Source organism: Trachypithecus francoisi, unplaced genomic scaffold, assembly GCF_009764315.1.
Source record: "Trachypithecus francoisi isolate TF-2019V2 unplaced genomic scaffold, Tfra_2.0 Lachesis_group7, whole genome shotgun sequence".
Classification (NCBI taxonomy): Eukaryota; Metazoa; Chordata; class Mammalia; order Primates; family Cercopithecidae; genus Trachypithecus; species Trachypithecus francoisi.
The window spans coordinates 45937339-46081517 of NW_022681472.1; the positions used below are offsets into that span (position 1 = coordinate 45937339).

Here is a 144179-nt window from a genome sequence, read left to right on the forward strand (position 1 = left end):
AGCTGGAATTCCTTCAGAACAAGAATAGTAAATCAGAATTTCAGATGCTTGTTAGATGATATAGTCCCACAGAGGTTTCCTTGCAGGATTCAGATGACCTGATTATTTGTAGATATTATTGGCTTCTCATTCGGAAATGCTGCTCAGCAGGAACTTCTCTCAAACTCTTTCCTGTCATGAGGGAGGATCCTTGGAGAGGAAAGTGAAATAACATTGATGGCATTGAGATAATATGCAAATTAAGCATTCTTACACACTTGCTTTCAATCAACTATTTTATCATCACTGAATAAGAAAAATGGGCATCATCATTTCAAAATATAAATGGATATAAATATGATCAAATACAACTTCATCATTATAATTCATAATCATGAGGCATCCACAGAGTAAAAGATATAGAAATAGAAAAGAAATGGCCTTGGTTGTTAAAATCAGAACATATTGACCATAGCAACACATGCATATTCCACTTCAATAATGCTAAAATGCCTAAGGGAAGATAAATCCACAGGAAGATTCATCTCAGCTCACAAGGGTAAGCAGAGGAAAGCATCTGCAAAAGTCTCAATGTGAAGTGTCTGCCTTTGAAATTGGGAAACAAAACATCAAATATTTTACAACATTCAGATCTGTCTATGGGGTCTAAATTTGGCCACATCTTATCCAGGTCAGTCCAGTGCTTACTGGCCATGACAAACTGATTTTTTAAAAGGAATGTTATTTGGGATTTGTGGAGCCACCCTAAAGATCAAAACTCTACTTAATCTGTGAATGACACAGGGTAGGTATCAACAATGTGACATGTCAAATTTATGTCTCCTTAATCCTTTTCTGTAAGAATGGTGTCAATTATTTTCATTCTGTGTTTGTGTATGTCAGATAGCCAGTCAGTCAACAGCATTTAATGAGTGTCCACTGTGTACTCTGGGGAGCTATAAAAGGAAACAGCTCCTGTCCTTGAGGAGTTTAGAATGAAATGGGAGAGACAAGGCAAACAAATGAAAAAATATACAATGATTGTCAAAGAATCCAGAGCTAGCCTTCTGATAAAACAACAACAACAGACATTTAGATTTTGTAATTTCTTTTGTTTGAAAGTTCAGAGGAAAATGTCACTTATTTTCCGAGGTTATTTAGAGGACTACCTGAACAAATATGAAGATTTATTTTAAGCATTTGAGAAAAACTCAGATTTTTAAGTCAATATGCCTTTAGTACTATTAAGCTCTTTAGCAAGGTATCTTTAAATACCCACTCATAGAAAGGAAATCCTGGCTTAGGTTTCTGAGATTGAAACTGGAAGAAGGGGCAGTTTATCTGCTTTGAACATGTTGATATTTCTGTTTTCACAGTTTTGATAATACCAGCTACTGGTATTATCATCATTTCAAAATATAAATGGATATAAATATGATCAAATACAACTTCTAAATTGCATGGAAGTTACAAGTGGTAGGAGAGTGATGCTTTCCTGATTTTGTTTTCCCTGCATCAGTGAGAAAGATGAGATAAAAGTTTCTGGTTTCCTCAGTCTGATTTCTGGGCAGCTATTGCCAATAAGGGTCACCTGTAAGAGCTATGTGATTTTGCTCAACATATGAATAGTTTCTACTGAAAGTATAGTCCTGACTTTTAGGAAGACTGCTTTTTTTTCTCATGCAAATATTTTATTTGAAAGTGCCTTTCTGTCTGCCATCTGTCCCTTCTTCTCCTGTCTGAGGTGTTCCCTTGTCCTAGGATCAGTACTTCTAAGTTCTCCCATCGAGATGTTCTAATAATGGACTGCCATTCTGAGGGAGTTTCTTCTTTTGAATATTCTCCCTCACTCCCCAATTCACCTATTTCTTCTATGCAAATTGACAAGTTAGTGGACACTAATTTATTAATGACTTAAATAGTGTATTGTGACCTAATAGTTGCATCACAGTATGAATCTCTGGAAATGGTATAAATCAGTTTCTATTATTGAAACTTTATTATGTGGATACCTGAGAGACATCTTTCAGTGTGAGAGGGTTTCTTTGGGCCCTGAATTATTGACCTCAGATTAATCTTATTCCCAGAGTGATAGGAGAACCATGTCAAGATTTGGGATGGGAGAAAATTTAGGAAAACATTTTGTATATCCTCATATTTCCAGGAAAATTGTGTCACTTCCTTTCAACCCTCAGTGGTTTGTTACCACAATCAGAATAAAGTCCACACTCTTCACTGTGGCCCTAAACTTTACTTCATTTGGCCTCTGCTCACTCTTCTGATCTCATCTTCTCCAGTCTCTCCTTCCTTTACTGGACCAGAGCCACCTTGACTTCTTCTAGTTCCTTGATTATCCTAGTTCTTTCCTGCTCTGGAAACTCCAGAAATTCTCAAGGCCGAGACTTTCTAGGCATTCAGGTCATCCTGTTTAAATGAATTCCTTCTTACCTCCTCTATTATATTTTCTTTAAAGCACTTCTATTTTGTGGGCTAAAAAAAATTATTGTTGCTCTGCTTATTGTACATTTTCAACCACTGAAATCTGTTAAAGGCTGAGACTTTATTTCATGATTGCTGTATTTTCAGGGTCCAGACTATACTAGGCAAATAGTAGATAATAAATATTTTTTAAAAAGGTTGCCTAAATAATCATAGCTAGCGTAAAAATCATAGCTGAATTTAAGTTCAGGCTAAGAAAGGATGAAATACTTAAAATGATTGCTTCCTTATTGACAGCCTGATTTTATATTTTTGAAAAAAATATTTTATCACACTTCAAACCTTCTCAAAATGTTCGGTATGGTGGAATATGAACACTTCTGCTCTTTGAATATCTTCAGTTCTTCACGGAAAAAACAGAGGACGACTGACTACAAATTAGGAAGCCCTAATAGCATCTGTTGGGGAGAAGAGTGTGCAGTGGATCATAGTGTAACTGGGAAGTTATTGAAAAATTACAGGAATGAAGCCAAAGGGAAGAGCCACTTCCCGGAAGCCTGTTGTAGTGAATGTACCTAGCATTCCCTTCTTTGTCCTCCAAGTCCCCTGAAACCAGCAGAGTGTGAAGTTTAGAGTAGAGGCTTGATTACACCAAACTCAGGTATGAGCAGAAATAAAGACGAGGGCCAGAGAAGGCAGAAAGGGCAGAGGTGGCAAACACTAGTTCTGGGTTGGCTGACAGTTGATTAAGACAGAGTCACAAGGGAGAAAAATTGCTTTTATTTGCCATGAGGATGACCAGTGCTCCACCTGGGTGGACCCCAATCAAATATCAAAGAGTTGATTCTTACTTTTTGTCAGCTTCACAATAAACTGTGTTCTCCCTGTAATGACAGGCTAGACAGATTATTTTAAGGGCGTATGCACTCTTTTGGAAATGGAAACAAAGGGAGAAATGGCAGAGTCTTTCTCCCTTGCTTGAACTCTTACTTGTTTACTTTTCTCCTCCCCTACCGCCACATCAGTTTTTTTTTTTTTTTTGGTCTGTTTTGTTTGGAAACCTTATCTTACCAATTTCCAACCTTTCTCACTTTCCTCAACATTCTGTCTCTTTGTAGTCTTGCACTCAATGAGTGTTATAATTGGAAGAAAACTTTGTTAACTTGAAAGGTAAATAATGGTAACATTATTTTAATTTGTGTTTTTCTGATGACTCATGAGTTGAACATGGTTATAGTTTTGATCACTTCTTTCTTTCCTAGAGTATTACCTATTCATATCATTGTCTTTTTTTGGAGTATTTCTATTTTTTCTTAACAGAGTTTAGTGCTTAGAATCATAGGCTCTCTAGCGTCGATTTTCTGAGCTACATGCTGACTCTGTCACTTCTATGGGACACCAATGGGCAAGTTGCAGAGTGACTCTGTGCCTCAGTTCTCATCTTTAAAATGGGTAATAACAGATATGACTATGTCTTAGAGTAGTTGTGAGGAGTAATGAGATAAAATATATTAGGTGCTCACAACACTACCTGGCACATAGTATATGCTCCATAAATGTTATCTATTATTATTAGCTACTTAAATATTAAGGATATTATTTCCTTGTGGATCACATTTTTAAAAATATCTTTCTTCATTTAATACTTGCCTCTTCGTTTTATCCAAGGTTTTGATCTTCAAATGTGTTACATTTTAGGTGGCTGAATTTGTTGATCTTTAAGCATTTTCCTTCAATGCTTTTATGCTCAGAAAGTCTCCCTCAATGGCAGTTTGTGGAAGAATAGATTTTCAGACGCTCTTTTTCTTTTCCTATTTATGATTCCTCAATTTCCTGCCATGTGTTTCAGTCCTCTTCATTCTTTTTTCCCTCATTTCCTTTATTTTTATTTTTGATTGTGGCAAAATATATGTAACATATCATTTACCAACTTAATCATTTTAAGTCAGGAGTGTAAAGTACATTCACATTGGTATGCAATCAATCTCCAGAACTCATTTCATCCTGCAAAGCTGAAACTCTACCCCTCTTAAACAACAACCCCTCATTCCATCCTCCTCTTAGCCCCATTGGCAAGTGCCATTCTACTTTCTGTCTCTACAAATTTGACTACCCTAAATACCTCTTATAAAGGGAATCATACAATATTTGTGTTTTCATGTCTGGCTTATTTCACTTAGCACAGTCTCCTCAATGTTTATTCGTATGTAGCATGCATTATAATTTCATTTTTTTAAGGCTGAAAAATATTTCATTGTATGTATAGACGTGTAGACTACCTTTTGTTTATCCATTTTCTCATCAGTTGGCACTTGGGTTATTTCTACCTTTTAACTATTGTGATTAATGCTTCTATGAGCATATTTGTACAAATATCTCTATTAGACACTACTTTCAATTATTTTATTTATATACCCAGAAACAGAATTGCTGGATCATATGATAATTCTATTTTTAATTTTCTGGGAAACTTCCATATTGTTTTCCATAGTGGCCACATCATTTTACTTTCCCACCAACAGTGCACAAAGGTTCCAATTTCTGCACATCCTGACCTACACTGTTATTCAAATGTGATGGCAAAATAAAAGCATTTTTCACACACAAAAAGAGTAATACAATTTATTGTCCACAGACCTGAAGTAAAAGAACTATTAAAATTTGTGCTTTAGCAATGAGACAGTAAACTCAGGATGAAGGTAAGGGGACAAGAATTTCTGAGTTGAACTACAGTTTTATAACATGTATTGGTAAATTTACTTTAATATTAATCATAAAAACATAAATATCCCTTTTTAAAAGGGCAAAACTAGAACTTTAAGCAGTAACAAGATTGTGTGGGAAGTGTTCAATGGATAGTTAAAGCATCCTATGGAAATTCTCAGGATAACAAAAGAAATACTGAGTAACAACAGTTCTGCTGGAAAAATTTACATTTGGTAAAATTTGTAAATGTAGCATCTATCTGTAAGTCTGTTTTTTTATGGTTGAATATATCTGTTCATATGGATATACCATATTTTGCTTCTCCATTCACAAGTTCAGAGACATTTGAGTAGTCTCCAAATTTTGGCTATTATGAATGATGTTGTTACAAACATTCATGCACAAGTCTTTGGACATAGATTCTCATTTTTCTTGAGTATAGATCTAAGAGTGAAATTACTGGGTTATATAGTAAATAATAATTTTTGAGTAAATGTAGCATTTCACATTCCCACCAGCAATGCATGAGAGTTCTAGTTCTTACATTCTCACCAGTCCTTGTTATTATTAGTCTTTGTTTAGAGCCATCTTAGTGGGTTCGACATTATATCTCTTTGTTGTTTTAATGTTAAATATACCCTTTTGAACTAGTAAAATCTTTGAGAAACTGTGACTCCTCCCTAGCTCTCTGGACTCCCAAAGCTTTAATCCACTGTTCAGTGTTCTTTTAACAATTATGATGTGGCTATAATTTATTCATTGATCCTTTCATTCATTGATTCATTAACTTAACAGTGATAATTGAATGTCTGCAATAGGTCAAGCAATGTTCTAGGAATAAAAAACTGAATTAAATTGATTCCTGCTCTCAAGGACTTGACTAACCTAATTGGAAACATGGACCTAGACAGTAAGAACTAAAATGCAACGTGGTAGATGCAAATAAACTGCAAAATGTTATTCAAGTTCTGATCTAGTCAAATCTTAATATGTCAAGAGCTTTCAGTTGCCATTTTCCTTGTCATGAGAACATCTTTCTAACATGCTCAAGGTTGATTTCTAATGGTAAGAGAATGAGGTTGGAATGAGATAGGAGCTGACTTCCAGTCAACACTGTGGGCTCCACATATCACTTTACTTTAGTCCATTATCAGTGCTATTATCTAGTTCAGAACATGATATGCTGAAAACACGCTAGTTTCTGTTCTTGCATCTTAAAGTAGAAAGATCAGATGCTATTTCCATTAGTTGTCCATCTAAGGATACCATATAGGCTATTCCCTTGATAGATTTAGTTTCACCACCTTACACTGAATTTTTCTTAAGAAGGAAGCAACTAAAATAAACAAGAAGTTGAATCCTGGGATTCTGAGGGAAATGACATTTGCAAGCAATTTGTGGCAGGTGAGAGACATTTGCAGGCAATTTGTGGCAGGTCCATAAAGTATTTCCTCCTAGGATGTTCTTGTGATTTCTGCTGTAATATATCTCCCACCCCAAAAATGCATGCATGTGCCTAAACACACACACACACACTGCCACCACCTTCTCCACTTCCCTAAACCCAATGAATGACTAACTTGCACAAAATTCATCCACAGATTTTAAATATGAATACAAAGAAGGGATTCTAGTGATTGGTACTTTTCCTGACCTTTAGATAACAGTTAACTAAACCATTTTAGGCTGATGTTGACATAGCCTATTAAATATCTCTACAGCAGAAATTCTACCATCTGTCCCATTGTTCAGAAGTCCTGAAGTCTATGATTTAATGTAAAAAGTACACCAGAAATCTGAAGAATTTATACAATTTGTATCTATAACACAGTAGACTGAACTAGTTGAATGTGTCAGAATGCAATATGTGTACATATAAAATTTTTGGTGAAGCATGCCATAAAATTATAATTTGTTCATTAATTTTGCCAGTTCACAAACATTTCTCAGGTAAGGGTAATATGTCAGGCTATATGCTTGTGATTGTGGATACATGGATAAGAAAAAGACAATCCTCATCTTAAAGGAACAAACTCGTGAAGATAGACCTGTAAATAAAGAATTACCACACACAGTAATAAACATAGGGAAAAAAGAAAAATTAATCATCACGATAGAATGAAGAAGTTTTAGGGAAGACTCCCAAAGAAGCAGGTTTTTGAACTGTGCCTTAAATATTTGCTGCTCACAAAGTGTGGTTTTCAAACTAGGGGTATTCACATTTTCTGGAAGCCTGTTAGAACTTCAGAATCTCAGATGCCATTCAAGACATACCAAATCAGGATCTCTATTTTAATAAGATCTCTGGTGATTTGTATGATGTTAAATTATAAGAAGGTTTGCTTTAAAGGATGGTGAAGAATTCCCAAGTAGGTTTGAAGGAAAGGAAAAATATTCTCCAGAAGTGGGAACGATACTTGTAAAGGGACTATCTTGGACAAGATTCACTTCAGAAGCACACTCTGAGGCAAAGAGTTGAGTACAGCAGTTTACTTGGGAGGAAGCAGTAGTAGGGGAGTGGGAAGTGAGATAAGGAAGGGAAGAATGACTGTAAAGAGTGTCTTTTCTGGCAGATTACTTTTGTGAGCAACTGGGTCTCTCAGTTCTTTGGGAGCACCCTGGGAAAAAGTGTGGCTATTCCTTGGGGTTGCTCACCAGTTCCAGTCATTCTTTGGTTGAGAGCTGCTTCCTATGGATGTTAATTCTTCTCCATTTTAGATTTTCCACAGGTGTGGGCCTCATTGGCTCTGGTTACTTGAGAAAGCCCTCAGCAAAGAGTTGCAAGTGAAAGTCAGTGGTTGGAGGTTCACAGAAACGGTGAGTGCTGAAAGGATATGGGTGGGTATCAACGATGGCTGCTGTAGAAATCAAGGCATGAAATAGCACTACAAGGTATACTCAAGGAATTGCTGGTTGTCCAGCATTCTGGGAGTATAGGGAATGAGTGTGGAAGTATCAGGATCTAAGGCTGTCTAGATACATAACAGCCAAATCATAAAGGGCCGTGTGAGGAAGACATGCTAAGGAAGTTGGAACTTATTTGCGGGCCAATAAACACTTAAAAAATAGAGTGTCATAGTAGAAATTTCATCTTTGGAAAGATTATTTTCCAGTCTAGAGGGTGGGACTTCAGTGAGACTGAAGACAGAGAGGCCAGTTAAGAACTCTATAATCTTGGATACAGTTTTTGTAGTTAGGATATCACCATTAGCTGACTGGATTAATTAATATCTCTATTGAGCTTCTGCTATCTTTACAGCATTTTGCAGCTAGCTATGTGAGATATCAGGTATTCTTTTCTTTAATTAATGAAAATAATATGTTTAAACTGAAGTCTATTCAATATATTAGTGCTATTGCTATATGTTAGTAAGTGTTGGTGTGTTTACATTTTACATGATGTGTATATTTCACAGGTCTTGAGTACTCTAGCTGATACCTAGTATAATTCTCTGAAAAAATGACCCATAGTATTTTTCTTTTTCCTGAGAGCACAGAATGCAATTTAAGCTAGTAATTGTCTTTTATACCAAAAAATTTCCTTTATACAAATTTTTTTAATACCAAAATTTCCCATTCATTGGGAACTATATGTAAGTACCCAATGAATGAATATATTAATTATTCACCTTGCTCATGGACACTAGTCACATTTTATTATGATCATTGCCACATCTCATAGAATAGGAATTTCTTGGTTATTGCTATATTCACCCATATAAAAGTGTTGCCTTCCATTTCTCTTAGCTAAGATGCATAGAAAACTTTTGACTAAGCCAGAGAAATAATGGCTCATGTACTAATCCTTGTGAAATTAAACAAAAAATCTGTGAAATTAAAAAAATTGTGAAATAAAAAAAGGAAATTCCTGCCATGTCACTTACTATCCCTAATCTTAATTTCAGTGTTGTATAGATGTGTGCATCTAAAATATCATGTTTTTCAGACTTCATTTCAATCCTTGAACTCTATTGAAAAGCTTCATTATATATTCTTCATTACTGATCTTGTTATAAAGATTTGATGCTGCTTAAAATAACCATTTGCTTTATTAAGCCAAGCTTTGTTTACTTCTGTATCTATTGAGATTAACCCCCCCTCACCATCCTTATACATGCACGCTTTGATTATTCTCGGTATTGATATTTTGGTCTTCCAAGAGCTGTAAGTTCTCAATTCACAAAAGGAAGGAGGTTCTAAGATTCATCTGATGTGATAACTAGATTTGTATATGGTATTAAAGTATTAAAGGAGAGAATGTCTTCGCCTGTAGCTTATTTATTTGAATGCAGAAAAAATTTACTGGGGAGATTCAAAATGATAAATTTGTCTATATGGAATTCAATAAGCAAGATGCTGAAATACAGTCTAAATCTTCCATCATCACTAAAGCTGTTTGATAAGAAATTTATTTCCTCTTGTCTGCTTTAGCTTAATCTAAGTTAAGTACTAATGAATCAGGACCCATTCTGTATTCATTTGTCCTCACATTTTACTTGCTGTGGCAAGGATTCAGAAGTGATTGATTAGTATCAAATAAGTTTTGCTGTCTATTGGAAGTCTTGACACAGTAACACATGCTTTTTTTGTTTTAAATTCATATACGGCAACTTTCTCTATGGTAGGTACCGTAGAAGACTAGAAGTTTCTATTATAACACATTCATCTTTGAAAAGTGAAGGTGGCTGGCTGCAGTGTCTCATGCCTGTAATCCCAGCACTTTGGGAGGCTGAGGCAAGTGGATCACCTGAGGTCAGGAGTTCGAGACCAGCCTGGCCAACATGGTGAAATCCCGTTTCTACAAAAAAAAAAAAAAAAAAATTAGCCGTGTGTGGTGGTGGGTCCTGTAATTCCAGCTACTTGGGAGGCTGAGGCAGGAGATTACTTGCACCCAGGAGGCGGAGGTTGCAGTGAGTCAAGATCATACCACTGCATTCTCGCCTGGACAACAGAAAGAGATTCCATCTCAAAAAAAAAAAAAAAAAAAAAGTGTGACGCTATCTGAAGATTGACTCAATTGACCTGATGCAATGAGGAAGTCCACTAGAAGATTTAAGCAATAGGCCAAGTTTTCAATGGAATCTTAAAATAATTAAGTGATCTTAAAATGCTTGACTCAATTTCTGAGTGGTTGCTTGTGTATCCTCATCAAATGAGGTAGTTAAGAGACCTGAGGAAGAGAAGAGTTTTGGATCTGAGTTGCTGTCTGTTAAGTAAAAATTGATTTGTTGTATAATCTGAGCAAGCTGTTTACCACCTGAAGAGTCTGCATTAAGAAAAAAATGTGCGATAGTGGACAACAATGCTCTTTTTATGAGGGTTACACAGTGTAAAAGTGACCGTCATGTTTCAAAGCTTCATAAATTGGGAAAATAGATAAATAGCTGTGGATAGTTTTGCCTTTTTGTAAACAGATACTGATAAAAAGACCTACAATAAAGGCTCTCTCTTTTAATAATTTCTGAATATCTTATAATTTTCCACCGCCTTTCACTCAAACTCCCCATTACTCCAGTTATGCAGCATTAATGCTGGGGGCTTTATGGGCTGCCATTACTGCTGTACATGCTTTTCCATTTAATTTTAAAGTTCCATTGCTCTAGGACATTAGGATTGTTTTCACATTTCTCAAGGTCAAGGTCAGTGAGTCAAATACACTGGAGCATAAAACATTTATTTTTCATCCTTTTAAAAGTCTCACATTTATTTTGAAAAGACCAGAAAACCCACCCAACTTTACCTCTCCTTAATGTTGATTCAATCTGAGCTTTTAATTTTTTACTTTTTGCAGCATGATTTGTAACTTAGATGGCTAGCCTTAAATTGACCAAAAAAAAAAAAAAAAAAAAAAGAAAGTGTTTCTTTTTTTGCTCTTGCTGAAGTAAGCCCTTCTGGACATCTGTAGGTCAGCTCTTGTTGGTGAACTGATGACAGTGGAGGCACCTGCACTTTGGAAATAAACATTATATCAAAAGAAGTCAAGCAGCAAAGGTTAAACCAGAACATGAACCCTGTTGCTCATATGAGCCCCAGGCAGGCATTCTATAGAATCTGAGAAGCTAGTCCCTAGGGAGAGGGAGAACTTTGTGTTCTTGCCCAGTCACTCTCCACAGCTGCTCAGGACAATGCAGACATGCCCTAGTGAAAGTCAGCTTTACCCAGGCAAAGCGAGATAGGAAGACATTTTAGGGTGAAACTAGAAAAATGATACCTGAAGATAATTGCAAAAATAAAGTGATTTTAAAATTTTCTTTGGGGCGTGGTCATCTGCATGGGATATCTAGAACTGTGGCGGCCATCTGGAGACCTTGAAGGAAGTCAGTCTAAAAGCAGACACTTTGCTGTGTCTTAAATCTCACTATTGGCAAAATGGAAAGAAGAAAAGCATCTATGTTCTCATTACTTTCACTGGTTTACTGAATTAACCATCATAATAAGAAAAGACAGAGTTTCAGGAATAAGTATTTTTGTATGTTAAAAAAGTGATTTTTAGATGTTAGCAACTATAAACTAAAGATGGTCCTTTGAGTTAGAGATAAAATAGAGCTTTTTGGTGACCTCCTTTGTAGTTGAATAACCACTACCTACACAGGATCTTCATTGAGGCGATTGGTTTTAAATATCACTTTTGAAAGCACCATTTTTCCTGTTAATTTACAATCATTAGAAAGATAGTGATAGGTAATTAAAAGACTATAACAGGAATGTATTCACAGAATAAATATGAAATATCTTTGATACTGTGGTGCTAAAGGATAGATGAGAAATTCTTCAGTCAGTTTCAGGTTTTCTCCCATTCGAATCATGGGGTTAGTGTTTAATTAGTAAAGGAGTGGGACAATGTAACAGACGAGGTATCTAAAGACTCATTCTTTCCTTCACTTAGGAGAATTACTACCAGTCAATTATCCCTTTACAACATGCTATTTATCTCATCTTCATGTACACATTTTAGAAATAAGCAAGGATGCTATGATTCATGTCTGCGATTTTGGTCTCCTGGTTTTAAAATTGCCCGTAAGTGTAGATGCTGTTATGATGTCACACTCACAAGAAACCTGAGTTTACCATCAAGACACATTGTGAAACCTTGACATTGTTATTCCAGCATTATCCAAAGTTATTATTTTTGTGATGCAGGATGAAGCTGAATTGAACTAAAGAACTAGACATACTGTGCAAGCCTGATGACATTTTCTTGAAAGCTGACCCAGACTGCTACAAGTTCTTTAACTTTTGTAATTTAAAATTAATTTGAATGAAAAAATATTAGGAGCACTTGTTTCTGGCTATTTTGAACAAAGTCATTTCTTTTTGGAACATTAATGGCTCCAAGGTAGAAGGAGAAAAATGAGGGACTTGCTTATGAGCTTATGGAAGAAACATTATGTTTTCAAAATGAGAACCCAAGGTAATTACCTCACTTGAGGGAAAAAGGGATTATGGCACTTTGGCACATTCCACAAACCAATGAAATATTAGCAAAATAAGTAGCCTTAGAAATGACATTTCTTTATGTGGAATACATAAGCTCAGATTTTAGAGATAAATCTTATCTCAACACTTCTGTCTCTGCCTCCCTACTCCACTCCTATAAGTTTCTCACCTATAAACAAGAAAATATTCTTCAGAGTATTAGCTTAGCATTAGCATAGGTCACGGAACATCCAGCGAGCCCAGTAATAGAGTGCGATACTGTGTGTGCTGATACTTCCAGGAAGTGCAGTGGTGCTACCTGGGGAAATAGACCCAGCTGCATGGGCTGACCTTGGGTGAGTTGTATAGTCATGCTTTCTTGGTTTCCTCAGCTGCAAAGGGGTAAGTAGATGGTGATGCTATCTACCTTGCTGGTGTTCCACAAATATTACTGAAGTGGTAGTTGATTAACACTTTGAATGAATGTGCTATTTTAAAACTGCCCTTATTGCTGTTTCTTCAGGGCATAGAAATCTTCTCACAGCCAGGCGCTAGTCTACCTGTACACCATGTCCATGAAGCTTGGAAAGGAGAAGAATGTGAATCTTAGACAAGAGCATGAGTTCATTTATTTAGATCATGACAAGGCAAGGCACTTATTTGTGAGTGGAGAAAGACCATTTTGCATCTGGCAGTGGCCACCCCCAAATAAAAATAAGTAAAATTAAGTTATATTTCCATCTTACTGAAATTAGAAATTTAAAAACTGTTCAGAAAAGAGCAAATATGCATATATATTGAGGGGAATTAATAATTGTTTACTCTCAACATGTACTAATCATTACACTGGAAGAATGCATAAGTTATTTTCATATGGTCTGCTTATAGCAAACTCACTCTCATAGCTATCAGATACTCAAGAGTTTTCATTAAAAACCAGTACTCAAATCAATAGTCTTCCAGTTTGAATGGGAATAGGAGAAAAGGTTAGACATGGCTGTAATTTCAGCTTTGGTTGCTGTCCAAGACGCTGATGTGTTGTTACCTAGCAGTAGGCATTGGGGTCACAGAAGGTCTATGTGTCAATTCTATGACCAATCTGCCTGAAGTTCTGGCAACAGTGAAAATAGTAACTTTCTTAGAATCCCATGGCTCACAACACTTCTGCTTATAGAAATAAAATATGTCTTTTGAAGAATATGCAGTAAAACTGGAAAAATAGGTCAAGACATTTTAAAGTGCATTTAGATGACAAGAAATGATCAGTCATAGTCACAAAATCTAACCCCTATGTGCCATTAATTAGTGCACTTTCAGCTTTGAATGCCATTGGTTGTACATAATCCAGGCATCTTAAACCTATAAAAGAAAGGGATAGATTTTAGGGCCACCTCACTATGGTGGTTTTAAATAGAGTAATAACCTAAATTCTATCATTATTAAGTCTCAAAGACAGTGATGCCTAATTGTATAATTATTTGTCTATTTATAGATTCTCAATGAGCAGTGTGTCTTAGTTTATTGCTGTACTTGTTTGGATGTTAATTAACTGTCAGAGCAATTAAATAACAATTCTTATCATTTGAGGGGCTTAAGGAGAGTCTGCTGGGTCAGTTTAAGATTTAAATGTAGACCAAATTGCCCAAGATAACATTTTTTTCCCTTTCCCTTTAGAAGCATTTTAATATGCATTGTTCCTTAGAATCCTCCACAGACAGCATACTCTCCAGTTTTGGAAATTCTGTTTGGAATTCAAAAATGCTCCCTTTAAGGAAAGTCTTATAATGATTTTTTTATAACCAAGCCAGAGATAAAGAAGCAGTGGGTTCAGCAATTTATATCACACCCTTTGCACACATCTTTCCCACCTTAGCTTACACATACATATGTAAATAATGTGAGTCGAGAAACAGAAAAATGTGCACATCTTCTACTGAATTCCCCAAATGGGCAACTCAGGCCATTTTTGGCTCTTCAGTTACCTAGCAAATATGCTTTCTGCTAGAAAGAGTGGAAAGGCAGAAGCTCCTGAAATTGCTCAGCTCTCTGGGTAAACTCCAGTTATTGGACTGGGAATTTCAATCTGGATTCTCTAAAATCTCTCTTTGTGAGTATCGAGGTCGCTCGCTGGTTTAGAAAACTGTCAGTGCTCACAAGAAACTCTTCACAACTATTAACGGATGACTCAGTTTGCCTCTGTATGTTCTCCCAATAGCAGAATTGTTGGCTGGCACCTGCTCAGCTTTTTAAGCAATCCCAGAAAAATGGATGTTAAAACTTTCTGGTGATTCAGCAGAGGGTGGAAATGTTACTGCTGTGTTAGAAGGATTTGTTTCTACAGGCAAAGAGCTTTTATGTATTTGCCTGGGTTATTTAATAAATTTCGGTTTATAGAGGCCATTTATTTATGATTTTCTGTTTATAGCTGGACCACACTACTCTGTTATATAAATACTGAACCAATCCTGCATGCTACTATATTTTTGTTTTATACATCAAATTAGGGAAACTCTTCATACCACACCAAAAGACTCTTTTGAGGACTGGGCTTCACAAAAGTTGAGCTTTAACTGTATACTTGAAGAAACAACTGTCTCCTTTCCACTGTTTTTTCAGAAGTCTGAATCAGCCCCGCCTCCAGGGTAAAATTACACTTAGCACCACCTCGTGCAGCTGGCAGGGCAACCCATCCAATTTACTCCATAGATATAATCCTGCATTTGAATAACTGTGGTAAACATAGTTTATTGCTACCATAAGGTACTGTCATTGCAACTGTAGGCAGTCATTAAGTCAATGATAATTTATGGTTCTATCACCACAAAAAGGTGTATCAAACTTTTTGAACTCTGCAATCAAAAAGAACTAAAAATGCCCATAAATCTGAATGTTATCATCCTAAAACCTTTGAGGATTGAGCTGATGTCATTTTCTTTCCCAGTTATGCTGCACCACATAATTATTATGTTAAAAAGAGAAAAGAAAATGTATTAAAAGCCTTGTAGACATAATTTGATGTGAGAAAACCTTAAAATACATGAGTTTCATAAAGTGGAGTCCATCAACCCATGATATAGTCTGTCAGCCTCTATAGGCCATGCGTCCTATAGATGTAATTGTCCTAATGAAACAAGCCCATTTAAAGCATATATATTCTGTACTAGATTCTGCACAGAACAAATTCTGTAAAAAAATTGAAATTTGATTTTATAAAGAGAAAGTCCTAAGTTAGGAGTCAAGAAGAATGGTCTCTTTCACATATTTGAAATAGCCATTCCACCTCTTGGACCTGGTCCTGAGCTGTGGACGGTACTATCACCAACGTGTCTTTCAGCTCTAAGACTGTTTTGGAAAAAACATCTTATAGATGCTCTAAAGCCATACATTGGAGAAGAGAATGTTTTACATTAAAGTACAAAAGTAGTTTTAAATTTTAGAGCAAGACAAATAAATGTATTAAACTAATCTCATGTTATTTGTGCCCACACTTAGATAACAGACAGTTCTACACTCATTTTAAATTGAAAATGTTTTCAGTACAAGAATTAGGCTTATCTTTGGAAAATAGTAATCAAAACTCCAAATGTTATTTAACAGGTAAACTCCTTTTGACAGGTGGGGTTTACTTTGGCCTGGAAGATTCCAGTACAAAAGTGGTGGGATGGAGTTAATTTCTTATTTGTTTTTCCTGCCTCATGGCTCCCTCTTGCTAACTAGTTTCTAAACACTTTGGAGTGGAGAAGTAGCAGGGAGAAGAGAGGAAGAAATAAGTGGGCAGGGTCTAGGTTTTACTGGATCAGAGTAATTTGACTTCTTGCCTTCTGGGGCTGGCAGAAGTTTATCGCTGGCCCTTTCTCTTGTGAAAAACATTTTTCAGAGGCTGAAAGAGTGTGCCTCCTGGGTCTCATTCTTTCTTCCCAGAAATCCTCTTGGCCCAGGTAGATGCATCCTGTTCTGGGTAGATTTGCAGTTTCTTCCACAGCCATTTATTCACAGCTTCTTGCTTCTGGGCCTCTTCTGCACCTGCAAGCTCTGCTCTTGGAAAGAGCCCAGAGTGATCTGGAATCTCCTCTACCGTGTGGCACCACTCTCTGTTGAGGGAAGCACTGATTCCCCACTATCCCCCAACAAATTATAGGAGTCCTTTCCTCTTCTCCTGACTCCCATCTAAGTATTATTTGGCTCTCACTGTCTAAATTTCCTGGATAGGTGTCAGATCCTGGTCTGTCCTGCCTTCCATGTTAGGCAGTCACATAGGTATTCCAAGTAACCCCATGGACTCCCCCTCACCAGATTTGGGGCATCCTCCACCTTTCTCATGAGTAAGAGGAGAGGGCTCAAAGTCGAGCTTTCTTCAGTGACATCTCAACAAATCCTCTTCACAGGATTCTCCCTCCTACACTTTTGAACACATTTAATATTTCAAAGTGCATAAAAAGGTTCAAGAGACAATGAAGAATGTCTCGGGAATTTCCTCGGAAAATTTGCATTTAGTGATTCCACAACTCATCACGAGCCCCTCATCTTTTATAAGTTAATGTTTAATTGAAATATCAATTTTAACACCTAGCAGCTTGGCTAGATGGTTAAGCATTTATAGAAAGGATATGCAATGAATACATAATTGTAGAAATACTCTTTAAAAAAATCCACAATTGAGTTTTTTTTAAGAAACCTAACTACTTTAATGAGATATAATTCATATACCACAAAATTCATCTTTCAAAATGTGTATGACTCACTGTTTTTTAGTGTATTCACAGAATGATGCAACCATCACCACTAATTTTAGAATAGTTTCATCACCCTCAAGAGACACCTTATGTCTCTTAACAGTCATCCCCATTCCCTGCCCACTACCTATACCTCTGGAAACCAGAGGTTTCTTCCTGAGATATCTATGAATTTGCCTATGCTGAACAGTTAATAAAAGTGAAGTGGCTGGGTGCAGTGGCTCACACTTCTAATCCTAGCACTTTGGGAGGCTGAAGCGGGAGGATTGCTTGAGCCCAAGAGTTCAGGGCAGCCTGGGCAGCATAGGGAGACCCCCATCTCTACAAAAAAGTAAAAACATTAGCCAGCATGGTGGCATGCAGCTGTGGTCACAGCTGTTTGGGAAGCTGAGGTGGAAGGATCACTTGAGTCCAGGAGGTTGAGGCTGCAGTGAGCTGTGATTGCGTCACCACACTCTAAGCCTGGGTGACAGAGTGAGACATTGTCTCTAAAAAGAAAAGAAAAGAAGTTGAAAAATTGAGTCATGCAACATATCACCTCTTGTATATGGCTTCTTTTACTCAGCAGAATGTTCCCAAGGTCCATCCATGTTGTAGTTTCCACTGTTACTTCATACCTTTTTATTGCCAAATAATTTTCCATTGTATGGATACACCACATTTTGTCGATACATTTATTATTTGATGGACATTTGGGTTGTTGTCACTTTTTGGCTATTATGAATAATGTGGCTACGAACATTTGTGTACAAATTTTTGAGTGGACATGCTTTCATTTCTCTTGGGCATAAACCTAGGACTGGATCATATACTAACTGCATATTTAAGATTTTGAGGAACTGTTTACCAAAGTGTTTACTAAAGTGTCTGCACTATTTTGCATTCCTACCAGCAATGTATGAGGGTTCCAATTTCTCCACATCCTCACCAACACTTGTTATTACCTTTTGTTTTTATTTTAATTATCCTAGTGTTGGTAAAATAGTTTTGATTTGCATTTCCCTAATGACTAATGATGTTGAACATATTTTCATTGGTTTTCTGGCCACTTGTGTATATATTTTGGAAAAATGTATATTCGTGTGCTTTTCTCATTTATTAATTACTTTTTAATTGTTAATTAAAAGTTCTTTATTTATGATGCAAGTCCCTTATCAGATAGATGATTGCAAAATTGTCTTCCCATTTGTGGCTTGTATGTTTACTTGGTGTCCTTTGAAGCATAAAAATGTTTAATTTTGTTGAAATATGATATATATCTTTTCTATTGTTGTTTGTACATTTACTGTTATCTAAGAAACCATTGCTTATCCCAATGTTATGAAAATTTATTCTATGTTCTTTCCTAAGAGTTCTAGAGTTTAGGTCTTACATTTATGCCGATGATCCATTTTGAATTAATTTCTGTATTAGTATGAGATAGGTGTCCAATTTCATTCTTTTGCATTTGGGTAACCAGTTATTCTGGCAACATGTGTTTGAAAGGAGATTCTTGGCCTGGCATGGTGGCTCACACTTGTAATCCCAGCACTTTGGGAGGCTGAGGCAGGCAGATCACTTGAGGTCAGGAGTTTAAGACCAGTCTGGCCAACATGGTGAAACCCCATCTCTACTAAAAATATAAAAATTAGCCTGGCATGGTGGTGAGCACTTGTAATCCCAGCTACTTGGGAGGCTGAGGCAGGAGAATTACTTGAACCCAGGAGGCAGAGGTTTCAGTGAGCCAAGATTAAGCCACTGCACCCTAGCCTGGGTGACAGAGCGAGACTCCATCTCAAAATAAATAAATAAGTAAATAAATGTTAAAAAAAATTTAAAAATAAAAGGAAATTCTCAAGACTTAATAGCAGCTTGGATGTTTTGGTGGCATCTATGTCCAGCTGTAAGTGATGATAAAACATTATATATGGAAAGTTCAGTTATAAAAATAATTAATTTATTTCTCCTTGAGGGAGTCCCTGACCCGGGACTCAACTATATGAAAATAAACCTACCTCTACAATTAGTTCATTTTTCTTTATTTTTATTTTTTGGCTGTTGTACACCCAAGATAGCTGCCTTTGGGTCAAAATGCATTACTGCAATTCTTAAGGATTCCAATATTCCTCTCTGTGTTGATGAAATAAGGCTAAGGATCAAAAATGACTGATGTTACCTGTAACAAATTATCAAAACAAAAAATGCATTGAGATTTTATATATATATAAAATGTTAAATGTGTGTGTGTATATATATATATATATATATATACACACACACACTACTCTCTGACTTTTATACAAGATTTCATGATGAGCAGCTAACAAAGAGACTGAATATCCTAACAAGGTAATTTTTAAATGATGTAACAGCAATAAAATGGAAAGATTTTTCTTTGTTATAAGAGTATAGTAAAACCTAAATGAACAGAGTGCTAGAAAATTTGCCTACTTCAGCAACCTATTATCAGAGTAATTTGTATCTTCATTCATCTGCAAACCTAAATAAAGAAACAAACGATATTATATGTCAATTCAGGGGAATATTCTCTACATGTTTGAATATTCTCTACATGTGACCAAGAATTGTGTTTCATTACAAATTTGTAGGGACTGCATTAGCTCCACTATGAAAAAATTGCCTATTACAATATTATATGTGCTAAATTTATAAACAATTACATGATTTATATCTTCAACTGTGTTTCTTTTTTTAATGTTACTTCCTTGACTTTTAATTAGAGTCCTGGGAGGTAAGAGAGAGAAGAAGCAGAATTGCTTGTCCCAGTTAGTTTTCTATTATCTGTCATCATTAGGAAATTAATACGACTTTGCCATCCTCTTTTCTATCTAGATATACGTGGGTATGTTAGAGTAGAAAATAACCACTTGAAACTTACAAAAGCAGGTGAGAAGGGGTTAGAATACTGTTTAAGATATTGGGGTTACTAAGATCTAATGAGAACAAAGGGTTAAGGTTGTAGGTACTTCAGGGGAGGTAAAAGTAAATAAATTGCTAGAAAAGGTCAATACAGCCTCAGATTACTGTTGCTGGGAACCAAGATGCTAAGACCCCTTGTGAATAGAGATATTAAAGAACAGGAAATCTTCCTGTATTCTCAGCACTCCAGGAATAAATCACTGTTCACAGTAAGCTAAGACTGAACTACATTAATCTGTTAATACTAAGATCAATTATTTCATTGCTCTTTAATATACTAATAATCAGAAATCAGGGAAATTCTAGGGCTAATGATTGGCAGGAGAGAGAAGAAGCAGAGGTGTGAGATTCACGTATCAAAAAATCAATCACAAAAACTTAAAAATGGATTCAAGTTTTCAATGTCAGACTAAAGACAAGTTTATCAACTCTTCCTCCCATGACCTAATTACAGAAACAGGAATGACATTAAAGAAGGCAACCAATTAAAAAATGACATAAAAGTGACATAGTTTCCAACAGGAATAATGAACTATAGAAGGGATCATCAGTGGACATAACATTTAACAAAATCTATGGAAGTCAGAAAGCTGAGGAAGGGATAGTGACTACTGAACCGAGTGAAGGAAGCCATAGCCTAGAATATCCTTGAAGGCCACTGTAGTCAAAGAGGCCTCTAATCTACTTCTAGGGTCCTATAGGTGCTGTAGATTTAAAGAAGAGATCCCCAGCATAATGACTGGCTTTATTCTCACTCAATTTAAAGCAAAGTTGCCAGCCAGCAAGCTCATCCCACATACAGCCCCTAGTCAGCCTTTCTATTGCCTTATTCTTATATATATAAACAAGCAACAAAGGATCATAGATATTTGAGGAAAGCCTGCAACACAAGAGAGACTGGATGAAAAAAAAATGCATTGGGAAAAACAGGAAAAATTTCAATAATGCAAAAGGAATTATATCCTTAAACTGGTGACCTCAGAGATTTTTATGAATATACTACATAGGCAAATGAAACAAGCATATTGTAAAAAATAAAACAATGAATTCCAATTCAAGATGGCAGATCACCACATGCATTGATCTCTTTTTCCTATTGGCTCCATGAAAACAATAGTAAAATAAAAAGGCATAAACCTACATAAGTAGAGTGAGAAACACTCTACATAAGTAGAGTGTGAGATCAGAGTAAGTTTCCTAAATCTAGAAAGAAACCCAGTGAACACTGGGAAGTAATGAAGCAGAGTGGCAGGCTTTCAAGCTAGAGAAACTTGACTTAATATTACTAATGGGACCCTAATAAGGCCTATGGAAACATGAATTTTAATATATTATTACAGAAGTCCAGGAGGAAGGCCATGAGAGCCATACAAAGGCCACAAGTCTATGAAAGGCCGTCCAATGTGTTGGTAGGTCCTTTAAAAGAAATTAATGGAGAGGTCCTTACAAAAGAAACAATAATTAGGGATTTACATTTGAATAATTTGACTTTGGAAAAGAGAAGAGCTACTTTTTCCAAATATTAGCAAAAGAAAATAATGGAGGCTGGATAACAAGATGAGATCATGGACTGAGAATCAGATGGGCTTCAGGTAAGCTGGGGATGCAAGAGGAAAGGTAAAGGTTTTAAGCAGCTATTAGAGAAATATGTAATGGAACTGACACAAGATGAGAAATCATTGCTCAGTAGCAGTGAGGTCTCAGTTGAAGCTGGAATAAGTCATAATCCAACAAATCACCAGTGATTTTCTCTATTCATGCTCAGATGGCATAGGTATTAACACTGCAGAGAATCAAGAGGCCTGGTGATGCTTGTGTAGATTTGCTGAAACGGTTGATCGTGGACAGACAAGAGAGGAGTCATGCAAATACTAAGAGAAAAGATTAATGGTTGGGGGAATATAAAGGAGAAAGAAGCCTGCAAAAGCAATGAAAGCAAAGAACAGGCTTAGTGGAGGTAAGGCTGTTTGAGGTGAAAGACTTGGGGGCCATGATTACAACTGAAATACAGGGTCCTAACTCATAAAGTCAGTGTATTGCATGTGAATGAGAAGGTGCAAAGCATAGCTTTAAAGGTCACTAGATGGCATAGGGTACACATCTGGAGATCATCTTAGCATTTGTCTGGTAACTAAGCATGTACTTTTTGTAGGTAATAGAAGTTTTAAAAAATTGTGTGTATGTATGTATCAAAATGCATCAAAACAATTAGGATAAAAATAGCTTATGTAAAGGTCCTTGGTAAGATGATAACAACATAAACATTCCTAATAAGGCACGTTAGAGTAAACTGTAGTTATTTTTGTCCCTCAAAAGCAAATTTTCTAATAGTGGTGCACATGTGGCAGATCTGTTTCTAGGAAAGCAATACATTGTGTTGAAAAGAGACAAGACATATGCCTTACTCATGACTACTAGTAAGAAAAAATAATTTCTGTATGACCAGTCAGTGGTCAAAAGATATAAAAGGTTAGAAATAAGGTATTTGGATAAACAATCCAAGGATGATATGTTAATGCATATACCTTGAATCTATCACGTGGGTTAAATACATTAAATGTATACTATTTTGGCTATCTCTTGCTACATAATAAGCCACTCCAAAATTTAGCAGCTTAAAGAACAATAATGATTTATTATTGCGCGTAAGTGTATGGACGGATTGGGATCAGCTGTGCAGTTCCTCTCATTCGTGAAGAGTTGTTAGAGGCTGAAGACAACTGAGTACTCAAGTAGGCAGGACTGTCGAGAGCACTTAGTTAGCAGTCGGCTAGGAGTTCAGTTGGGGCTCTTGACCAAGATGCCTCTCTGTTCCTCCATGTGGTTTTCCATATATCTTGGTTTTCCATGGTGCCTTCTCACAACACCATGGCTGGATTTGAATATTAAGAATTCTGGGTAGAGCCTGAAGATCTCTTAAGGTCCAAGTTTAAAAGTTACACTTGTCACATCTGCTGCTTTGTACTTGTCAAAGATAGTTTCGAATCTGGCCAGATTCAATTTACAGTGGTGATGTGTGGGAGTATCTTACTATACAAATGTATAATCAAAGTAATATATGCATATATATTTTAAAAATCAAATACTAAGAAAGCCTTGTGTGAAAAGTAATGATTCCCTGACTGGCCTCCACTCTCTCTCCACTGCAAAGATGAACACTTACTTGTTTCTGTTTTCAGTTATTTTTATAGCTGTCTCAATCAGGGTCTGGGACTTGAATTTAACATTTTGTTTTATGTTTAAAACAATTTTTGTAGAGACAAGGTCTTACTATGTTGCCCAGGCTGGTCTCAAACTCCTGGGCTCAAGCGATCCTCCCACCTCAGCCTCTGATACTTGAATTTACATTGCTGATAAGTGAATAACTTAGTCTGTTACTGTTCCAATGATGCTCCTAGGTCAGTGAAAAATGATGCATTACTGACAGCACAGCAAATAACATGTGCATCATCTTGTTTGTGTTAGTTCCCTTTGTCCTCTCAAATCCCATGGGATGACAAGGAGGGTCTGAACAAATGTCAGCCGCACATGCAGTGAATTGTGTGACAGGGCAGGATCATTGAGCTTAGGGAGTCCACTGTTTCATTATGAGCAGTAAACAAGCCTGCTCTCTGACCTGTGGGAAATATTACTTCATTATTTAAGGCTGCTGCATTTCTAGCATACGCAGCAAGGTGTGTTTGAGCACAGAAGACCCCAGGAGGGGTCTCTAAATCACGATTTGACTTTTTTTCCCTCTAAATGGCTAAATAGCAAATAGTTTAGGCTTTATGGGCCACATATAGTCTCTGTCACACGTTCTTCTGTTTTGACCACTCTTTAAAGATAAAGGAAAGCATTCTTAGTTCACCAGGCATACAAAAACAGGTCATGAGTTGGATTTGGCCTGCAAGCCATTGTTTGCTGACCCTTGCTCTTAACACTACATACCTTAAAAATAATTTATTAATATTAGACCTTATCTATTGATTTTTATCTATGCTAGAGAGGAATATAATTCATTTTCACTTCACCTTTGTCCCTTTCTATATATTTAGTTTTTAGTTCTCTATTAATGAAATTTGTAACTGTAAATAATATACAACTATTAATAGCTCTATTTTCTGTTCTATTAATTGTGGGTAGTGCCTTTGGACTCCCCAGTTTGTAAAATGAGATTGTTGGTGTCTTTTCCCTTCCTGATATCTCTCCTTCCCTATCTCCAACTCTCAACTTATGCAATTACTTTTGCAACATCGGTGTTATTTTTATTTGTATTCAGTTCCTTAACTATAACTATTTTTTAATACTTTTATATTGAATAATTATAAACTTTTAAAATATACACAATATTTGTACCATGACTATTAAATATTGTTCATTTGACTGCCAAGAATCAAACTCTGATTAAGTTTCCTTTCTGACACAACTTTTTGTTTTCCCTGGGACTATTACTTGCCTTACATATTTTTATTTTATTTTCTATCATTATTGCATTCTTCAGTTGTTAAAACTTCTCAAGGATAGTATCATTTCTATGAAATCCCTATTTCCTGGATATCTTTCTTGGACACTTTCATATTCTAACTCCAATATGAATTGATTGCTCTCTTATGCTCATTGAACAACCAATTTTCTGGGATTTTAAAAATTAATCTCCTGCATTGGCTGATATTTCCTGGATCTTATGTCTTTTTCTTGTTTGATTTACCTCTTTATTTGGCTGGGGCACATTTTCAAGTAATATTATAAAAGAGGATACGTGAGACATAGTTTTCAGTTCTTGGTTGTTTAGAAATATTCTTTATTCTGCTGTCACATTTGGTTGATAGTTTTTTAGGTATAGAATTCTAGATTGAAAATAATTTTCCTTCAAAATTCTGGAGGCATTCTTCCATAACTTTTAACATCTCATGTTACTGGTAAGTAGTCTAATTCCAGTTCCTGTGTAATTATTACCCAGAACATGTATGGAGTGGGCTGAAATTGAGGCCAGCTGATCTATCTACCTTGCAAATTTCTGTAGTTGGCTAGGACTGTGACATTTCAATAATAATAGAATGTAGAAACAAGAGATGGGACTAAAAGGTGGGTGTGGTAGTCAGAGTGGCCCCTTCAAAAATTATCCATACCCTAACTCCTAGGACCTGTGAATATGTTACATCACATGGCTAAAGTGACTTCACAGATATAATTAAATTTACAGACCTTAAGACAGGAAAGTTATCCTGGATTATCTGGGTGGACCCAGTCTAATCACAGGAGACCTTAAAAGCAAAGAACTTTCTCTGGATGAAGTCAGAGGGATAAGACAGAAGGAAAAGTCAGAGAGATTTGAAGCATGAAAGAGACTCGACCTGCTGTGGCTGCAGAAGACCACATGGAAAGCATGGGAAGAAATGCAGATATAATAGAAGAGGAAAAGTCTGCCTCAACTGACAGCCAGCAAGGAAATGCGGGTCTCATTCCTGCAACCACAATAAACTGAACTCGGCCAACAAACTCCATGAGGTAGGTTGAAAGTGGATTCTCTCCAAAGTGCCCAGTAAGGAAGGCAGCCCTGCCAACACCTGGATTGCAGCCTTATGAGTCCATCAGCAGAGGACCCTGCTGAGGCCCCGTGGACTTCTGACCTACAGAAACTGTGAGATCATATGTCTGTGTTATTTTAAGTTACTGAGTATATTTGGTGATTTAGTATGGCAGCAACAGGTAACTAATAGAGAAGGTCATTAATTGAAATCTGTATAAAAAAAAAAAGTTAATGGCCCTATCCTTTTTTCTAACTTTCTTCATGCATAATATCTATCATCAGGTTTACCCTACAATTGAAGCCAAAAAATAGCAAAGTCACTTTTCTGAAGAAATATAATCATCTGCACTCTGCAGAGGCAGGGCAGCTTTAGAAGCTTTGATTTCCATGTTGGTGATTCAGAGACTCTACAGCATGGTGGCCAGTTTCCTGCTCTCACACCATAAAGCAAAATCTGCCAATCTGTGATTCCAAAGAATACAAATGGTCATCCCTAGACTAGTCAAATCAAGTATAAAATGTGAAAGAGTGATGCAAATATAGAAAGAGGAGAAAAACAAATAACCACAGAGGAAATAGAAAATCCAACTAACAGGAAGTTCTAAAAATTAAAAGAAAATATTTAATAATAAAACACTAATTAGTATTCTAGAGTTATTTGAGAAGGTTGCATTGATAATGCAAAAGTAGAACACTCAACAAAAACAAAATCTAAATAATTAGAAAACATAAAAAATAACATTTGGGAAAGCAAAAAATGATGAATGAAAGAAAAAACCCAAATAAATTTAAGGGTTGAAAAAAAAATCAAGGAACAAAACAAAACAAAACAAAACAAAAACAATATTAAAAACCTACACCATTGGGAAATAAATGAGAAAATAGTATATACTAGAAGACCAAGCCAGGAAGCTCAATATCTACTTAAAAAGAGTTTCAGAAAATAATAGAGAAACAGATGACAGAAAATTTTGGAAGAAATAACACAGTCTTTTTCAAAATTTGATGAGGGATATGTGTCTCTAGTTTAAAAGGGCAAATACAGCCATATAATTTTTCCTCTTTCCATATCACTTGGATAGAAAAAAAAGTCTATCTTAGCATTTTACATGCTCGTGTTGCTACATAGTTCTGCTTGAGTGGGGCTGCCTTTGGGGCAAAGTTGTGAGAAAAGAAAGGGAAGAAAACAATGAGGATTCGCCTACATTCATTGGATCACAGGACCCATTTCTGTCAGTTTTCCTGGCTAGAAAAACTGGTTTAAGGTATCTGAACTATTCTTCTATTGCTTTAGTGCAGTTCTGTGGCTCGGGTTCTATTGGGTTAGAGTCAGGCGGTAAAAAATGAAAAATAAAACCAGAAAAATCATGCCTGTTATGGTTCATTCTTCAGGTTTTGGCATACCTCTCCAATTCATCTTTTCAGAGTTCTCAGATTTTGATTTTTAAAATTTTGACCAGAATTTTTAGGTATAATCAGTGGAAAAAACAAGTAGGGGTGCGCTTACTCCATTGTGGCCAACTCTGGAAATATAAAGCAGGTTTTAAATATTTAAGTATCTTAAGGATAAAATGAAAAATCCAGGAAGTTATAAGAAATATGAGACAAGATAAAAGGTATATGGTTATCTATGGAAAGATTAATACATTAAGTAATTGAATCAACAATGTCTTAGTTTCCATCTAGTGTAGGACTACGGCACTTTACTTTTGGAGTGACTGAACTCACATCAAAGAACATTAATAAGGAGATATAAGGCTTGGCATGATGAAGGTGAAGGCAGCAAAGGTGATAAGTGGTTTGAGAAAACTCATAAAATGTGTAGACTTCTGAAACTTAGACTACAAAGTGTTAAGAGGAGAAATGCCTGGCAAAGACTGCTGTTTATATGTCTTTGCCTCTCTAATGGTGTTTAGCACAGTGCCTTACACATAGTAATGACATAAATGCCCAAACAAAGGTTCAACTGATAAGGACTGCAATGAAATTATTGAGCTGGTATGAAAAAGACCAAGAGTGAGTCCTGTCGTAATTGTTTTAGTCAGATGATGAGCATTTTGTAGGGTATCTAGACTGAAATAGATAGAGATGAGGTGGATCCATCTTGTTGAGGACATTAACTTTGAGAAAGAAGACCAGTACGGTGGCTCATGCCTGTAATCCTAGCACTTTGGGAAAGCCAAGGCAGGAGGATTACTTGAGCCCAGGAGTTTGAGATGGGTCAGGGCAACATGGCAAGGCTCCGTCTCTACAAAAAAAAAAAAAAAATTAGCTGGGCATGGTGGTGAACACTTGTGATTCCAGCCACGCAGAGATGGGAAGATCACTTGAGCCCAGGTCGAAGTTGTAGAGCTGTTTCCATGCCACTGCGCTTCAGTCTGGGCAACAGAGTGAGACCCCGTCTCAACAACAACAACAACAACAAAAAAAGACAGAAAGAAAGAAAAAGAAATGAGAAAGTGACTAGCAAGTATTTTGTCAAAACATGTAATGCTACCAGCAGTTTGTGGTATTTGTGACATTAGGCTCTAGTTTCAGCATTATTTGGGGAAAAAAAAGACAGAAAACCCTCAGATATATATTTTTTGATTTACTATGGGTCGTGAAGCTTGATCATTAATAGCATAATCTTTTCATGAAATTTCTACCATCATTTATCAAAATTTGCTCATTATTTCATTATATTTAATAACAATATAAAAAAGACGTAATGGATTCTTTAAGTAGCTTAGCTTTTGACACTGAAGTATCATTTTCAAAATTAATATATACAAGGACTTTTAAGCATAGGAAATCCATTTGAACTATCAGACTCTTATAAAAGTTTATATTATATGTTTATTAAATCTAGGCTATATGTAAAAACTTGTCTAGGAGATTTCTTAACAGGACTCCAAAAAGCACTAATCCTAAGAAAATCTGTTAAGCTGCACTACAATAAGTTTAAGAACTTTTGTCTGTCGAAAGATACATTTAAGAGAAACAAAGCAAGTGGGGTGGCCAACCATCCCAGTTTGCCCAGGACTAAGGGCTTTCTTGCAACATAAATTTTTAGTGCTAAAACTGGAAGAGTCCTAGACAAATCAGGATGGTCACTCTAAAGTGACAAAGGAGTGACAATATTTGCAAAATGTCTGTGACACAGGGTCTGACAACTGGAACCACCTGCATCTACAGAGCTTAGTTCTCAGGACTGGAAACAGACCACTTACAATTTGTTCTGGAAAGTTTTGCCAAGAAAGATAAGACTGAAAACAATAAATAACTTCACTACTTGCTTCAGGAAATTCATGAAAACTAATTTGTCCAAAGAGTAGATTTCTCATCTAGAAAACCTGCCCCCTTCTCAGGACAATAGTTTGCTTACTTAGTGGAAAATCTCATACAACAACTGTTTGTGTATGAAGACTCACTTTATGACCCTTGCTTTGTGGTCCCTCAATCCTATACTAATTTATTATGAATTTTTCCCAGGCCCAATCAGATGTCTGTACTGAAGATTCATAAATCATTTGATTTTAGATTTTAAAAAATTCCATGGATATCCACTCTTGTCTTCCCTTTTCTGAGACTGAAGAGTGTCAAACTGATGCTGTTCATCACAACAGTAGGTTAAGAAATTTGGTTTTGCTTGATCATTAGGTTAATTTAATAGTCTTTGAGGGGAGTTAGCAGTTGACACGTCTCTTGTAGACTTGTAGAATACAATGAATTCTTAAACATATAAGAAAATGACAAGATCACCCAATATAAAAATTGGCAAAAGACTTGAACAAGTAGTTTACAGAAGAAAATACACACATAGCTAACAAACATAAAGAGGGCTCAACTTCATTAAACATCAAGAAAATGCACATTAATATTGTCCAGCGGAATGACTCAAATTACAAAGTGCTGGGGAAAAACATTATACATTGTTGATAGGAGTGTAAAATGGTGCAGTTACTTTGGAAAATAGTTTGGTATTATCAGTAAAAACAAACATTTGTATATTTTATGAATCAGAATTTCCATTCCTAGGCATAACACCCCCAAATATACGACGAATATGTACACCGAAAGACATGCACAAGAATACTAACAGTCGCATCATTTGTTAAAACCCCAAATATTCATCAACAGTAGAACAGAGAAAGTATTGTATGTTCATACAATAGTACCTAGCAATTGAATTGAATAAACTACAGATTTTGTAACAATATGGATTAATTACACAAACATAATATTGAGATAAAGAAATTGGTCACAAAAGGGTACCTATTGTGTGAGTCCATTAATATAGAATTCAAAATATTCCAAACTAATCTCTGGTATTAGAAATCAGAATAATGGTTACCTTTTTGGGGTGGTTACAACAGGAAGAGATCTGGACAGGCTTCTGGGATACTACTAATGCTTTATTTCTGGAACTAGATGATGATTACACAGGTGTGCTCATTTAGTGATGACTGAACTGTACAGTTATTAGCCACTTATTGGTATATATGTGTTCCAGTTATCTATTGCTTTGCAACAAGTCATCTCCATTGCAGTGATGTGAATCAGGAACAATCATTTATCATTTTTATGAATCTGCAATTTGGGCTGGGTTTAGTAGGGACAGTTTGTCTCTGTTCCTTGTGTTCATCAGCTGGAGTGGCTTGAAGACCAAGAAGACTTGAAGGCTGAGGGCTGGAATCTTCCGAGGACTCCTTGCTCACATATCTCGCTGTTAATGCTGACTATTGGCTGGGGCCTCATCTGAGGCTTTTGGCTAGAATACCTACAAGGGGCTTTTCCATATGGTTGCTTGGCTTTCTCATAGCATGGTGGCTGGGTGTCAAGAGCGAGCCTACTAATAGAACAAGGTATTTTTATGCTCCAGTGACTCAGCGTTGCTTCCACCATACTCCAATGGTTAAGGCAAGTCTATTCAGGTTCAAAGGAGGGGCATAGACCTCACTGCTCAATGGCAGGAAAGTCGATGTCATCTGTAAGAAGATTATGTGAAATAGTATATATTACTGTGGACGTCTTTGAAAAATACAATTTGCAGAAGTGTGTTAGGGTTTTTAAAAAAGTATGCTGAAGTCATTGCAAGTTAAAAAATATAAAACAGCAACCCCTGGCGGTTATTTTAAAGCACAAGGAGTCCACGTGATAAGCAATGCATCGAAGGGAGAAAGTGGCAATCTGGAGATGTCAACTCCCACAAATTAACTCATTTATTTATTTGTTAATAACTCACTAAACATTCAGTGTTTGCCAAGTTCTAGGGGATATAGAAATGGGTAAATCAAGGTTCTTGCTCTTAAGAAACTCACCTAATATGGCAAATAGCTCCATCATAATTTTAGTACCATTGTTTAACTTTGGGAGCATGCCTTGTGCTAGCACAGTAAGTAATTGTTAGAAGAGATGGCCTCTGATCAGAGACCCTTACAATATTTGCTGTCACAATGTTGTCCTGGGTGTTGCCTATAAGGTCAATGTGTATAGTCTGCTTGAACCTGGTATGCAGATCTGCCAATCACTTGCACCTGGCAAGCCCCATTATTGCTATTCACTCTATCATTGATTTAAATAACTGTGGTGCTTAACTTCTCAAGGATACCACTCTGGAGGGTATACAGATTTAGCTAGAATTAAAGTAAACTGGGGCAGTGTATTTGGTTACAGAATATAGCAATGTGTCCTACTAAGGGCAGCATCTCTGTCAGGGGAAAGCTATATTTAACTCACTCTTTTTTAATTGCTTTGATGTAGTTCTGTGAACATTAAAATTTAATCTCATTGGAAATGTCCCCTTTTTATAGATCCCAGGCCTTTCTCAGATTTTTAAAAAAATGCATTTACCTCATTTTAGCAAAGAATAAAGACTCTATCATGCAAAAGAATATTAACAGAAAATATATTATTTTAAAATGATGCATGTTTCAACATCGAAGACATAAAATAGGTAAGTAAATAAATTTTAATAAGGTTAGCATATTTACACATTTATTTCCTCTTTTATAAACCCAGAAGAGAATGGGACACAAAGTATAATTGTGTAAACTTGGAGCATTAGCTAGTAGGATGCCACAAATAAAGTGGGTCATGAAGATTTTCAGGAAATACAGAAAGTATTTATATTTGTGACATATAGACAATATGGATGTGATGACTCGTTTGTAAAAATTTTCTTATTTGCAGAGTGCAGAAGTATATTCAATTGGAGAGCCATTGCCTCTTGCTGTGAAGTATCTGGGAATCTTCAGAAACACGCAGAATAACCTGCTAAAGGTAACAGTCATACAGAATTAAATAGTGATGCTCGCTTGGGAAGGTATATGGTGGTTTCTCCCACCAAAGTAAAAATATCTTCTTATGTGGAAAACTGCAGTGACTCTCCACCTCTCTGCCCTGATCCTTTCCATTGTTAGACTATTTCTTGCTGTACTGAATTGAATCTTCCTTTTATCAATTATTTCCCTTTAGATTGATAAGTGAAAATCCATCTTAAGATGGATTAAAGTACTGCTTTCCAAATGTTGAAGATAACTCCCATGTCTACTTATCCAGAGGGAAACATTCACATATTTCTATATTCTTCAGAGCCTTCTATGGCTTTTTCATAGTATCAACACAGGTAAACTCATTAGTCTGTTGTGAAACAAACAAAAGGTTCCTACTCTAGGTAATGGGCTAGGTACTTGCAAACATATATTTTCATTTTATTTTTATAGTAATCTGAGGAAGATGTGATCAATCAGTAGTCTGAATGGTAAGGTTAAGTAATTTGCTCCAAACAGACTAGTGAGTGGCTGAGCTGGTATTCCCAAGCAGAGCCTTTGACTTCATCTTCAGGTGTCTCCACTTCTCCATTGCTACCATAGGAGTGACTGACCACCATGAGATACTAATTAAAGGATTGGCATTTAGAGCAGCAGTGCTCAGACTTGAGTGGGTGGCAGAGTCACCTAGGGGGGCATGTTGAAACAGATTTCTGCATCCTACTCCAGAGTTTCAGATACAGCACATCTGGGATGAGGCCCAAGAATGTGCATTTCTACACATCTCCACATGGTGCTAATGTACCTGGAGATCACATTTCAAGAATCACTGATTTAGAGTTCCTCAGCATTTGTCTGCAGGACCCTGTAATCAGATCAATACCCTTGATTAATAGGAAAACAAGAGAAAGCACTGCCTTTCCCAGGAAGCCTACTCTCGTGTAGTAAGGCCTCTTCTGCCCCCTACACCATCCTCCAACTTCCCTGTCTTCACACTCTCACAAGACATCACCCTTTTAATTCCATAATCAACTGAGCCTATCTCTGTCATTGCATTTGTCACAATGTTTGCAAAATATATATTTTCTCCCTTTTCCCCAACAAGATTGTGGGGCGCTTAAGGTCAGAGGTTACTTGATTTCTCTCTGTACCCCTGACATCTAGCAAAGAGTTTGACATTCAGCGGAAACTCAATTTTAAAATGAACGAGGGGGAAAATATGGCATGGTAATTACATCTCTAAGAACCAGAAAGCTATGAAAATAACTGATATGTCTTTGACAACATAAGAATTCAAAAAACATTTGAAAGGTGTGTGCCAAAATGAAAGAGATAAAACTCATAAAGAAAATGCAAATTTTCAAATTCAGATTCAAAAGTCACTTGATTAAATACAGAATCGAGACAAACAGTCTTTGTTGAGGTTGATGTGAAAAATTCTTAGGGGGTTTTAGTTCAAAATGAATGAATAGTATGAAGTGACTGCTAGAACAGTTAGTACAACTATGAGCTTTATATAGAGAGGTAGAGTATTTAGATTTAACACAGTCACGGTATTTGCTACGTTTTTAGTTTAAAGGCAATATTAGTGTTTGAAAGAAAAGAGCCTAGCAGGAGGCTGGGTTCATGTTCCCAATACCTCCTTATTATACCAAAACCAGATTTAACTGTAAAAGCACATAGTCTTTCATCTGACCCTATTGTAATTTACTTCAGAAAGATTTCATTGATTTTTTTCTTTTTTAATTTAAGAGCAGCAAACTTTTTCCTGTAGGTTCTCTTGTCTTTTTCCAGCTTGGAGGAAGCTGTAGCCAATTTTTTCTTACAGCATTTACCATTGAAAATTGACTTCCATTGTTCATGCCTCTTTCACCAACTCCTAATATTTTGAAAAGGGTCTCTTTTGAACTTAAAATTTCATAAGTTTAGTCTTCGTTCAGGTAAGGAGATTACTGCAGGAAAAAAATGGCTTAAATGAAATCCATCTTTGAATGAATGGTTAAAGAAAATGTGATTGGTGCACACACACACATGCACAATGGACTAATTTCCAATCTGAAAAAAAAAAGTCCTGATAACTCTTTTAGGAAATATTGAATTTAAAAATAAGTGACATTTAAAACTGAAAAAACAAAATTCTTAGTTTCAGCAAAAGTAAAAACCAGAAATGGAAAAAAAAAAAAAATGTAGCTGGTCAGCTGCTCCCATTCTGAGTTTGAATTAGGCATAAAACATATCATTAAAAAATGTTCGAGAGAAGTTGGTGCTTTTTTTCCTTTATGGCACTCTATTTGTATTTTCCCCATACTTCTCTGGCCACCCATTCTCTATTTTCTTTGCTGGACAGGACATTTACTTACGGGTCCCAAATTGTCCTCCTTGTAGTTATTCCCAGGCTCAGTTCTTGACTCCTAACTCTTCGCTTTCTATATTCTCCTTCAGAAAAAGTACCTTTTCCCATTGTACTTTTTAAATAGCTTTAACTCTCACCATCATATAGCTAATTTTAATGCATAACATCCAATTCTATTTATAACCTTTGATTCAGTTCCATATTTTTAGTTGTCTACTTCATTTCATGTGAGCCTTTAATTATCTCAAACTTATTGTTCTTTCCATTGGGATACATTGCCTTTCTGCTCCAGTCAGATATCTCTCCTGAATTTTTTAGCCTTATCAAAGCACCATCATTCTCTAGGTTAATTAAATTTAAACTTTTATATCAACTTTGAAATATTTTCTTTTTCACTCTTTGTGTGTAGCTAGTCATCAACTTCTTTTATTGTTTCTTCCAAAAAATGTTTTTCTTTCCCATGCCCATTGCTATAGTCAAAGTTCAGGCTCTCCTTGTGGGATATCTCAGTCACTCACTCACTGTTCCCGCTCAGTGCAACTGCTCCAGCCCCAAAATCAGAAACTTGCAGTGCTCCCTAGCATGTGCCTTACCACATCCTGCCCCCAACTGGAGCATGGCTGGGCAATTTATTCAAGCCAGGAATTTGGAGTTGGAGTCTCAAATGACAGTTAGATGAACAAAGGCCATGTTGGATGGGAATAACTGCTTTCTGTCTATATGTATACTGTATAGGTGACGGGCAGAGCTAAAGGGTACTAAGAGAAGCAAGAATGTTTTGCTACCTAGCAGACGGGCTGGGCCAAGAGTCAGGTGACTTCCTGAGATATTGAAGGAGGAGCCTCACTTGCTGGCTTTCTGGTCAAGCCTCCAGGTGGCTTGACCTACTTTCTTTCTTGTCCTGACATGCTTGTGAGTTTGCAGCCTGAATTTTTGTACTGTCTCCCTTTACTTAAGCTAACTGGATTGAGATTTTGTTTCTTGCAAATAAGCATGTCCTTACCCCAATACCACTTTCCAGTCAATCACACATGGATTGTAGTCAGAGCTTTTTTAGTTCATCTCATTAACACTAAGATGTAGGGATTTAAATCATTCTTACATTCACCTGCTAGATTAATATTCCTAAGTAAATTATCAGACTCCTGTTAAAAAGTCTAACCCTCTAGAAGTGCACGTCTAACAGTTACTAAAAATTAAGTGCCTCTTCCTGGCTTTTATTAATTAGAAAATATAGATTCAGCTTTACATATTTAATCAAATTTCTCCATTCTATCAATATAAACCCTCCACTCAGTCAGGCTAGTTTATCCCAGAAATGCCGTGTTCATTCCTCACTCCATGACTTGATAATGTGGCCTTCATTTGAAATGCTGCTTCATTATCTCCTCCAACTGTCCAGGTCCTACCAGTTACTTCTACCCCTTTGGCCTGATATGACTCCATGCTTCAGCAAACATACACCTGGCAAATTATCCTTTAAAACTTAGTTCAGGTCAGGCGTAGTGGCTCATGCCTGTAATCCTGGCACTTTGGGAGGCCAAGGCTGCTGGATCACGAGGTCAGGAGTTAGAGACCAGCCTGGCCAACATGGTGAAACCCCGTTTCTACTAAAAATACAAAAATTAGCCGGGCGTGGTGGTGGGCACCTGTAGTCTCATATACTTGTGGGACTGAGGCAGGAGAATTGCTTGAAACCCAAAGGCGGAGGTCACCTTTGAGATCAGTCGCCTTTGAGATCGCACCACTGCACTCCAGCCTGGGTGACAGAGTGAGACTCTGCCTCAAAACAAAACAAAACAAAAAAACCAGAAAAGAAAAACAAAAAAATTTAGTTCAGGCATCTGATTTAGAAAGCTTTCTGTGATCCCTGTACTTCAACAATGCTCCCCTATCTCTATAATTGCCCTAATACTGTATTAACATCACCTTTTATATATTTATGTTTCCCAGAATAACTGTGTGTATCATTAAGTCAGGGCATAATTAAACTTTATGTCCTCTGAAATTAACAGAGTGCTTGGTAGAGAGTCAGTTCTTAGTGAATGAATGCCAAATGAGTGAATGAATGAATTAACAAATGTCTACCTTTTAAGACTCAAGTTAAGTCCAGCCTCCCTAATGAAGCCTTCTCCCATTATTCTCAGCATTTACTGATGTTCTTTTCTTCCACACATAGATTTTGCTACACAATTTAGTATTCAATTACATATATTTTCATGCTTTTCAAATTTTGTTTTATCTTCTAATCTTCTTTTTCTTAACCCGATTAAAATTTCTTGAATGTTAGGACACATGCCATTGTCTTATTCTGTTATTTTCCACACTGTTTAGTAGGGAAAATATGCCGTTGTTCACATTTGTTGAGTGTAATTGCTTAAGAGCTATATCTCTGAAATAATTAGAGTTGGTGTCTTATGTAATTTGTCTAGAATTACTTCTGCAAATATATTTATACTTCATCCCAAATAAAAGATGCAGCATCCAAAAACATTGTTCCTCATTGGCACAACACAGTAATGTCACTTCCTCTCTGTATCTGATCTTTCTTTTTTCTCATTTGGCAGTGATTTTATAGTAATAAGTCCCATCCCAACAAATGCCAGTCTGGGGGCCAACATGTTCCTTTGCTTTATATCTCATAGTTAAGCCTCTGATTTGATTGAAACACTGTGGAAATATAGGAGACAATTGATTTGATTCATCCTGATTTAGAAAGTATTCACATTTGCCAAAATCCACCTTCTTTGTCAGATGCTCATTTTGAAACTTGAGAAATTTGGCTAGAAATGAGTACTAATTTGAGAATGGTGCCAAAAGGTAGGAACTAATTAAAAAATGAAAAGAAAATACAAAAACCCAAAATCAAACAGAGCTCCTTTAATCAATGTTCTTCAAATGGTAATTTTTTGCCGTTAGTAGAGGGTCATGAAAAATAAGGAGTTATTTTTTAAAAAAACAATAAAAACTGATGTGATTTCTATTAAGTCAAGATTAAGTATGTTAATCCGTTTCTTTGAAAAAACAAAAGATTGACTTCATAATTTTAAATCAGAAATATATTAAAAGTTAAGAAAAACATCCCTTGTATAATTACCTACTGTAATTGCATCTCATTTTTAATAAAAAAATGTAGTTAAAAACTATCCATATGGGAAAGACTAATTCATCCTAATTCATGTGAGATATTGTTGGCATTAGAGTGAGACTAGAGAAAAGTTCAGACCATTTTAATAATCTTCTTTGCCCTACCCAGTATTAATAAATTTAAAGGCAACTGGACACTTTGAAATAATCTTCCTCTGGTCTTTCTAAATGAAAAACTGTCAAGGCATCACCATTTGGGTTGCTGTTGCAGTGATACCGTAACTGTAGCAACCGTATGCTGATGAACCAGCTTCTATCAGGAATGTGTTTTACAAATTCCCATGAGACTTCAGCAGCTTGGTAAGCCAAAGGGGAACATATTTCAAATTAATTGTTCCCATTTTATGTGATAAAAAAAATTAGCCAGGCTCCTCTGTGACAAATCTGCTTTATTGTGTCAGTAATAGAACCACACATTTAATTGACAAGTGACAGTTTCTTGCTGTTCTATTTCCTTTGTTATTTATTATATTATGAGTGGGTATCTGTGGTGCTGAGAATGCCTATGGTGGTAGGAAGGCAGTGTAAATATGGTCAGTTCTGTTAGTGTACCAAACAAGAGTCCCTTACCTTACCCTATAATATTGTTTTTCACTGTTTGTTTATACCTTGAATTTAGTAAACTGAATTATATTTTTCATCCACAAGGGAGTTTTCTTTTGAAGGAAATCATGTCATGACCTTTCCTAAGCAAAAGGTCCCTTTGTGTTATAATACAAACAATTGGTCAAGAGAAAAGGAGAACGGAGATTCAGTAGGGTTATACGTAACGAGAACTAGGAAATCTAGCTAGAGCTCCATGACCCTTTAGCTTCATCACCTAGGGAAAGCACAATTTGAATTCGAATCTCTAAGAGTCTTGCTTTTAATCTCTGTGGAAGAGACGTTAACTTTAAAAGCTGATATTTTTAGCATAATCTATTATACCATATTTTAAAGAAATAGCTTTACTTATTGTTTGAGTTTGGGTTGTTAAAACATAAATATAATAGATTGGGTGGCTTAAACACCACATTTATTTCTCACCATTTTGGAGGCTGAAAGGACCTCCAAAGGTCAAGGTGCCAGCAAATCTAGTGTCTGTTAAGGGCTGGAATCCTAGTGCCCAGACTGCTATCTTCTCATTGTATCAGCAGTGGAGAGAAATGAGAGAAACAGAGCGTTCTCTCCAGTCTCTTCATATAAAATAACTAATCCATTCTGAGAGCTCTATCCTCATGACCTAATTACTTCCCAAAGGCCTCATCTCCAAATACCAACATATTGAGTTTCAATATATGAATTTTAGGGGGACACAAACATTCAATTCATGAGACATATAAGAGACTATGCAATAAAAATAAAAAGTAAGTTTTTGCATAGAATGTAATAGAAAGAATGTTGCTCCCTCACTAACCATGAGGAAAATACAGATAAACCACAGATATGATTTTGTTTTAATCTGTCAGTGGGCTGAGGTCCTAGATAAATCAAGTCACCTAAAATCCAAGGAGGACAGATCCCCTACCCCCCGACTTCCTGTAAGGAGAGATGGAACACATGTACTACCTCCACTATGGGAGTTATGGTAGGAGGAAAGGGCCACCCCACAAGAGGGAAGGAAGAATTAGCTAAAATTGTATGAATTGTCAAAGGTTGAGATTAAGCTAGTGTGACAGTATAGACTTCCTGGGATCCTCAGACCCAAGGGGCGTTTGCAGCACCCTCACAGACTCTATACTATTTCCACTGAGTGTTCATGAAAAAAAATTAGAGGTTGAACACGAGGAAAGGTCTGCCACACTCAGGACAAAGAACCAGGGTTGCTGGAGAAAGACAGAGACAAAAGAGCTCCCTTACTCCTGGGCAGGAAAGAGGCTTGAACCAATGCTGATACCATTAGAGGTCTCCTGCTTCTATGAGAGGGACAGAAAACATATGCTCTCACAAAGCACCACCACAGACACAGGCAGAGTTTGACTGCTGTGGGGAAGAGGGAAAGGAATATGAGAAAACTCCACCTGAAGGCTCAGGCTCACAGGGCTTCCTTAGGAGTGATGCTCAACCAGGACAACAGGGCCCTCTCTCTGCTAGCCCAGCAAGCAGTGACAGCCTGCTGCAACCTACCCCTGAAGGAAGGGCAAGAAGCTGGGGAGAGGCCTCTCCCTCTCACCCCTGTGGCAAAGGTATGAAGCAATGATTATAAGATGAGGATGAATCACAAATACTGAGAAAACCTCATAGCAATCTCACCTCCCAGCCTAAACCCAGGGCATTCTTAGAACAATTTGATGCCTTATAGAGCACTGAAGATATTCATACCAACAAGGAAATCTAAACTCAACTAAATAACTAAATTCTAACTAGGTTGATACAATCCCTCTTACTAAATGCCTGAAAAGATCTGTGCCCATTTATAGGCACATATACTATTTACCTCAGTCTTTTCTAAACAATACCATAGACTGGTCTAAAATATGTGCAATTACAATCCAAGATGAGTGAGAGTGAAGACAAAACAGAAGAAACATTTAAAGAAATAATAGTGTAGTTTTTTTCCAAAATAAAGACATTAAGCCACATGTCCAAGAGATACCAAGAATCACAAACAAGAATTAAAATACACACACACAAACACACATACACACACACATAAACTAGACACATCATATTCATACTGCTGAAAACCAAAGAAAAAATGAAAATCTTGAAGGCAACCAGAGGGGGTTAAACACATTGCATATTGGAAGAACAAAAATGATAAAAATGACTGTATACATCTCATCCAAAACTATGCAAGCCAGAAGAAAATTGAATAACATCTTTATAGTTTTAAAGGAAAAAACAAACCCTCTGTCAATTCTTAATTCTATGGCAATAATTTCTTTCAGATGCAAATGTGAACTAAAGCATTTTTAAGACAATCTAAAGTTTAGAGAAGTGATTTACATCAGATTCATGCTAGAAGAAATGTTAAAGAATGTCTTTCAGGCAGATGTGAATCAGAAGCATGCATTTACAAAAGGAAATGAAGAGTTCCAGATATTGTAAAAAGTTAAGGTAAATATTTAAAATTTTTCTTATTTTTATTTGCTGAAAAAGATAAGCGATTATCTAAAGAAAAATTGTAAAATATTGTGGTATTTATAACATGTAAAATGTATGAAAACAATAAGCCAAAGATGGGAGAAAGGTTTGCAAGCACACTGCTGTAAGGTTTGCACACTCTACTTGAAGTGCTGTGATATTATTTGAAGGTAGGTTGTGATAAGTTAAAGATGTACATTGCTGAGGGAAACCACAAAGCAATTAGAAATGGATGTATAAATAGGTCAATAGTGAAGATAAAGGAATCATTTAAAAAGTACCCAATCCAATGGTAGGCAGACAAAGAGGAGAAAGAGGACAAAGAACAGATGAAAAAATAGAAAACAAAATCTAGCAAGACGATAGCTAGGGAAACCACAAAGCAATTAGAAATAGATGTATAAATAAGTCAATAGTGAAGATAAAGGAATCATTTAAAAAGTACCCAATCCAATAGTAGGCAGACAAAGAGGAGAAAGAGAACAAAGAACAGATGAAAAAATAGAAAACAAAATCTAGCAAGATGTTAGTTTTAAATCTAACTATGTCAATGATTATATTACATAATCATAAGCACTCAAATCAAGACAAGAGTTTGCTAAAGTTGAGGAAGGCAGCAGGCAGGATTTACTTCAACAAATTAATTTCAAATATAAAGACATAGCTAGGCTAAAAGTAATATGATTAAGAAAGATATACAATAAAAATGAATCAAAACCATGCAAGAGAGACTGTGTTGATATTAAATAAATTAGATTTCAGAAAAAGGAATATCTCCACAGAAGAAAGGGACAGTGCAGAATCATAAAATGATTAATTTACCAAAAATACATAAAATCTTAAATGTATATATGGTTACCAGAGAACTTTAAAATACATGAAGCAAAAACTGATAGACTGAAGGAGAAAAAAACAAAAGCACAATTATTATTGAAGATTTTAACACTCTTCTTTCAATAGTTGATTGAGCAAATAGACAAAATATCAATAATGACAAGGAAGATCTGAACAACCAATTTTGCCAAATTGGCATTTATAGAACATTTAATCCAACAACAGAATGCACATTCTTTTCAAGTAAAAACAGAATATTCAACAGGACAGACCATATCCTGAACCGTGAAGAAACGTCAACAAGTTTAACAGAATTAAAACATACAAAGCATGTTCTCTATCCATATTAAAATTAAATTACATACAAAGCATGTTGTCTATCCATATTAAAATCAAATTAAAAATCAATGAGAAATCTACCTGGAAAATTCTCAAATATTTGGAAGTTAAACAACACACTTCTAAATAAGTCTTTGGTCAAAGTTGAAGTCATGAGGAAAATTGGAAAGTATTTTAAATTGAATGAAAATGAATATGTATATTTATTTGACTTGAGCATACCAAATTAGAGAGAGACATTGTAAGTGTTGCTTCAAGGGAAATTAATAGCTTTAAATGTTTATGCTTGCATTACATAAAGAAAAGTCTCAAATCAATGATTTAAGCTTCCTCATTAAGAAGTTGAAAAATAAGAGCAAATTAACTCCCCCAAAAGCAGAAGTAATTTGTTACAGAAATTAATAAAACTGAAGAGTGAAAAAGGAAAGCAATAAAGTCACTGAAATCAAAAACTAGTGCTTTGAGAAAATTAATGAAATTGATCAATCTTTACACTAGAATTTTTTAACCCTGACACAACTGAAATTTCGGGCTAGGTAATATTTTCTTTTTCAAGGGCTGCCCTATATAGGATATTTGACAGCATCTCTGGCATCTACCCACTACACGCCTGTAGCATCCCACCAAACTACTTGTGGGATGATTAAACATGTCTCTAGACATTGTCAAATGTTATTTGGAAGGCAGTATTGTCCCCAGTTTAGAACCACTTCTCTAGACAGATTGATAAAAAGAAAAAAAAAGAAAAAAAAGGCATACTTAAATGACCAATGTCAGAAATGAAAGATGGGTCCTCACTAAAGATCATACTAATATTAAAAAGATAATAAAGGAAATATATGAACTATTTTATGACAATACAACATCTTACATGAAATACACAAATTATTTGAAAGACATCACCAAAAATCACTAAATAAGAAATAGAGAATCTGTGTAGTGCTATTTCTATTCAAGAAAACTGCTGGTCCAGATTACTTTGCTTAAAAGTTCTCCCAAACATTTAAAGAAGAAATTATTATTCTACACATACTCTTCTAGAAAATAGGAGAGTAGAAAACACTTCCCAATGCAATTTTCTGTTATCTTTATAGAAAAACCAGCTAAAGACATTGCAATTAAACTACAAACTATATCAATCATAAAGAGAGGACACAAAAATTCTCAATAAAATAGTAGCCAACTGAAATCAACAGTATAGTAAACAGATATACATTATGAAAAAGTAGGGGTTATTCTCAGAATGTAAGGTTGATTTGACATTTGAAAGTCTAACAATGCAATTTACTGTGTTTATAAAAAGGAAGAAAAGTTATATGACCAATCTCAATAGATGGAAAAAAACCTTTCGAAAAATTCAACATCCATTCATCAATTTAAAAAAGACTCTCAGAAAACTCAAAATGGAAGAGAACATTCTCAAGATAATAAAAGGCATCTATAGAAGACCTATAGCTAAGACAATACTCAATGGTGAAAGATTGAATGCATTCTTCTTAAGATTGGGAATATTGCAAAGATGTCTGCTTTTACCTCTCTTACTCAATCTTGTTACTTCTATCCAGTCCAACAAGACAAGTCAAATGAATATAATATTTGCAGACTAGAAAAGAACTCAATTGTCTAGATTAAGAGATATTATGATGTTTAAGTAGGAAATCTTGAAAATCTATGAAAAAAAGTAGTAGAACTAATAAGTAAGTTTAGCAGAGTTTAGGATATAAACTTAACTGTATTATTATATACCAGCAATAAAAATTTGAAATTATTTTACAATACTACCATTTATAATAGTATCAAAAACATAAAATACTTTGTAAATATAGCAAAATATGTACAAGATTGAATACTAAAAACTTTAAAACATTGAGCAGGAAATCAAAGGGGATTGAAATGAGTGGAGAGATTTACTATAATCGGGTTTAGAAATATTAGGTTTGGAATAATCAGTATTGTTAAAAAGTCAATTCTCCACATGTTGATCTATATTCAGGTTTTTTTGTAGAAATGTACAAGTAAATATTAAAATATATATGGAAAAGTAAAGGAATTAGAATAGCCAAAAATCTTTGACAAAGAAAAAACAAGTTGGAACATTCAAACTCTCTGATTTCAAGACTCACTCTAAATCTATAGTAATCAGGACAGTGTGATGTCAGTGAAAGAACAAACACACAGATAATTGGAACAGAATAGAACATTGAGAAATAGAATCATACAATTTATTTTCAACAAAAGGATCAAGACATTTTAAGGTAGAAAAATCATCTTTCCAACAAATTATGCCAGCATAACTGAACATCCAATTGGAAAAAAAGAAAAAAATTACTTAGATTTCTATCTCACCCTGTGTACAAAAATGAACCTATAATGGATCACAGAAAAAAAAAATGTAAAGCCTAACTCTATAAAACTTTTATAAAAAGCAAAGAAGAGCTGGGTGTGGTGGCTCATGCCTGTAATCCTGGCACTTTGGGAGGCCAAAGCACTAGGATCTCTTGAGGGCAGGAGTTCAAGACCAGCCTATTTAAAAAAATTATCTGGGCATGGTGGTGCATACCTGTAATCCTAGATACTCAAGAGGCTGAGGTGGGAAGATCCCTGGATCCAGGAGTTCAATGCTACAGTGAACTATAATTGTGTTACTGCACTCCAGTCCAGGTGACAAAGAGAGATCCTTTCTCTGAAGAAACAGCAGCAACAACAAAAAACAAAACAAAACAAAAAACAAAGAAGAAAATCTGTGGGACTTTGTATTAGGCCAGGATTTATTTATTAGGTAGGACACAAATGGCATGAATCACAACAGAAAAAATATGTTAAGAAAATGAAAAACACCTCCCAAGACTGAACTGGGAAGGAATTGAATCCCTGAATAGCCCAGTAATGAGCTCTGAAATTGAGTCAATAATAAATAGCCTACCAACCAACAAACGCCCAGGACCAGACAGATTGACAGCTGAATTCTACCAGATGTACAAAGAAGAAATCGTACCACTCCTGCTGAAACAATTCCAAAAAATTGAGGAGGAGGGGCTCCTCCCTAACTCATTCTATGAAGCCAGCATCATTCTGATACCAAAACCTGGCAGAGACATAACAACAAAAAAAGAAAACTTCAGGTCAATATCTTTGATAAATATCGACACAAAAATCCTCAAAAAATACTGGCAAACCAAATCCAGCAGCACATCAAAAAGCTTATCCACCACAATTAAGTAGGCTTTGTCCCTCGGATGCAAGATTGGTTCACCATACACAAATCAATAAATGTGATTTATCACATAAATAGAACTAAAGACAAAAACCACATGATTATCTTAATAGATGCAAAAAAGTCTTTTGATAAAATTCAACACCCCTTTCTTCATATTAAAAACTCAATAATCTAGGTGTTGAAGGAACATACCTCAAAATAATAAGAGCCATCTATGACAAACCCACAGCCAACATTATACTGAATGGGCAAAAGCTGGAAGCATTCCCCTTGAAAACTGGCATAAGACAAGAATACCCTCTCTCACCACTTGTATTCAACATAGTATTGGAAGTCTTGACCAGGGCAATCCGGCAAGAGAAAGATATAAAAGGCATCCAAATAGAAAGAGAGGAAGTCAAACTATCCCTGTTTGCAGATGACGTGATCCTATATTTAGAAAACCCCACAGTATTGGTCTAAAAGCTCTTTAAGCTGATAAACAACTTTAGCAAAGCCTCAGGATACACAATCAATGTGCAAAAATCACTAGCATGCCTATACACCAACTACAGTCAGGCCAAGAGCCAAATCAGGAACACAATCCCTTTCACAGTTGCCGCAAAAAGAATACAATACCTAGGAACACAGCTAATGCGGGAGATGAAACATCTCTACAAGGGGAACTGCAAAACACTGCTCAAAGAAATCAGAAATGACACAATCAAATGGAAAAACATTCCATATTTATTGATGAGAAGAATCAATATTGTTAAAATGACCATACTGCCCAAAGCAATTTGTAGATTCAATACTATTTCTCTTAAACTACCAATGTCATTCTTCACAGAACTGAAAAAAAAAAAACCTATTTAAAAAATTCATATGGAACCAAAAAGAGCCCTAATAGCCAAGGCAATGCTAAACAAAAGGAACAAAGCTGGAGGCATCATGCTACCTGACTTCAAATTATACTACAGGGATACAGTAACCAAAATAGCATAGTACTGGTACAAAAACAAACACATAGACCAATGGGACAGATTAGAGAACTGAGAAATAAGGCCACACACCTGCAACCGTCTGATCTTTGACAAAGATGACAAAACAAACAATGAGTAAATGACTCCCTATTCAATAAATGGTACAGGGATAGCTGGCTAGCCATCTGCAGAATATTGAAACTGGTCTCCTTCCTCACACCATATACAAAAATTAACTCAAGATGGCTTAGAGACTTAAATGTAAAACCCAAAACTATAAACATCCTGGAGGACAACATAGGCGATACCATTCTAGACATAGGAATGGGCAAATATTTCATGACGAAGACACCAAAAGCAATTGCAACAAAAGCAAAAATTGACAAATGGGATCTAGTTAAACTGAAGAGATTCTGCACAGTAAAGGAAACTATCAACAGAGTGAACAGACAACCACAGAGTGGGAGAAAATTTTTTGCAAACTGTGCATCTGACAAAGGTCAATTTTCCAGCATCTATAAGGAACTTAAACAAATTTACAAGAGAAAAACAAACCAAAAAAGTGGGCAAAGGATATGAACACTTTTCAAAAGAAGACACACGTATGGCCAACAATCATATGAAAAAAAGCTCAACATCACTTATCATTAGAGAAATGCAAATCAAAACCATAATGAAATACCATCTCACACTAGTCAGAATGGCTATTACGAAAAAGTCAAAAAATAACAGATGCTGGCAAGGTTGTGAAGAAAAAGGAACACTTACACACTGTTTGTGGGAGTGTAAAGTAGTTCAATCATTGTGGAAGACAGTATAGTGATTCCTCAAAAACCCAAAGACAGAAATGCTGTTTGACTCAACAATCCCATTACTGGGTATATACGCAAAGGAATATAAATTGTTCTGTCATGAAGACACATGCATGCATATATTCATTGCAGCACCATTCACAATAGCAAAGACATGGAATCAATGTAAATACCCATCAATGATAGACTGGATAAAGAAGATGTGATACATATATACCATAGAAAACTATGCAGCCATAAAAACGAATGGGTTCATGTCCTTTGCAGGAACATGAATGGAGCTGGAAGCTATTATCCTTAGCAAACTAACACAGGAACAGAAAACCAAACACCACATGTTCTCACTTATAAGTGGGAGCTAAATGATTAGAAAGCATGGACACATAGAGGGGAACAGCACACACTGGGGCCTACTGGAGGATGGAAGGTGGAAGCAGGGATAGGACCAGGAAAAATAACCAATGGGTGCTAGGCTTAATACCTGGGTGACAAAATAATCTGTACAACAAGCCCCTGTGACACAAGTTTACCTATGCAATGTACCCCTGAACTTAAAATTTTAAATAAACCTAAAAAAAAAAGAAAAACAAGCCACATGTGGGAACAATATGTTGGTTAAATACTTACCTGATAAAGCTCTTGTATGCAGAATATATAAATAACTCTCACAACTCAATAATTAGAAAACAAACGCACTGTATTTTAAAATGGGCAAAAGCATTGAGCCTATACTTCACCAAAGAAGATACACAGATGGCGAAGAAAAAAATCACGAAAAGATTCCCGCTGTTGTTAGTCACCAGGGAAATTTAAACTATAATCACACCCATCTATTCAAATGGCTAAAATTTTAAAAATCGAATAATCCTAAGTGCTTATAGTAATGTCAAGCAAGTAGAACTATCATACATTGCCAATGCCAATGCAAGTTTTTACTACCAGTTTGGAAAAACAGTTTGGCAGTTGCTTTTAAAGTTATGCATACATTTACCTTATGACTCCAAAATCTCAGTCATAGAAATGTAATCAAAAGAAATGAAAACCCCTGTCTGTATAAATACTTGAACATAAATGTTTATATTGGTATTATTCATAATCACCAAAATTGGAAAACAACAAAAATGTCTATCAACTGGTGCATGTATAAACCAAATTGTAGTAAACCTATTCAGTGAAGTACTATTTAGCAATAAAAGGAATGAAGTACGGATGCATGCAACAACACTGATGAATCTCAAATGTATTAAGAGAAAGACACCCATCTCAAATGGCTACGTACTATAGGATTCCATTGAGATGTCCTTCTGGTGTTGTATTTCTTGTTCATGGTGTTGTAAACACAACTGTGTGCATTTATCAGAATTTATAAAACTACACTCAAAAATGTCAATTTCACAATGTATCTAACATATCTCAACATCTTGATTTTTAAAAAGCTAAATGTGGCTTATAGAGTGTAATATAACTTGAGATTGAGTTTCTTATTTCTAAATATAAATTGTTAATGTTTTGGCAAGTATAACTTCTATCTTTACTAAAACTTTTCTGAAGTTTTATGGATCCTATCAATGATGTACACTTAAATACAGACTAAAAGTAAATATTTATCTTACCAGATTTATCTTCATTTTTCTTATATTCCTGTCCTTGGCTTTTAAAGATCACTTCACTGGAAGGAAATCTAAAAGTTATTAGTTATTATCTCTGGAGGTGGGATAACAGGATTAAATAATTTTCTTCTTTGTACATTTTTGTATTTTCCAATGTTATGATTACCATTCATTATTTTTATAATCAGAAAAACTTACTAAAATAAGACAGTATCCCAAATTACCTTAAGATTACTATTTGAAGATATCTGACTTTCTGGAGCTACACATACACAGAGTCGCTCACTTTCTTGCAGCCACCTGTCTAATTTAGGTTGCTTCCTAAGGGATTAACAGATGTTGGTCACCAAGAAGCTCTGCAACAACAGAGACAGTTACCTCAGGCGAGCTGTGGTGAAAGTGATGGTCCTTTCTGACTTGCACAAAGAATGTCTTCACTCATAATATACACAATCTGCATGAAACATGGCCTGTCATATGTTCAAATACCTACTTACGCACAAATAAAAAAATTCCCATAAGTTCTAGATTGCATTTTGTGCAATATGTGTGGGCCACTCATAGCTCAAGCTATTTTTCTCTATCTCACACCAAGTTTAAATAGAATTCACAGAGATGATAGGCACATTTTAAAACTGACATCTCTAATGAAAGAAAAAATGCATGGAATATTTTAAAGCTGTCTTTTCTATTATGAAAGTATAACAATGAGAATCTAGAAAAACTAGAAATGCTATATATCTACATATCTTGATCTCCTTTCTTTCTCTTCTTTCTTTTCTTTCTTTCTTTCTTTCTTTCTTTCTCTCCTTCCTTCCTTCCTTCCTTCCCTCCCTCCCTCTCTTTCTTTCTTTCATCAGCTAATCTATCACCACACATATCCCTACTACTCAGAAATAAGGTGCTATTAACATTTCAGAGTACTTCTTTTAGTTATTTCTATGTATGTATGTATGTATGTATGTATCTCTCTCTATATATACACACACACATATATATATATATATCACCACACATATCTCTATTACTCAGGAATAAGCTGCTATTAACATTTCAGAGTATTTCTTTCAAGTCTATGTATGTCTGTATGTATGTATGTATCTATCTGTTATCTATCTATCTATCTATCTATCTATCTATATCTATCACTGTTCATATCCCTACTACTCAGGAATAAGCTGCTGCTAACATTTCAGATTATTTCTTTCAGGTATTTTTCTCTATGCATAAACACTACCCCATGTATTTAAAGCTGTTCTATCTTTATATCATCACTTTAGTACTTCCATTGGTAAAATAAAACTGCAGCTGTGTTCCACTGTCTACCCTGCTACTCAGGGTATTTGGAAGCTGAAAATTTCTTCTTAGCACATTCTTTTATTACTGGAATTAGCCAATGAGTTGTTAGACACAATTCAGCAAGGTCATGTGCCCTTTCCCTTTATTTATTTTGTTTTCCCAGCAATTTGCTAATTTCCCCATATTTCCTGTGCTTTTTCAGTTTCTCTCAGGTAGTTACTATACCTAAGATTGAAAATAAGAGGGCATTAATGTTAACAATATTCCTGCCTCAATGTGACTAATCCCATCCATAAGTGAAGTGTTTTCTATTTAAAAAGAATTCATGAGACATAGTGGCTCTATTCCTTTTGAATTTCATTTTATTTTTGAAACAGAGCTCCTTCTCATTACTTTTTTCTCTTTCTGTCCTTCTATTCCTTGATATCTCTTGATTCTCTTTTCCATACCTATTTCATATCTGTAGAAATTGCTCTAAAGTTTTAGAACCACTCTGTAGAATAATTTAAAACTCCACTATTTCCTGTAATAAAATATTAACACCACACAAAAAGGGAGATTTGTAGATGAACGCAATCTGGACATACGTATTGAGAGATATAAAAAATTTTCCTTATTAACATGTACTTTCTAAATTAGCTCTCTTGAGTAAAGATGCATTGAAAATGGAAATCACTACATTCTGTTTGAAAGAATTCAATTCACTTCTAAATAAAAGCAACATTTACCTTTACTATTGAGGACAGGCAAAGACCTATACAATGATTTATTTCATGACCTTCAAAAAGAAAAAGTCAAGTGTGCCACCTTGTAATAAAATGGGAGAGCAACGAGACAGGTCTTATTACTACCTTGAAGGTCAGCAACCACAATAAAATAAACATTATTATTCATGATTTAAATATTTTTTATAGGAACCAAATAGACATAGAAAGAGCCTAGAACACAAATTGTTTATTAAAGTGAAAAGAAATGCATGTCTCATTTTAAAACCAGAATTTTGCTGCATATAGGAGCATCTGTCAAGCGGGGGCTATGTGGGATCCACAGTGTTGGAAATTCCCTCCTTTAGTGATTATGTTTTAGTTAGGGTTAAACAACAGAGAAGCCAGTTAAGGACACCTCTTATTTCTCTGAATTGTTAGGTAAGGTTTCCTGAACCAATATCGATGGAGAATTAATGTATTTAAACAGATTTTTTAAATACCCCATTTTTCTTTAAATTCAGACCTTCTAGCAATACAATCACATTTCCCAGAAGTAACACTGGGAATCTGTTTTTGGGAGACAGTCTTGAGGTTTATCATTTCGCTCCCAACTACTCTACATTTTAAAAAATTGTGTGGAACAATAACTTTGGCACTATTGTCACCAAATCAGCTTGAGCTCTGTTTACCCACATCGGACCTGGATTCTACCTGCACAGGAGAGTCTAGACTCCCTTGCGTAAATGAGGATAACTTGAGGACTGATAGTTCCTTAGATGCTGGAGTTAATATTCTTTTTGAACATGGAGAAATCTGAAGTTTCTTCCACCTGGGGCATAGGTGTATTCCAGAAGAACAGGACCTTTGCTGGATGGGAACGAGAGTCAAAAGTGTCCTTTAGTAGCGTTCGGAATTATTGTCAGTGAAGAAGGGTGGGGTGATGTGTGTCAGTCAAGGTCCAGTGAGGAACAGGTGGCTCCAAAAAGCAATTTAATGTGCTTTTATTAAATTTTCCAACAGAGGAAATAGAGGAAGGTGAGGTGACTCAGACATTACAAACTACAGGAAGCCACTGCTTTCTCTGCCTGGAGAGCCAAAGGGGAAAGTGGATTCACTTGAGCCCTGAAGCTGGGGCCACCCACCAGAGCTGAGACCACCAGGCAGCTACCAAGAAAGAGTTGGGTCCTAGAGAGTAGGACTGTCTGGTGGGAGCTGGAACCACTGAGGAGAATCGAGCTCTCACGAAGGTGCTGACTGAAGCAAAGAGAGGGGAAAATTATCCTGGATTCTCCTCTCTGTCCACACTTGTCTTTTGCCAGAGCCTCCTACTGCCCAGCCTCACAGAAAAGAAGCTCCTAAGAGAGACTGGGTAATGTAAAATGCAGTGGTCAGAACAAGAGAGGGCCACGAAAGGGACCTTAACTGAAGGAAAACAGATATATAACCAACTCATCCTAGCTGAGAGAGCTCTCACCCAAACTGTTCCCAGGCCCGACTTTGGATACTGTCTGAAGTTTACCCATGAGAAAGACTTAAAACTAAAAGACCAAGATTAACTTCTGCGTTACAAGAAGCTATGAGCCACAAGACTCAGGTTGTTTAAAAGAATGGTGATCAATAAACGGAAATAATTTTTCCACTTGGGACAAAAAGAAATATGGTTCTTTAAGGAGAAGTTTTGAGGTCAGTGGCCTAGCAGGAGCAGCAGGAGAGAACCGTCTTGGGAACAAATGGTGATGAGGAGTGAAAGATGAAGGTGGAACAGAGGTCAGAGGCTCCTGTTAGGGAAAGGTTCAGCCTTAGCAGAAGGGGCGGTCTCAAGGCTGACAGAAAAAGCAGCCGTGTGCAGCCCCTGAAATCTGCAGGCAAGGAAGTTTGACAGGATTTCTTGGAGCTGTTGACATAAAATGGCAGAGATAGAACTGGCCTTTGGAAAGTAGAGGACAGTCACTGAAACCTAGAAGTAAAGGCTCTATTATTAGTACACACATTATACATATATGGTGATAATAAAGACAGTTTAGCTAGTGTCTGTGGCTTTGGGCATGGTGTTAAGTTAGTAAAGCATCTCACTTAATTCTCACGAAAATCTTGTAGAGCAGGCTCTCTTCTTATAACTTTATAGACCAAGAGAGTAAGGACTAAAGTCAGGGCTTATAAGAGGTTGAATAGAATCTGACCTTGGGTCATTTGACTTTAGAGGCTTCTTGTTCAACCATCATGCTGTGCTCTTCCATTACATAATCTTTGTGGTGTGATGATATAACTTCATCATTCTTGAGACTAGCCATACTTTCTGTTCTTCTTTATAGGGATAAATTTAAAAGATTTTCTAGGTCATGCCCATTACAGAAAGAAAGTTAAGTTTCTCAAGAAGCATGTATTCCTCCCAAAGGATAAAACAAACGTGTATCAACTGACACCCCCAGAAAGGGTATTTTGGCCCCCATTCAAGCTGGCCAGGTGCCATCCATCTGGCTGTGCATCCTGTTTGACTTAATTCAGTAATTTGACTCATTGAAGCCATGTGCATCACAGCTTACTACTTGGGAGCCCTCTTAAGAACAGAAATAAAAACTCTCTGCAGATGTGACCAAGCTGATGAAAAGCAAGGAAGTTTCTAGTTAGAAAGTACCATCATTCCTTTCTCATACCATCTGAACTGATAATGCCAGGAAGAAAAACTTTCTTGTTACTTAATAGGATGAGCATTTCCTCCTGAGGAATCCAGTCTTCCGTAAAATGACAGAGATCCTGGAGATAAGCCTGCGTGGCCCAAACTTCATCTCTTGCTTATCTTAAGGTAGCTGTGATTTAGAATTTCTGTTTCTGAAGCAAGAAAAAAATACGACATCAGCAGCCAAATTTCAGCTGGCAATAGGATGTTCTGAAACTGCTATTTTATTTGGGGAAAAACACAGAAAGGGTTTTACTGTGCTTTATACCAAAGGCATGTACGATAAATTACATGCCACTTTAGTTCCTTGTAGGTGAATTGGAACCAAAACACTCATTTGTCTTAACCTTGATTTTTCCAGCTAACCATAAGGATTTATTAGCTAAGATACAAAAATATAAATCACAAAAGAAAAAAATTGGTAAATTGGGATCCACCACCACATCTTTTGCTTTGTAAAAAGACATTTTTAGGAAAATAAAAAGCAAGCCACACATCAAAAGAAAATATTTGATAACTACCTATCAAATAAAGGTCTGGTACAAAGAATATGTAAAGAACTCTCACAACTCAATAATAAGAAAACAGCCTCATTTTTTAAAATGGGCAGATGATTTGAATAGACTCTTCACCAAAAGAGATATGTAGATGACTGTCAAACAAACAAACATATAAAATAGTGTTTAAAATTAGTAGTCACTGGGAAAATGCAAATTATAATCACAACAAGAGATCATAACTCACCAATTAGAATGACAAATATTAAAAATCTGATGATCCTAAGTGCTTGCAATAACATGGAGCAAGTGGAACATTCATATGTTGCTCATAGGAACGCAAGATTTTGCTGCCCCTTTGGAAAACAATCTGGAAGTTTCTTTTAAAGTAATATGTACATTTACCATATGATATGGTTTGTCTGTGTCCCCACCCAAACCTCATCTTGAATTGTAGCTCCCACAATTCCCACATGTTGTGGGAGGAACCCAGTGGGAAGTAATTCAATCATGGGGTTGAGTCTTTCCCATGCTATTCTTGTGATAGTGAATAAGTCTCATGAGATCTGATGGTTTTATAAAGGGGAGTTTCCCTGCACAAATCTTAGGTATTGCCCAGATTTACCACTGCCCAGTCTCGGGTATGTCTTTATCAGCAGCACGAAAACAGACTAACACAGTAAATTGGTACCTAGAGTAGGGCGCTGCTGAAAAGATACCTGAGAAGTGGAAGTGACTTTGGAACTCGGTAACAGGCAGAGGTTGGAACAGTTTGGAGGGCTTAGAAAAAGAAAGGAAAATGTGCGAAAGTCTGGGACTCCCTAAAGACTTGTTGAATGGCTTTGACCAAAATGCTGATAATGATATGGAAAATGAAAGCCAGGCTGAGGTGGTCTCAGATGGAGATGAGGAATTTATTGGTAACTGGAGCAAAAGTGACTCTTGTTATGTTTTAGCAAAGAGACTGGTGGCATTTTGCCTCTGCCCTAGAGATTTGCAGAACTTTAAACTTGAGAGAGATGATTTAGGGTATCTAGTGGTGGAAATTTCTAAGCAGCAGAGCATTCAGGATGTGACTTGGGTGCTGTTAAAGGCATTCAGTTTTAAAAGGGAAACAGAACATAAAAGTTCAGAAAATTTACAGCCTGACAATGTAATAGAAAAGAAAATCCCATTTTCTGAGGAGAAATTCAAGGTGGTTGCAAAAATTTGCATCAGTAACGAGGAGTCAATGTTAATCCCCAAGACAATGGGGAAAATGTCTCCAGAGCATGTCAGAGATCTTTGTGGCAGTCCCTCCCATCACAGGTCTGGAGGCCTAGAAGGAAAAAATGGTTTTGTGGGCCAGACCCAGGTCCCTCTGCTGTGTGCAGTCTAGGGACTAGGTACCCTGCATCCCAGCAGCTCCAGCCTCGACCAAAAGGGGCCAAGGTACAGCTTGGGCTATGGCTTCAGAAGGTGCAAGCTCAAGCCTTGGCAGCTTCCATGTGGTGTTGAACCTGTGGGTGCACAGAAGTTACAAATTGAGGTTTGGGAACCTCCACCTAGATTTCAAAGGCTGTATGGAAATGCCTGGATGCCTAGGCAGAAGTTTGCCAAAGGGGTGGGTTGCTCATGGAGAACCTCTGCTAAGACAGTGTGGAAGGGAAATGTGGGGTAGGCACTGCCACACAGAGCCCCCACTGGGGCGCTGCCTAGTAGAACTGTGAGAAAAAGGCCACCATCCTCCAGACCCCAGAATGTTAGATCCACTGACAGCTTGCACCATGAACCTGGAAAAGCTGCAGACACTCAATGCCAGCCCATGAAAGCACCCGGCAGGGAGGCTATATCCTGCAAAGCCGCAGGGGCGGAGTTTCCCAAGACCATGGGAACACACCTCTTGCATCAGCATAAACCAGATGTGAGGCGTGGAGTCAAAGGAGATCATTTAGGAGCTTTAAGATTTGACTGCCCTGTTGGATTTGGGACTTGCATGGGGCCTGCAGCCCCTTTGTTTTGGCCAGTTTCTCCCATTTGGAATGGATGTATCTATCCAATGCCTGTATGCCCACTTTATCTAGGAAGTAATTAACTTGCTTTTGATTTTACTGCCTCATAAGTAGAAGGAACTTGCCTTGTCTCAGATAAGACTTTGGACTGTGGACTTTTGAGTTAATGCTGAAATAAGTTAAGACTTTGGGAGACTGTTGGGAAGGCATGATTGGTTTTGAAATGTGATGGCATGAGATTTGGGAGAAGCTGGGGTGGAATGATATGGTTTGGCTGTGTATCCACCGAAATCTCATCTTGAATTGTAGCTCCCACAATTCCCTCATGTTGTGGGAGGGACCCATTGGGAGGTAATTGAATCATAGGGGTGGGTCTTTCCTGTGCTATTCTTGTGATAGTGAATAAATCTCAAAAGATCTGATGGTTTTATAAAGGGGAGTTTTCCTGCGCAAGTTCTCTTCTCTTGTCTGCTGCCATGTGAGTTGTGCCTTTCACCTTCCGCCATGATTGTGAAGCCTCCCCAGCCATGTGGAACTGTGAGTCCATTAAATCTTTCTTTTGTAAATTGCCCAGTCTTGGGTATGTCTTTATTGGCAGCGTGAAAACAGACTAATACATTATATGAGAGGCATATTCAGAGTACAAAGGGGCTTTTGATCAATGTAACTTAGGGTAGGGGGTGGTATAGCAGAGGAATGGGAGGTGTTAATGCTTCACCAGCATGGAAAAACTCAAAGCTTGTCACTTATCAACAAAGAATTTGTGCCTACCATTCTTTTTCTATCCTTATGTGACACTATTGACCAAGAATGACAGGAAGTACAGTTTTTATTTTAAAGTATTCAACTAATTCATTAGGTCACCTCCTTGCTATGGCAGCCCTATATTATAATTTGTATTGGAGTTTGACTTATTTAATAAGTCCTTATTGAGCACTCTTAGTGTGAAGATCACTTTAATGGTTACTACAGAGAAGGAAATAAAAGACAACTTTAGATTTCTCTGGAATTTATACTACATTGCATGCTGACTCTGCACTATGAAATAGTGCTGAGGGCTGTTTTTAGAGCATCTCATTTATTCTTGACAACAGTACCATCATCTCCATTTAATATACAAGGAAACTGAGGTTCAGCATAGATTAGTAACTTGTCCAAAGTCACAGTCAATAAGTGGCAAAGAGGAGTTTGAAAACAAGGACTGCCCATTTTTAATGCTAAAACCTTTGCTATTGGTCACAGAGTTGTTGGGACCCAGATGGCTGCTCTTCCAGTCTTACTGCTCATGGCCTCCATAGCAAGCTCTTTAGTTTTCCATTTGCTTAACTGTTTGTCTGAGTGCTAACATCTAAAACCAGGAAGAAAAGGAAACACCAACATATCCACAAAGACATAAGAGTCCCAAAGAATAATCATTTTTTTTAACATAGAGAATAAGAAAACCATATTTAAAAGATGTAATGATAGGAAAATAAAATGTTTGCTTAGGTTGGTTCTTATACAGCCATATCTAGCTCATAAAATGTCAACATTAGAACAAAGACTGACATTAGTTTATGGTTCATGAAATAATGATATAAAATAATATAGATTGGGCTATTAGCCACTAATGAAACCTCAGGACTAGTAAGCTGTACAGTCCCTCTTGTCATTCTGATCTAAATTTGAATACGCCAAAGAAAAAAGATAATTGTGAAAACTTTTAATTGTGATTCATTACATTAATACCCAATAGATGCATCTGGCAAAATAATTAAATGATAAAGATCAAAATAATTTTAATTTAAAATCAAAATAATTTAAATCAGCTTAGTAAAACTTTTCTCACCTTCCGCCTACCCATTTCATCAGTGAGAAAAATCTTGATCTAGTGAAGTTGGGGCAGGGGCAATGTATAAGCCCTCTTACATCCCCAGGACACAGCATAAGTCTGAAATAGACACTTCAGGAAGCAGTTTCTTAAACTGCATGGTAATGATGAAGTCCTATATTAAGTAAGATCCCAGAGTTGGTTAACAGCAGGCAGGCTAAGAGTTGAAACCTCTAGTCTTTTCCTGTGAAATATTGCTTCCAGTTTAATTGATTTTATTTAGATGGGTTTACACTTAAGCACAGATATTCAGGCAGCACTTGTATTTCCCTAGTGACTCTGTTTATAAACATTCAGAGATAGTTACGGGTAAAGTTAGAATATCTTTCCCTCTTTTATTTAATATTTATTAAGGACTTACTATGTGTTATATTCTGTGTTATGTGTTTTACATAAAATATATCATCACAATGACCTTCTTTTGCAGATGAAGAAACAAAGGTTCTGAGAGGTCTTCAGGAACTTGTATATTATTACAGAGGTAATAAGGATTGGTTGGAAATGAAATGAAGGGCTACCTCCTGTCCCCAAAGCTCATGCTCTTAACCCCTTCACCATGAATTACTGGTTCTGTTCCTAGACTCCAGGCATCATATATCCCTGTTAATACATTCTGTCTTCAAGCAAGCCCATTTACATTTATATTACAAAAGTTTAAGTTGTTCATGAATATAGCTTCTAGATTCAGACCACCTGGATTCAAATTTAGACTCCACATATACTAGCTGTGAGATATTGCCCAGTGTGCATAATCTTACCAAGGTTTCAATTTCCTCACTCATAGTAGAAGGAAGACAGTATGGTCTACCTAGTGACAATGGGTGGTTGTGAGGATTAAATGAGATAAATCATGTAAAGCATTTGCCTGATTATTATTCAGTGTTCAATAATACTATCATAGAGTGTAAACTCCTTTGAAATTAGGCATAGCTGTTACTCGTATCGTGAATAGCCAGATCCCCATGAAAAGGTAAAAGACCTCAGGTATCTACAAAAGACTGGCCTCACAGAACCTTCATATGAAAATTCTTTGCTGGCCCCTCATAAATAAGGGCATGCCAATTATAATTTTAGGTCTGTAATCTAAGTCTAGCTTCTAAAACTAAAGTCTGTCTGATTCACACTGATAAGGTCCATTGCAAGCTTATCTTCCCAGGTGCAGAACAAAGACAAGGCCAGATCAATAATTCCTCCACTTATTCAGAGACATCTGCATAATTGATTCTTCCTTTACTCCCTTTTTCTCTTCAGACATTCACCATATTCTATGTACAGAAGAATGTAACCTTGTGAGACTTTAGTTAGTGCCCAGTAAATATAAATTTATAAGGAGACTTATATTCACCTTACTGCCTACCTGTCTGTCTTTCTACCTATCTTCTCTCATTTAAGGAAATGTACAAATATTAAATCTCCTGAAAACTTTTTCAGAAAAGCAGTCACATATGCATCTGTGGCTTGAGTTTTTCCTGGACATAACCTAATGCTGGCTTAATCAACCTCAATTGATTGATATCTTTGCTTCAGTCACTCATTTTTATTTTCATTTACATATTGTATCCATTGTATACCACTATAAACTGAAGTGTACTCACTGTTGCTAATGTGAACAAAATTGTATCTGAGACAAATCTCAGTTTAGAGGCTTATTTTGCCAAGCGTAAGGACATGCCTGTGACGCAGCCTCAGGGGGTCCTGATGACGTGTGCCCAAGGTGGTTGGGCTACAGTATAGTTTTATACATTTTTAGAGAGACATAAGACATCAATCAATACATGTAAGATATACATTTGTTCTGTCCAGAAAGGCAGATGGGACAAAGCCAGAGGGGGTAAGCGGGGTGGGTGGGACAGCTTCCAAGTCATAGGTGAATACAAAGATTTCCTGATTGGGAATTGGTTGGACTCAATAGAAGAAAGTGTCTGGGTTAAGATAAGGGATTTTGGAGACCAAAGTTCTTGTTATATGGATAAAGCCTCTGAGTGGCAGTCTTCAGAGAGAATAAATTTTAGATGTTGCTTATCAGACTTAAAAAGTTGCCAGACTCTTAGGATCAGGGAAAAGACCTAGAAAGGGAAGGGGATTCTCTACAGAATGTAGATTTTCCCCACAAAAGAGAGCTTTGCAAGGCTGTTTCAAAATATCAAAGAAATATACTTTAGGGTAAAATACTTCAACTTCTTCCAGGGCCTGCTATCTATCATGTGATGCTATACTAGAGTCAAGCTGGAATTTGATGTCTCATTGCTTGCTACAAAAAGTCTGTTTCATCAGTCTTAAGATCTCTGTATTTTTCCTTTTTTTTCTTTTCTTTTTTTTTTTTTTGAGACATTGTCTCACTCTGTTGCCCAGGGTGGAGTGCAGTGGTGTGATCTTGGCTCACTGGAATCTCTGCTTCCTGGGTTCAAGTGATTCTTGTGCTTCAGCCTCCCAAGTAGCTGGGATTACAGGTGTGTCCCACCATGCCCAGCTATTTTTTTTTTTGTAATTCTAGTAGAGATGACATTATGACATGTTGGCCAGGCTGGTCTCGAACTCCTGGCCTCAAGTGATCTGCCTGTCTTGGCCTCCCAAAGTGCTGGGATTACAGGCCTGAGCCACTGCACCTGGCCAGATCTCTGTTTTAATGTTAATGCTGGTTAGTTGAGCTTGAATTCCAAAAGGCGGAGAATATTATGAAGCACATCCAGCTCTCTTTCCTCATTGTGGTCTGAAGTAGTTTTTCAGGTTAACTTTGGAATGCCCTTGGCTGAGAGGAAGGGTCCATTCAAATGGTTGGGGGTTTAGAATTTTATTTTTAATTTACACTAAAATAATCTGACCATGAGCCTTCCTTGTCTAAAAACCTTCCCTTTTTCTGCAGAAGACCAAGACAAGAGAGGTCCATGCCGAACCTCCTTAGTGTGACAACCAGATCTACAATTTAACCTTCACTTTATATAACCAATGTTAAAGTCACAGTGAATCACTTGTTATTCTCATTATAAATTATTTGCTTCACTCGTATCTGCATATCCAAATCACACTTATTCCTAGACCTGGGTCAAATGCTGCCCCTTCCATGTCTTTCTTGATTCCCTCAGCTTTTAAGTGTTTTTTCTTATAGAAATACTTCTCAGTCTTTAGTATGCATTATAGCCACCTGGAAAGCTTGTTACAACACACCTTGCAGCAGTCAATCCCAGAGTTTCTGATTCAATAGAAATAGGATGGGACCTGGGAATTTGCATTTCTAAGAATTACCTCGTGGTGTTGATGCTATGAGTACAAGAACTGCACTTTGAAACCACTGTCCTACAGCATGTTAGCTCAAGGCATTTACTACCACTTGCTTTGCATTTCAGTGGTGTATGTTCATGTCATTCATCTTACTAGAGAGCAAACCTCTTAAGAGCAAGATCTGAGGCTAATTAACTTTTGTCTCTCTATCTTATAATAGCAAATGGCGGGGGTGGGGGGCTTTTAATTATGTTGCTTGGCTAAGTGAATGCTAATGGTTTGGAAAGACTTCTCTAGTGGTGGGGTCTAAAGAAATTGAAACACTTTCAACCCATATATGTGGCCATTTGCAGGCTAAAAGAGAATGCAGATTTAACAAAGACTTGCAGTTTGCAAGATCCTGATTGAATATACTAGAGTCTGACTGGAATTTGGTGTCTTATTGCAACAAAAAGTCTGTTTTGTAGCTGTGCCCACCCTGCAAAAATCTGATATTAAGCAAGGCAATATTGTACACATATTATCTTGCTTAATTCTCATCACAGCTTTTTGCTGGGTGGGCACTGCTATTATTCTTACTTTATAGATGAGCAGTGACAGTTATATAAAGTAATTCTCCCAAAGTCAGCTGGTGAGCAGTGGGGAGAACTGGGGTTTGGACCAGGCTTTCTTTCCAAATCCTAGCTCTTAAAGGCTATGCTATGCTCTACTATCTCACACTGAATGATGACATCTTGACAAAGTCATAGGTTTTCATTCTAATCATCAGCATTCTCATTATCAGCAGGTAGCAGTGGTCTCTTTTAATGTGGATAGTAGGAGGTCAATTATCCTGATATATTTACAGGATTGGCTTCCTGTTATTTTTGTCTATTATATCCTAAACTTAAAAATTTATAGGGCTTAATTTGGAATTATAGGCAGAAACTCAAGCTGTCAGACTATGCATCTATGAACTGCTCAACTTAAACATCTTAGGCTTATTAATCAACACTAGGACTGTCACATACACTTCCATCCATTAAAAAATGATGATGGATTTAAATAACATGTAAGACACCACAAAATTGGATTTGTCTGGCACAAATACATTGATTGACAGAGAGAAAAAAAGACAAAGGAGAAAGCCTGAGCAGCTAGTGTTAAGAAAACCAGTTTTATATTTAATATTCATAATTAAAACTATTTGCTTCAAAATTACTTGAAGACTCTTGATTGCTTTTTTTAAAACTAAAATTTTAGTACTTAGGTTAAAAAAAAAAAAAACAGAAATGGCCAGGTTCAAAATGATACATAAGGGGTATCTGTAATAAAATACAAAAATTTCCAGGTAAAGCTATTTTGTAGTAATAGTGGTTGTACTTTTCTAGTGGGTTTCTTTTTTTGTTTTTTGTTTTTTTTTTTTTGTTTTTTTAGTGGATTTGAAACACTGAGTCATCTGGCCACTTCAGTTTTTGGTCATATTATTAACAAAAAATATATATTTCAAAGAAAGAACGGGATGGACCGTTTCTGCTGTAAGTGTGCTGAATCTGGGGGGCTACAGTCAGCATACTTCATAGAGATGCACCCATGAAGGCAGAAGTAGCAGAAGGAAAGGTGTAGAAAAGTCCTGCAATCTGCAACATGGTCTGAATATTCCTTAGTTAACTCCCTGAGCTGAAGATTAATTTACTTGATTATAATTTGCAAAATACCCTGCTGTTATGCTATTTCAGACAACTATGAGTTTGCACTCTATTAAGAAGTAGATATACATAAAAATTAGTATACTACTTGCAGCTATATTTGATTATCTCTCAGAGTTTTTGCCCCCAAGATTCCAGAAAATTGAATGAAGTTCAGTGGCCATGCTATTAAACCCCAAATAAACCACTGGTAATCTTGGCACTTTGAATTTATTCAACAGTTTTATGAATACAATCAGAGAATTTACTGTGGTAAGTATGAGCTAATTAGTATTTTTATGGCTTATAGTTTTTTTTAAAAAAGATAAGAAAAAGCTACAGGGAATAAGCCCAAATAAAACATGTTTATTGAAATATCAATCTATAAAGAGAAATAATAATCTTTGAGTTATAAGAAAAGAATAATAAGCAACATTAACATAGTATCTGATTTATGACAAAAAATTAGATTATATCAAGATGATAGGGACAGGAGGCAGGGAAATTCTGGGCAGAAATTTCCTGGTGAGGGCCCTACTCTCAAGTCCAAAAGCCTAATACCATGGCCCAAAGTGAGAACTTACATCCCTGTTTTCTTGCTCGAACATTGCCTTTTCCAAAATCACCCATGGCCTGCCCTGCCTCCCATCCTGTGCCCATAAAAACCCCAGGTACCACTGTCAAAGAGGAGAAGCAGCTGGATGTCAGTCTACAGTTGGATGTTGGAGCAATGTCGCTTGACTTTAGAGGGACAGCTTAACTGCGTAGCTTCAGTTAACCTTCCAGGGGAAGATTACCTTCCTGATCTGTCCCTTTTTCAGCTCCCCTTCCTGCCGAAAGCCATTCACTGGCAATGAAATCCCTCAAATTTACCACCTTCAATTTGTTCATGTAATCTCATTCCTCCTGGATGCTGAACAAAAACTCAGGTGCCATCAGTGTGGGTGCAAAAGGCTGTCACACTGACCTTCCACTGAGCTGTTAATACTGAAGTTGTCCACAGATGGCAAAGCTAAAGGGGCACTGTAACACTTCCTCTGGGGCTTCGGGGTCATAAGCACCCTTCCCTGGATGCTGCTGTATGGAGTATGGAGTTTGCTCTTGCCAGTATGGAGCTTGCTCTTGCCAGCATCCAAAAGCACTCACCCTAGCTCCTGCACCCATTCACCTGAGCTCCCAATCCCATAAGGGGTAGAGCAGCAAGGGAGTGGAGTTTGCCACTGCTGGCGCCTGGGCACTCCAGTTCCCATACATGAAGGGGTCAGGGAAATATCCTGCTTCATAGATGTACTGAAGGATGTCACTGTTTACTAGATAGAGGCCATTATTGTCTTAAAGAGGACTGGGCTTCAGGGATATAGTCCCCATAAGCAGCACACTCTAGTCCTGTTTGCCTACATGGTATCTTGCAACACAAAATCTTCTCCAGTAGGAATTATGTGTTTTCTAATAGTCAATGTGATGCAAAAAAATATATTTTCAATTGATAGTTATAAGAATCTAAACTTTTGCCCCCAAAACTCATGGATAAGGTAATTGGACATATTTTCTAAAAAAAATATGGATTCCCATAGATATTTTTCTTCAAGACATGTGAATCTTTTCCTTGCAACCTTGGATGTGTGATAGCCAATTACACATTGTTAATTGATCAAAGGAAATAGCATTTGGTAAGGAAAACAAAAGCAAGGTGAATGAGGATGCCTTCAAGGAAGGCAGGGAAATGACCTGAGCTTTGAGAATATTTTTTTTTCAGCTCTAAGGCTGGACTTTCCACATTATGTGTTTTTGCTTGAAAACACTGAAGGTCAAGTTCCTTTTCCTCTATCTTCACAGTCTTACTCTGTGACCTCAATTTTCCATCAGCTTCAGGGCTCCTAGAGAGCATCAATGTGTTGCTTCCCAAGAAAGATAAATGTGAAGTAAATCCAAAATGCATCTAGGCATTTGAACCCCCAAACCTCCTGAACTTTTATTTGCCAGTGCAAAACTGTTTAAAGTTCAAGCTGGGACAGATGATACATTAAAACCTTTCTGTCTCTCAAGTATCCATAAATGCTTTGTCACTCATTCCCCCTTGGTCCTCCTGAAGTTGTAAGGCCCTATTCCTTTCATTATGGGTGAAGAAAAGCCCCTCGACTTTATTACTTAATGCTGGAAGATAGCTACTTTGGTTTGGTACATTAAAAATTATTTAAAGGAACCTGTATCTGTGGAGAAAAAAACAAAAACGTCTTTGTCTTTCTAAAACAATAACTTCTAACCACTAAAAGGAAGAGGGCATTAGCCAAGTCAACCCACAGCAAGGCACTTGGGGAAGTGTTAAAATCACTGGCATTGGAAGTCCAATCCAGTTCAATCTCTGTGTTTTGTTTTGTTTTTGAGGTTTTCCAAAGGGCCCAAGTACCCAAGTGAGTTAATTCTGAAAACAAATGATTCTTCACACTTTAGAATAAGCTGAGTCTCAGCATAGTAAACTAGGGAGAGTCAGCTGAGTCTCACAAGAGGCTGCACAGCTGGGAAGTGGTGGCCCAAGTTGAGCCCAAGTCTGTCTCAGTCTAAAGCCTTCCTTTTTTTTTCACCAGAGTGCAGCCTCCAACATCACCCGCAGATGTTAGCAGGAAAAGGCACACGGCTAGATGGGGTTTTCAGTGTCATCATGAGAAACAGATTTTTAAGCCAATGGTTTCACTTCCTATTTTAGCAAAGTGGCATCTCTCTGTGCAGTGGACCGATAAATGTACACACTACATACAAATGGGCAAAGAATGTGTAGCTTCTTTATTTCCCATAGCTCATTGAACCTCCTAATAAACTACACTCCCCTGGGTAGCAGAGGATGACAGATGTGGAGGGACACACTAAATGAACCCAACTGCTAAACTAAGCTTCTCCACATAAGGCAAACACTTTCTTTAGGTAATGCAGGCATTATTTTTATATTTTATAATTTCCAACTTTTATTTTAAGTTCAGGGGTACATGTGCAGGATGTGCAGGTTTCTTACATAGGTAAACATGTACCATGGTAGTTTGCTGCACAGATCATCCCATCACTCAGGTATGAAGCCCAACACCCATTAGCTGTTTTTCTTGATGCTCTCCCTCCTCTCACCCGCCACCCTCCAACAGGCCCCAGTGTGTGTTGTTCCCCACCATGCATCCACATGTTATCATCATTCAACTCCCACATATAAGTAAGAACACCTGGTTTTTGGTTTTCTGTTCCTGAGTTAGTTTGCTAAGGGTAATGTCCTCCAGCTCCATCCATGTTCTTGCAAAGGGACATTTCTTTTATGACTGCATAGTATTCCATGTTGTATATGTACCACAGTTTTTAAATCCAATCTATCATTAATGAGGATTTATGTTGATTCCATGTCTTTGCTGTTGTGAATAGTGCTGTAATGAACACAGGCGTGCATGTATCTTTATAACAGAATGATTTATATTCCTTTGGGTATATACCCAGTAATAAAATTGCTCAGTTGAATGTTATTTCTGCCTCTAGGTCTTTGAGGAATTGCCACACTCTCTTCCACAATGTTTGAAATAATTTACACTCTCACCAATAGTGTAAAAGTGTTTCTTTTTCTCCACAACCTTGACAGTATCTGGGGATTTTTTTTTTTTGACTTTTTAATAATAGGCATTTTTTTAATGCTGAGTTTTCAGATTTGCTCCTATCCTGTGTGGCTTCCCAAGATGGCTTTTGGGCATAAAAAGCCATCTCATGTGAGATGACATCTTGTATGACCTTAGGGTCATGGAAGAGATTGGGTGGGTGTCAGGGGAAGCTCAGAGATACATTTGTAGCCCTTGTACTTGGTTTTCTCCCAGGATCCTGAGACCACCTGCTCTTGGGCACCCTCTGGTATCTGACGCTGGCCACATAGCAGGTGAGTACACAGTCAATTCTTGCTTCGTCAGGACTCCACTGAGCACTCTGCTTACTTTGTCCCTTGCCTTCACGGCGGAATGGTGAAACTGGCCCAATTGTCCTATAGAAATGATATTTACCATTTTAAAAGTAAGTATAGAAATTGATGCTCTGTCTTGAAACTTGAATTTATATTTGTCTTAATGGAGTTCCTTCCTCAGAAAACTGACTCTCAGGCAAGGGACTGACACTCACTAGATCACCACGTCCAGAAAATGAGATGTCAGACCTCTTTCTTTACTCTCCCCAATTCCTGTTTTCCCACCTTCTCTACTATATAAATACCCCAATTTTTGATCAGTTGGAGAGAAAGATTTGTGACTTTATCTCTCATTCTCCTTGGCTGCAGCACCCAATTAAAGTCTTCTTCCCTAGCCATACTCATGGATTCAGTGATTGGAATTCTGTGCTGAGAGCAGCAGGACAAAACCCTGGCATTTCAGTAACAATGGCTCAAGGCTTTTATATAGTCGCTGGTGAAGCAGGATAATTTCCCTCATCCCTTCACAGGTAGGAACTGCAGTGCACCAGCACTGGCCAGGGATGAACTCCACTCACTCAAACCTGCTGTGCTCACCTGCTTGTGGGAGGGAGCATGTAGGTGAATGAGTGCAGGACCCAGGGTGAGTGCTTCTGGGAGCCAGCAGGAATGAACTCCATATCAGCCCTGCAGCAGCATCTAGAGGGTTGCCCCTGACCCCTGAAGCCCCAGAAGGAGTGTTACAGTCAGTGCTCTTTTAATTTTGCCATCAGTGGACAGTGGACAGCTTAAGTGTTAACATCAGTGGAGGGTCAGTGTGACAGCATTTTGCACCTGCACCAGAGTTCTTGTCCAGCATCCAGGAGGAATGAGGTCACATGAATGAATTGCAGATGGTAAATGCAAGAGATTTTATTGCCAGTGAAAATCGCCCTCCATGGGATGGGGAGCTGAAAAGGGGATGGAGTGGGAAGATATTCTCCCTCTGGAGCCTGACTGGGTACTACAGGTAATCTTCCCCTGGAGTCCATCTAAAGCTACACTCTCAAGCCAACCCTCTGAAGTCGAGCTGCTTCTCTCTGATGTCCAGCCATAGTCTCTGGCATCCAGTTGCTTCTCCTTTTCTCCTCTCTCTGCTAGCAGGGCCTGGGTTTTTATGGGCACAGGATTGGGGGCGGGGAAAACCATGGGTGGTTTTGGAAAAGGCAACATTTGAGCACAAAAATAGGGATGTATATTCTCACTTTAGGCCATGGTTCCAGGCTTGAGGGTGGGGCCCTCACCAGGGACCTGGCCTCTTCTGCCCAGAGTTTCCCTGCCTCTTGTCCCTGTCACTGTCTAGGATAGGAACCTTTGGCTGGAGGATCACTTCCTATGCATCCTTCCAATCCCCTCTGTCAGATATCCCAGTTAAACCCTAGTGATTGATGTGAGCCACTGGGGCTGCTTGGAAAATCCAGTGATCCTTCTGACCTACAAGGGAAAATTGGGTGGGCTGGGAGAGCTGCCAAAACCCATGTGATGCCGCTTGTCCACTCTGGAGCCCACCCCAGGTTACTGTAGAGACACCTTGTGAAGTGTATCCTCCCAGGGACCCCAAAGCCTCCTCTGATTTGAATTCCTCCCTCCAACTCCACCCAGACATCTCTTCTCTCAAGGCTAGAACAGTGCAGCCATTGGTCTAAAATTTGCCTCCCTCCCTTTTCTCCTGGTGTAGGAATCAGTCAAGTGTCACTAGGAGGTAGAGATGGTAAAAGTGAGATTCCTACTCTTCCTCTTGCTTTTATGGAACTTGCAGTCATTATACCATCCTCTTTCATGAGATGGCATCCATCTTCCCCATTACATTTGGCTAGAATGGCAGAACACCTCAGGTGAGTTTAATTTATAGTGGGGAAAAAATTCACTGGTTTAATAGTTTTCAAACACCAGCCAATTTCTATGTGTGCACAGAGTTGTACATGAGAAACAGTGGCTATGTTGCTGAAATGTACTAAGCTATGTCCTAGTAAAATTGATTCTGAAGTAATAAACAGATTCTCACTCCTAGAAGAATCTCTATAATATTATCAAGTTTACTTACTGCTTAAGAGAAAAAAACCCAATATCTTAAAACATTGTCGAGATTCTGGGCAGACTGATTCTGAAATCTCCCATTAATTTTGCCTTTCGATCAGCAGGTTTTGAACAATATCATGCCCTTGCATATTGCTTTACTAATCTAATAACTCCTCTGCATATTTTGCTGTTCTTTATATATTAAACAATGATGTGAAACAATCATTTTTAGAATATATGTTTTCAAGTTTTGTTGTTTATCTATGGCTGGTCTCCTTGAAGTCTTTAATTTGTTACTATGCACCAGAAGCTTCCAACAAAGGACTACAGTGTCAAATACAATTTTAAAAACATATCTGACTATATAGTCATTTTCTTTTTTGACAAGAATTAGAGGGAGGAAAACTAGGTCCCATAAGGAAGGGTCAAAGTAACTAGTTTTTCACTTATTTATGTTGTTTTGCCTATTTTATTTTGCTTTTCAAAGGGAGGAAAAAGGTGAGAGGTTACTTTTAATTTATAAAGATTTTAATTAAAAAAATTAAAACAGCTTTCCTTGTCAGCAGCAACTAAAATAAAGATGAACAGACTTTAAAGAGTAGATCATTTCAATAAGAAATAAACTAGGTTTCCTGATCTCCAAGGGGAAAATTGTATCATAATGGACCTCTTAGGAAGATTATGGAGTTTGAGACCGTAAAGATCTTCCAGATTTTGAGTAGGTTTGGACATTTACTTTGCCAAATGTAGGGTGTTATATCAGGTTGGGACTGGAATGAGCTCATCTCTGTTCAGAACTTTGCAGTTGCTCCCTATCCTTCAGAGTTACTAGAGGAAACCCAGCAACCATCAGAATCAGTGAGGATTGCAGATACATTATGATGATCTGACTGGGCTTTGGTGTGAGAATTCTCCCTTCTGTTCAAGACCTTGATTCATCAAAGAGGTCATTGAAGTTGGGCTAGACCTGAACATCTAGGAATTTGCTCAGTGATCTGCAGGCTAACCATCCTACAGATGGTACCCTGGGTGGTTTCCATAGGAGGGTGACTGTAGCTCTTGACCTGGAGGCTTTCAGGCTTACTGAGATTTTGTCCTGGTTGCATTATGGAGATCATCCAATACTGCACAATGTGCTTCAGTCACATGTTTTCCCAACGATGTGGGAAAACATTTTGGTTGTCCTTCCGCTAGTTTGACATTGGGGAGTTCACCTTGCTGCACTGTCAACATATTTCACTTAGAGAAAGATTTTAGGCTACAAAAAAGTTTATCTAGGAGTCTGAAGGGAAATAATGTTGGCTTACTCGGGAAGAGGGATGTGGTGATGACAGTGCACAATCTCTGGATTGCTGGCTTGGGAGCATGCTTCCAGAACATGGAGTAACTTTTTCAAGGACACAAAATGACTCTCACAGCCTATTAAAGTCAAGTAGTTTCTGAGATGCCTGAAAGTTTAGTCTATTGCCATATTCCAGATTTGCTTTTCAGTTTTCAACTTTTCCTAGTTAAATGGGCTGACGAAAATGGAACTTTCCTTTATCCTCTATCTTGCGATTATAGGAGATGGCAGCTCTAACCTAGCTCTTGCCTATGACCTCAGGATATGAATGAACTTTTCTGGAAAATGAAATGTATTTAAAAATCGAGAGATGGAATATTTTTAAATGTGAATTTAAATAAAAAACAAAAAATACATTAAAATTATGTTATATTTGCTTAAATGAATGTTCTGAAAATATATTCCATTTACAATAGAATTGTAACAAGCAGACACTTTTATCTAGTTTTATATATTTCTTAAACAGATATGCAGTGTGGCTTAATTCTTGGATTTTGCCAGTTTGCTTTCGTATGCTTAAAAAATTTGTTCCAGTGGCAGGATAAATGATTTAAAATAGCACTAAACAATAGTAATATCTTATTTGCTTATAGTGCTTTTTAGCTTTTAAAACATTTTTGTATATTTATTTGATTACTCAACACACACATTGAAATATTATTCTTCAGCTTCTCTTAATGCACAAAATTAAATAAAAAGTATTATCTCATTGACCAAAGGCAATTGTTACCCCTAGAAAATAAAAGAGCTTCTTGGTGCTGTACACAAGATAAAGATTAACTGCTAAATGATTGCAATCTTTTTAGTAACTATAACTCAATTTACAATAATAATTAACTTTATTCATTCCTTGAATTCATGTAGCATACTTCCTGAGAAAAGCCTTAGGTTTGTAAGTTTATATTAACATGTTTATTCACACAATGTTCTCTACCACACAGGTCAGGCAGATTTTACCACTTCCGTTTTATGGGTGGAAAAACAGTTCATGATAAGGTCAGATAAGATGCCCAGAGTCGATTGGTTGGCCAGGGTCACCCTAGTTAACTTAGCAGAGTAGGAACATGATCCTCCGACAGGTATCCCGTCCAGGCTGATACATCTCCCCATGGGCTTAGAACCACCCTCAGGGCTCTTCACCCAGGTATGCCCTCCCAGATTTTGCCCTGCCTTAGAACCATTCCCTCTCAGTCTATTCCCTCACCCTGGAGTCCACCATTAAAAGTCTGCTCATTTCAAGTGATTTCCAGTCTCCTGTTTCAATCTGTGGCTCTAAGAGTTGTTAGTGGTTTTATGTCTGACACCACCATAAGGCTCACTTGCAGTTGCCCTCAGTAACCTCCAGGCTAGTGAGGAAAGGAGGCGTTGGAGGCACAAGGAGACTTTTAGAATTCCTGCCTCATAGCTGTCTTTGTGTTCCTATACCAGTCTTCCAGCTCTTGAATGATACCACTTCTGTGTTATCATATACTCATTTTATTGACAAGCTTTTTTTTTTTTTTTAAAGTCTGTAAAAATGTGTAGCTTTCACCATCAACCAGGGACTTGCTGGAAACCCCTTTTAAGCATTTTATGATTGAGGTTTCCAAATTGACTTAGAGAGGCCTTTACAATGGCAACATTTTTTTTTTTTCATCCCAAAGGGTTTTATTTTTAGCTCACATATCTGGCTCATGAAGAAATATAAGTAAATGGACACCTTAGATACACTTTAATGCCCAGTAGCCTCAAGAGAGTCTCACAATTAAAAAGTTCAATTTCCTTTATTCATTAAATGTCAATAAGTACCAGAGAGACAGGCATGCTTTAATATTCATGCAAAACATCTCCCATTAATGGATCCAGATGTTAAAAATAGGTCAGTTTAATAACTCTGACTTCTGATACACAGGTAGCCCAGAGTTCCATTTTCCTGTATTGAAATTTGTTTCATACTATGAAGGTTTTAATATTAAATGTTGCAGAAATCTATAAATATATATATAAACATTTAGAAAGCAACAAAAGCAACATCATAATCTAAAGAAAATACCCAACTTGTATTTTTAAGAGATCTAAGTGTAAACTTATCAGATTACTAAAGCTGGCCGGGTGCCGTGGCTCACGCCTATAATCCCAGCACTTTGAAAGGTCAAGGTGGGCAGATCATCTGAGGTCAGGAGTTCAAGACCAACGTGGCCAACATGGCAAAACTTCGTCTCTACTAAAAATAGATGATGGTGCATGCCTATAGTCACAGCTACTTGGGAGACCAAGGCACGAGAATTGCTTGAACCCAGGAGGCAGAGGTTGCAGTGAGCTGAGATCGTGCCACTGCACTCCACCTTGGGCAATAGAGTGAGAGACTCAGTCTCAAAAACAAACAAACAAACAAGATTACTAAAGCCTACCTTTCCAAAGCATCCCATGCTTCAAAGAAGCTGCCTGTTTGCTCAGAAGAGGAGCATTTAAAGAGTATTTCTTATTAGATACATTTTGGTTCCCTGAAAGGAGGTCTGTTCATGTGTACTAGTCACAGATTAATTTATGTCTGCACTGTGGATTCCAGACCTTTTCTCATCCTGCTCTGAAAAGCAGCACTTGTTATTTTCCTTGATTGTTCTTTCCATCTCCTTTAATCATCTTCTTCTGCAAAACTCCATATCCTGTGCCACGACTTACCTCAAATATTATCTCATTTGTACAAACCTTTCCACTTGATCTAGGAAACTGGTGGTGTTATTTTATATTCCCCTGAATCTTGTCTATATCTTGGTTATTATCATATTTTCCAATGCTTATTAAGAACTCATGCCATGGCATGTAATTTACCTCTCTAGTATCTCTTTCCATATACCCAGACTTACATAGACAACTGCCTGCTAAATGTCTTCACTGGATGTTTAACAGGCATCTTAAACGTAGTATCTCAATGTGAAGCCTCCATCTCAGGTGATAACTTCATTCTTCCAACATTCAGGCCAAAATTAAATCAACCAAAAACTTGGAGTTATTATTTTCTCATATCACACATCCAGTTCATCAGGAACTCCTATCACATTTACCTTCAAAATATATCCATAATCTAATTATTTCCCAGTGACTCCACTGCTGACATTCTTGGCTGAGCCACTACTACAACTTAACTATTTTTAATTGTTTACCTACAGTTGGAGTTCAATACAGCAACTAGAGTGATTCTGTTGAATCCTAAATCAAATCATCTCAAACCTCTCTTAAAAACATAGCAATGGTCCCCATTTCAACCTCAGTGAAAACCAAAGCCCTTTCCATGGCCCATGTGGCCCTACATTATCCAGATCCACATCACCTTTAATACCCATTTCCATATTCTCCCCATTCGCTTTGCTCCTTTCATGCCAGCTTCCTAACTATTCCCTGAACATACCAAACATCCTCCTGGCTTGAGACCTTTGCACCTGCTCTTCCCTCTGCTTGGATTACTCTTTCTCAAGATATCCACATGGATAATGTGTCTGTACTTCAAGTTCCTGTTCATACATGAACTGTTCTGTCTCCACCTTGCTTCTTTAATCTATTCTTAACACAGTAGCCAGAGTAGACCCCTTAAAATGCAGATCAAATCAAGTCACATTTCTAATAAAACCCTTGCAATGAACGACAGTTACCATTTTCGCCTCCAGAGCCCCGCCTTTTTCCCTCCTTGACACCATCAGCTCTGCTCCACTCCTTACTCAGTCCATCCACATTGGTCTCTCTGCTATTTTTTGAAAATGAAGCCAGTTTCCTGTTTCAGAGACTTTGCATTCTCTTTCCCAGGAATGTCTAATTAAGAATTAAACCTATAGGAATTGAGCCCCAGAGCAAGCACATGAATGAAAAGGTTTCAGGACAAGAAGAGAAAGAGTATTAATAAATATAAACTTCCTTATTTTGTGTCATTCTTTTTTGTCTTCTACCTTCTCCTGTTTTGCCTCCTCCTTCTTCTTCTGGTGGGGATTTTCCGGTGTGTTTTAGAAAAGCGAAATTTTCTCAATTATCAGTTTCTTTTTGCCAGTGTATCCTGAACATTTCCCCTATACTTTTCCAGTAATAGTAGAGTCCTCCATCCTTCCTGTATCAGAAGCTATCATAAGGGTGAACTCTGGTTATTAAATTGAGCTGCCATTGGTGGATAAGTCATAGTTTCTGTTAAGTTACTTACCTTCCTTCTTAACTCTATTTGCATTTTTGTGAGAGACACTTCCCTTCTCTCTATACCCCTCTCCTTCCTTTCCTACAAGTCAAAATGTAACTGTTCCATAGAAAATTTTTTAAAAATTGAGAGATTAGAAGCATAATAATACAAAATTAAGTTGGGAAGCTCTGTATACTGGATTAAAACATTTGTGTTGATTTGTTCTTTGTGATAAAAGAAAAATATACACATGCAGTGATTAAAATATACAATGCAGATCTTCTAAAAACTTTAATGAAGCTGAAATGGACGATAATGTCAGTTAAGACAATAGTAATTACGGAAGACCCTCTCTAATCAGTCAATTATGACTGGTGTCTGAAGTTTCATAACTCAGATGAAGAAATTCTTACAGCAATAATGAGCAAACTCAACCTTCCTCTTTTCTCTTGTAACTGTATGCAGCAGCCTTTTATTTTGTCTTCAAGTAGGAATTCTAAAGAGATGATGGTGTATGGCTGGGAATGAAAACTAGGCCCACATGTGCCTAGTTTAGTTCAAGTAGGTTTAGTTTAGTGCCTAGTAGTCCAAGTACTACTCGTGCTTTTTGGGTTGTCTGTTCTCAGTTAGACTTTCAGCTGTACAGCTGAGAAAGAGAAAAAAAGTACAAAGCACAAAGAATTGAGCCTTTCCCTTCAATATTTCAAAACGAAGTCAATGAAGACCCATGGTGTTAAAAATTGATCTATTTCTATTGGAAAAAGAGGACTATTTTTTCTATTCAGTTTATGCAATGAGAGGCTCAACTTTGGGCTAAGAGACTAATTTCATATTTGCTGTAATTAACCACTAACACAGATGTAAATTAAAGATTTTCCTGATTTCTTTAAATAATGTCTGTCTACAGATCTCCTCAGTCGAGTTCATTCTCTAGAGCTGGCAGTTAAAAATAGTGCACACATGATCAGGAATGATTTAATCTATACAAAGCTGTTTATTGATTTAAAAAAAATGTATTGGTAAGAGGCTACTGGAAATACTGTGTTTCATCTAAATTAAACTCACAGTTAAATTAAATTCATAATTAAAAAAGGAAAGAACCACCAGCGTACCTGTCAATAAAGAGCTACTATATTAACAGTGTTGAAAGAAAAGAGTCTTTTCAGACAGTCTAGTGAAAGTAAGAATGCCAGAGGTTATCATAGCTGTCAGTTTTAAAGCCAATCTCGAGCTCCTGCTAGGAGGAAATTTCCCCCGGTGCAAGATTCGGGTTGTTTTTATTGGCTTCCATCTACTGAGTCTTAGGGATGTGTTAGGCACCAGGGAAGATGGGGAGAGATAATCTGTACAGTGTACTCATACTTGAAATCTACAACTGAGTCATCAAGGAAAAGTAACTGACAAAAGAGAGAAAGGTAGTTGATGATGAGAGGTGAGAGATTTTGCAGTTTGTAGTTGGTATCTGTCTTAATTCACTGGTTCCCTGAACAGGGTGGATGGTGGTTTAAGGCTATCTTTTTCTCTTTACACTTACTGGACTGTTGGAGGGCATCTTGGCATATCACATTGCTTTACGTACTTTCACATTCTCCTAAAAAAGTCATTTCTAAGAGAACATGATTTATTTTCTTCCTTCAAACTTCAGGACTTCATGGCAGAACTCCTTTTCTTCCCAGGAGGATAATTTGTGAATTACATAAAGTCAAGATTGAATTTAAGTTCTGCTTAGCAGTTAAGTTTGGGCAAGTTCTTAACTTCTGGAATTAAGTTCCTCATTTAAAAATTTAGTTGAGGGGGCGGAGCAAGATGGCCGAATAGGAACAGCTCCAGTCTCCAACTCCCAGTGCGAGCGACTGAAGACTTCAACAGAAGACCGCTGATTTCTGCATTTTCAACTGAGGTACTGGGGTCATCTCACTAGGGAGTGCTGGACAATCAATCTGATCAGCTGCTGCAGCCCGATCAGCGAGAGCTGAAGCAGGGCGAGGCATCACCTCACCTGGGAAGCACAAGGGGGAAGGGAATCCCTTTTCCTAGCCAGGGGAACTGAGACACACAACACCTGGAAAATCGGGTGACTCCCACCCCAATACTGCGCTTTAAGCAAACGGGCACACCAGGAGAATATATCCCACACCTGGCCGGGAGGGTCCCACGCCCACGGAGGCGCCCTCATTGCTAACACAGCAGTCTGCGATCTAACTGCAAGTCAGCAGCGAGGCTGGGGGAGGGGCGCCCGCCATTGCTGAGGCTTAAGTAGGTAAACAAAGCTGCTGGGAAGCTCCAACTGGGTGGAGCTCACAGCAGCTCAAGGAAACCTGCCTGTCTCTGTAGACTCCACCTCTGGGGACAGGGCACAGTTAACAACAACAACAACAAAAGCAGCAGGAACCTCTGCAGACGCAAATGACTCTGTCTGACAGCTTTGAAGAGAGCAGTGGATCTCCCAACACCGAGGTTGAGATCTGAGAAGGCACAGACTGCCTGCTGAAGTGGGTCCCTGACCCCTGAGTAGCCTAACTGGGAGACATCCCCCACTAGGGGCAGTTTGACACCCCACACCTGACAGAGTGGAGTACACCCCTGAGAGGAAACTTCCAAAGTAAGAATCAGACAGGTACACTCGCTGTTCAGCAGTATTCTATCTTCTGCAACCTCTGCTGCTGATACCCAGGCAAACAGGGTCTGGAGTGGACCTCAAGCAATCTCCAACAGACCTACAGTTGAGGGTCCTGACTGTTAGAAGGAAAACTATCAAACAGGAAGGACACCTATACCAAAACCCCATCAGTACATCACCATCATCAAAGACCAGAGGCAGATAAAACCACAAAGATGAGGAAAAAGCAGGGCAGAAAAGCTGGAAATTCAAAAAATAAAAGCGCATCTCCCCCTGCAAAGGAGCGCAGCCCATCGCCAGCAACGGATCAAAGCTGGTCAGAGAATGACTTTGACGAGATGAGAGAAGAAGGCTTCAGTCCGTCAAATTTCTCAGAGCTAAAGGAGGAATTACGTACCCAGCGCAAAGAAACTAAAAATATTGAAAAAAGAGAGGAAGAATTGACAGCTAGACTAATTAATGCAGAGAAGGTCATAAACGAAATGACAGAGATGAAAACCATGACACGAGAAATACGTGATAAATGCACAAGCTTCAGTAACCGACTCGATCAACTGGAAGAAAGAGTATCAGCGATTGAGGATCAAATGAATGAAATGAAGCGAGAAGAGAAACCAAAAGAAAAAAGAAGAAAAAGAAATGAACAAAGCCTGCAAGAAGTATGGGATTATGTAAAAAGACCAAATCTACGTCTGATTGGGGTGCCTGAAAGTGAGGGGGAAAATGGAACCAAGTTGGAAAACACTCTTCAGGATATCATCCAGGAGAACTTCCCCAACCTAGTAGGGCAGGCCAACATTCAAATTCAGGAAATACAGAGAACGCCACAAAGATACTCCTCCAGAAGAGCAACTCCAAGACACATAATTGCCAGATTCACCAAAGTTGAAATGAAGGAAAAAATCTTAAGGGCAGCCAGAGAGAAAGGTCGGGTTACCCACAAAGGGAAGCCCATCAGACTAACAGCAGATCTCTCGGCAGAACCTCTACAAGCCAGAAGAGAGTGGGGGCCAATATTCAACATTCGTAAAGAAAAGAATTTTAAATCCAGAATTTCATATCCAGCCAAACTAAGTTTCATAAGTGAAGGAGAAATAAAATCCTTTACAGATAAGCAAATGCTTAGAGATTTTGTCACTACCAGGCCTGCCTTACAAGAGATCCTGAAGGAAGCACTAAACATGGAAAGAAACAACCGGTACCAGCCATTGGAAAAACATGCGAAAATGTAAAGACCATCGAGGCTAGGAAGAAACTGCATCAACTAACGAGTAAAATAACCAGTTAATATCATAATGGCAGGATCAAGTTCACACATAACAATATTAACCTTAAGTGTAAATGGACTAAATGCTCCAATTAAAAGACACAGACTGGCAAACTGGATAAAGTCAAGACCCATCAGTCTGCTGTATTCAGGAGACCCATCTCACATGCAGAGACACACATAGGCTCAAAATAAAGGGATGGAGGAAGATCTACCAAGCAAATGGAGAACAAAAAAAAGCAGGGGTTGCAATCCTAGTCTCTGATAAAACAGACTTTAAACCATCAAAGATCAAAAGAGACAAAGAAGGCCATTACATAATGGTAAAGGGATCAGTTCAACAGGAAGAGCTAACTATCCTAAATATATATGCACCCAATACAGGAGCACCCAGATTCATAAAGCAAGTCCTTAGAGACTTACAAAGAGACTTAGACTCTCATACAATAATAATAGGAGACTTCAACACTCCACTGTCAACATTAGACAGATCAACGAGACAGAAAGTTAATAAGGATATCCAGGAATTGAACTCATCTCTGCACCAAGAGGACCTAATAGACATCTATAGAACTCTCCACCCCAAATCAACAGAATATACATTCTTCTCAGCACCACATCGCACTTATTCCAAAATTGACCACATAATTGGAAGTAAAGCACTCCTCAGCAAATGTAAAAGAACAGAAATTATAACAAACTGTCTCTCAGACCACAGTGCAATCAAACTAGAACTCAGGACTAAGAAACTCAATCAAAACAGCTCAACTACATGGAAACTGAACAACCTGCTCCTGAATGACCACTGGGTACATAACGAAATGAAGGCAGAAATAAAGATGTTCTTTGAAACCAATGAGAACAAAGATATAACATACCAGAATCTCTGGGACACATTTAAAGCAGTGTGTAGAGGGAAATTTATAGCACTAAATGCCCACAAGAGAAAGCAGGAAAGATCTAAAATTGACACTCTAACATCACAATTAAAAGAACTAGAGAGGCAAGAGCAAACACATTCAAAAGCTAGCAGAAGGCAAGAAATAACTAAGATCAGAGCAGAACTGCAGGAGATAGAGACACAAAAAACCCTCCAAAAAATCAATGAATCCAGGAGTTGGTTTTTTGAAAAGATCAACAAAATTGACAGACCACGAGCTAGACTAATAAAGAAGAAAAGAGAGAGGAATCAAATAGACACAATAAAAAATGATAAAGGGGATATCACCACCGACCCCACAGAAATACAAACAACCATCAGAGAATACTATAAACACCTCTACGCAAATCAATTAGAAAATCTAGAAGAAATGGATACTTTCCTGGACACTTACACTCTCCCAAGACTAAACCAGGAAGAAGTTGAATCCCTGAATAGACCAATAGCAGGCTCTGAAATTGAGACAATAATTAATAGCCTACCAACCAAAAAAAGTCCAGGACCAGATGGATTCACAGCTGAATTCTACCAGAGGTACAAGGAGGAGCTGGTACCATTCCTTCTGAAACTATTCCAATCAATAGAAAAAGAGGGAATCCTCCCTAACTCATTTTATGAGGCCAACATCATCCTGATACCAAAGCCTGGCAGAGACACAACAAAAAAAAGAGAATTTTAGACCAATATCCCTGATGAACATTGATGCAAAAATCCTCAATAAAATACTGGCAAATCGGATTCAGCAGCACATCAAAAAGCTTATCCACCATGATCAAGTGGGCTTCATCCCTGGGATGGAAGGCTGGTTCAACATTCACAAATCAATAAACGTAATCCAGCATATAAACAGAACCAAAGACAAAAACCACACGATTATCTCAATAGATGCAGAAAAGGCTTTTGACAAAATTCAACAGCCCTTCATGCTAAAAACACTCAGTAAATTCGGTATTGATGGAACGTATCTCAAAATAATAAGAGCTATTTATGACAAACCCACAGCTAATATCATACTGAATGGGCAAAAACTGGAAAAATTCCCTTTGAAAACTGGCACAAGACAGGGATGCCCTCTCTCACCACTCCTATTCAACATAGTGTTGGAAGTTCTGGCTAGGGCTATCAGGCAAGAGAAAGAAATAAAGGGTATTCAGTTAGGAAAAGAAGAAGTCAAATTGTCCCTGTTTGCAGATGACATGATTGTATATTTAGAAAACCCCATTGTCTCAGCCCAAAATCTCCTTAAGCTGATAAGCAACTTCAGCAAAGTCTCAGGATACAAAATTAATGTGCAAAAATCACAAGCATTCTTATACACCAGTAACAGACAAACAGTCAAATCATGAATGAACTTCCATTCACAATTGCTTCAAAGAGAATAAAATACCTAGGAATCCAACTTACAGGGGATGTAAAGGACCTCTTCAAGGAGAACTACAAACCACTGCTCAGTGATATAAAAGAGGACACAAACAAATGGAAGAACATACCATGCTCATGGATAGGAAGAATCAATATCGTGAAAATGGCCATACTGCCCAAGGTGATTTATAGATTCAATGCCATCCCCATCAAGCTACCAATGACTTTCTTCACAGAATTGGAAAAAACGGCTTTAAAGTTCATATGGAAGCAAAAAAGAGCCTGCATTGCCAAGACAATCCTAAGTCAAAAGAACAAAGCTGGAGGCATCACGCTACCTGACTTCAAACTATACCACAAGGCTACAGTAACCAAAACAGCATGGTACTGGTACCACAACAGAGATATAGACCAATGGAACAGAACAGAGTCCTCAGAAATAATACCACACATCTACAGCCATCTGATCTTTGACAAACCTGACAAAAACAAGAAATGGGGAAAGGATTCCCTATTTAATAAATGGTGCTGGGAAAATTGGCTAGCCATAAGTAGAAAGCTGAAACTGGATCCTTTCCTTACTCCTTATACGAAGATTAATTCAAGATGGATTAGAGACTTAAATGTTAGACCTAATACCATAAAAACCCTAGAAGAAAACCTAGGTAGTACCATTCAGGACATAGGCATGGGCAAGGACTTCATGTCTAAAACACCAAAAGCAACGGCAACAAAAGCCAAAATTGGCAAATGGGATCTAATTAAACTAAAGAGCTTCTGCACAGCAAAAGAAACTACCATCAGAGTGAACAGACAACCTACAGAATGGGAGAAAATTTTTGCAATCTACTCATCTGACAAAGGGCTAATATCCAGAATCTACAAAGAACTCAAACAAATATACAAGAGAAAAACAAACAACCCCATCAAAAAGTGGGCAAAGGATATGAACAGGCATTTCTCAAAAGAATACATTCATACAGCCAACAGACACATGAAAAAATGCTCATCATCACTGGCCATCAGAGAAATGCAAATCAAAACCACAATGAGATACCATCTCACACCAGTTAGAATAGCAATCATTCAAAAGTCAGGAAACAACAGGTGTTGGAGAGGATGTGGAGAAATAGGAACACTTTTACACTGTTGGTGGGATTGTAAACTAGTTCAACCATTATGGAAAACAGTATGGCGATTCCTCAAGGATCTAGAACTAAATGTACCATATGACCCAGCCATCCCACTACTGGGTATATACCCAAAGGATTATAAATCATGCTGCTATAAAGACACATGCACACGTATGTTTATTGCGGCACTATCCACAATAGCAAAGACTTGGAATCAACCCAAATGTCCATCAGTGACAGACTGGATTAAGAAAATGTGGCACATATACACCATGGAATACTATGCAGCCATCAAAAAGGATGAGTTTGCGTCCTTTGTAGGGACATGGATGCAGCTGGAAACCATCATTCTTAGCAAACTATCACAAGAACAGAAAACCAAACACCGCATGTTCTCACTCATAGGTGGGAACTGAACAATGAGATCACTTGGACTCAGGAAGGGGAACATCACACACCGGGGCCTATCATGGGAAGGGGGGAGGGGGGAGGGATTGCATTGGGAGTTATACCTGATATAAATGATGAACTGATGGGTGCTGACGAGTTGATGGGTGCAGCACACCAACATGGCACAAGTATACATATGTAACAAACCTGCACGTTATGCACATGTACCCTAGAACTTAATGTATAATAAAAAAATAAAAATAAATACAAGATACAAAAAATAAATAAAAATAAAAAATAAAAATAAAAATTTAGTTGATATTATCTTTCTCATAGAATGTTATAATTTAATAAACTACACAAAAGATTGACATATTATAAATTTTTAAAATGTGTTGGTTCCTCCAAGAAACTAAAAGCATGTCACATATCTAAATCTGTCACAATGGGTTCACAGAAACTTTCTAGAGGTTTTTGGAGGAGGAGTTCTGTATTTAGGTAGAGGGTGTGGTTACTTATAGGATTATTTAATAAGCTTTCAGAATGTTCCCATATTGAAAACATTTTCATGGTTCTAAAATTCTTACACTTAAGATCATTTGCTTGGATTAAATATTGTAAATATAAAAGGTAAGGGTTAAGAATGCAAAATGTTAAGTGAAAAGGAAACCTAACTGTGGAGCTTATGAAACAGATAACTTCAAGTTGTCTCAGGGAAGGAAGCAGGTATGAAGTATGGTCCAGGGTCGGTCAATTTGAGAGATGTTCTTTTCACTGCAGATGTAAAAAGTGTCTATATGTGGGGAATCTGTTAGAACCTTTCAGGCCACCACACTGTAGCAGAGAGAGAGAGAGAGAGAGAATCGATACCCTTCCCTTCATACACTATTTACTTCATGCAGTATTTACTGAGCATCTGCTATGAGGCAGCTCTGGGAGAACCAAATCAACACCTTCCCTGCCCAAATGAAGCTTACGGTTATTTAAAATTAATCAAATGATCAAGCAAGCATAAAATTATACTACAAGTGGAGAAGTGATGGAGTTATAACTGGATGTTACCACCAACAGCCATTTCAGTTCTGAAAGAGGTGATAAAAGGAGTCAAAAACACCTCCATCAGTTCTAGGGAAAATGTTTTGGGTCCTGCCCTAGGAAAGGTGGACATCCAGATCATCTTTAACATAAAAGAAAGTAATTATTACCCACATACACCTGACACCGATGTGTTAACCCTTGAAAGTGTTTCGAAATGGAACTTTTAAAGTGTCAGAATAACTCATTGAACTCCAGATCTCTTGATGTCTAGATATTTCCACCTTATTTATATTTTAAAAGATGCCCAAAGCAGGCTGAGGCCAGAAGAAGGAATCTCTTTGAGTTGGCCGATTAGAAAAGAAATCTGTATGGTGGTATGTGTGTTAGACCTGTTTGTATTAGTCCATTCTCATGCTACTATGAAGAAATATCCAAGACTGGGTAATTTATAAAGAAATGAGGTTTAATTGACTCACAGTTCTGCATGGCTGGGGAGGCCTCAGAAACTTACAATCATGGTGGAAGGCAGCTCTTCACAGGGCAGCAGGAGAGAAAATGAGTGCCAGCAGGGAAAATGCCAGACACTTATAAAACCAACAGATCTGGTGAGAACTCACTCACTATCACAAGAACAGCCTGAGGGTAACAGCCCCCATGATTCAATTACCTCCCACCGGGTCCCTCCCAGGACTCATGGGGATTTCAAGATGAGATCTGGGTGGGGACACAGCCAATGCAGATCACTGTTCTTCCTTGGATGTACCATATGTCAAGGAAGGAAGGCCAGCTACGAAATGAGTCCCCTTAATTACACATAAGGATTAAACTATATTTGCTGTTCTGTCAGTATGCAGAGTCTTCATAAGGCTCTACTTTTGCTAGGATGAATGTGCTTGTTAGATACCATTCTGAGAACAGTTTTTGACAGCAAGCAGAACAGAATTGTAAAAGGTCATGTAGTGAAGAGATCCCATATCTTCCAAAAGGAGAAATGCCTTGACTATCCCAATGTGCTTTGGTGTCACATGATTTACTCAAAGCACTGAGCAAGTTTCTCTGGTTCTCAGTATTCACCTGCAGAAATGTTCATAAAACAACTTCTTCATTGGAGTTCCCCACTGCAGGCAGTGGCACAATGGCCCATCAAGTGGCCCAAGACAGCAACCTGGGCATCTTCCCTGGTTTTCTATTATTCCTTAGTTTGCCTCACAATAATCACTGCACCCAATCTATCACTCTGCTTTGTTGATTCTGCCTCCTATTTCCCAAGCATGTTCATTTATCTACCATTACCTTCACTATGACCTCTCAATTAGGCTAGTGGATTTCTAGTTTCTCCCAAATCCATTTTATTATGTACTTTGTACCCTAAAGATTCCCTAAAGATTTAATTTTATTACATTCTTATTTAAAACATTTTAGTATCTAGCTGCCTGGCATGACATACAAGGCCCTTTAGGATCTAGCTGCTGGGGACCTCTTCAGTGCCATATCTAACCCCTGATCACTTGCCCCATTCCTCCTGCCCCAGCCCCACTGAACTGGGTGCAGACCACAAAGGCTCCACCTTTCCTGTCACCTTTGGGTGTTTCCACAAACCACACTCTCTATCTAGAATGCGGTTCTCCTTTCTCCTGATTCGCTCCCACTAGTTCTTTGGGTCTAGTTTAGATGTTGGCCCCTATGCAGAGCCTCACCTGACCCTAGGGACTGGATCAGATGCCCTGCAATGTACAACACAAAAATGTGGTGCCATTTTAGTTTTCACAATATATTTTAGTTGCTTACTTACTTGGCAATCCCTCTCTGCTAGAGTTGTAAATTTATTGAGAGCAAAGATGACTCAGATGTACTCTATTGTATCCAAAACACCCAGGGACATTGTAGGACCTCAGTCAATGTGCGTTGCGTAGATGAATTTTCATTCCCACTAGATCCAAGCCTAGGGCATTATTTCCCCCTGCAGCCTCCAGGAGAGGGAGAAGAAACACAGGCTCAGAGGACTTTCCAGCCTTGGGATTGCAGGAGTTTATGAGGACACTGATGGCCTTAAGCAAAGGAAGAATATCGCTGAATTCAGAAAAAGGGAGAAAGCAGAATTGGCAAGATACAAAGAAGAAAATTCTGTTCACTTCTCATTTTGCCTCAGGCCAAAGTTTCATATAATTTAATTTCAGTTTATTTTATGCTGTTGACACTTTATGCTGACTTAGTGGGGTACCAGTATCACTAATCCCTGTCTCAGATCTTTAATAAATTCTTTTTTAAAAATGCATCTTGGCTATCCTTACCTGTCCACAGTTTCAATCTGAAATCCTACGACAGAAGGAGGAACCGGAAATAATTTTTGAATTCACCCAGGATAAGACCATGTTCATGTCTCCCAAGATAACTTTCATTCTTGAAGATTATATAATATTTTGGTCCATTCAGTTAATCAAGATTTGCTTTGCTATTTAATGTGTAAGAGACAACCCCATAAATATAGATGAATATTAGATTTCTAGGTATTATTTGATAATTTTTATTGTGTTAAGAATTATTTACATATACATCTGGAAGATGATTGCTTGTTTATTTCCCATAACTGTGATGTCTTTCTAAAGGACTATTCAGTTTAGGGATCTATATTTCTCTTGATTTTGATGGTGGTGGTGTTTAAGTGCAGATTTGTACACCTTAAAAGTAGAGACATAAAAGCTCAATACTTAGAAAGGAATTTGAAATTCATTTAAACACTGTGGGAACTCAGGTCTGTGTGTTTCTGGCTTCATTACGTAAATCTTTGGGAAAAATGGGACAAAAAGTAAGTAAATAAATAATGGTTGTAAGTTTCATCACCATTTTTAGCACACACACACACACACAAATCAAATGTGGTTTATCTTAGAACCACCCTTAATGAAAGAAGTCTGCAAGGTATGCTTTAGTTACTGACCAGAGGAAGCTTTTGTATGAAAGATTTCAAGAGCAAGATCCCTCTTGAAATCTCTCACATAAAACTGCATTTTTGTGGGGAAGCACCAGAAGATTAGAATACGTGTCAAAAATGAGAATAAAATGGATGATTTAGGACCTCTTTGTTCTTATTTGAACTCTTTTCATAGAAACAACTCCACATCAGCTGACATCAAGGACACAAAACTCTCAAAGACGGCACCTCTGATTTGTACACCTATGAATTCCAGGAAACTCTGGCTATATCCTGACAGACCAGAAGTGCGGATTACAGTAAGAAAGGCTGGAGGCATTAGAGCCTGCTGTGAGCCTGCTTACTCTGGGTTTGAATCTTAACCCCACCATTTACAAGTTCTGGGACTCTGGACTCATCTTTTCGCTTTGGAGCCTTAGACTCTTGGTAAAATGAGTCCCCAAATACCGGCCTCAAAGGATTGTGATGAGGGTTAAACAGGGCTGATTACATAATTTTGGGGGCCCAACGTAAAATAAAAATATAGAATCTTTTGTTCAAAAATCAAGAAAAAAGTGCTATTGAAGGTACTAAAAGTAAAAAAGATTTTCCTTTCTCCTTGATCTCTCTCTATACTGGTTGCAGCATTTTTATTTGCTATGTTGTGCTTTCACAGGGAGATTCACTTCTCCTGCAGAACTCCCCTTCCATGGGCCTGCTGTTCCAACTGAAGATAGACTGGCAACTGCCAAGGGATTGCGACCTGGTTGCCAAGATGTGCCCCGTACCTGGGGCAAGCAAAGGCTCAAGAGTCATCCACTGAATGCGCCCACAGCACTTGCAGTCTGGTACTCCCAGCACCACAAGTGGGGGAGTGTAAGACAAGAACCTATCCCAGGGAGGGAGGAAGTTGAACAGAGGAGGGACCCATGTGACCTGAGGCTCCAAGGCTCTCATGCTCCATTGTTCCACAGACTTCACTTACAACATATAAGTTCAGAAATAAAATTATTAAGCATTTCAAGAAGGCTGCTGTAGAGGATTAAACCCTGAGTCCAGGGCTCTTTCAGTACAGGGGACTATGGACTGCACTGGTTGCACATCCATGAATCCCACCTTGGGGATAAATAACAATGTTCTAAACTCCCTGGTGCACAGGAGACCCCACAGTTATACATGATGGCTACAGGACAATTCAGGTCGAGATGACACGTGCTGTTTTAAATTAAATATTTTGCAGAGGTAAATATACATTTTAAAATTAAAAATGTTTTAAGAGTCATCTTCATCAAAGACCCTTCAGTGATAGTGCAGCCTTCTGAGGGAAATCTTAGCTAATAGACAGCATGCAATACAAGCACTCATTGGCCAGTGTGCATAGCAGGAAAAGCATCCCCTGGTAAGGTTTTAAGACTCTAAGTGTGCAGGTGGCACCTGTAATGGTGCTGTAACTGTGCTCAAATAACAATTTTTTACATGTGAGTCAGTGTAATGGCAGAGTAAAAAGTGCTTGATTTTGGTGTTGGAATATGAATGAACCATAATTGGAAGTTTAATTGAGTGGCAGGAGAGGCATGTGGGACTGGATTATAAAGTCCATCTAGGGTTTATGGAGACTGTAAAGAAGTGATTGCCATGAATGCTTAAGCATCCTATGAAAACTTCTCTAGAGACAGGGACACTCATCTAGTGAAATCGCCATCCATACAAATCTGCTTTAGCAGGGTGAAGGGTGCCGATTAACAGCTGCCTCTGGAATAATGCATATATGTTCAGAACCATCAGAGGGACAGCGACCAATATCAAAGCTGATGAAGCTCTTGGGGACTATTTGGATTACTACAAAGCCTCCTACTGCAAGCAGGCTGACCTTTTTCAAACACAAATATCATGATGCCACTATACTGTTTGAAATATATTGGCTTCCAGTTGCCTGAGAATAGCCTAAACCCTTACATTTTGACAAAGCTCTTCACAATTTGGGTTTGTCTACTTCCTCACTCTGCTCCACACTCTTATTCCTCCACTGAATTCCTCTCACCTCTTGACTCCTGCTTATTTTCTCAGGAACACTCTATCTTCCACCATCCTCTCCTTTTTCAATAAAGTCTTGTAAGCCCATTAGTCCATAATCTAAACATCATGTCTTCAGGGATGAAGGTCTTCCCTTATACGAGGTAGAGTTGTACTTGGCTCCAACAGCACCCTGTAAGTCTATCAGAGCATTTTTTATATTGTTTCATATTTGCTACAGGATAGCAGGTATCATATCCATCATGACCATCTTCCTATCTTGACACATGTATGCATGACACATAGTAGGCACTCAACAACTATGAGTAAACTAAAGAGGTGATAAATGCACTTTTCCTATAGCCTAAGGAGTATAAAGAAGCTCAGTGTCTACAAAGCACTAAAGCAGATTATCTGCATGTTTACACTGTGTTGGGGTGAAGTATTAGTGAAATATGTGATGTGGATGTGGAGACAGTCCTTTCCTAGAGCTGGGCTGTCACTCAGGCTATAGATTTTGGACCATTCTAGGTGTCAGATGTTGGGATTAGCGTCACAGGTATGTTTAAAAAGATCTGCATAAGTCGAACTCCAAATAAATAGTATGTCATACAAAGCATGAGTCAAAAGCCAGAGCAAGAGATAGCTTTGGATGTGCTCGATATGTTTCTTGAAGCAGTGTCTTTTTTCATGTCTCTTCAAGCTTGTGACAATTTCTGAGGAGTCTGCCCAGGTTTCCTGAGGCAAGTATTTTGGGAGCTGATTATTGATGTGGCTTTCACATTGACATGCCTAACTGGAATGTCATACCTGTGGAGGAATAGTGACAAAAGATTGAAGAGGTTAGGTTGTCTCTGATTAGGCTCAGAGTTTCAACTGATATGACTGGCTCTCAAAGGTCTTGCAGGGCCTGGAACAGGGCAGTAATGAGATGAAAGTTTTCCTACTGTGTCAGACAGTTTTAACTCTTAGCATCTGTATAAAGAATCAACAGTAGGGGTGACATGGAAAACTGCTATGATGAGATGAGTCTATGCATCAGCATCCAAGACTATGCATATTCCACTTCAGAAACCCTGGTACAAGTTTGAAGAGATATGCACCCACATTATATCATTGCCTATTTGGAGAAGTTCTGGAGACCTCCATCAAAGTTCCATTACAAAGAAGTGTTACTGAGTTTCTATGTAAAGACTGCTGATAGAGATGCTCATATAACAATCTGACGTTTTTTCCTTTATTCATTCAATAAATATTTGGTGATCACTCACATGTGCCAGACTCAGTTCTTAATACTAGAGATTTAGCTGTGAATAAGAGATACATTTAGGTACTGTCTAGAGCAGCATTGGCCAATGGAATTCTGCAGTGATGGAAATGTCCTGTTATCTGCACTAATGCAATAGCCAGTAGCCACATGTGGTTATTGCACATTTGAAATGTGTCTGGTATGACTGAGGTCCTAAATTCAAAATATCTACCTTTTTCAAAACCCTGTACTCTACTTGATGTCCAACAGAGGCCACCTTTCTCACACCTCATCCATTGCATTGTCAGTGCAAAACCTTACAAAAATATTTGTAGTTTCCTGTAAAACTTGACTTTATTTCTCTTCTGTGTTTTTGTTTGTTAAGTTCCTTTGGCCTAGAATAAGCAAATGCCTACCACTACCCCCACTACAAGACCCTACCTGACCATTTCTATTCCCAGTAGGAGACACAGCCTTCATGAAGCCTTGCCCACATGCCTCAGTCAGTTCTCACAAAACCCCATGCATCTCTTCATCATAACACTTACTACCACATATTACATATAGTCACATTTATACTTCAGAGGCAGTGGAGCATGGCGGGTATGAGTACAAACTCCAAGTCCAGATTCCCTAGGTTCAGGCACACAAGGATTTACTATGCAATACATTTTCTAATTTTATAAATACCAATTATCAAAGGCATGCATAATTGCCAATTACAACATTAACTGTAGACAAAAAATATAGAAATGTAATACATTTAATATCCATGATTGCCTCATGAAGCATGAGTGAGTTTTCAATGAGAACTTTTGAATTATTGGTTATAATTGATTAAGAACCTCATCACTGCTCTTGGGGAAACTGAGCTAATGTAAAGGGGAAAAAAAGTCATCATTTAAATTTGCATTTAATCTAAACTTGTGTGCTAACAATTTCTAGCTCCAGATATGTTCAGAGGAAACATTTAAAAAATAAGTAACACAAACAAAGGCATTCACGAGTAAATCAACCAACCAGACAATTTACTCTAGGAAGGGTACATAAGTAGCTTTTTCCTTCTTCATTGTAGACCAAATGGAACTCTTGATGTTGTCAGAAGTTTGTCAAGATGCACACTCAGATAGCTCTTGAAAGGATGGAAAGTAAATGTTGTTCGCTATCATTTTAACCATAAAGATACGGCATTTAAGTTACAGGGTCTGAAGATAAGAAGGACTGTGAGAGTTCATTAAAATCCAGCTCCCTTCTGCTGCAGTTACAATGCCATTTCCATTACTGCACACAGATAAGAAGAGCTCTTATTTCAAATGATTCCCAAGCACGGAAATACAATCCTTGGATACCGCCCCCCCCCACTCTGAAAAATGGTCCTTCCTATTCAATTTAAACCAATTTTTTTTTTTTTTTTGCTGGACATTGTTAAACCCATTAACTTTCATTCTATCTTGTGGGGAGACAGGGAAACACTTCCATCTTCTGAAAAATAACTCTCCACATTGCTAAGCATGTTATAAACTGCTTAATACAAAGAAGACAGGTTTTGGACATGAGCAGGAGTTTCTGAGGCTTTTTCAATGTGCTTGTTGATACCTTGATTGACTGGGCATTAGTTTTCCAATCTGTAAAATGTGTACAGTAAGACTTTTCACTTGCTTTTCTCATTAGTGTTTTGTGAAAAAATCATTCTCTCTGGAACATCCTGCTGTATCAGCCAGCTACATTTTTCATCAAAGAATGCTAGGAAATTTGGCAAAATTTTTTTGGGCTTCAAAAACGCCTCTTAGGTTGAGGAACGCCATATTGCAAATCTTAAACTTATGAGTTATTTGAATCTCTATTGGTGGAGACCTAAGGAAACTTTCTCACATGTACTAAGAAACTGTAACTTGATAGAGAACAAAGAAAAAATCTCCAGAATGGGAGCTACTCTGAAAGCTCGGAGATGAAAGGACATAGTTTCTCCTACTAAGCTGATAGTTTATTCTATTTTCAGAGTATGGGAGTTAAGCTGGTGGTCCTCATTTTGATCCAGAAGCTGAGAGGTGAGGTACAGATTTCCTGAGTTAGAAAATTGTAACACAGCTCTTCTGCTTCTGTCTCCTTTTATTTGTGACATTTGGTCTTTTACTTTGTATTTTGGATTTAATTGTACCAGTGCTGTTACTGGAGTATTCTCATGATGTACTTTGTAAATAATTGGAGTATAGGTACCTAAATATGAAATATATAACTCCTACTGAAACTTATTCCATTTCACCTTTGCTAAACTTCACTTATTTATTTTGAAGACACATGAAGCACACATATTTTATTGTTTGTATAATTACCAAATACAGAAAAGGTTCTTCACTCTTTAACCTGAGTTTTTCAGGCTATGTCTTCAAACTCCATATTGCCACTACTGTTTCAGCTTTGCTGTCATAATTTTATGGTTTAAACATTTAGATATTTTATTATTTTATCTTAACCTTTTGTGAAGAGTCAAAGAAATCATCATGAAAATGAAAAACAATCCTCAGAATAAGAGAAAATGTTTACAAATTGTATATCTAATAAAGGACTTGTATCTAGAGTATACAAATAACACATAACTCCATAATAAAAAGACAACCTAATTAAAAATAGGCAAATGATGTAGATATTTCCCTAAAGAAGATATGCAAATGTCCGATAAGCATATAAAAAGATACACAACGTCATTAAACATCAGGGAAATGCAAATCAAAACCATGCGATGCTACTTCACATCCACTTGTATGGCAATAATAAAAAAGACAAATAATAACTGAGGTCTAGAATATGGAGAACTCTTCATAGATTGCTGATGGAAAATTAAATGGAGCAGTCAAATAGTCTGGCAGTTTCTCAAGCAATTGAACATAGACTTACCATATGACCCAGATATTCCACTCATAAGAGAAGTAAAAACATGTCCACACAAAAACGGCACACATGAGATATTCATAGCAGCATTATTCATAGTAGCCAAAGGCTTGGATAATCCAAGCGTTCATCACCTGATAAACGGTTGAGTAAAATATGTTACATAACGCAAATAAATATTATTCAGTAATAAAAAGGAATGAAATGCATACTACAACCTGGATGAACTTAGAAAAGTTTATGCTAAGTGGAAAAATCCAATAACAAAAGATCACATATTGGATGATCCCATATAGCTGAAATGTCCAGAATAGGCAAATACATAGAAAGTAGATTAGTGATTTCTTAGGGCTCGTGGAGGAAATTGGGGAGAAATGGAGGGTAACTGCTAAAGGGTAGAAGATTTCTTTTTGGAATCATGAAATGTTCTTCAATGGACTGTGGTGATTGTTGCATAACTCTGTGAGTATATTAGAAACCATGATTTATACATGCTTAAGGGCTGAATTGTATGGCATGTGAATTATATCTTGATAGTATAGTACTAAGTAAAGTAACTATAGAGCCCAGACAATGGTGGGGAAAGAATATGGGATGATTGCAGGTAAAGAAGAGATAATAAAGACTGTAGAAATGGTGATGAAGGGTCAGATGAAAGAAAGACTTAAAAAGTAAAATAAGCAGGAAGCAATTGAAAATAAAAGATAAGGAAGCAGGAAAAGTTGAGGATGAGTTTAATTTTCTATTTTTAGTTGGTGATACCATCTCTGGACTCCAGCCTGAGTTGTTGAAAAAAAAAATCCTTATTTTCAATTAACAGTTTCCTTTCCCAAGTCTTTTCCATGTAATGTAAATTGCATTCCACTGAATTTAGCCTAAAAAATGAAGATTGGAAGTTTTCTCCTGGGATAAATATGCATTAGAGAGGTTGCCATTTAAAAACTATGGTGACATATTCCATAGGAATATCAAAACGGCAAAATTATTGAACAGTCTCTCCCACAGCATCACCCAAATACAACTATTGTATTTATGATGTGATTTTAAATTCCACTCACATATTTTTCCTTCACTCATTTGTATAGTAGATGCCTATGGGGAAAAGTTTCTGATCATAGATTTTCTTGAGAATCCAAAGAAATGAACAATTTTTAATTATTGGATGGCTGAAATGTAAATGATACCACTGAGCAACAGAAACCTACTAGGTTTATGAAGCAACCTCTTGACATAAACTATCACTGATGGATTTATATTAGTGATTGCTTCTATTTAAGCTCAATGTCATTTAGTAGACCTTTCATCCTTATGCCATTCATTTGAAGCCCTGTTACCCTTTCTCCTTCATATAAACGAGGAACAAGAAATCCCACTGAAATTTGCCCTCTGTAATCACTAATCTGAAGTAATGAGAACTTTTATTAATTTTACCTTTTAATGTATATTCACTGATGGGAAACTTCTCATCAATGAATATATATTAAAATCTTGAATGACAAGATTTTTAAAAATCATATGGAGTAACAGTTACTCTGCCATGACATTGGCAGCCCCTCAATTGGCAGATGCCATCTTGCGGCCTAACCAGAGTGGTTAAATGAGTGAAAAATGAACACAGGGCATCCCCACTCTATGACTGAATTCCAGGGGCACCCAAATGCTTCAAGGGTGAAGACCTCAGATCTGAGGTTGTTTCCCTTAGTTAGTAAAGTCCTTGTCAAATATATACTTGTTCATGTTTCCTAATTTTTCTCATGAATTTCTTTAAAAAAAAAAATAAAGGTGCTTAGAACAGAGAATTCAATAACTGATTGAGACAATCTTTTAAAAAAATCTGTAGTTAGTTGAGTTGTTGAATGATCAAATGCCCCTACAAGTGGGAGTTCAAATTTATTTTCGTGTTCTTGTAATAGTGATGTCCACATCTCTTTGCCTCAAGCTCTGTGTACAACATCTGACTCCAAGAGCATAGGTATTAAAATTTTCACTACATGACTGGTAAGGCAGCACTTTCCAATCAACCACCTTTTTACCACTTGTCCCTATTACACATTCAGTGAGGTCTATTATTTGTGAGGTTTAAGGGTGTTTATGAAATTGTCCTTTATAAACTGATAAGGACTTGTGGGTAGGCATTCAATGCACATGAATGCTAATGTGGGCCAGAATCTATCAGTCAGTGATAGTTTGCCCAGGAAAGATAGTCATCCATTGGGATCCCACAGCCTCCGCTTTTAAATCATAGAAAACAAAATATTGACTTTGGCCCATTTTCTGAACAATCAAAGTTGATTGTTTTCCGTGAGAACCAGTCATTTCACATGCTGAAGTTATATGTATAGGTTGTCTTCAGGAGCCCATACCCTCCACACATTAAAAACAAAAACAAACAAACAAAAAAACTTGTTCCCTGCATAAAAGTGAAATATTTTCCATGTCAGAGCAATGCCACTCTTATCAAGAATGAGATAAAAATCATGCTTAATTTCCAACAGGGTGCACTCTCACACCTGAGAAAAATCTTTCCTCACAGAAGCTGAATTATAGAGAATTGGCCTGGTTTCATGCTTGGCTAACAAAATCCATGAAATCTATAAGACAGTTGAAAAGCCTAACCAATAGTCTTGTAGAATTTAACCAGCAGTCATTGAATTTAACCACTAAGCATATAATATTTCTATGGAAAAGTATGCTCAGAATTCCGATTTGTGATTCCAAAGATAATTTTCTCCTTGAAAATTGCATTGGCTCTTGATGTCTAGGGGATAAAAGCAATATAAGAGGCCATTTGGTTCCTAGTGTTACACATTGCTTAAATACTGGCCCTTAATTTCTGCAGTTAGCTCTCTTCGCACATCACTCAGGGATCATGTGTGCTCATACTGCTCATGTATCAGTATCTCTCAAAGTGACCCACCTGACGCAGTATCACCTTGACAGAGACCTACCTACTGGATTTAAATTTAATAGTGTTTGTGTGGGTCCAGGATTTTAACATTTTATCTTTTACTAAACTCTTGATGTGATTTTTAGGAATATTAAAATTTGTGAACCGCTCTCTTAGAAGCAGATAAAAGAGTGCATTCCTTGTTGTCTGTCAGCAACAGTAACTGCAAACATCAATGATGGGTACTGATTGCCCTCATCATACTGCATTGCAATGATGTGTTTATCTTTTTTCTTCACTTGCCTATAAGCCCTTTGAAGGCAGAAACTGAGTTGTATTTATCTTCATACTATATGTGTTTAATACAGTACTTGCTATTAAGAAATATTCAATAAATATCTGTTGAATAAATGAGTGAAAAAATGAAATTATTAAATATACCTAGAGATAAGGTAATCCTGGTATTTCCAATTAAAGCAGGAGTAGATTTCAGATGGAAATGTTACTTTAAAGATGTCCATTGTAAATTTTAAAAAATATTTTCATATATTGCTATGCTTTTCAAGTTTTGTTTATTTGTATTCTTAATGCTTAATGTAGGTCATAGACTTTCAATTTCTTCTCTCCTACGTATTAATGATTCTGTTGCAGATATTATTTTAAAAGTGAAAACTGGATTATATTTCCTACCTGCAGATAAGTAACAAGGTAAAAAATATGTGTTTGTATGGCCAAAATGAATGGAGAATGAAATAACCAGTATCTTGAATTTTGCGATTCTCAGTTCCGTCTGTCCCTAAATATGTCTGACCTTTGTTCTGGCATGTCTATTCTCTATGTTTTGTTTTAGTTTGCTTTTCTGTAACATGAAAATGACCACAGTGACTTAACTGATACACACACACACACACACACACAAACAGGTGGTCTGCAGTACCCTGAAATTTAGAATTGCAAGGTGCTAAGATGTTGTGCTACTGTATCTTTATTTTCAAAAGTCTTATTTTGTTTTAATGCCATTTTATCTCATTTAAAGAAATCTTGCCCTTTGAAGTATACGGCTTTGTCTGAGACTCTCTGAGCATAGCTGGCCTTTCTTCTGTTTCTTCTGTTCCTCCTTCTGTTCATTTAATTAGGGAAAACACATTTGCTGCCCACAAAGGCTTCCTTCCCACCCAAATCAGTAATCACAGAGGACTGACTGGTTTGCACTTGTTGTTGTTAGGACTTTTCTTTTCTTTTCCTCCTTCTTCTGTTTTTTTTCCTACAAAAATAGATTCATTTAAAGAGTTGTTTTAACCTTTATTTCTTTCTTCAAAAACCTAAAAACAGTGTCGGGATTCATCATAAAAATAAAATGAGTGTTTGGTGGAGAAAGAACCATAGTAATGTTTCTTGAGATCTTTGTTATTTTTCTGTTCTTGCAAGTTCAGTGTTTTACTTACTTATTTTTGCTACTTCCAGTGCATGTTTTGGCTTCTTTGTGTGTATGCCATCACAAGTCTTGCCAAAATATGTTGGCGAAACTGGGTGACAGCCAGTTTGCAACAAAAGAATTCCCCTGTTTTGACTTACAAATGGTCTTCTAACATCAACATAAACAAAGTGTGCCCTCCCCACATGGAAGAGATTGGATTAAATAACACACATAGGAAATTTGTACCTTCTCAAGTATTTATTTTTGTAGGTATCTCACCAAAAGTATTTTTGAATTTGCTTTGATTCTGATAAGATCATGAGCAATTAATTTGTATTGTGAAAATATCGTGTAAAGCTTCTGAATTTCCAAATAGTTCATTTTGCTCTATCCACATGATCCCCTTCTTTTCTTCCCTCTTCTAACATGTCAACGGTAACATATAATTTCTTGTTCCATAGTTCCTCAAATAATCACTGTGAAAATCCTGTCAAGTCTCTTCCTACCGCAAGTGAATATTTATAGATGATTTATAAACTGTTGAAAACTAGAATTTATAATGAAGAACCTGGCAGGGCCTGAGATGTTTCTGCATTGGGAGGTGTTAATAGAACAGAAGAGCATACATTACTAGAGAGAGCTTCAGCTTTCCAAAGCACACCCACAAAAAGGAAGGTAATATACAGCCTGCTCGGAATGGACTGCAATCACTGAAATAATTATGGACTTCTCAAGAACTACAGTGTGCTTGTCTGTAGAGCCCTTACACATAAATGGATTTGAAAAAGCATTATAACAGCTTCCTTTCAAGAGGATGACTTCTGCTTAAAGTCTCCAGAGTCTGGAGGTTTTATTGTGTTGTATGGATAGACACGGAGTGGTTTCTTTCAGACTCATACAACTAAGAGTTTCAGAATCTCTCAGGAACATGATGTTGTGAATGTCTAGGTTTTATGTCATTGAATGGAAAAAGGATAAGAATTTCAAATTTGAATTCTCTCTTATAGTCTAAGGATAAGAAAATACAGAAATATTAAATTCATAGATAATTGCAAAACTTTCTGATGGTCAACAGTTTTAAGCTTCAAACAAATTGATTCAGTAGAAACCCAGATAGACTGATTTGGGTTTCTCTTCCTATTTCCTTCCTTCTGCCCACTCTGGATTACAGGCTGATTATAGGGGTTCAGTCACGATGGTGGGAAAAATTGTAAAATAAACCTTCTTGGAAGGCCAGAAGGTTTTTGCAAAAGCCTCAGAATAGAGTTATGGCTGAAGGCAGCCTAATCCTCTTTGAGCTATAGCAAGGGTAATTAATATAGGAATGTAGAGGAGTCATTCTAAATAGATTGCTTACTCATGTGGTCCTAAGACTAACTTTTAACCATCTGTGGGTGCGTGATTGCTCTCTACTTGGGTGGGGCGGGGGGGGGGGGGGGGGGGAGGCGGTCAGCAGCGGTAATTACCTTGTAGTGGTATTTACTTGAGACTTATCATTTAATGTGTGCTGAATAAATGCTGGGAAGGCCAGCAAGTCAGGGCCAAAGTTGCAACTTTCTACAGCACTTTCCTGGGAGTCTGTAAGTGGCCCCAACTCTCAGCTGGACTGACAAGCATAGTATCAACGTCAGTGTACATTATTCATCCGTCATTGGGTCAGGGTCTATGGGAAGGACCCCCACAGCTGATAATAGTAAAGCATTGCCCCAAAGTCAGATAGTAGTAGCAAAAAGGAATAGGAACAGGGTCAAATAATTCACAAGTAGAAATTGCAAATCTCTGTATAATTTTGAATTGAAAAAAAAAAGATCAATATTTTTCTAATCCAAAGAGAAAATCCTCATGTCTTTTTTTCATAAATTGTTATTATTAAAAAACTGTGGAAAAGATAAATGTAAGATGAAGACTCAAGAATACATATGACTGGATTTATGGGCGCACTGTCCAGCAATACTTATCGAGTGCCTACTATGTACTAGTCACTCTTACCAAGACTGTGAGAGTTTTACTTGTAATTCTTATACCCTTATAAAACCCCTAAGTTGTTGACTATTATTAACACTATTTCATAGCTAAGAAAATGGAGGCATAAGTAGACCATGACCATGCAACTAACTAGAAGAAAAATCTTTGACTTGAACCCGGGCAGTCTGGTGAGAAAGACCACCCACTTACCCACTTGCAATGCTGCTCATGTGCTTGTGACCTATCTAAAACGCATGTATGTGAATTGTCAGATCTCAGTCTCTCACAACCTCCCATATCATTCATTAATGTATGTTTAATTATTGGCACTTGTTGAGTATCTATAGCGTATACTTTGTGTACTAGAAGAACTTGATTACTAATTGGGAGAGAAGAAATGAATGTGTGACACAGATTTAGGTTTAATGATGCGATTACAAAGCAACCTGATATGGTTTGACTCTGTGTTCCCACCCAAATCTCATCTCTAATTGTAATTCCCACACATTGAGGGAAAGACCTGGTAGGAGGTGATTGGATCATGGGGGCAGTTTACTCCATGCTTTTCTTGTGATACTCAGTGAGTTCTCATGAGATCTGATGGTTTAAAAGTGTGCGGCAGTTCCCCCTTCACTCTCTCTCTCTCTCCTGCCACCATGTAAGACATGCTTTACTTCCCCTTCACCTTCTGCCATGATTGTAAGTTTCCTGAGGCTTCCCAAGCCATGCAAAACTGTGAGTCAATTAAATCTCATTTGCTTTATAAATTACCAAGTCTCAGGTAGTATCTTTATAGCAGTGTGAAAATCAACTAATATACAACCTGTGAACAAATAGATGATTATACGGATCAATCCATATACATAAATACTTATAAGAAAGAATCTTGGTGAAGAAGAGTGAAATTATTGGGGAAATCATTTCAGACGTGATTTAATAAGAACAATATGAAGTATGGTAAGCTGAATAATGAGCCCCCGAAAGATATTCAGCTTGTAATCCCAGGAGCTGTGAATACCTTACCTACGTGCCAAAGGGGACTTTGCAGATATTATCAAAGTTAAGGAATTTGAAATGGGGAGATTATCCTGGAGTTTCTTGCTGGGCCCAAACTAATTATACGAGGCTTTGAAAGCAGAATACTTTTCCTAGGTGTCAGAGAAAGAGATGTGATGACTGAAGAGGGGTCAGAGAAAAACTCAATGTTGCTGACTTTGAAGATGGAAGAAACGGCTGTGAGCTAAGGAATGCTAGCAGCCTCTAGAATGTGGAAAAGGCAAGAAACCCAATTCCTCCCTAAGTCTCCAGAAAGAAACACCATCTTTGCATTGTTTACAGCCCAGATTGACTTGTGTCAGACTTTTGACCTTCAGAACTGTAAGAAAATAAATTTGTATTGTTTAAGCTACTACATTTGCAGTAATTTGTTACCACAGCAATAGAACACTAATACAACTGGTATACATTTGTTTGACAGGTCATATAACTCTCACAGTCACTAACTCATTTGGTCCCAAAGCAATCTTAAAGGTTAGGTTGGGCAGAAGAAGACTCAGAAGCTCAGGGAGGTTGAGTGGCTTATCTCAGGTTTCAGTCAGTGGATGCTGGGCCAGCCTCCAAATCTAGAACTGACTCTGCATCCTGTTTTAAAGTATTAATGGATAGTAACACTTAAACAGTAGAATGGTCTGACAGGTCAGAAAATCCTTTACTGATCCTTATATTACTTAACTGATACTTAATGAAGGTGATCCAGTGGTATACCACAGAGGTTGTGGGAAAAAAATTTAAGATAGTTTACAGGCCCTCAGTCCTTCTTGACTATACAGCTATAAATAAGAAACTATTCATCCTCATGGTGCCAGCTTAGAGCATCTGCATCTACTTAAAGAGCTCTGACTTTTATAAACTATAAAATCATTTATACTGTAAAATGGAAAATTATTTTCTTCAAGATTCATCCTGTCAAAATTTAAGGTGGTTATGATTCTATAATAAGCCCATTTGATAAAATATCTCTGTGATTTGAGTATGCTCAATAATTAGTGTAACTTGTTTAATAATTGATCCTTACATTGTGAACCTTCTAGTAAATCCATCATACATTTAGAAATCCAGACATTAATGCAAAAAGAAGAAATGCCTGTTCAATTTAATCTACATTACAGAGACCACAGTGCCCTTGTTACATAGCTACCAAGTCAGGAATTTCAATAATTTATTATCTGTAATATACAAATAATCACATGGAAGTTGAGGACTTGAATATTGAAAATTATTATTTGCCTGAAGAAATGGGAGCTTGGAAGAAAGGATGACTCATGTGTTCAATAAAGGTTTGCAATGATCAAGACATCTAATAAAAATGGATGAGAATGGAAAGTTAATATGAACTAAATTTCATTGAATCAGAATGTATCCTTTACAAAAATTAGCTTTAATGAAATCACATTTATTAATATATTCAGTGCTAACTAGATAAATTTACATGCTGTGTTTGTTTTAGATGTGATTACTTGAGTACTGCTAGGCTCTAACTAGTACAACAGTATAATTGGTATAAATTTCCCCATACTATACATCTAATGGGTTTTAACTATTTTATTTATTTTATTTTTGCTTCTGGCCACAGGGAATAAATAGTCCTCTTCTCTAATGCCATTAATAAGTAATGACTTTTACATTTACCAACCATTTTCATTTTCTCTTCTTTTCTGTAATTGAATCCACGAAACATCTAAAGTCTCTAAAATTTATCTACAGGAGAAATTGAATAGGATATCTTCTTAAAATATCTAAAATGTTGAGGTTTTAATAGGTACAAGTCTTTTGGTAGTTTTGGTATAATACTAGAAACTAACAGTGGGAGGATAGAAGAAATTCATGCTTTTTAAGTGTTTATTACCTTGTTAGGGATGCAGAATGTAAACATATGAAAAAATAAATAATATTTTCTCAGAAAATATAATGGTATTATCAATATCTTTGGGTTATAGTGTATAAGTACTATGTAGATGCCACTTCTTGCTCAACCTACTCTTCCCCCCCGTATTTGGAATTCTCTTACATTCCTGTTAGTACCTGATTTGTAGAATTTTTTTTTTAACTCTCTGAAATAAGCCTATGGGTGTACTATACCTGGTCAAGGTTTCCTTCGAGGTAGTCCTTGGGTATACCAAAAAACATGCCAGGAGAGAAGATCTTGGACAAAGAAGATCCTGAGAAAGGAAGCCAGATACATACACTCAGTCCAGTGGAAAGGAACTATAGCAACACAAAAGACCACTGCCTAGGCCACATGTAGTTCCTTCTTCATCTTCTATGATTTAAGAGGCAGGATGGATTTTCCAATTTTGTTAAATCTGAGGTTGATAAAAAAAATAGCAGATCTACTTCCAGGTTACTCCCAGATAATTGACAGCTTAAAAAGGTGTGGTAAAAGATAAAAGGAGATGGCTAATGAGCCACTAGAGGCTGTCAAGCAGATATCCTATGATTAGAACTCTGATTTAAGAAGACTGTAGGGTCCATCTATTGAGGCAAACTGGGATGAATTGCTAAACTAGCCATAAGCATACATAAATATCATCTTATGTCCTCTGTATAAAGGATGTTGCTTAAATAACAGCAAAAGGTTTTTGGAAATGGACTATGTTATAGTAAACTATGCTCCAAACATAATTGTTATTTTTGCCTTTCCAAACATAGAGTAGCTCAGCTGGTGGGTTATACAGCTATACATGGCTATACTTAGATTGTTTATTAATTATTTATAATCCTATTGCTGAGGTGTCGATTTACTTTACAATAGTTTTACATAAACAGGTGTGTGTGTATGTGTGTGAGTGTGTAAATGAACTCTAACCACTTTAGATGTGGTTATTAGCATTTGAAGTCCATATAACCAGGAATCAACATTTTCAAAATGGTTACTTAACATATGACATATATTTATTAAAATATATCCCACAGTGTTTATTAATCAAAATTGGTAAAATGACAATTGTCAAGATAGATGCATGGTTAAAATATATTGTAGAAGCCTAACCACCTTGAATAAGTCAAATACAAAAGTTCAACAAGCCCAGGAGTTTAATGTCATTGGTGGAATAACCAAAGTCTACAGTCCCATTGGTCCTGTTTCTCTACCTCCTAGAGAAATCAGATGAAGGATTCTACTCTAAGCCTGACTTAATATGCTGTCAGAACATCAGTGCATTCACTTTAGGGAGCTTCTCATACAAGATGGTAAAATCAATGTATCTAGGCAGAAATTGGATTTCCTCCAAGTTGTGTAACTGTTGCATAACCACTTAGGAGCCATTTTGGTAACAAATGATTATAAGTTTGATGGAACTTGGTTTGATTGTAAGATAGCATCTATTAGTCAGTTTATGAAATAAGGGATATATATAAAATTGCCACTTAACTATTTACAGAGTCTACTAATATTTACTAAAAGAATCTAACATTTGTTGAGTAACCTAATTGGTTTGAATCATTTTCTAATCTATCTAAATATACCTAAACAAATCCAAGTCCAAATATAATTAATCTTCATATCCATATATCTAGATACATATCCATATTTATATTCACACTCATGTCCCTATCTATTTTTAAGAAGCAGCATTCAGAAAGACAGTAAGGGAGAGATGAGGTAGTGATCTGCTGGAAACCCAAGTGGAAGACTGATTTCAGGAGGAAAAGGGCTAAGTTGGAACTATAATTTCCAGAATCCCATTTCCTGTATGGCCAGTTTTGTCCTAAAAAGAAATGTGTGCAGGGTTTGGAAGGCAGCCCTACGCAGGCAGCCATTGGTCTCTTAGGGTCCTAGTGGGTAAATATGCTGAGAAAGCCTACAGAAGCCCCAATAAGTTCCAGCTGTCCTTGCTCTGCAACCAGCTCTTCTTTCTGACTGCCAGCTTTGTAGTGACTATACCACTAATCTTACATGCACTGCCAGGCACAGCAACAACAGCCTTTCATTGACTTATTGACCAGCTCTCCCTTTCTCAACTCTCAATCCAGCAGCTAGATGGTTATCCATCCTTCAGATTCTCAAATGATGCTGTCTTTTGTTCTTTCTGTGGGTTATGGGACCGGAGGTATCAAATAGGGAAAAAAAGATGGTCTTGTGGAGAAAGCTCTGGATGAGGAGTTAAAACTTGAGCATTACAAACTCTTCCTCAGTGTGTTTATATATAAGCTGCCAATTTTATAAATTGTTCCAAATTTTATAGGCACAGGAAGAGACTTCTACAATATAGTGTGTGGGGAAAATACATATTTTAAGATGCTCATGTAAAAGATAATACCTCAATGCAAGAAATTCTTACTAACATGACTGCTCATATTTTGTCCAGTTTGTAAATTTCTAGCTTGTAAGTATACATTTAGATTTGTGTACCTATAGGCCAATATGTTGATTTTTGCCCCATAAACAAAACGACTTCAGAAAAAGAAAAGCCTGAAATATTAATGGTTTAGATTTTCAGTTTTTTAGCTTATTTCATGATAATAGAGCTTCATAATGATGTTGCAAGGAATTCTATGTACGTCCTTTACTAACTAAAAATGTGATCATTCTCTATTTCACTTAAAGTTTAGGAATATGATACTTGATGTTATGGAGAATACCAATGAGCATAATATATAGTCTCCGCCACTCAAAAACTGAAATAAGGTTTGGCAAGGAAGACACATATACATTTACAGTTGAAATACAAAAAGTGGCAAGATATGAATAAATGTTTTAGATATTGAAGTGTTAGTGTAAGTATACGTAGGTCAGAGACTGGATCATTCATGGCTGATACAATCCACGAATGCGTCTAGACTTGGTAATATGTAGCTAAGTACAAAAAAAGAAGGGAGGAAATATCAGGTTGGGTGAACAGCTTGGGCAAATGCAAAGTTAAATTTAATAGATACTGAATACCAACTCAGCCAAGGCATTCACAGAAAGCAAAATCACAGATAAAAACATTCATCTTGGGTGTAGAAGAAGAAATTATCAAGCATTTCACAAACTGTCTGAAGGACATTTTAAACATATGATTCTGTCCATGCTCACAAAAACACAAGTCCTGGTTTTTGTGAAGGAGTTTATAAAATATTTGATCCTCAACTCAGTTGTTTTTCCTTCCTATTCGCTTGGTGGTAGATATCCAAGCATGATAAACCTCTTCACAAGTGGTATGTTGTTTCAACTGGCTTCCAAATGTTTGGGTTTTAAAATGGTTCAGTGTTTCCCTTCTGGAAGGCAGTTGTCAAGGCCGATTACAAAATGTTCTTTAAAATACGACTAGCAGCACACTGAAAGAGGCCCTTTCAGTGGACAAAATTCATGACTGCCTCGTACGTTTGGCATCTTCCTCCCAGTGGAACAGGAAGTAGGGAACATATTTGTTTAGTAAGGAAACTTGCACCCATTGTTTGTGCTGGCTACACAGGAGGGTGAGTGGGTATTTATATTCCTGTTCTGATTGCGGGGCATTTTTGATTCCTCATTAATGGTGTTTGGAGAGTTGTGGAAAGAAATATAACAGCACACAATTATTTTCATAGACTTCCTTTAAAGTACTATAATTCCTACAAATATTGCCCGAGTCTCCTACTGAGACAATCAGAACCTAATTTCAGATAGAATAGAGTACAAATAAAACAAGATGAAAGACTTATGCCAGCTAATATTTCTATCAAATGATAGGATTTTAAAATATATGTCTATTAGAATTGTAACTTTCAAATGATAATTTCCATCTGGTTGTGAATTTAAGAATGTATGGAAAGAAGTGTTTTTTTATGTCATGCTTTTTAAAATTACTTTCTGGTCTATGTATGTATAGAGATCCTTTTTGCTACCTCATTTTTGCTCATACTTGGAATATACACAAAAATGATGTAAACTCTCCAGTTTTCTTCCTGTGTGCAAAAGTTTCTAGAGGACCTTATCTTTCTTCTATAACTTCTTCACCCTTTTTCATTCATCTGCAGAGCCATGAATCCTTAAAACAAATCTGGTAGGACTAAGATATCAAATGCTGTCTTGCCGTGGAAATTTTCAATATTAATTAAATAAATAATTATGTTAAAACTATGTGCATGTGGTTTGTGTTTTTTATAATTTTTTGAAAGTTCTTTCTGATTAGCAGAACTGTATATATTTTTGCATACAATAGTTATCTGATGTACACAAATTTACTTTGAGCTCTCTAACAATGAGGCTTATTTATTTGCATTTTTGGTTCAAGATTCAAAAACTCTCTTACCCAGAGATGCCAAGAGGTAAGTGAATGCATGAGGAAGGCCATGGGGAAAACTAAGTGGCATTACAGCAATGGTGGTAAACTGAAGAGCATAGTTAGTCCCAAACTGATTGTCTCCCTATAAAAATGTGAGCTAGTATTGCCAAGTACTCAATTTTGTGAGAAGCGAAAATGCTGAAATTTGATATAGAATTTCCCGATGAAAGACACCCTTGTATGCTACAAAGCAAAGTGATGAGAGGATCTAGGCTTCAGGACCAACATTGATATCCCTTGTAAACTTTTGTATCTTATAAATGTGACAAATGTTTGGCCTCTTGAACAGTGAAAACCAATGAGCTATATCCAAGATCCATTTTGACAAGGACTATTTCATTTAACACTAAAAATGTTAGTTACAAATTATTTATATAATTTTATATCATTTATGAGTACTTATTTTATATCATTATCTCAAATTATCTATCCACCTACCCACCTATTCTTTCATCCACCTATCCACCCATTTATCCATCCATCCATCCATCCATCCGTCCATCCGTCCATCTGTCCGTCCGTCCATCCATCCATCCATCCATCCATCCATCCATCCACATATGTCTCTGAGGTGTGAGGCATGGTTATTAAAGAATCTGAGCTCGAGTGTCAGACTGCTGATGTCCAAACTTTGACTCTGATAGCTATCAATGAAGCATCCGTGGGCATTTACTTAACCTTTCACTGCCTCAGTTTCCTCATCTGTAAAATGTGGCTAATGGCAGTTGGCATGGCATAGAATTGTTCTGAATACTGAGATTAATTTTGTCCTGCATCTCCAGTAATGTTCTTAACTTTCTGGGCATTTTCATGCCTGCTGCTAGGGAACAAAAAAGTGATCTCATTGATTCCTTTCCATTCACCAATGTGAGATACTCAAAAGCAGAAATGAGAACAAGAGCCCTCTGGACATGCACTGTAGTGTAAGATTTCTTTACAGGATTTGGGGAATACAATTTTGTCACAAAGCTGTTAACCATTATAGTTTCTGTGACCCCAGTGCTAGGCTGCTTTAAAAATAAGTCATACACCTATATACTTTTTCAAATCATCTCCTATGACCGATTACACAGTCACGTCTTTAAATAAAGCTGTTTTCTGTGTCTTGTATCCATTTCACAAGATGAATTCTTCACGTTACAAGAAGATTTAGAGTATGGTTTCTTTAAATAGCAAGACTTCAATTCATTCAAAGTATGAATCAATTTATTTAAAAAATTGATTTATATACAACTTTACAGGAACAGATCTATTGCATAAAAGCTGTTACAGGACTCAATCCAGCAAACTTTAACAAATGTGGAATGAATTGCTTGTCTAAAAGCAAAATAACTACTCATAACTCTCTGCCCCCACCTCAATTCTTTCAATACCCACACCTTTGTTTAGTTTTTTGAACTGGTGTCCAAACTGAGTAAACTTTGTGAGAAAATTTCATAATAATGAATATACACTGCAGATGCTGAATTAAACATTTTTGAAAAGAGGTGGTTGTTCTACATATTGGCTGTTAGCAAAAAATTAATTGATGATTTTCCAAAGCAAAAAGTAAAAATAAAATTCCAAATTAGGGTAATTGCTTTACGTGAGCTGCATAGCTCTTTTTTGTTGCTGTTTTTGCTAGTTATTTGTTGGTCCTAAAGGAAAACAAAACTCAAGCCTAGAAGCATTCATCAGTGGGAAATTCTGACTGACCTTCCTGGCAGGCTGTCAAAGTGCCATTTAGCACACTAGCTATAAACATGCAGATAATACCTTTGTTGCCAGGTAAATACAAAAACCAAAACCAAAAAAAATCACTGAGCTCCCCTTCCTAAGGTGGACCCTTATTTCCATCTGCCTGGTCATGCAAGTCCCATTGTGCCATTAATTACTCCTTGTGCTTCTGGTCCAGTTAGTAAAAGTGTTTGGCTTACTTGCATTGACATGTAATTAATGCACGTAACTGGATGATTAATGGTACCTTGCCTGTGCTCTTAGAGTTTAGCTGAGGACCCCAGAGTTGACTATAATAGGTGTTAAATGCCAATAAATTCCAAAGAGAGACGTTAGACCCATCAGTGTCTAGCCTTAGTGAGACATGAACTGCTTCTGTGGTGCTTTCTTCATCCTATATAAGAAATTGAAGTTTAAAAAATAATTGATAAGATAAATGAAAGAGAATTGGAACTACCTTGAAATGCATGGGAGAACTAGCACTCTGTCCACCGGAGTATGTCCCAGAAATCGTGGTGTTTGACTTTCCCTGGACAGACCTGAAGATAAAGGGCTGGGTGGGGACAACTGTGAGGGAGAGTGAGCAGCAAGACCACAGGAAAGACTCTGCACATGCAAGGTTGAGGAGGGTACAGATGGGCTTTGCTTCCCAGGGACCAGAATGTACAAGTAGCTGGGCTCGAGTATTCTGGGAGAATACTGTCGGAGAGGACTGCCTGCCAGAGAAAAGTGGATTGTGCCTTGGGAGCAATTGCTGAGACCTTGCCAAAAAGACAAAGGGAGAGGCAATTACTCGGTTTCCACGCAGTCCCAGAACTCACAGAAAGGCCCCATTTACTACGCAGACAGATTCTCCACCCAGCAACACTGAGTAATTCCTCAAATAGTTTTTTCCTTTCTGTGAAAGCATTTCTGTTCCTAGAATACCCTTTTCCTGCCTTGTCTGATCTGCCTGGAAGCCCTCTACCTTCAGGCCTTTCCAGAGAGAGTCAAACACCACAGTTTCTGGGACACACCATTGCATATTCCAGTGGACACAGCGCTAGTTCTCCCAAGAATTTCAAGGTAGTACCAATTATCTTCCAGACAAAGATGCCAGAGAACAACAGTCCCAACCAAGTGAGATCTTTCATCTTATTCCCCTCCTTTATTCTAGACCAGCCAGAGGCAGTGGAGCCAGAGGGCAGGAGGTGGGAAGGGGCAGAAAGCATTACGTTACCTCCCTCACCACTACTGCAGGGGGAAAATCTTGACACTGCAAGGGAGTTGGAGTGCTTATGTAGATCTGACTTGTTATGTTAATACCTGGAAATGAGATTGTTGTATTGCTTAAAATTGGGATCTGTCAGAGATATTATTAGAGGCAGGGAGGAGAGATTAGAAGAGAGATTAGCTAGAGTGGGTTTGAAGGATTTTCAGGAGAAGAAAAATAAAGATTTTTCTGATTGGCATAGCTGTGTTCGCCCATTCAATAAACATTATTTATACAATGAAATGAACTAAAAATAGCCCTTATTAATTAGGAAATGGCAAGGCAGCAGGATTTGTACAGTTCTCTGAAATAAAATGCCAGGAGTATAATGATAAATAGAAATGCTGAGAATCTTTTTTAATATTTCATTGTAAAAGAAGTCTGCCAAAGTTCAGGATAATGGGCTCATCATTGTTACTAAAGATGTCATCCAAGCCTCACCTGAGAATCACCTAGACTTCTCTTCCTCGTTTTCCATTTAATCAGTCACTAAATTCTGTCTCATGAAAGTAGCTGTCAAATCAGTTTCCCCTTTTCCAATTTATTCCTATAGCCCTAGTTCAAGTCCTCATCATCTGTTACGTGGGCTATTGCAATAGCTTCTTCTGTAGTCTCCCTGCTTCTGATCATATCCCCTCCTGTCCATCCTTCATGTTATAGCCAGAATAATCTCTCTAAAATGCAAATTATACCACCCCCTTTCCTGGAATACACCAGTAGCTTCCCACTGATGACAGCACAGCTTCTCAAGCTTTGATCTGGCGCCTGCCCACCTCCCTACTTAATTTTCCGCCATTCTTCTCCACCCAACAACACTGATTAATTTCCCAGACTTTTTTCCTTCCTGTGAAAGTGTTTCTGTTCCTTGAATACCTTTTTCCTGCCTTGTCTGATTTGCCAACACCTTTGGTTCCCTTTTTGCTATGCTCATCAAAGGATCTTCTAAGGTTCTATTAAACACACAGACTCACAGGGCTAGACTAGGCCACAGTTGGCATCAACTTATCAGAGGGTGCCACATAGGAACCACAACTTGCCAGCAGGGTATCACCAAGTGGAGTCTCAGGGAAAACGTCCATATGACTATCATGTCCCCAGAGACAGCTCAAGGGCAATGAGATGAAATCCACATCTGGGCAGTTCAGTTTCTGCCCTGGCATAGAAGAAGATACCTGCCTCACAGGGCCAATAGATCTTGTAGAAAGTCCATAGTCACTGCTTCCACAGGTCACTATACTCAGAGAAGCTCGAAGCTATGGCTCCCCCATCTGATATTTGTAGTTCACTTACTCTAAATGCAATTTATCAATCAGGGGCCATTCTACCACCAGTAAGGTTGCCTGGCAATATGGTTAATACATATCATTTTATCTGACTTCCAGGCAACATTGTTAGCGAGTGATCATAGGTTGGATTTTCATTTGTGCGGCAAGAAAAGAGCTTATTAATCCTTCCATCCATTTCTTCCTCCTCTATGGGACTTCCTTATGTCTATACCTTCACCTTATGTTATTTATTCTGTTTTCTTTACAGTCTCTGGATCTTGCATATTCTTATATCATTAGCTGCATCCTCGCAAATGGCAATTATTTACTATATTAAAGTACTTGCCAGGACTAGCGTTATGGGTGTGGCTTTTTGTAGGATGGGGTGGGAAGATCACAAATATACGCTCTCCAACTCTGAGGATTTTTGACCATATTTAGTTGTAACAAAATAACAAGAGTAGATAAAGTCCCCAGACATATTTTGTGAACTTTGATTGTCTTTTCTCATCCACTGGATGTAAAGACTAACCTATTAGATTTGGTAATACAGGTTTTTTTTTTTTTTTAGAAAAATTAGATCTTTCAAAAACTACTAGATAAAATGAAAACATAAGCTAAGTTAAATTAATGCTTTAACACTTTTAATTGAGAAAATGTGACTTTTAAAAATCAGACCAGCTCATGAATTAAAGATCCTCATTAAACTATACACCATGGAGGACTTGTAATAGCCCTACATCCAAGTTCAAGTGATGTCCTCCATCTAGAGCAAATGATGACCTCTGGATTTAATACATATGTTATTAGCAGTTTGATCCCTTAGATTCAGTCCATGAATTTTAATCCTCTTTACAAGATGTTCAAAATGATTGGAAAAGTGGAGCTGGAAGTAAACAGGAGCAGCTGTTCACTAGAAAACATCTCTCTACCTGACCCCTGCTGAGTTAACACAATGGATTCTGAGAGAACATTGTGACTCATTCCCCTCCTGGTATTTATCACAGACTCATACATTTTGCTCTTTCTTATATACTGCTTTAATCCTGTCCTGATCACAGAACATCGTTATCCCCACTTGGAAACTGACTCAGAGGTCAGCGCGATGCAGCATGGCCGTCCTATTCAGCCTTGTTTGCTTCCTCCCACTCCCTATAACTCTGGGGAAGGTTGAATGTCCTGAGGAATTTGACAGAAGTGTGAGGCCTGGGCTCTAGTGATATCAGAGTTTCTTTTTTTTTTTTTTTTTTTTTTTGTTGTTGTTGAGACGGAGTCTTGCTCTGTCGCCCAGGCTGGAGTGCAGTGGCGCGATCTCGGCTCACTGCAAGCTCCGCCTCCCGGGTTCACGCCATCCTCCTGCCTCAGCCTCCTGAGTAGCTGGGACTACAGGCGCCCGCCACCGCGCCCGGCTAATTTTTTGTATTTTTAGTAGAGACGGGGTTTCACCATGGTCTCGATCTCCTGACCTTGTGATCCGCCCGTCTCGGCCTCCCAAAGTGCTGGGATTACAGGCGTCAGCCACCGCGCCCGGCCCAGAGTTTCATATTAAGAAGAAAGGAACTGGAATAAAACCTCATTGTTGGAGCTAGGAGAGATAAAGAAGAGATAAAAGATACATAAAAGAAAAGGAAGTGGCAGGTGCTGGCAGAGGGCTGAAACAGTGAGTTTCCACTGCAAAGAGAGTGTGAGGAAATATATAAATTGCCAATAGGAAACGGGATTCTCTCACCACTCCATAACACACTGGGCTGAAATGCTCAGGTGGGAAGAATGACAGCCAAGGCAACCTGAGCTCCACTCCTGCCCTGCTGTGCCTAGATTTCACTCATTTCCAGCCCTGGGTGCTCTTGTCTCACATATGTGAATGTGGAGAAAACACAGGAACACTTTGATTTCTCTGAACTGTCTGGGGGAAAAAAATGCTGAACAGTAAATCAGAAAACCAAACCCTGTGTAAACTGTGAAGAAGGCTGTACTCAATCTAGAAATGGAAGGTACCCCTGAGGTGCTGCACTGACCACTGTTTCCTTATGGATTTTGACTCTTAGGAGCTTATTGTATATGAGCGAAAGTCCATGCAAAAATACTTATTCTACTCTGAGTATGCTGTGGGCAGAAATAACTGATGTATGACGAGAACATGTCATGGTAATGTAAACCCAAGTTTGCTTAATGGTAGCATGTCTTCAGAGATGAAGCCATTGCAGTTGTCCAGCTAGATACTTGGAAGAGTCTCTTTGCTTATAATTATTAGGAGGTATGGACTTAGGAATTTGTGCATTTGAATATCCTGACTCAAGTTTTTTATTTAGTTGTTTTCCTACACTGACTCAAGTGGCAGCAACATAATAGATGATGCTAAGTAAAACTCCTGGGCATATTTCTTTCTAGAAAAGACTTAAAATTGAAAGGAATAAATGCATTTATTCACTTGCACATTAATTCAGTGGATTCTCTCTGGCGTCGCATGGCAAGACCTGCTTTAAGTTGCAACAATCTTACAACATGGTACCTTTGCTCCATATTAATGACAACTAACACTTATTGAGTGTTAAGCCTTATACATATAGTTTCTCATTTTTTTTAATGACCAAACCCTATGTTACAGGTACTTTCATTTCATAAGTTACTTTCATAAATCATTTCATAATTTCATAAAATCATTTCATAAATTACTTTCATAATTTATGAAATTTCTAAAAAATTTCATAAAATCATTTCATAAATTACTTTCATTTCATAAATGAGAAAACTGAAGGAAGAGGTTCTGTAATTAGTCCAAGGTCATATACCTGGTACATACTAGAGATGGGTATTGAAATTCAATAGTCTGGCTCTAGAGCCTATGTGGTTTAACCACTACCCAAACTGTATCAGGAGCCTGAAAGAAAATAGGATTTGTGCATGTCTTGGAATGGAGAATGAAGGACAATAAGGTACAGTCAAGCATGCGGTGACCTTGCCTCTTTTGATGAGTGTCACTTGTGTTTTTTTCTACTGCCCTTCCTGATTAGCCTTCATTTGGGCACCCTTCGCCTTCTCTTCTGCGTCCTCATGTTGCCCCTTGCCTTTGTCTCATTCTAGGTAGCAATACCCACAGCTGTCTTTTCTTCTATTTCCTCCTCCTGGTTGGTATCAATTCCAGGATTAGTAATGTAAAACTAATATATTTCCAAATACATATCTCTACCTTGAGTACCAAACCCATTTCTAGCTGACTTCTGGCTGTCAGCACCTGATTGTTTCACAGGCTCCTGAAACTCAACATGTCTAAAAATGGCTCCACGTTTTTGAGTTACATGTTACTAGGGTACAAATGTTTATATCTTCCTAAAATTCATTTGTTGACATCGTCACCTCTCAGGTGGTGGTATTAGGAGGTGGGGCCTTTAGGAGGTGATTAGGAGTTGCCCTCATAAATGGGATTGGTACTCTTATAAAACGGGTCCAAGAGAGGCTCCTTGCTCCTAAGCCATGTGAGATTAGAATGAGAAGACCACTGTCTATGAGGGAGCAGGGCTTCATCAGACACCATATTTACCAGCATCTTGATCTTAGACTTCCCAGACTCTGGAACTGTAAGAAATACATTTCTGTTGTTTATGTCTATGGTATTTTGTTATAGCAGCTTAAATGGACCAAGACACACCTATAGGCTTTAAATGTTTATATTAGAAAATAAAAGAGTGGAAAATAAATACACAAAAGACTCCACAGCCTAGTGGATAGGCTCTGTTCCCGGACTTGCTTCTCTTCCTGTATTCTCCGTCTTAGTTAATGACATCATTTCTGACTTGTAATCCACAATCAGCAATTGTTACTTTGCACTCACCCAAACCCTGCCCATTTGAGATTAGAGATCATTTTTCTAATCCAGCTGTTTCTTCTACCTCTGCAGCCTTTACTTTATCTTAGGTGTGTGTCACCTGCCTTGTTTGGCTGCCCTGTCATTCGTTTTTCTCTCTTTTATTTATTTCCTCCTCTTTATTTACAAGATTACAATTCTCTAAACTTTGACCATCTTAATTCGGTATCTAGAAATATAGATCAGCTTTCCATCATTCACAAGATAAAATCCAAACTCAAGATGGCTGGCAAGCTCTTTCAAACAGAGCTCTTGTCTATCCATAGCAGTATAATATTTTTTAAAATGATAATAAAATGGTTGTGGCCAGCTTGCTTTACCTGCCTTCCATTTCTCACATTGAAGTAGTCTAAGAACCCAATTTGCACAGTCAAGATGAGAACAGTAGCTTTGAAAGTGCAAATTGAGGCTGAGAAGGAAAGAGACAGCTTTTGTTTGGGACATCTTGCTTCTAACCCTCTCCATGGTCCCTCTGTCTATCTAAATCCTTACCTCTCTTCTACCAACCTACTCCTCCATCTACTGTCCCCTTGTATTCAACCTCAAGGGGGTAGTATAGCCACTGATGCTAGAGGAGAGGTTTACTGGAAGAATCATCAAGACCTAAATTTAGGGTAGATTATTAAAAACAAAACAAATATAACCAAACCAAACCAAACAAAATTAAAGCAGCAGAGCACAAATGGTACATACTTGCCTATAATCCCAGCTACTCAGGAGGCTGAGGTGGGAGAATCACTTGAGTCCAAGAGTTTGAGACCAGGCTGGGCAACATAGTGAGACCCCATCTCTACAAAACGTAAAGATTAAACCTTTCTCACTGCCAAGAGACATAGCCTGCAAGTATCTCTGATATGTTTGTTATGAGTTGAAATCTGTTTCTCAGAATGTGACTGTATTTGGAGATAGTCTTGAAAGAGGTGATTACAATAAAATGAGGTAATTAAGGTAGGCTCTAACTTAAAATCACTGGTGTCTTGTAAGAAGAGGAAATCAGGATATAGACATGTACAGAGGGAAGATCACATGACACAGGGAAGAGACAGCCATCTACAAAACTCAGAATAAAAGAAGCCTCAGAACAAGCCAACCATGCCAACACCTTGATCTTTGACTTCTAGAACAGTGAGAAAATAAGCTGTTGTTTAAACCACCCAGCCTGTGGTACTTTGTTAAGGTAGCCCTAGCAAACTAACACAATGCTACTATAAAAAATAATAATAGGCTCAGTACAGTTGCTTATGCCTGTAATCCCAATACTTGGGGAGGGTGAGGTGGGAGAATTGTTTGAACCCAGGGGTTTAAGACCAGCCTGGGTTATGTAGTGAGACCTCGCCTCTCCAAAAAGAAAAAAAAAAAAAAAGAAGAAGAAAAAAAAAAGAAAATTAAAAATTAAAACTTAACTGGGTGTGGTGGTACACACCTATGGTTCTGGCCACTCAGGAGGCTGAGGAGAAAGGACGACGTGAGCCCAGGAGTTTGAGGCTGCAGTGAGCCGTGATTGTGCCACTGCACTCCAGCCTGGGCAACAGAGCAAGACCCTGTCTCAAAAAAAAAAGAGAGAGAGAGAGAGAGAAATAATAATAGCTAGTATGTTTTTTGAGTGTTTACTATGTGCCATGTTTTTTCTGATACGGTCTATGTTTATAAACTTATTTAGTACTCACAACATCTGTAAGATAGTACTACTTTTATTTCTTGTATGTGGATGAGGAAGCTGCAGTAGAGAGGTTTAATGCGTTAAATAGCTAGAAGGAACTGCAAAAGTAGAAACTAGGTAATCAGAGAAGATATGTGTACTTTTGCCCTGAAAATATTAAAAATCTACTGTTTCCACAAATCAATAAAGGAAACAAAGACAACTCAATACAAAAATAGGCAAAATACTTGAAGAGAGGTCTCACAAAAGGCGTATCTACATATCTACATGACCCATAAATACATGAACAGCTGCTAAGCCTCTGGTAGGTATGTAGTGCTACTGCATTGTATTTTTACTTTACTAAGAAATGCAAATTTAAAAGGAATAGGGATTGAATGTACTCTGTGTTGCCTGCCACACCCCTTCTTATGTTCTAGGCTTGAGATACCTCTGACTTCCTACATTCCTGCAGGGAGAGAACCATAATCCTGAAGATTTTTAAGACTTTGCTAATGACACTCTCCTGCCTCTGCCCTTTTTTTTTTTTTTTTTTCTGAGACTCTTGTCACCCAGGCTGGAGTCCAGTGGCATAATTTTGGCTCACTGCAACCTCTGCCTCGGGGTTCAAGTGATTCTCTGGCCTCCACCTCTCGAGTAGCTAGGATTACAGGCACCTGCCACCACGCCTGCCTAATTTTTGTATTTTTAATAGAGATGGGGTTTCACCATGTTGGGCAGCCTGGTCTCGAACTCCTGACCTCAGGTGATCCACCTGCCTCAGCCTCCCAAAATGCTGGGATTACAGGTGTAAGCCACCATGCCCGGCCTTCCTCTGCTCTTGACCAAAATAAAATTGCACCTGCACTGTCACTCAGATGAAACCTCTCTGCTTTTCTCTGGGTGCCTATTGTACTATGTATGCCCCTTATCATAGCACCCACATTGATTGCAATTGATGCATCTGTCCCTCTCATTGGGCAATTAGCAATGTGGGGTCAAATTAACATTATAGCTTCCTGAAGCATTGAGCATGTGGCTGTAATATATTCGGTGGTTAACACATATTTGTTGAAAGAATCCTAACTCCTTATTATACTCTTTTGTCAGATTACTTTTCAGGTTTGTGCTGGGCTATGTCTATGATTTCAATGAACAGCTGAAAATTAAGAGTTTGATGTTTTGTAAATAAGTACCTTAATGGATTTATTTGACATTGTCTACCAACAATGCTTATTGATTCTGCTTTGAGGAGTTTTGTTCTCCACTTGTGAACTAACCTAAGATGGTTTGGCCTTTATAATTGTCCAGTTGTTTTTAGAAGATATCTACAAGGCCACTCGCGTGGCTCATGCCTTAATTCCAGCACTTTGGAAGGGTGAGATGGGCGGATCATTTGAGGTCAGGAGTTTGAGACCAGCTTGGCCAACATGGCAAAACCCAGTCTCTACTAAAAATACAAAAATTAGCTGGGCCTGGTAGTGCATGCCTGTCATCCCAGCTACTTGGGAAGCTCAAGCAAGAAAATTGCTTGAACTTGGGAGGGGAAGGTTGCAGTGAGCCGAGACTATACACCATTGCACTCCAGCCTGGGCAACAGAGAAAGACTCTGTGTCAAAACAAAACAAAACAAAAAAAGGTATCTACAGCCTGAAAGGACTAGAGGTGGATGAGGACAAAAAGACTGGGCTCCCACAACCTTGCCGCAGATGAGTGTTATATTACAATGAAAGTGGGTCTCAGATGAGAGTGTGCCACACATATGAACACTTCTCAGCAAGTGACACAGTGATGTAACCTGTTCTGCTGGCTCCTGAAGTCCCTTTTCTCTGTCATTTTGGGTATGCCACAAGCACCTTGAATGAAAAATACATGCTGATGGCAGGAGAAGTTAACCTTCCAGCTGAATTAGATATTAAATTCTCCATAAGGAAGACAACTAGAAGCTGATTTTGATTCTAAGACATAACTTAAAGATGTTAAGTTGCTGGGTTCACCAGGTTATTTTACTCTATACCTAGAAAGGTGAAGATACCTGCAGAACATATTCAAGCAACCACATTTCCTGAACACCACTCATTTTACAAATGAAGAATCATCTCTGTTACTGTTTTTGCCAGTTAGAAACACTTTAGAAAGCACTTTCATTTTTGACGTGCTTGCAAGCCCTAAGAAGACTCTTGATTAGGATCTTTCAAATGTTAACTAGCTGCTATTACAGTGTGAGCTTCTAGTTAAAATCTTCCAAATGTTAATGAACTGCATCTAGGATATAGATTAACTACACATACACATAACTATTTATACTAAAGTACTTAGAAGAAAATTATAGTTGTACACAATATTGCCATGGAATTTTCCAGAGTTGTACCAATTTACACTCCCAGAAGAAAATGAGAGTTCTAGTTGCTCCACATCCTCACCATCATCATTGCATTCTTTAAAATTTTAAATTTAGCCAATCTGATGGGTACATACTGCTTCTGCATTGTATTTTTAACTTGCATTTCTCTGATAGTTAACAAAGCTTAGCAGCTTTTCGTATATTTATGGGTCATGTAGATACGTAGATGTGCTTTCTGTGAAACTTTTCAAGCCTTTTGCCTATTTTCCTATTGAGTTATCTTTATTGATTTGTGGAAACAGCATATATTTAATATTTTCAGTGCAAGAATATAAATATTTTCTCTGATTACCTAGTTTCTACTTTCACAGTTCTCCTTCATGTTAACATGGTTGTTTACCAGTAAGAATTTTATCTCGAGTTGGACTATGCACCAGTCACATTATATGATCTTAATAGAAAGCTAGGGGAAATGAGAAAACACTTTATGTTTTAAAATGAATGTATGTTAAATTCATTTTGTTTTATCAAATGTTTGATAATTAGAAATTTTTATTAATACTAATCTAAAATATTAAACAATAGAAATCCCACAGAGGGGAAAATAAAAGGAAGATGTATGGAGGGACAAAAGTATCTGCAACTTACTAATCTTAGAGACAATATGACTTATTCATACAACCATGTTTTTTAGAACTATAATTAGAATGCTTCTTTCTGACACACTGGTGTTGTTAAATTGCTATCAGATCCTTCTTTTAAGATATTTGGCCATCAAGATTCACTATGAATCCCCAGTTTTTCCTTCAAGTATATCTTCCAAATGAATCATTCTTCTGAGTGCTTTCTACTTGGAACTGTCATTTAAGTTCCAAAGGTTTCAACATCACTAGAGTCCTTATTTTTCTTCTATGCATCAGAGAAAGGGTAACAAGCATTAAAGTGGCATCATGATGCTGATGAAAATATAACTAGTTTTTGCAATCAGAAAAAGGGAAATTTCTAGAACAAGCTTCCTCCAACAGAGTTTTCAAGCAGCAGCTGCTATCTAGGCATTCCCTGAAATGTTTCTAGAAGGAGGTGAGTTGATGTTACTAGTAATGACTTGAGTTCACCAAAGTTTTATAGCTTCCTGGGGAATAAAAATTTTTATGAAGATAATTCTTCAGTGTTTCAATATAGTAAGAGACTTTTGCTTGCTAAAAGATCATTAGCCTACCTTAGGAAATATTTTATCACCGAATTTGAGCAACAATAAAGTTTCATCCTGTTTAATGAAAAATGAAATCCAAGAATGACCTTTATCTTAAATTTCATCCTGTAACCAAGAGTATTATTCAAGGTTTGTTCTTAAATTATTGACTTTTAAAAATTTTCAGATGTTGGGTTGTGAATAGATACAGAGGTCTGTTTATGCATCAGGTATCTGTAACAGTGGATATTGTCTAATTTTCCTGAACGGTTAGGAAGATTCCCCAAGGAGATAGGCCTTGAGAAGAGTTTGAAAAACTAGATGACTTGACAGAGGCAAAATTAGAGTCTAGGTGAGAAATGGGATGTAGTAAAGGGCATACAAAGGTAAGTTCAGCAAGTCAACTTGCTAAGGGCAAGCTCAAAATGACAGCTTTGAAATCATATTCAAACTACCCTGAAGGAACTGTAAATCAGATCTGTGGATGATAGGTTTTATAAGGCATATCATTGAAACTTGCTAAAATAACTGCATTTTAGGTATGCTATGAGAACTGAGCTGTGCTTTAATGAGCTCTATACTTAAGCTATCACTCTTCCTTTTGTGTGCCATAGTCACATTTTCTTCATCTCAATAGACACTGTACATTATTTTAATCATATCTTATTTATTTTTTCTCAACTGTGATATTATTTCTAATTATAGCATCATATTTTATGAATCTCAGTTTTTTTAAGTTAACATTTCTTTAATTACTCTACTGTAGACAATTTTTTTGGCCATAAAATTTGCACAAACATCTTTTTTTTTCTTATTTTACCTTTCTCCACAAACTATTGTTAGGGTAGCTCAAGGAATTTTATCATCTCTATCTATAATATCTTCTAATATTATAATACCCATTGGAAAGTCCTCCTTTATATCCATCCAAAATCTTTCATGTTGCCTTGCCTTCTTTTATATATTAAGTAGACACTAAGAACAGGTTATTGTCTTTGAAATAGCCATTGTGTCATTGGTCCTCCATGTCTTCTGCTATGAGTCCATCCACATCTTTTATTTCAGAGACTATCTTTTGTTGTTCTTTAGTAACTGTGGTCTTTTTTCTGACTTCTGACTTGTTTGCCAGTGCATCCCATTCCTCTTGGTCATAATATTGTGCCCAAGAAAAGAAAGATGTTATTACAATATTATGACCAGCAGCTTTACATAATTTCATGTGACCTGTAATAAGGAAAATGATGTCCAGAAAAGCTAAATGGTTGCCCAGTTTCATGTGGAAATAACTGCTAGAGAGAGACATGAAATTTCACCTGGCAAAAGCCCAAGCCCGTACTTTTAACCACTACACAAACCAATGGTATTTATTCAGTATGTTCTATGTATATAGCATCAGGGTACTGAAAAGAAAAAAAAATAAGAAAACATGATCCCTGCTCTGTGAATTCACAGCCTGCTTGATGAGCTGGAAATATTACATTGGAAGAATATTTAAAATATTCTTAATCATATTCTTGATATCTTACTCATGTTCTATAAATGAGAATAAGTATAAAACTTTGTGGGTCATACATAAAACTTATAAAGTTTAACTAGATTTACCAGTACTCACGGAACTGGAATAACTAGTATTCATGTAGTGCAGTAGGCATGCTGAACGGAAAAGCTGGGAGGCATAGTTGAAAAAAGCCTCTTGCAGGTGGCATGACTTCAATGGCGTTTCCGTTCTTCCCTATCACTGGATTTTTCTTTAAGGGCAATTTACTGAAGATTCGCTTATTGAGCCTCTTCAGCTTCTTCTGAATAACTGATTCATCCACCTAAGTCATTTGGAACACTGCATCTTCTGCCCAACGTGTGGCTACCTCCCTTCCCCCCAAATCAGAGCTACCTTTGACTGTTCTGTGATTGCTATTTATCCATTACATAACTAGCCACTGAAAATACTAAACACTAAGCTGTTATCATTTTGTTATATAATTGTTCCACTGAAAATATTAAACACTAAGCTGTTATCATTTTGTTATATAATTGTTCAATAGTTGTGTACTCAAAATTATTTCTTCTGACATACTTTTATTAAGAGTGATCACATGATTCAAAGTCTAACTCTTTTGAAATAAGATAATTAACTACATATACTTTTGTGTAGCACTTAACAATTTCGAAAGCATTTCTAGATCCATGAACTCCTACAAGTCCTTAGAGGGTTCACTCTATAGAAATATAGAAATCTATATTCTTCCCCTAAATATCACCAACAATATCAAATTTCACATGACTAGGGAGAAAGGTAACATGGGATAAGACAGCAAAGATGATGTGATTTTCTAGTGGTAAAGATTGGAAATTCAAACTATCATTGAACTAAGAGGAAGTTTCTCAGTCTGAGTAATTTTCTTTATTAAAAATGTAATCAAGCAGCCACACAGACCCTGGATTAGTACCTTAACATTTCAGATATAAATATATCAGCATCCTACAAAATCCATGACTCAAAAGCAGTATCAATGTTGTATTTTTTTTTTTTTTTGGTTGAGGCTAATTTCTTTTTAAATTCATTGAATTTTTTTCCTTTTGCTTGTTCCTATTGAGAAAAATACTTGTTTTCATTGTATGCACAAGGATGCCTTTAACATTTCTTCATTTTTTATGAAAATATTTATTTATATATATAATAGATATCTGTGAAGGCATTCATTCAAATTTATTGCATTTTATGCCTTGCTTCATCAATTTTTACTGACATATTTGCTTTGTCTAGATTACAAGGTAAGGATTCATTTAAATTTATTTCATACTGTGATCTGCATTTTAGTTACTAGTATTAACTGATTTTTTGTATATTTAATGTAAAATTAGTTTTAGAGAATTCCTTTATTTTTCTTCAATTAAAGTTTTCTTTATGAGGTTTATACCAGCAATTAATAATTTATTTTGTTTTTAATTAGGATGTTTTTAGCCACATGTGACAAAAGTGGAGACTCACTATTTCACGCAACAGGTCTTTGTAGCTATATATGGTGGTCCAGGGAAGGTCATTCAGAGGTTCAAACGCAAGTCCAAGGACCCAAGTTTTTTCCATCCTTCTTCTCTGCCATCAACTGCTTGTCATTCTTGTCTCTTAATGTCACAAGATGAACAACATAGCTCCCAACATCATGTGCAGTCACTACAACATGCAATAAATGAAGAGGGAAAATTTTTCCATGGGTCTATTTCTTGTCAAGGATCATTCCCAAATACCTCCTAGCAGACTTCTTATGTTTCAACTAGAAGCAGGTCACCTGTCTCCAATATACAATTTAATGAAAAGAGAATCAAATAATCATTATTGACTTTGAAAAGCCACCATCTTCTGCCTGGGGGCTGGGGATAGGATCACCTTCGTTCCTGGGCCCACTTCCCCAACAAGGAAGTACATACCTGAAAAAAACTCTGTATCTGCCAGTAATGGAATGGGGAATATTTGGGAAGTTGAAAAAAATCACTTGTACTCTCTAGTATTATCCACTTTTCCCTTTAAAACACAATTCTGGCCCTGTTTTATACTTTTCCTATTGCTGGATAACCTCCTCCAACATTTCACAAAGTGTATTTATGTACTATATTAAAGGGTTTTTTTTTTTAAGTGTACTATTCAGGCTATTTATATACTATTAAATAATTTGAAGAATTTGTTTTTTAATTAAGTAGGAGACATTATTATTTATAATAGTCTACAAAATTCAAGTGTCCAAAGTTGGTATTTTATTTCAAACCATCTGTTCATTCTGTGTTCATGCCCTAAGCATTTCTTCTCTTGGCTTTAACTTTATATAGGTGGTTAGGTGTAAATTAACTCCTAAATTCAGTGATTTCTTGGTCTAATCTAGAATCATTACTTAGGCTCAGCTGAGTTCCTCTCCTGCTCATATTGGTGCTAAGGAATTCCCTGGAAATTAACATAGCCACAGCCTGTTGTGGGGGTCAGCTGTGAGGGGAGGGGTAGTATGCACTCCTTGGACTTTTTCCACTTCAGGCTCCCACTCTGGTCAGCAATCATTGTCTTTGTGGTCTGCACTCACAGTGCAGATGATACCTAGTGGTGGCTTTGCTGGGTGGCGTGTTTGGCTCCAGTGTAACCATACAGCTCAGGAGACAGAAAAAAAATCCCACAGTGATGCAGCTCCTCTTCTTCCCCCATCCCTCGTAAGTGATTCAGCTGCTTCTGCCTGCCCTTGCAGCACACCCTGTCTGGAACTGGAAAGTTCCCTCCTTATTCCAGATGCACAGCAAGCTTATGAATGAATCCTCCCCATACTCCTCTTGAGTCCTCAGTCACTACAGAAAGGATGAATCCTATTATCTTAGAGCTGACTTAGCAAATTAGCACACACTTGGTGGCTTAAAACAACAGAAATATACTCCCTCACAGTTTGGGAGGCTGGAAATCCCAGAGCAGTCTGCCCACAGGGCCTCTCCAGAGCTCTAGGGGAGAATTCTCCCTTGCCTCTCCCAGCTCCTAGTGTCTCCCAGTGTTCCTTGACTTGTGGCTGCATAACTTCACCTCATTCTTGACATGGCCTCTCTTCTCCCTGTATCCATGTCTTCTCTCTTTTATAAGGACACTTGTTCTTGTGATTTTAGGGCTCATCCAGATAATACAGGATGATCTCATCTTGGAATCCTTAACTTAGTTACATCTGTAAAGACCCCTTTTCCAAATAAGTTCCCTTTCACAGGTTGCAGAGCTTTAGATGTGAACCTATGTTTTGAGGGCCACCATTCACCAAGTGACAGTCGGGGAGAGTCTGAGGTCGATGTTACAACTATTCATGCCATGCGGCCATCTCTCTGGCTTCCTCCAACTCAGTTGGGTGAGACCAATTTGTAGGTTTGTCACTCTAAAGGTGTAGACAGGAAATAATTCTAACCCCTCTTCTTTTAAATGTCCTCTAAACTTCATGAGGAACTTGTGTTTTGTTCCCTCTGTCCCAACCTCTCTCACCCCTGCTCCCTTAAAATACTGCTCTAAGAGGTCAAAGGGAACAAAATCCATCAGTTTTCTCACTGTTTGTACTTACACTGTTTTGTGCTTGGAATAGTCACTACTCCCTTTCTTACCATCCCCCTCTATACCCCCGTTCCCACCCACACCAATCCAATCAAATTTTCTTTTCTATGAAAAAAACTATCTCCAATCTTTTGGTTTTACATTAAGAATAGAGCTTCTCCAGATGTAGCAATTTAGGGTCAGGATCTCTGCTGTTGGGGTAAGCCCTCCAATGCATTGGAAACCAGTAGGTTTAGCCTCCAGATGGGAGAAGAACCCACAGTAACGGGAAGGACTCCACTCCACTGACACTTCACAACTCATCCTGTCCCACTTACAGATTGAGAAGGCTCACTCATCTCCACTTAAAAAATGCTCTGCTTAGTATTCCATGGCATATATGTGCCACATAAAAAAATAAAATGCTCTGCTTTTGGTTGTTTTAAGTGCCTAGCAGTTGCTTGAAAACCTTAAATCATTTCAGTTCTTTTTCTTTTTCATTTGAGAAGCATCATCACCCACAAAAAAACATTTTAATACAGTTCTTTCAAATGGAAAATAAAGCGTTTTGGGGCTGATGACAACTCAGGAACCATTTCTAATCTTTTGAAATAAATGAACCCTTATCTGTCCTTTTTGAGCATTTTAATGGGTTTGTGCAAACTGCTACAAGATTGATTTGGCTGCAGTTTAGCAGAGTTGGTTAGAATGAATCTATCAGACATACAGTTGGTGCCTTAGCAAGGAAAGTGCAATTGGGATTTTGTTCCCACGGCCCCCAAATTTAGAATTTATAAACATTGTAAAAATGTATTTTAAAAGATTTCTCCTTTCTGCAGCTCAGAAAACGTCCTTTCTCAGCAATAGAAATGGGTGGAGGAAGAACATCTAGGAGGCCAAAGATTTCCACCATCTGAAAAAAGAGATGGTTTGGGGGTGTGAAAGGAGTCATCCCAGGAAGCTGGGAGAAGCGGAAATTTGGAGGTGGAGGGACAGACAAGGAGGACTGAAAGGGCTGAGCACATGATAGAGAGTAGGGAGAGTGTGAAGACAACAGAGGGTTCTGGCATAATGTTGTGTCAGCCGAGGGAATGTGCCTACAGAGATCCCCCAAAGCCTGGCAGCACACCCATCCACTTGCCAAATTATCACAAACTTAGCACTTAAACAACACGAATTTATTATCTTACAGTTCTGCAGTTCAGAAGTCCAACATGAGTCTCGCTTGGCCAAAACCGAGGCGTTAGCAGAACCACATTGCTTCTGGAGACTCTAGGGCTGAATCCATTTCCTTGCCTTTCCCAGCTTCTAGAAGCCCCCACATTCCTTGGTTCACTGCCTCTTCCTCCATCTTCAAAGCCTGCAACGTTCCTTCTCTATGACCCTACTGTGCTTGCCAAATCTCTCTCTGACCACAGCCAGGGAAGATTTTCTGCTTTAAGGACTCCTGTGATTAGATTGGGCCCACCTGGACAATCCAGGCTAACCTCTCCTCTCCATCTCAGCGTTCTTAATTGTATGACATTTGCAAAGCACCCTTTGCCATATAAGCTAACATTTTCATAGATTATGAGGATTAGGAAAAAGACACTTCAGGGAGCCATTATTCTGCCCACCACAGATGGCATGAGTTAACCAGCCTGGGGCAGCTACAAGGGAAACTTCACCGACATCTTTGCTCCCCACCGTCTATCATGTGAGATATTTCTTGTGAACCTAAAGTGGATGCTTCCCACTTTACGTTCCTGTGATATTTTCTGTGAACATAAAGTGGGTATTTCCCACTGTGTCTGGGTGTTTCTACTTGCCTGTCAAAAAAAGAATCATGGAACTTCTGCCCCCATCTCCTAGAGACACCTGTGGCACATTCAGGGAGGTGATGCGAATCCACTTGCTAAGAGGAAGCTTTCCTTCCCTGCCTGGCTTCCCACGCTGAGGCTGAGCTGGAGGATTTGAGGCTACCTTTCCTGGTGCCTGTTGCAGGCATGAAAACTGCTGATTATGGTCTGTGTGCAATAATCTTGTTTGCTTACTAATTGTATCCATTTCTTAGAGCTGCCATAAGTAAGTACCACAAACTGGGTGGCTTAAACAGCAGAACAGTACTCTCTCACAGTTCTGGAGGCTGGAAATCTGAGATCATGGTGTCAGCTAGGCAGTGCTCTCTCTGAAGCCTCTAGGGGGTGGGTCCTTCCTTGCCTCTTGCAGCTTCTACTGCCCCAGGTGTTCCTAGTTTGTGACAGCATAACTCTAATCTCTGCCTCCATCTTCACATTGTGTTCTCCCTGTATTTTTGTGTCTTCACGTGGCTGTATTCTTATAAGGACACTGGTTATGTGGGATCAGAAGCCCATCTTACTCCGGCATGACCTCATCTTAACTAATTACATTTACAAAGACCGTATTTCCAAATAAGGACATATTCCGAGGTACTGGAGGTTAGGATATCAACATTTCTTTTTGCGGGGAAACAATTCAACCCATAACACTGACCAAGTGTATGTGGTCATGTGCAATATTATATGCATATTGCATCATATTCCTGTAGTTATTTTTATATATTCTGGCTTTTATTTTTACTCCATTTCCATGGCCAGTCCAGATTGGTGCCTGATATTGTTAGGCTGTGTCCCCACCCAAATCTCAACTTGAATTGTACCTCCCAGAATTCCCACGTGTTGTGGGAGGGACCCAGGGGAAGGTAATTGAATCACGGGAGCTGGTCTTTCCCGTGCTATTCTCGTGATAGTGAATAAATCTCACAAGATCTGATGGGTTTATCAGAGGTTTCCGCTTTTGCTTCTTCCTCATTTTCTCTTGCTGCTGCCACGTAAGAAGTGCCCACCATGATTCTGAGGCCCCTCCCCCAGCCATGCGGAACAGTAAGTCCATTTAAACTTCTTTTTCTTCCCAGTCTTGGGTATGTGCCTACAGAGAACTAATATAGAAAATTGGAACTAGTAGAGTGGGCATTGCTGAAAAGATACATGAAAATGTGGAAGCAGCTTTGGAACTGAGTAACAGGCAGAGATTGGATCAGTTTGAAGGGTTCAGAAGAAGAGACGAAAATGTGGGAAAATTTGGAACTCCCTAGAGACTTGTTGAATGGCATTGCCCCAAAGTGCTGATAGCAATATGGACAATAAAATCCAGGCTAGGGTGGTCTCAGATGGAGATGAGGAACTTGTTGGGAACTGCAGCAAAGGTGAATCTTGTTATGTTTCAGCAAAGAGAATGGTGGCATTTTGCCCCTAACCTAGAGATTTGTGGAACTTCGAACTTGAGAGAGATGATTTAGCATATCTGGCAGAAGAAATTTCTAAGCAGAAAAGAATTCAAGAGGTGATCTGGGTACTGTTAAAGGTGTTCAGTTTTATAAGGGAAGCAGAGCATAAAAGTTTGGAAAATTTGCAGCCTGACTACGTGATAGAAAAGAAAAAACCATTTTCTCAGGAGAAATTCAAGTCAGCTGCAGAAATTTGCATAAGTAGCAAGCAGCCTAATGTTTAACCCCAAGATCATGGGGACAATGTCTTCAGGCCATGTCAGAGACCTTCATGGCAGCCCCACCCATCAAAGGCACAGAAGCCCAGGAGGAAAAAATGGTTCTGTGGGCTGGGCCCAGGGTCCCCATTCTGTGTGCAGCCTACGGATTTGGTACCCTGTGTCCCACCTGCTCCAGCAGTGGCTGAAAGGGTCCAATGTACAGCTCGGGCTATGGCTTCAGAGGGTGGAAGCCCCAAGTCTTGGCAGCTTCCACGTGGTGTTGAGCCTGTGGGTGCACAGAAGTCAAAAACTGAGGTTTGGCAACCTCTGCCTAGATTTCAGATGTAAGGAAACACCTGGATGCCCTGAAAAAGTTTACCGCAGGGGTGGGGCCCTCACAGAGAACCTCTGCTAGGGCAGTGCAGAAGGGAAATGTGGTGTCGGAGCCCCCACACAGAGTAACTACTGGGGCACTGCTTAGTGGAGCTATGAGTAGATGGCCACCATCCTTCAGAGTCCAGAGTGGAAGATCCACCGACAGCTTGCACCATGCACCTGGAAAAGCCACAGGCACTCAATGCCAGCCCATGAAAGCAGCCAACTGTACCCTGCAAAGTCACAGGGGCAGAGTTGCCCAAGACCATGGGAACCCACCTCTTGCATCAGCATGAACTGGATGTGAGACATGGAGCCAAAGAGAAAATGAGCTTTAAAATTTTGGAGCTTTAAAATTTGACTGCTCCACTGGATTTCAGAGTGGCATGGGCCCTGTAACCCCTTTGTTTTGGTCAATTTCTCCCATTTGGAACAGCTGTATTTACCCAATACCTGTACCCCATTGGATCTAGGAAGTAACTAGATTGTTTTTGATTTTACACACTCATAGATAGAAGGGACTTGCCTTGTCTCAGATGAGACATTGGACTTGGACTTTTGAGTTAATGCCGAAGTGAGTTAAGACTTTGGGGACTGTTGGGAAGCCATGATTGGTTTTGAAATGTGAGGACATTAGATTTTGAGCAGCCAGAAGCAGAATGATATGGGGAGGGACCCAGGGGGAGGTAATTGATTAATGGGGGCTGGTCTTTCCCATGCTATTCTCATGATAGTGAATAAGTCTCATGAGATCTGATGGGTTCATCAGGGATTTCTACTTTTGTTTCTTCCTCATTTTCTCTTGCTGCCACCATGTAAGAAGTACCTTTCACCTCCCGCCATGATTCTGAGGCCTCCCCAGTCATGTAGAATGTAAGTCCAATTAAACCTCTTTTTCTTCTCTGTCTCGAGTATGTCTTTATCAACAGTGTGAAAATGGACTCATACAGTGGCTTCCACAATATGTTCCTGGCCCAAATTCACAACCACATCTTCAATAAAAATGTAGTAGATGGCTGCTGCTGCCATCTTTACTTCAAATACTGTGTTACTTTTCAAATCATCTTTTTTAGTTTCTCTGATTTTAGTTCTGTTTCCTGATCCTCACTCACAGCAAAGTGGGTCTATTCTGATGATTGGCAGTGGATACTAAAGTTTTGTGTTGAAAAGCACTGGGAGGCCTTCAGGGCTCAGTGGAGAAGGACATCATGCTCATTTAGTGATGTCTACCACAGGCCTAGTGGTATGTGAGCAACATGCCAACGATTTCCTGATTCTGAGACTCTGGGGCCTTTCTGGCCTGAATTTGGTTTTCATCAAATTCTATGCACTTCAGATTACTCCTTTCAACATCATGCATTGAAGCCCTTTGGAAGCAATAATAACAAATAGCTATTACTTAATGCAAATTTACCTTGTGCTGGAAACTGTGATGAACCTAATATATGTTACATAATTTAATTCCTAATTAACTATGCAGTTCTATTTGTAGGTAATATTATTTCACCTTCACAGGCAAGAAAAACTAAGAATTATAATTATTTCCCAGCTGGGCATGGCGGCTCACACCTGTAATTCCAGCACTTTGGGAGGCTGAGGCAGGTGGATCACCTGAGGTCAGGAGTTTGAGGCCAGACTGGCCTACATGGCAAAACCCCATCTCTTTTTTTTTTTTTTTTGAGACGGAGTCTCGCTCTGTCGCCCAGGCTGGAGTGCAGTGGCACGATCTCGGCTCACTGCAAGCTCCGCCTCCCGGGTTCCCGCCATTCTCCCGCCTCAGCCTCCGAGTAGCTGGGACTACAGGCGCCCGCCACCTCGCCCGGCTAGTTTTTTGTATTTTTAGTAGAGACGGGGTTTCACCGTGTTAGCCAGGAGGGTCTCGATCTCCTGACCTCGTGATCCACCCGCCTCAGCCTCCCAAAGTGCTGGGATTACAGGCTTGAGCCACAGCGCCCGGCGCAAAACCCCATCTCTACTAAAATTACAAAAATTAGCTGGGCGTGGTGGCATGTGCCTGTGGTCCCAGCTACTCAGGAGGCTTAGGCATGATAATCACTTGAACCTAGGAGGTGGAGGTTGCAGTGAGCCAAGATCGCACCACCACACTCCACACCAGCCTGGGCCAACACAGCAAGACTCTGTCTCCAAAAAAATTATTTCCTAGAGTCATAGAGATAACTGTTGTAAAACTGGGATTCACAGCAAGTTCTGTCTGATGCCAAAGGTTTTTCAAATGTGAGGTTCTGGAACATATCCCTTAGCCCTGTCTAGCCCTCTGGAGTCTCTTACTTCCCAGCTGGCATACTCACACTGAAGTGTGCTTTGGTTGCACCTTTTACAAAATGTAAACTTAGCATGTGTTATTATGTGCAGAGTGGGACAAAGGATAGAGTTTCTTCCAGCCTGTATGTTTCCATGCATAATGCATCTTCTTAAAAGGGATACTTATGAATAGCATTGCTGACTGAATAGTAACAACATTCCATTTTTGTTTATAATCTATTCTTGTAAGAAGATCCTCTGTTAATAACATTAATTGAAGCCGAATTTTTCGTAAGGATTATGCTTAAGTCTTGTTGGCAAGACTATGAGCTGTTTCACAGGCTGCAGAGAATGATGTTATAATCTGAGATGTTTTTCAGACTTCCATGAACTATCACCCTACTAAGAAGTTCTTTTGTCAGAAGTGTGTTATAAGTCACATGTTTACAAGTTAACACTCACCTCTTCTTTCACTAGGAATATGCCTAGCAAAGCTCAAGCAATCTGCACAGGAGACATAACATTTTAGGGATTTCAAACACAAAACGTGATTTCATTTTGGGTTGACCTGTAACAGTTTCTTCCTGTCCTAGGATTTGATAATCAAATAAATCAGCCATTAGCTTATCATAAGAACTGAATTTGCATAAAATATATGATGACAAGGCCAGTGGAAAACTATGTAAGGGTATTCAACTAGTTAGTAAGGAGAATACAAATCTGCCCCAAACTATGGCCATTTGGAGTAAGGGAACTAAGGCAGAATCAGATAAAGGAAGTTAGGTTTCAATCTTAGCAAGTGAAATTTTATGCTTGGTGGATTACATGCTTCACTACAGGGATGTCTGAAGAAAGTGGCAGTGGGAGCTCTTGGTATATCCTTTTAGGTTACAGTGTGCAATCCTCAGAAGGGAGATTTAGGTCCTGTGCAAAAGCACCAACACATATTGAAAACATTCATAAAGTTAAGTTTCTTCCAAGTGGACTATTAACTGCTAGCAACAACGTGCTCATTTACAATATAAAAATAAATGGGTCATTTAAACTAGGTTACCATCAGATCAGAATGAGAATAGGGAGGCTTATATGAAAGAAGAAAAAGACATAGGGAACAATGAACCTGTAAACTCTGGTGTCTACAAATGTCTGCAGGGCAGGGAGGGTGACGACACGTTAGACTGGGCACTTCTGAGCAGGCCTTACATTTGTGGGTTTGCATCTCTCTGGAGGCATTCTATGTGTCTGTGGGAGCATATGACTTGGTCAATATGACAAATGGCCACTAAGGAAATAAATGAAATAAAATTCACATTGAGGGAAAGAACTAGCCAGGGAAAATCTGGGGCATAATCGTTTGAATAAACAGCAGTAAGGAAGGCAGAATGATATTTTAAGTACACGAGAAGTGGCACAGAGGACAGCTTTCACACTTTCAAGAGAGCTGTAAGAAAACTTGTGATCTATGATGTTATTTGTGACTACAAGAAGGAAGACCTCAGGACTTTATGAAATACTTCTAAGAAATCAGATACGTATATATGTGAAAGGAAGCATTTCATTATATTGAGTGTCATTTGTACTATTTTATTATTAATAAAGGTCTAAATCTATTAGATACCTTAAGAATACCATGCTGAAAGATTAAAATAGAAATAATAACCTGTGCATAGAAATTTTGATCTATAGCAATTCATAGGCATGCTTATGTATCCTTAAGTTGCTTATAGCTCATCCTACTTAACTAAAATAAAGGAAAAGATCATCTAAGGAGCATAAAGTTTTCTACTGTTTTTTGTGAAAGGAAGAGATATGTTTCTTAACTAGGAAAATAGCCTTATTAATATGTTAATGATAGTGAATGTACAAAACAAAACAAAAACAAAACTGTTGTGGAAGCCAGAGACAGACAGGCTTTAGAAGAATATACATGGAAAATAACACTTTGGGATAAAGACATCACTAATCAAAGCCCCAGCCTTAGTAATTGGAAGTTTGATGAATAAGATGTATCTGAAGGACAATATTCATGCCACTGAGATGGAGAGCGTGTGGATTCCTGAAACACCATGTTCTTGCATGGAACAAGCATTTTATAAAGCCCAAAAAGTCATTTTTTCATCTTGTTCTGCCCCTTTCACCCTTACCAAAATGGATCCAAATACAGAACACCTATTAACTCTGCTATTCTAAAATAAGCATTGAGTCATCCTTTTTCTTCTGGTTCAATCAACTCAGCTTCTTAGACTTCTCTTGAGCCAGGAAGCTTTACAGGCATTCATCATTTCTGATTCATTCATTCTTTTGTTCTGCATCTTAAAAGCTCTGCAGGTTTGGAATTGACAATAGAGTTGCAATCGTTTTCAAAAACAGTCAACAAGTTTTTCTTGAACACCAGAGTGGTGCACACAGCATGCCAAGAGTATACTGACCACAGGTGGGCTTACGTGGCTACTAAGTACAAAGCCATTATAGGAAACGGGAAAAAAAAAAATGGAAAACATAGCTCTGCCACTGAGGCTCTTAGAATTTGATTCTAATAGAAATGACTGTGTAGGACTGCACAGACCAGCTCTAGGAAGTAAAGGCGAGCACAAATGCTCGCCTCCTTGACTGGTCACTACTCATTTGCATGTTCTGAAACTATGAACTATTCTCCTCTGCCAAGTTCACGGGATTTCAAAACTCCAAACTCAAAACATCTTTGGTCAATCCCAATGTTAATGGAATGAGTCCTGATAGGCTCCCTTTTGTTTAATTGAAAAGGCAATGCACATGTTTTGTTTTAAAAATTTAAATAGTAACAAGGGGTTTTTAGTGAAAAGTACATTCCTGTCCTCCCCACCCTAGATTTCCAGTCTCCCTCTCCAGGGATAATAATTACTTTCACATTCTTGTATCTAGAAAGAGTCTACTGCAATATAAAAATAGATATAGAGCCCCACCCCCTTTTAAAAATAATAAATTTTATTTTTTAGTATATTTCAAGATTTACAGAATAATTACACGGATAGCACATAGAGTTCCATATTCTCAACCCCACCCCCTGCTCCTGTACCCAGTTTTCCCTATTATTAATGTCTTGTATTAGTGTAGTACATTTATTAAAATTAATAAATATTGATACATTAATTTTAACTATAGTCTGTAGTTTACATTAAGTTCCACTCTGTGTTTTATGGTTTTAGGGGTTTTGACAAATGTGTTACATAATGACATGTACCTACTATTATAGTTCTTATACAGAATATTTTTACTGCGCTGTCCTTGACCCATTCGTTCCTCCCCTCGTTATACTCTGCTTCTTATCCAAACCCCTGGCAACCACTGACATTTTTACTGTTTCTATAGTTTTGCCTTTTCTAAAATGTCATACAGCTGGAATCATATAGTACATGGTCTTTTCAGACTGACTTCTTTCTTTAGCAATATGCATTTAACGTTCCTCCACATCAAAACTGACTTTTTTCTTTAGCAATATGTGTTTAATGTTCCCCTATGTGGTTTTGTGGCTTGATAGTTAGTTCATTTCCTTTTATTTTATTTAATTAATTAATTTAGTTTTTTTGAGACAGAGTCTTGCTCTGTCGCCCAGGCTGGAGTGCAGTGGCACAATCTCCGCTTACTGCAAGCTCCGCCTCCTGGGTTCACGCCATTCTCCTGCCTCAGCCTCCCAAGTAGGTATGACTACAGGTGCCTACCACCACGCCCGGCTAATTTTTTGTATTTTCAGTAGAAACGGGGTTTCACCATGTTAGCCAGGATGGTCTCGATCTCCTGATCTCTTTATCTGCCTGCCTTGGCCTCCCAAGGTGCTGGGATTACAGGTGTGAGCCACCGTGCCCCAGCCTTCCTTTTATTATCGAATAAAATTTTATTGTATGCATGTATCACAGTGAATCCATTTATCTATTGAAGAATATCTTGGTTGCTCCCTATTTCTGGAGATTGTAAGTAAAGCTACTATAAACATTTGTGTGCAGGTCTTTATGTGGGCCTAAGTTTTCAAATCGTTTGGGTAAATATCTAGGATTACGATTGTCGGATAGTGTGGTAAGACTATGTTTATCTTTGTAAGAAATTGCCAAACAGCCGAAGTGGCTGCACCATTTTACATTTCTACCAGCAATGAATGGGTATTCCTGTTTTTCCACATCCTTACCATCACTTGATGTTATCTGCTTCTCTGATTTTGTATATTCTAATAGATATTTAGGGTATCTTGTTGTTTTAATTTGCAATTCCCTAAAGACATATGATTAGCATATTTTCATATGCTTATTTGCATCATTGTACCTTCTTTGGTGAGGGATCTGCTCAGATTATTTGTGCAATTTTTAATTGGGTTGCTTATTTTCTTACTGTTGAGTTCTAAGTGTTCTTTGTAATTTTAAACAAAAGTCCTTTATCAGATATATGTTCGCAAACTTTTTTTTTCCCAAAATGTTTCTTCATTCTCTAACAAAGTAGAAGCTTTAAATTTTAATAAAGTCCAATGTATCCATTTTTTTCTTTATGGATTGTCCTTTTCATATTGTATCTAAAAACTCATCACCAAACCCAAGATTACCTTGATGTTTTTCCGTTCTATTCCATAGGTTTTATAGTTTTGCCTTAAATTTAAGCCTAAAATCCATTTTGAATTTTTTGTGTGTGAAAGGCATAGAGATTGTGTCTACTGGATTCACATTTTTTTGCATATGGACATCCAATTTTCACAGCACCATTTGTTGAAAAGATTATCCTTTTTTCTATCGAATTACCTTTACTCCTTTGTCAAAGATCAGTTTGTGTGTCTGTTTTCGGTCTACAAATCTGTTCCATTGATCAATTTGTCTATTCTTTCACCAACACCATGCTGTCAGCATTACTGTAGCCTTACAGTAAGTCTTAAAGCCAAATAGTGCCAGTCCTTCTACTGTGTTCTTCTTGGGTATTGTGCTAGCTATTCTAGATCCTTTGCCTTCTCACACACATTTTAGATTCAGTTACTTGACAGCTACAAACTAACTTACTGCAATTTTGATCAGGATTGCATTGAATCTATAGATCGCCAGCTGTCTTCTTCTGATTAGTACTAATACCGCCAATTTTTTTGTTTCTTTTATTTTAGCGTATTTGTGTCTTTATACCTTAAGTGCATTTCTTATAGGTAGTTTATTGTTGGATCTTGCTTTTTCATCTAATTTGACAAGCTCTGCTTTTTAAATGGGAGTATCTAAACCACTTATATTTATTTATATCATTAGTTCTAAATTTACCATATTTCTGTTTGTTTTCTGTTTGTCCAATCCATTCTTTCTTCCCTTTTTCCTCTTTTCTGTATTTTGTATTTATTGTAAATGTATTATGATTCAATTTTATCTCCTTTTTAATATAACATTTAAACAATTTTACTGGTTGCTTTAAGGGTCATAATGTAGTTAAATGGTGAGCCAAATATGACCAGCACACTGTATTGTATCACCCATTAGCTGAGAATGATTCTTACAGTTCTTAAAAGGTTGTAAAAAGAAACAAAAGAATTATGCAACAGACTCTATATGACACACAAAGCATCAAATATTTGCTATGTGGGCTTTTATAAAAAACATTGCCAACTCCTATTGTAGAAATAAGTGTATCCAATTTAAAAAATCTTTTCATTTTTATGATGATACCTGCAATTCTTTCCTAATATTCTATATTTGTGGTTACTTTTTTGTTTTAATTAAATAGGCTTGCAAAAATTCTAGTAACTTTGTTGGTTTTTCTGAAGAACTGGCTCTTATTTTTATTATTTCATTTTATCTTCTTTGTTGGCTTATTAGTTATAACTCTTTGTCTTCTTATGGTTAATTTAGGGTTTTATGATGTACATATTTAACTTGTCAAATTCCACCTTCAAATGATAGTATACCACTTCACATATAGTATATGAACCTTATAACAACATACTTGATTTCTGCTGATCTATTTATTTAAAAATTCACTTCTCTTTCTGTATTTCATTTTGGGTAGTTTCTATTGCTGTCTCTTAAAGTTCACTATTTTTTTTCTTCTGCATTGTCTAAATTGAGGCTAATCTCTTCTAGTGATTTCTTCATTTTAAATCTCATACGTTGTGGTTTTCATCTACAGAAGTTTGATTTGGAATTTTAAAATATTTTCTATGTCCATGCTCTACTTTTATTTTTTGAACACGTGGAATATAGTTATAAACACCCTTTTTATATTTTTGTTTACTAATTCTAATATCTGTGTTAGGTCTGGGTTAATTTCAAGTGATTGGTTTAGCTACTCATTAGGGGTCATATTTTCTAGTTTGTTTGCATACCTGGTAATTATTGATTATTAGATTCCAGACATTGTGAATTTTACCTTGTTGCATGCTATATGTATTTTTTGTTCCTATAAATACTTTTGAACTTTTCTGTCATGTAGTTGTTAGTTGAAAACAATTTATCATTTCAATTGTTGCTTTTAAGATTTAAGTGTGATCAGAACATTGCTAAGTCCAAGGCAAATTGTTCTGCATTTCTAATGTAAGATGCTCCTGTGTTCTCTACCCAATGTACTGTGAATCTTGAGACCTTACAGTTTGACTGGTGGGAAGAGGCATTATTTTCATCTCCTATATGAGCAGAAGGCACTGCTGCCTTTAATCCTTTGATATGGCTCTTTCTTTGGCCTCAGGTACATGCACTAACCAGGACTCATCTAAATACTTGAAGAACTTTTGAAGACCTTCAGACTTCTCTCTCTGTGAAGCTCTCCCTACTCTAGTGCTTTGTCCTGTGAGTTTTCACTGCCTTGGTTTTCCCAAACTCTCATCTCCATCTTCTTAAGGAGTCCACCAGGTTTTGGTTGAGTTCCCTGGCCACTCCCATGCACTGTGGCCTGGAAATACTCTCAAGGCAGGAAGCTGAAGCAATAGCTGGGCTCAGCTCATCTGTTCTCTTCTCCCAGGGGTTGCTATTCTTCACTGCCTGGTTCGAATGTCTGTTCTTTGGTTTTTTCAGGTAGGAGAATAAATCTAGTCACTTTTAATGTATCTTGGCTAGAAGTGTAAGTTTACACTATTCTTTTTAACTTTTGCAAAGTATTTCATTTTATGAATGTGCTGAATTTTTTTAATCAATTTTGATTTAATTGATGTTTGGGCTAATTTTTTTGTATGTTATTATTGCAGAAAAATGCTATAGTGAAAATCATTGCCTCATTGTGAATGCAGCTATATCATATTTTAGAAGCTAAATTCCTCCAACAAAATGTGTATCAATTTTAAATTTTGATTAACATTAAAAAATTGCCCATCAAAGTTTATACCAATTTTCATCCCAATAAAAATGTCTGAGATAATGTATTTTTCTAGAGATCATTTCTCAGATTTCCATTCTTTTCTGTCCCATCTAAATGCTTGGGAAATAGGAAGGAATGTATGGAGAAAAGTTTTAAAATTTCAAAGAATCCTAGTATTTGAGTTTTTTTCTCTTATACCTATTATAAATGATTCTAAATTTGCCCCTCACTTGCCCATACATATATACATATTCTGTTAACAACACGTAATTTATGTATTATTTAATTCTCATAGCATTATGAGATAGAGATTATTACTATTTCAAATTTACAGATGAGAAAATTAAGGCACATAGACATCTAGTAACATCTATGTTCATGTAGTTTTATCCAGACATTCTTGGACTTCCTGTCTGATTGCCACCCCTCCAAAATCTGGAGCTAGTCTTGTTCTCAGTTTTGGCTGCCCTTTCTATCCTTCAGTAACTCATGGGAGCCTATGACTCTGCCTTAGCCTGGAAAGAGGAAGATCTAATTAGAACTCCAACTCCACTCCTGGTGTCCTACCCTTGCCTTGTCTACACCCCTGTCAGGGTGTGTGGAGGGGTCCCAGGATTTTCCACGCATCAGAACTTGCTGCTTGTACTGTGTCCACCAGTTCTGCCCTCTTGAGATACACTGTTTCCTGAAACCTTGTGAATAAAAGAAAGTTTTTCTCTTGCCTGCGCATGTGCTACTGGCTTCCTGCCATCCCGCCCCGACCTTGCAGAGAGACCTCCATCACCTCCTGCTCACTCTTCCACTGTTCCTGGCACCAGGAGAGTCTATTCTTGCTTCTCTGTGGGTTTTTCACCAGCATAAATCTTGCATTTTTTCTCCTGAGCAAATTCCGACTTCTCTCTTCTGATGGAACTTCCTAATCATGTGGTTATTGCCAGAATACTAAGTCAGTATCTATCTTTACATGAGGCCAGTTTCTCTGATGCATCAGTCCTACCTGGATCATTGATTCTATGCCCTTCTAGTGCATTTTGGGTAAAGCACATCATTTTATTCGTCTTCTTCACACTATCAGCATTTTTATTCCCTCACACAGCATCAGCTCCTATTATCATCAGAAAGAGGATCACCATCCTTCCAGTTTAAAATCCAATTCTGTTTATCTTTTCTCTTTCTTGGCAATTGAGCTGGACTCTGCCTGGATATAACTTATGGCCTATTCTATATGGAGAGCTGGTTTTCTCACAGTTCCACTCCCTTCCCAGACATCAGCAAATGGCCCTCCTAGACCAGAAGTCTCCAGAGAGGTATTTATAATAGTCAAATTAGTGCAAATGTATAATTCTTTATCTTTAAACATTTGGAAGCTGAAATAAAAATAATTTCCCAGAGCCTTTTGCTGCAATGAAATTGGTAATCTTATTCCAAAAGTTATTATGCAGAGTTAACATGACCTGGCAATTTTACATGCAGTAGCAATAGAAAAAGAATTGAGATTATTAGCCAATAACAGAAAGTGTTTAATTTAGACTTAAGGAAGTCTTTATGTATGGAAATTTTTAAAGAATGGGATTAAACCTATTTTAGTTTCCCGCCTTGGGCATCATGAGCAATTGCACTGTGGAGTAGGAAGAGTTGAGATAGCCGGCCATCCCAGCTTCCCTGAAAGTCATGCTCCTTAGGACAGGGACGTGTGCCTGCAGGAGAGTTTGTTCTCACTGTTCCTGGTCATAGCAGATAGGTCATAGGAAGACAACTGGCTAAAACAAGACCAACAAATTTAATTCTTAGAAATGTGCCACTGGAATTTAGAAAGCACAGCCTGTTAACGGACACGGGGTTTGGAAGCAGTACAAACCCAGGGGTGATGGCATTGCCCATCATGTGCCCTGAGGAATAGCCAAAGCTAATCCTGGAGTATGAAAAAATCAGCCTATACACACAAATACAAGAGCAAATGATGATGGTGCTGAGGAGAGCAGAGACTGACCAGTTTCTGTGAAACCTGGCTGTCCTTCCTGATTACAGGTTTCAGGCAAATCCCTGATGTCCTCCTGGTACATTGCACTTACTGTATTGTTATGCTGAATGTGTTTCTGTAGCTTGCAATTAAACAACATTTAATGCAGAGAGAGGTAAATTATGACATCTGGGGTCATTTAGGAGAAACCAATCTGAAAACAGAAAAAATTAATAACATTGGAAGTTTTCTTCTCTTGATATAATTGAGTGAAAAGTACTGTTCTTAGCTAAAGGTTAACTTGCATAGGTACAGCTATCTTAGGCAGGACTCCTATCTTGAAAATTGGTACAGATAACATTTTAAGTAAAAGTATATGATAATAGTGTTACATTTGGCTACTAAAAATCCCAATAATAATTTTAATCCTGTGTTTATTGAATACTTAGTATGTATCAAGTATGTAAACACTTTGCATGCATTTGCTCTACTACTGTCATGGGTCACTTAACGACGAGGATGCCTTATGGGAAATATGTCATTAGGTGATTTCGACATTATACGAACATTGTAGAGTGAACTTACACAAACTTAGATGGTACAGCCTACTTCACACCTAGGCTATTTGGTATAGCCTATTGCTCCTAGGAGTATGTTACTATATTGAATACTGCAGGCAATTGTAACACAGTGGTAAGTATGTATCTAAACACATATAAACATAGACAAATTAGAGTAAAATATGATATAAGATAAAAAATGGTGCAACTGTATAGGGCACTTACCATAAATGGAGTTTGCAGGACTGGAATTTCCTCTGCATGAGTCAATGAGTGAGTGGTATGTGAATGTAAAGACCTAAGACATTACTGTACACTGCTATAAACTATAAGTACTGTACAGTTAGGCTACATTAAATTTATAAAAAAGTTTCTTCAATAATAAATTAACCTTAGTTTACTGTATTTTTTTTCAATTTTTAAGCTTTTAAGTTTTTAAAAACTTTTTGATTGTTTTATAATAACACTTAGCTTAAAATACACATTGTACAGCTGTGCAAAAATATTTTCTTTTTTGATAGCCTTCTCCTGTAAGGCTTTATTCTATTTTAAACATGTTTTATGTTTACTTCACTTTTTAAACTTTTTTGTTAAAAACTAAGACACAGACACATACATTAAAGTAGGCCTATGCAGGGCCCGCATCATCAATATCACACTGTTTTTGCCTCCACATCTTGTCCCACCGGAAGGTCTTCGGAGGCAATAACACATATGGGAGCTGTCATCTCCCATGATAACAATGCCTTCTTCTAGAACACCTCCTGAAGGATCTGCCTAAGGCTGTTTTACAGTTAACATTTTTTATATTAATAAGTAGAAAGAGTGTGCTCATAAATAAATAGTATAATAAATTCATAAACCAGTAACATAATCATTTATTATCATTATCAAGTATTGGGTACTGTATATAATTGTGTGTGCTATACTTTTATATGACAGGCATCACAATATATTTGTTTATACCAGCATCACCACAAAAACATGAATAATGCATTGTCCTACAATGTTACAAGGCTACAATGTCACTAGGTGATACGAATTCTTCAGCTCATCTTATGAGACCACCATGGTATATATAGTCCTTCTTTGACTGGAATGTCATTATGGGCTGCATAGCTGTATTGCAACTTCATAACATGAGGACTGTTTTTGCCTTGATATTGTTATATGATTAGAAATATGAGGTAACCTCAGAATAAATGATCTTATTCCTATTTCAGAAGAAAGACCAATAGAAGGACCAAATATGATATGGTCTCTATGCCATGTGTTATCTTCTGGTTATAATATAGTTTGTGGATTTCTTAAAATGGCCAAGTCATAGAAAATAGCCTGACCAATGTAGTGGTATCATTAGCTTCTATATTCTAGACAATACATTTCAATTAATTAATTGATGCACTCATAAGTCAACAAAGATTTCGTTGAAATCTGATGGAATTAGGTTGAATGAAATCTATATGGAAGATATTCTACTGAGTGCTAGGGGAGTAAAAATAAATTAGAAATAGTGGTGAAAGGATACATACAAACAGGCAGGTGTTACTGCAGAAGTTAGAGCAAAGAACTGTGGCTGCACACTTTCTAGGAGGAAATCAGAGGTAGATGCTTAGGAGCTGTCAGGAAGGCTGAATATGGGTGTATCAAGAGTGGCAAAGGAGGAGAAGCACTTCGGGCAGAGGGAATACACAAGCATAAAAGCACAAAGTCTTGTGGTATCTTCAGAACAGCAGTTCTTTGTTGCTGGAGTAAAGATGTGTATGTACTAGAAGAGAAGTCCTACATGGATATGAGACTGGAATGTGTCTTTTATACTAAATAATGAGTCCACCCTTAGTCCTAAATGCCATGATGAGAACAAAGTTTGTAAAGTTAGGACTGATAAATGCCCATTTGTTTATTGGAAGGTAACTAACAGCTGTAGGGAGAATGGACTGAAGTCAGGAAAATGAGAAAGCTGTTATAGAAGTCTAGAGACTGGAAACCGTGGGGCTTGAAAAAGGCAAGGACAATGGAGTAGAGAAATAAAAATGGGTATTCAGGTGATGTTTTGAGATAGAATCAGCATGATTTAGTGATGCATTAAACATGGGACAGGAAGGAGAAATGTGATAATTCCAAGGCTCCTAGCTGAGATCCCTGTGGGCAGTATACCAATAACCAAAGAAAGAACAGAGGAGTTCAAACAGTTTTGGAGGGAGATTGGAAAGGTAACAGGATTAGGCTTTGGCAAGCTGCATTTGAGAAGCATGTAGAATAGGCAGCTGGAGATGTCTAGCAGCCACTGAAAGTGCAACCTGAAATTACATTTGCTTTGTAAGAAATCATGACTCATCATCAATTGACATTCACATCTTTTAGGACATATACTGTCATCAAGCACTTTTCCCACCCTTCCCATTATCCTGAAAAAAAACTTTTTATTATCCTAACTGGGAAACTTATCTAATTTTCTTATTAAATTTTATTTTGTAGGTTTCTATCTGTCAAGATAATTTTGCATCTTGATAGACAGAAGCCTTGTTGGTTAATCACAGATTTCAGCTTTTTGTTATTCACAGTCTAATAGTCTGGCACTATTTCTTTACCCAAGTGGTTAAAAATGTTGAGTGGGACCAAAAGCAAACACTAGGACTCACCAGCACTGAGGAGTTGTGATTATTCCACATTTCGTGCCATGCCTTCACCCCTAATCTGCTTACCCTTTTCTACCTTGCTTTTATTCCAGAAATTTGACTCTTACTGACTACATGGATGTACCTTTTTCCCTCTGGCTTCTGGTTGGATCTGCCAGTGGAAGACACAGGAAGGGGATCTGAGAGCGGAAGCAGGGAGAGGTCAAGGTACTGTTTTCTCTACTCTCTCTCTCTTCCTCAACTTTGGGGGCTCTGTCAGTGATTGTTTTGGCCATGCTCTCCTCCTTTCTTGGCTGCAACTGTCACTGGGCTCTAGTGACATCATGATCTCTCTTTAGCCCCTCATGTCCACGGGCAGTAATGGGTTCTGAGTCCCTGGGTATCACAACATACCTGTTGGTACCCTTGGATCCACTCACATCTATGCAGAAAGACCATTACATTCTATCCAAAATCCCAGTGAAGCATCTTGTTCTACTGCCCTGGCCTGATGAATACACTATCACTGAATATGACATTTTAGGTGTCTCTATTATGTGATTTTTCAACATGATACAATGAAGTTATTATTATAGAGAACTTATAATATTTCACTTAAATAATTCTTCTATCATCCCAACACCATTTGTTACTACAAAATGATATAGTATAATAGCTTCAAACAATTTGAGGGGAAAAAAATCCCAGCTGAGATCAGAGAGTGCACAGTGCACACACACTCCAAACCCTCACTTCCATTAGTTCATTATATAGTTGTTATTTCCCCACTGTGAAAATCATAAGTCGAGAGTAACTGTTTGAATTAGAAATGATATACCAACTTATAAATGTCTCATCAAGAGTAATCATTTGTAATTTAGTCATATGAGGTCACTCCACAGCCACAGGGTACCCTGGGTACTGTTTACTACATAATGAGCAACTAGGTTACTCTGATCATAACTACTACCCATCAAATGTGATCCAGCTAAAAGAGATTTGGGTGTTTACAGTCTCAATCTTATTGTTTGCACTAATGTAAGTGGAAAGAAGACTGTATTTGGTACCAAAAGCTTAGGAATAAGGGTCTCTTTCTTGCCCTACTAAGGGTGGGCAAGGGCTCAGTTGCCGAGACCATAGAAGCAATGTTCAAATAGTTAGGGTTCTTGGAAGATTCTCTATTTGCTATTTAAAACACATCAGTCCCTTGACTGATGTGTCAAATATAGTGAAATGAGGGATGATGGGTAGGGAGTGGGGGCTAGAGGTGGGGAAGGACATAATTACTCTCAGATCTTCTGGTGTAGAAATTTTCATCATGGTCCATTCTTTTCTTCCACCGTAGGATATTCCTATTCCAGTTTTCTGAGAACATAAATGGCTGTTTGGTCACATCAAAAAATCCCAATCCCAAAGCCAAAGACATTATTAAGCCCCAGTATGATGCTGAAAAGCTGAAAAACAGAAAAACAAACAAACAAACAAAAAAAAACTGAAGCCACTTCTGCCGGTATCAAATAGTAACTTGTCAGTAGTGGAGCAACATTTAGAAATGTGGCTATGTCTGTTACTCAGATGGTGGCATGATAGGGAAATTCCAAGTGGTAATAATCTTCATTTATTCTTAGAGTTGTGAAAACAATACATAGCTTTAAGTGATTTAACAATGCTTTCTTAAAAGGTTATGGTATGCAGATGATGTTCAATGAAAGTAGAAAGGCTTTTCCTGTATAATTAGATGTCACATTCCTCAAAATGGAAATTTAGGGCTTTCTCTGTTGGAAAATTTTTTTTTTTTTTGAATTGTTCTTTCTTTATTTATTTTTTGAGATGGAATCTCGCTCTGTCACCCAGGCTGGAGTTCATTGCTCCAATCTCAGCTCACTGCAACCTCCACCTCCCGGTTCAAGCAATCCTCATGCCTCGTGCCTCAGCCTCCTGAGTAGCTGGGACTGCAGGTGTGCACCACTGTGCCTGGCTAATTTTTGTATTTACTTTAGTAGAAATGGGATTTCATCATGTTGGCCAGGCTGGTCTCGAACTCCTGACCTCAGGTGATCTGCCCTCCTTGGCCTCCCAAGTGTTAGGATTACAGGCATGAGCCACAGCACCCAGCCTGTTCTTTTAGTATTTCAATTCCATATATTTATTAGTCTGTTAATTTCCTTGTACTGCAAGGTTGTTTTCTGACAAAATGGTTATTTGAGCTGGACTCCCAAGAGTGAAATTCTAAAATGTTAGTTAAAGTGAAAAAAAATGAAG

General features: G+C 37.6%; 1 long non-coding RNA gene across 2 annotated transcripts; it reads left to right on the top strand.

Annotated features, from left to right (window-relative positions):
• Positions 1-7746: 7746 nt before the first annotated feature.
• Positions 7747-99122, top strand: LOC117079379. 2 transcript variants are annotated; one of them, XR_004435406.1, is made up of 4 exons: positions 7747-7941; positions 31879-31968; positions 40329-40497; positions 98916-99122. It is a non-coding gene; the product is annotated as an uncharacterized LOC117079379 (long non-coding RNA). The 2 variants fall into 2 exon arrangements; XR_004435407.1 differs by lacking the exon at positions 98916-99122 and adding an exon at positions 66065-66125.
• Positions 99123-144179: the final 45057 nt, after the last annotated feature.